The 144,179-nt window shown below is 41.6% G+C and overlaps 7 protein-coding genes across 12 annotated transcripts; 3 read left to right on the forward strand and 4 right to left on the reverse strand.

Moving 5' to 3' along the window:
- Positions 1-1,505: 1,505 nt before the first annotated feature.
- On the forward strand, positions 1,506-9,006 carry gmnc (geminin coiled-coil domain containing; the record flags this gene model as incomplete). The annotated part of the gene is made up of 6 exons (XM_083694656.1): positions 1,506-1,597; positions 5,893-5,968; positions 6,613-6,787; positions 7,231-7,316; positions 7,400-7,516; positions 7,706-9,006. 6 exons carry the CDS (start codon positions 1,506-1,508, stop codon positions 8,669-8,671), a joined length of 1,512 nt encoding a protein of 503 aa, XP_083550782.1. The 3' UTR covers positions 8,672-9,006.
- Positions 9,007-17,284: 8,278 nt separating this feature from the next.
- LOC310822529 (uncharacterized protein) lies at positions 17,285-18,512 on the reverse strand. The gene has a single exon (XM_083694897.1). The coding sequence runs from the start codon at positions 18,388-18,390 to the stop codon at positions 17,671-17,673; it is 720 nt and encodes a 239-aa protein (XP_083551023.1). The 5' UTR covers positions 18,391-18,512; the 3' UTR covers positions 17,285-17,670.
- Positions 18,513-18,658: 146 nt separating this feature from the next.
- On the reverse strand, positions 18,659-27,726 carry il1rap (interleukin 1 receptor accessory protein). Of its 4 annotated transcripts, none has more exons than XM_083694895.1 (12): positions 27,443-27,726; positions 27,140-27,241; positions 25,902-25,996; positions 22,105-22,393; positions 21,253-21,484; positions 20,969-21,137; positions 20,764-20,838; positions 20,489-20,615; positions 20,211-20,359; positions 19,815-19,934; positions 19,577-19,720; positions 18,659-19,380 (listed from the first exon to the last, which is right to left on the reverse strand). In XM_083694895.1, exons 2-12 carry the CDS (start codon positions 27,232-27,234, stop codon positions 18,947-18,949), a joined length of 1,929 nt encoding a protein of 642 aa, XP_083551021.1. In that variant the 5' UTR covers positions 27,235-27,241; positions 27,443-27,726; the 3' UTR covers positions 18,659-18,946. The 4 variants fall into 4 exon arrangements, with proteins under 4 accessions (XP_083551021.1, XP_083551022.1, XP_083551019.1 ...); XM_083694896.1 differs by having other exon boundaries at positions 18,660-19,380; positions 19,815-19,958; positions 27,443-27,549; XM_083694893.1 differs by having other exon boundaries at positions 18,661-19,380; positions 19,815-19,958; positions 27,140-27,238.
- Positions 27,727-60,083: 32,357 nt separating this feature from the next.
- Positions 60,084-105,932, reverse strand: fgf12b (fibroblast growth factor 12b; the record flags this gene model as incomplete). 3 transcript variants are annotated; one of them, XM_083694466.1, is made up of 5 exons in its annotated part: positions 60,084-63,136; positions 63,406-63,604; positions 77,732-77,835; positions 80,379-80,489; positions 105,614-105,932. In XM_083694466.1, the coding sequence occupies 5 exons, from the start codon at positions 105,717-105,719 to the stop codon at positions 63,006-63,008; spliced, it is 651 nt and encodes a 216-aa protein (XP_083550592.1). In that variant the 3' UTR covers positions 60,084-63,005. The 3 variants fall into 3 exon arrangements, with proteins under 3 accessions (XP_083550592.1, XP_083550591.1, XP_083550590.1); XM_083694465.1 differs by lacking the exon at positions 105,614-105,932 and adding an exon at positions 102,803-102,893; XM_083694464.1 differs by lacking the exon at positions 105,614-105,932 and adding an exon at positions 81,678-81,876.
- Positions 105,933-124,920: 18,988 nt separating this feature from the next.
- LOC310822542 (nucleotidyltransferase MB21D2) lies at positions 124,921-129,428 on the reverse strand (the record flags this gene model as incomplete). The annotated part of the gene is made up of 2 exons (XM_083694913.1): positions 124,921-127,900; positions 129,173-129,428. The coding sequence occupies 2 exons, from the start codon at positions 129,426-129,428 to the stop codon at positions 126,636-126,638; spliced, it is 1,521 nt and encodes a 506-aa protein (XP_083551039.1). The 3' UTR covers positions 124,921-126,635.
- An 887-nt stretch (positions 129,429-130,315) lies between these two features.
- Positions 130,316-136,546, forward strand: parlb (presenilin associated, rhomboid-like b). The gene is made up of 10 exons (XM_083694798.1): positions 130,316-130,435; positions 133,216-133,432; positions 133,606-133,746; positions 134,011-134,059; positions 134,253-134,348; positions 134,815-134,964; positions 135,101-135,171; positions 135,286-135,387; positions 135,619-135,716; positions 135,803-136,546. The coding sequence occupies exons 1-10, from the start codon at positions 130,365-130,367 to the stop codon at positions 135,921-135,923; spliced, it is 1,116 nt and encodes a 371-aa protein (XP_083550924.1). The 5' UTR covers positions 130,316-130,364; the 3' UTR covers positions 135,924-136,546.
- A 1,672-nt stretch (positions 136,547-138,218) lies between these two features.
- Positions 138,219-142,265, forward strand: cldn15lb (claudin 15-like b; the record flags this gene model as incomplete). Its single annotated transcript, XM_083694834.1, has 5 exons — positions 138,219-138,709; positions 141,388-141,552; positions 141,636-141,717; positions 141,828-141,941; positions 142,169-142,265. Exons 1-5 carry the CDS (start codon positions 138,493-138,495, stop codon positions 142,263-142,265), a joined length of 675 nt encoding a protein of 224 aa, XP_083550960.1. The 5' UTR covers positions 138,219-138,492.
- Between the last annotated feature and the right edge of the window lie 1,914 nt (positions 142,266-144,179).

A 144,179-nucleotide genomic window follows, 5' to 3' on the forward strand; every position in this document is an offset into this window, starting at 1 on the left:
TATCAAAACATGTGTTTGATACCATTCCTCATTCCATTTCTTGCATTACAATGATCCCATCCTCCGATTTCTGCCTCCACCAGGTTATAGCCAATAGGAGGACTGGAAGGGAGTTATGTAACCGTGGCAGTGAAGCACCCTAATGCTATGCCATTGTTATAAACAGAAGGGGGGCATTCTGGCACACGATACGTGACACTATTTTCTGTCCATGAAGTTTATGTAAAAGGTACCAAGTGAGGCAGGGCCCAGAATCCAACATGGCTTCCCTTTCTCTGAGGAAGTAATAGTTTTGTCACCATACAGATGGTAACATGACCCTATAATCAGCAGCACTGTTCTGACCAGCCGCATCACATTTCAATAACCTGAGTTCTCTGTAGTTCCACATTCCACAAACCATCCTCCATGTAAAGAGGAGGAAAAAAAACGTTTTTATAAACCTTACCTCACTTCCGAAGATTGAGTTGAGGGGGGTGCAATGGGACAGCACTTCCGTGTGTGTGCGTGTGTGGGTGCATGCGTGTGTATGTGCATGTTTAAAAAGTGAGGGTAATGTAGACGCTCATCTTGGAGTGATAAGTGCATACTGGATTGAATTTATGATGGATGTTGGGGTATATATGATCTACTTAATCAGGTTTCCAAATAAAATGAAAACAATTATCACAAAATTAGACTGTTTGCAAAGTGCGTCAAAAGTCTGTTCAAAGTGTCTCAAAAGTGTAATCACTAACAAATAATAATCTCAATAGCTATTGAAGCATCTCATCTGCTAACAGGTTTTCTTGCACCTGCCCTTCCCTCTCAATATTCTCCCATTCAATCAAAATCAAAATCACTAATCATCTAATCATCTAATCATATATATAGTATCATCAATAAAGGAAAATCTAGAGTTGAGTGACCAGATCATTTGTTATGGCCATTGTTTATCACACAAGGTAAAAGGCAAACATTGCAGCCCTGCGATTCAGATTATTAACTGAGTGACAAGTCTGTCCCCATATCAAAGCTGCACTACTGAAGCCTTCCTATTAGGAGTACATTCAAACCGAGCTGAACTCTCAGAATTCCTGCCTGCTGGGCTGGCTCTGCTTTGATGTTTGTGTGGCAGCAGGATCAAGCCACGAGAGAGCAAGGGGGCATGGGGGCGACACACGTTCTGCAGGAACCAGTTGGCTCTTCTCTTCCGTACAAAAGAAGCCGTTTAGGGAAGCCCCGTGTTTGCCTGTGGCATACCACGGCAGGAGAGGGGGGGTCTGGGGCATGCCTGGGGCAGCTGGGCTGGTCCGCCTGGGATGAGTGCTCAGGCTCTGGGCTGGGGCGGGCTCTCTCAGGCCCATGGCTTAATTGGCACAGAGCTCTCAGCAGGCAGCCATTGTTAAGGTAAAAGAAGCTTAGCAGCATGGGCAGCTAACCGACCTGGCCCCAGCCACAGCACTAGTAGGTAATAGCCAGATATGGTCACCAGGGATGAAGGTTAATAATCAGATATGGTCTGAATGGGAAAGTGGGCGGGTATAACACCAAATGGAGTTAAGGAGGAGCCAGGTGGGAGTAAAGAGGACCCCTGTGAAGAAGTCAAGCGTGCCAGGTTGTGACTTCAGTCAAACTCCACAGGTACTCTGGTGAGGCCGCAAGGAGAATTGTTGACTATTGTTGTGACAAGCCTTGTTTATATTGGCTAAATTAGCAGAGTGTGGCTCAACTACTGCAGTATGGAGTAAGTTGCTCATTTACATAATTGCAAGGGACACAGGGGAGGGAACAACAAAGAACTGTTTATTGTTCATTTTGAGGGTTCTGTCAGTCACTTGAGAAGCCATTTTAGAGCTAAGATGCTGAACATTAAAATTCTAAACCCATACATCTGGGAGATCACTGAATAAATCAGCTAAGATTATGCAGGTGATTATAGTAAAACATGTTGTTGTAAACATTTACGGAAGACTAACTTGAGAGCTCTGTGTTACTGAAAACATTTGGGATAAAACATTTAAAAAAAATCTGTAACACACGCATGATATACACAGAAGTAGGAGTTTTACATTAAATGTTCAGATTATAGGCCGAAATATATGTGTCTGAGGAAGACATGTTCATTGTTTACTCAATGGCCATTGTGGGAGATGGGCCCCATGCTGTCACCAAACAGGAAAAAAGACCTGTTTATATTTAACAACAGGTTGTAAGCACCCAGCATGGCATGGTTGTTGCCCAACAAATCCTGTGTGCAGCCCCCTGTCATTAGAGCTCTCTGCAGGGGTGATTGAAGCAGAGAAAGGGCCGGGTGAGCTGACATATGTGCCAGGGGCACAAGGTTAGACTCCCAGGTAGGCCTACTCCACCTGTACACTCTCATTACAGCCCCAGAGTGGGGGCAATTAACTGCCCAACTGGTTGATGGTAGTCGAAGGTGGTGATGATGGGGGGTGGGGGGGTGGGGGGGGGGGGGTTGGCAGAATTTAGCTGGAGCTGAGGGTTTGACTGATTACCAGACTGCTTCCTGCGAGCAGCATGCTTCCTGCTAACAATAGAGACAAATCAGAGTGTGGAGAGCAGCCCACTTCACTGTGGCCTTACAACACTCCCCTCCACTCCCACTGTCTGGACACACTGCCCGGGATCCCCTACATACACACACACACACACATACACACACACACACACACACACACACACACACACAGACACACACACACACACAGACGCATTGCACACAACACACAAGGAAACATCAAAAAACATGCTAAACCATCTATGCATCTATTCATATCAAACATGAACATTGTATATACTTTGCACATTCAACAGTGTACCAATCACACATATAGATAAATAATTCTATGGTGTTTTCCCTGCTATATCCTTAAGCACTATGCAGAGTATCCATTGAAAGGCTTGAGAGCAGGAGCATCCAAGTCCCCAAGAGTGCAGAAGGACACTGACCACAACAAATATTACAAGTAAAAAATAATGATCTAAAATGAGCCCAGCAAGAGGATATAGAAAGCTGTAAAGGCAAACCCCCCAAAAGACGGCAACAGGTGGCTGGAACAGAGGAGGAAAAGGGAAAACAAGTATTTTCTTAACTTACCAGAGGGGTGCAATGAAAAACAGTTAGGCCTTTTATTGCTTGACATGGGACTTATACACTCTTAGAAAACAGGGTTCCAAAAGGCTTCTTTGTATGGAAAAGGGTTCTACCTCGAACCCTTTTCACCCAAATAACCTTCTTGGTAAAGTGAAAGGGTTCTACCCTTTTTAGCTGAATAACCATTGTCTATTGTAAATTATTATCACATTGTAAAGATGTTCGTAATTTTACAGTAGAAATGTAGGTATTTTCATACAGAAAATGTTTATCAGCAGAGCTTTACTGTCACCCCAAAAAACACATGAACACGAGCACAGATGTGATACAATTAGAATCAAATAAGAAACAACATCACAGGTAAATTTGTTGTGAGATAATGCACCAAAAAGAACAGAAATTCACAATTACCCACAATTCCCTAGCAAATATACAAATATGCTCCCTTCTTTTGCTAGGGAATTGTGGGTAATTGTGAATTTCTGTTCTTTCTGTTGCATTATCTTACTAACTAAAGTACCTGTGATGTTGGTTCTTGTTTGATTCTAACTGTATTATGTCTGTCCTTATGTTCATACAAGTGTTTTGTTAGGGAGGTTGGACCAGCACCCATTGGCGTAAAGTTTGTGCAAGTCTATAGGTGCAGCCTTCCACCATTGTGACCATCAAATGAAAGTTCATCATCTCTGAGGGAATTCAAGTAAATATGAATTCCCTCATGAAAAAAATTGCAGAAAATACCAGTGTTCCATGTAGAATCCTTCACAGGGTGTTATATGAAGAACCCTCTACTAAGGGTTGTACCTAGTGTAACTGAGTTAGGATGGTAAAACTCACTCCTCAAGTTCAAATACCCCCACCCACACTTTTCGATAGTGTAGCTGGTTTACATCAGGTATTTGAGGAGACGGTCACGTGTGTGAGGTTGCAAGTTCAAGACTCGGTCGGAGCAATTTCAGTTGCGGGGCTACTGTTTGCAACAACTTCACGTCTGTTTCACTAGCACCAAAAAGGGTTCCTTTATGTGGACAAACCAAAGAATTCTATATGGTTCAATTTAGCACCTTTTTTTTAAGAGTGTAGTGGCCCTCCTTTTATCAAACAACCTGGTTATGTGCTGATAGGCATGCGGCAAAATTGCTGTATTACAGTGTCACTCAACATGGTAGGGTTAAGGGGTTAGGGTTGTCCAGGTGGCTCTGTTGGTTGGAGTGTGGTGCAGGCATTGTTCAGAATAAGTGTGTTCACTGTCACTACATATCAATGTGGATGCAGTATGTCTAATAGCATACACAGGTAAATTGGCACAGATATAAATCATTTAGCTCTGCATAGTTTTATGTCAATTGCATATGGGAGATGAGGATCACAAGTGGAGAGAGTGAGGAGAGCTGAAGGGTGAAAGGAGAGAAGGCCTCAGCACTTTAATAGTCAGTTAAAGAGTAAATGAGTAGACACTGACACCCATGCTTCCACCTCCTCACCACCCCTGGAACACTTCACAAAGTCACTCTAAAACCCTGCAATTAAGACAGAAAGGACCAGCAAATCCTCAGTGCCCACTTCTCCTGCCAAATAAAGGAGAAACAAGAACAGGTTTTCACTGTGTTCAGAATCCCTCCTCCTTCCTGCAACACTAAAAACAATAACAAACCACATAGAAAATCTAATTTAAGTACCAGTTGGAATAAAAGGTATTCTCAAATCTAAACCACACTATGTATGTGTGTGTGTGTGTGGGTGTGTGTGTGTGTGTGTGTGTGTGTGTGTGTGTGTGTGTGTGCGTGCGTGCGTGCGTGCGTGCGTGCGTGCGTGCGTGCGTGCGTGCGTGCGTGCGTGTGTGTGTGTAAGAGAGATTGTGAGACAACTCTTAATTGTCACATATGCTCTCATTACCTAAAGAACTGGTGTGACAATCTTGGTGATCCTCAGGTTATCTCTGCATTTCCTGTGGGCTTATGAACTCTACATACATACTGCCTCCTCCTGAAACAAGCCATAAAATGGTTTATAACTCTGTATATGTACAGCCCAGTTAAGTGTGGGATGTGGAAAAAAAATATGTTTAATTAGGATTAAAAAAAAAAATATTTTTAAAAGTTGATAAAGATCAATATTTATATCTAAACGCACATTGTGCAACTTGTCCTCAACTGAAATGCTCAGTTTGAGAAACTACAAACATAGCATAGCCTGGCAGTCTCTCCATCCCTTGCAGGCAGTTGTTACCAGCCTCTCACCCTCACACCAGCCTCAGCCTCAGTCCCCCACCCCCAACCTCTGCTTCCCCCCTCTCTCTCCTCCTGCCAGTCTCTTACAGGTTCATGTTAATATGTCACTCAATGGTATGTTCTTTTCACTTAACTGGCAGTTGAGGTGGGGGTATATGCATGTCTACCCATGACACACATTTGGTTATATTAATTCCTTATGTTTCTTAACTATGTGTTGTTAGATTACATATTAACTATGTGCTATCTATGGAGCCCTACAGAACTTCTGCACTTGCATGATTACAGGTGTTCTGCTTTCTCAGCAAATTTGATATTGTAGTTCGGTTTTATTTTATGTGAGTTGATTACTTTTTCTGATCTATTTGATTTGAAGGAACAAGGAGTGCAGTCACCCACTGTCGAGGAGATGTGGATCCTCAGGATTTCAACTGTCCAATCTAACACGTCATACGTTTGACAGCTTTAGGTCAAATCAGATTGCTTGAAAAGAGGACAGGGCTCAGTCGTCACTGTTGCTCCAGCAAAATTAAGAGTACAGCTCACCTCCCCCAATACACACAGCAGCTCACCTCAAAGATCCGGAGATTTGCCGGAGCACCAAACGCGCCAAACGCCGTGCGAACTTGCCAGCGCCATGGTGAGTGTTCCCATAACATAATCTTACAGATAGAAATGTCTCTTCCTTGTATCTTTTTTTTAATTATTTCTTTACAATATGCACCGACTTTTGCCCATTTCCATGGGACGTGGCTGTGGCGCGCGTTTTTACGCGCACATGTTCCTCGACCATTTAGTTGCACCCTTGCGTGTGTAGTGTTATGTCAGAAAACTTTGATTACGTTTCATTCCAAGTTTTGTTAAGCATAATGTACGCTATTTGACTGTTAATTTATGTGCTGTGAATTTGTGACGGCGGGGATCACGTGCACTGCGGGTAAAGGGGCGCAACAGGTGGAGTGATGCTGTGAGACACTGTTTCATATCTCACATCCCACATGTGGGACATTACAACTGTTCATATACTATCAATATTCATGTGTTCAAAACATTAGTAAGGTATCAAAGTTGAATATCAATACGTTTTGAATTATACCACAGTGATAATGCAATTATCTATGTTTATATTTCATAACAAATAATATTTCTGTGTTAAAAAATGTGAATGGTATTAATGTTTAGAATTGTACTACAGTGGAAATGCAATTATTTATTGATTTGTATTATTACAGATGCCTTGTATTGATACATGCTACATCCCTCTCATGCCTATTTGCTTTGCAGAGCACTGCTCTGACTTGCCAAGATCTGAGCTTTGTAGGGGGCCAACGCTTCGACTGCCCTTACCCCGCCCCAACGTCAGTAGACAGTGTTGATGTTTCCACGGAAACTCTGGCCTCCTTTTGGGCCGCAGGTCCCCTGGACGACACATCTTGCCAGCACGAGCCGCCACAGCAGGGTAAGTCTGTTGAGTTTTTTCTTTGCAGCAATTATGCAATTATGTAGGCTACCAATGTTCAGGACTGTATGGCTGGGCATTCATCAAATTGGAATTTTCCGTTTAGATTTTACAGAATGGGACATGGGTGGTATGCTCAAATTAGACTATATTACTGCATATTCCCCCATTAATGTTCCACTTATTATTTACCCAAGTTATCAGCCCTCTTTCCTCTTATAATTCAAATATGCTCTTTTTACATATTTGGTAATGATATTTCTGTTGGAATACTTTCAAAATGCATCCTTCCTTCCTCCCTTCCTTGAGGAAATCACTGATCTAACATGATTGTCTGGTCAAAGCAAACTTGCTTCAGAGTCATGTCAGATCAATGATTTCTTCAGAGGAAGGAAGAATGCATAAAGAGTATTCAAAGTCTTAGGCTGCCATCTCTCACACAGAAACACACTCTCATTTGGACTATGGGACCTCATCTGAACCCATTTGGAACGACCATCTGTCACCACATTTGCAGAGAAACAAACAGGTATTAATACATGAACAACATGAACAAATGAACTATGAAGTTTTAAGTATATGCCTTCTAATTACTTTTTACATTTTCTTAAGCTTCAAGACACATTGATACAGAGAGAGGAAGAACTTGCAAGATTGCATGAGGAAAACAACAAACTCAAAGAATTCTTGAACTCTTCATTGGTGAAAACCTTGGAGGAAAAAACAAAGGTAAACAAATTGATTGAATTGAAAAGACTGACTCATGAATTTATTGAATGATTTACACTAAATTCATTTTGATCTAAATTCATAATTATTGGACAGTGAGAGACGGCCCATGATTTTGTAGTGAAGGTAATTTGGAAGTCCTCTTGGCCTAATGGTAGAACCTTCTCATTCATACTTCCTTTCCTGTAGAGACTTCTCTCTGCTCAGAGTGGTGATGGGAGGAGAAACCGAAAACGGAATCTACAAAGTGATGGAGGATTCAGTAACCTCAGTGCCAGTCAACTGCTCCTTGGCACTCAAGTGAAACGGACCTGCAGAAACCTCTCCCTGGAGTTCTGTTCTGAGGAGGAACTAGCCACCACCCTGCCTGTGGACTGCTGGATCCTGCAGACACTGGGGCTTAAGGATGAGGACACCATCGACACCTCCACTGAATGCAGCCTTACCTCCTCCTTTTATTCAGTCACCAAGTGCAGCCCCAACACCAACTCCTCCGATGACTACTGTCAAACAACACGTCATGAAGCTTCCAATTATAGCTCCCCTGTTATTGCCACTGGCCATGGTGCTAGTATTGAACTATCCACTAATTACAGCCCCACATTCAACACCACCAATAACTACAATGTTTCTACAGACGCCTGCTCCAATTTCACTGCCGATGCACCCTCTGTCCAGTACAGCCCCAACATTGTGGCCACCCCCAATTACCAGGTCACACACTTTGAACTTCCATTGGATGAACTGGTTAATACTCTATCGTCACCTGACACAATACAACAATTCAACCACATTTCAGCTTCCTCATCAAACCTGTCTCATGATAGGGGTCCTGAGCTACACAACATTCACAGCCGACACTGCCGTAGCTCTACCTGTCCACCAGTGGACAACGTGTCTCAGTACACGACCCCATCTACCCCATGCAGCCGGACGGAGGTAGCCTTCAGCATGTCACTCAGCCCTTCCAGCACTGTCAGGACACACAGCTTTCCTCAGGGACAGGCATTTGTCTGCAAGGAGACCCAGGGAGGCTGGAACTTCACCTGGGTCCCCAAACAATGCCTGAAAACTGTGCCCTGTAGCTGCCAGAAGGCGATGGATAACTGCAATCGAGTGGATGACTGCTGCATTGCTGCTGAAAAACACTGTTAAATATCCTCCCCTGCCGACACAGAGGAACGGTCTACAAGCAGCAGTGCAGCTTGTCAAAGAATGGACTGGTGACCCGACAGTGTCCTGCTTCAAGCCCCTTGTTAGTCATACTGTCTACAGCACTGAAGACTTCTAGCCATTAGGACGATCAACACAAAGTGTAGAGAGATGAACATTTTGAAAAATGTAGGCTGTGGAAGTTGATTAACTCAGCTACAGTATAACAATTGTATTAATGATGCATCATTTGTAATAAAAAGTCAGTAAAGCTGTCAGAAAACTACTATACAGAGGTCCATTAATTTGGCTTCAATGTGTAAATAATTCTACTACATATTAACCCATCAGAACTCTATAGAGATACTGTATCTCTATGAAGAAATTCATGTGTCAAGTTTATTGAGTCTGATTGGCTGACAGGTTCTGGCTCTGGTGGGGAGGCTGTTTATTGAGTCCTGATAGGCTGACAGTCTCTGGCTCTGGTTGGGAGGCTGATTTCTGAATACAGAGCATTTTATACACTACTGTAACACCCTGTCCCATGATGTTAGTTGTAAAACTGTACACAATGTGATTTAATCTGTTTGTAACTCGCTCTAAATTTGTGGAAAAATAGAGAGACTTATTTGCAATTGTCTGGCCTCAGTTTATTTAATATTATGTCATAGTCAGTTTCATATACTGTAGGGAGTAAAAGCACATTTCACAAGCGTTGTTTTGTCTCCTCTTGTTCCTTGATGACAAACTATTTCACTATCACGGTAATCCATTACATAATCAAGCTACTGTATCAGACTAGCCTTCCTAGATGAGAGATCACTGTTGATATCTGCTTTCACTCATTTGCTAATGGCCATGCCTACAGGGTCACATCTATCTGAATAGTAACAAAGCTGATAAAATTGACACAAGCCTTACTCAAATTGTGTAATGTTGTCTTAAGACTAGTCAAGAGGCTATCTATACACACACAGGCTGTTCATCTAAATATTGGAAATTGCAAAAGATAAAGCACCAGGATGGATAATCGATAAGTCCCTGGACTTCAGATTGATAGATAGTTGATCCAGGCCAACATGAGCTCTATTATCTGGTTGACCTGCCATGCCAAACTCACTATGGCACCTGTCTCTCCTCAACACTTTCGAGGAGGTTTTTGTTCCATTTACTAGAAAACAAAAGAGGGCCGGCAGCTCCCCAGAGACATATCCACCCTGATCCGCCCACCTAGGTAACGATGGGCCTCATCCCTTAGGGGGCCAAACTCAGGATATGTGTCCTCCCTTGGGCTCCCGTGAGAGCTGAGCACGGCTGAGGGAAAGTTCAGTCCTGGAGTTAGCCATGGTGGTGCCTGAGCAAGTGGTCTATTCTTAATGACACGGTAAAGCCCCCTACAGATGTCCACCAGATTGGGTGAGTAGCATGAAAGGCACAAACCCTGAGACAGGAGGCTGGTAAACTCACAGGCCTCTGTTTCCTTGCTAAGTATCGGGCAGGCAAAGTGGTCATTAAGTAGGCCTACCTGCTGAAACTCAATATGGCCCACTTTATCTGAGGAGAGGGATTAAGTCATCCGTCTAACCCACCTGACAGCTTTGCTCTAATATCATCACTGGTGTACAGTGCATACGTATGTCTAGGATGAATAGGTGACATTAGTTGCACACAGTACACACTTAGATAGATAAATAAAGCACATGTTATTTTACACTATTACATAACAACCTTAGACAAGAAGGTAGCTCACTGATTTGTTGTTTAGATGTATTAATATGTAGTTTTGTTGTGCAGTCTGATTGCCTGTATTTGTTCTATGTCTGTAGTAAGGAGTGGGAGTGTAAAGGTTAATTGTGCACCAGTAGGAATGTTATGACTAGATACGTATGACCTTGAGTCTACAGCCTGTGACAGCCTGCAGGTTTCACAGGATGACAATGAACCTGAGGAGGGTAGAATAGAGGTGAATGAAGGGGGGTGGCTCAGGATTAGGGATGAGGGTAATATGCATGAGCGATAATGTAATTGATGCTTGTGGCTGGTATAGCAGAGGGAGGGGTGAATAGTTGTGAATAGAGTATCATCTGCTGAATAGTTGTGAATAGAGTCAATAAAGGGTAACAATAAATGTAAATCTTCCACAATCACCACAACACGCTCCCCTGTACACTCTTTGCCCGCCATCAGATCCTGAGAGGGCAGCACTGAGGTGAGCCCACAACTAAACCCACTTAGTCCAGCAGAAACTAGCTTTGTGCATGATCATGCTCGTTCTCCATTAATGCCCCTAATGGGCAGGAGTTTTGAGGGTTTCCTGGAGAATGCATCACTTTATTCTTCAAGTTTAGTATTACTGTTTCCTTACTGTTGTTGCATACTGTATGTTAAAGTGATCCTAGCTATCTTTGTGGTTTACTCAGTAGAGCAAAGCGAGTCTAACATTAACAATGGGCCCCACCAGTGGCTCCAACCACAAACACACTGCCCGGCTACTCATTAACCCTTAATGAGCTGTCAAAGAGGATCCATCGTCCCCCTAGCCACCATCCACCTCCTCACATCACCACCCCATCTGCACCACCACAATGGACAGGGCAGCAGCTAGGGTGAAGCAATGGTCAGGTGGTACTGTGGTGCATTATGGGTCAGTGGACAGAGTGGGCAGAAAGTGGTCAAACCTTGCCATAAAGACATCAAAGCCTACTGAACAGAACAGTATCTACGATTTTCATAATTTTCATCTCAATTCATTTGCCATGAATTCCAGCAGCAATGAGTGGCTGGAGTAGAAATTCCACTGTGTGCATCCCTCAGGTAAGTCAAACAGTATTGATTGGTTTCTTAATTAGCTGATTGATCATTGGATCAGCCCAGCAGACACACACACACACACACACACACACACACACACACACACACACCTGTAGGAAGTTCAGAGATTCATGAGTGAATCTCCAAATGGAGTTAAAGATTGACATGGTCGAGAGTCAGTCTCCAATTAGGGACAGCAAGTTGCCTGCAGGGACTAATTGGATTTAAGGTAATACATGATGTATAACCCCCTGGGCCCTGACCCTCTTTCTCTGGGGAATGGGGATGGATTGGCCATATCAGTGGGGCAGCAGAGGGGCACAGCCTCCTCCATCGTATGCCTGGATTCCTCACAGCTTAATGTTTAATGTGTTTTTATGGCATTCTTACTGTGTGATGAGTAACCACATACAAACCACTAATGTCTTCATAAACCCAATTAAACTAAGCACACACACATTCATACACATACATAAAGACACACAAGCTGATCTGCGCTGACTGGGTTGGTCACCAAGGAGACAAAAAGTGCTCTGTCTCTACCTATACATATGATTTCTATGATGTATATGACTTGTTTGCTTTTTCACCTTAATGGAACTGATTGTATTTGAGGAATGAGGGGAGGGATCCAAAATGAGATCAATAATGTGGACTGTGCACCTCAAATAAACTTGTAAAAAGGTGCGGTCCCCGCCCTCACTGTCTCCCTCGGATAACGATCCCATCCCACCTGGGCCCTCCAGACTTATGCAACCTCAGTGATACCTTCTCTGGCTGCTGTTGCTCTCTCACATCAAATGTTATGCCTATATCAATGGACCACCAAGCGTTGTCTTCTGCCCAAAGGGATAGTGAGTGACTTAGCCCTGATCAATCTCAGAGAGAGGCAGGGTTCAGTCCCCTCACTCATACAGCACATGCTGTACATGAGGATCGAAGGACAGAGAGTCACTGTTTATACGTACCCTTGATACAATAGTAATGAATGAATGAATGAATGGTAAAGCAGTTGGATTGAGCTGGCTAGGAGAAGATTGCCCATCACATACAACCCTCCTGTACATTCAGTGTTAGGAATACTGACCTGACTGTCATCAATTTGATGTTGTGAAAGCTTCTCAGGTTGGAGTTCAAGATGCAGAGAACTGAAATTACTTCAAAAGTAGATCAAATGTCATAAACAATGTCTTTTTTGTTTTAGTTTTTTCTTAAACAAATATTGCCAAGTATGTAAGCAGTCTGTACCAGCGAGGAATGGCTTTGATTAGATGACTGTAGGTGACTGTGCCCCCCCAACACCCCCACCCCCCACCCCTCTCCCACCCCCTGCTGCCATCTGCTGGTAATAAGACCACTTCACATGCCTGTTAGGAATTTCAGCATCCAACGCTTTTGGTTACATTTGCTATATAATATAATTCTTAGCACATAACTTTTACACAATTGCAAATGCTTTGAAAATAGGCTAGAGGAATACCATAAAACAAGGGAGACAGAAAAGAAAAAAAGTTATGAAATAATGAAAGAAATAAAGACAGAATTAAAACCTTACTCTAAGCATTGTTGCAAGAGAAGGATCAAATAACTGCGGTCTCGTGTTCTAAGTTTATGAGCAATGTGACATGACCACATACCCAACCTTTGTCATTGCAGTGGGCCTGGTGCCCCATCACAAACACTGTTTGACTGGCATGGCACCAAAAACACATGAGTCCACACTTTTGGCACAATATGCTCAAACAGACATGTTCCTAACGTAAAATGTAATTTCTTACATTACAGTTTGTCAGAGTAAAACAAAATGTACAAAATGTTGATGATCGATATTGTGTGACTTAATTTGTTACCACACTCTGAGGTATTGTAAGATTCATTTGATAATGCGTCATTAGACAAACCCGAGAACATAACCTGCATGGGGTGGATATTTCCTTCAGACAAAACCACACAATAAGAATACTTGTTCAGATTAGGCCATAGATTTAGTCCTATTTGGCAGGCGGCCCAAAAAGTGCTACGATAATGATGGTGTGTTTCACAGAGAAAGGAGTGCAAGACCATAATGTACTGGCTCCTGAGAGGGACGCAACACAATGTCACCAGTATAATTGTAGTTTGATTGGTCGGGTGGCCACATGAATCTAGGAGGCAGAGGTACAGTAGTACAGAAAGACCCTCAATAGTTTGGTTTAAACATTTGCTTCCTTTACTACAGCACCATTGAACATCAGTAGTGACTAGCCTGCCCGTATGTCTTTTGACTGGTGGCCCTCTTGTACAGCTGTAAAACCACGTGCAGATATAAGTTATTTTTATATATAAGTTATTTTGCCATAAGCAGCAGTGGTGAACACAAGTATGACACAAATATTCAGTTGCACTCACTGCTCCCTCTCACTCCTTATACAGTTAGAACTACAGTTAGAACTACAGTTAGAACTACAGTTAGAACTACAGTTAGAGCATCATTATCACAGTTGTTCTTCTCTCAGCAGCCTCCTCTGGTTCAACACACACACACACACACACACACTTAAACTTTGATAAACAGTATTATCATGCCATCAATTATTTCAGTCTTTTCCTTTTAGCAGTGAAAGGAAGTAAGTATAGCAGGAAATATGGATGTAAATGACTGCCCTGAGGCAAGTAAAGTTTTGAATAGAAAATATTTTTGAGTGATGATAAGACTAGCATGTATATCATGCATATGTGAGAGTGTCAGGAAGAGAGAGAGATAAAAGAAGAGAAGAGCACATTAATACAGTAAAATAGATATGTGTGAGATTTATAATGTTAGTGCAAACTATTTGGCAGAGTGTGTGTACAGGTATGTCTGAGGAGAGGTGTGGGGGGGGGCTGTTTGATCATATAGTTTGTTCTAAATATCCTGGCATGTGTCAGACCCAGGTGTTCGTCATATCCCTGGGTAAACATGCACTTTGGCACCCCTCACTCACACCTGTCTCTGGCAGATAGAGTAGGGAGTGTGCACCTGTACACCTGCCCAGGGGTGTGTGTGTGATGGCATCTGTGCTGCTTCCCCTTCAATCCCAACAACACACTTACATGCACACACACCTCCAATCACAGTTCTTATCAACCCGACCTTTCAGAGGCTATAAAGAAGGCAGGAGGATGTCAGCATTGGGTGGAGACACCCAGGGTGACATCGGGGCCTTCGTGTTACCCCCCTGCCCAAATACTGTTTTGTAACTGCTAGCCTTGACTTTTAACAGTGCTTGACCTTTTAACTATGAATGTTATAGTATGTTGAGCATCCAGTAAGAGCACATAGTACCTGTAACATGGCCGCAATCGTGTTATCCCAACTCTGTTGAGTTGTCTCATCACAACTCTCTCAAGTTGTCTCATCAAGTACAAAAAAACACCATACTTATATATACAGTGCCTATAGAAAGTCATCATACCTCTTTGAAATTGTTCCTATATTTGTCGTACAGCCTGAAATCAAAACCCATTAAAAAAAAACTTTTTCCAGCTTTCTGTACAAATTTAGCCATACAACATCAAACTAATGAAAAAAAAGGCGACAGTTCTGAAAATGTATAAAAAAATGAAAAACAAGAATAACACAGTTGGAAAAGTCATCAGTCCCCTGATTTAATACTTTGTAGAGCCACCGTTTGCTGCAATTACAGCCATCAATCTGTTTGGATATGTCTCTACTAGCTTTGCACACCTAGATTGGAGAATATTTGCCCATTCTTCCTTGCAGAATTGTTAGAGTTCAGTCAAATCCCGTGGTGAGTGGCAATGGACTGCTCTCTTCAAGTCCATCCACAGATTGTGATCGGATTTAAGTCAGGGCTCTGACTTGGCCACTCAAGGACATTCACCTTTCTATCCTTAAGCCACTGCATTGTTCTTTTGGCGGTATGTTTAGGATCGTTGTTGTGTTGGAAGGTGAAAGAACTGCCCATCTTCAGCTGTCTAGCAGAGGGACGCAGGTTGTCCTCAATTTGGGCGTACTTGGCAGCATCCATTTTCCCTTCAATCCTGACTAACTGCCCAATCCCCCTGAAGAGAAACATCCCCACAACATAATGCTGCCACCACCATGCTTCACAGTAGGTATGGTGTGTTTTGGGTGGTGTGCTGTGTTTGGTTTTCGCCAAACATAGCGCTTGGAGTTCAGTTCAAAAAGTCTTAGTCTCGTCTGACCATAAAACCTTTTTCCACATGGCAACAGAATCTTTCAGGTGTGTTTTGCATAGCACAAATGAGACTGACTGTGGCATTTTTTCAGAAAAGGCTTCTTTCTTGCTACCCTGCCATACAGGCCAGCTTTGTGTAAAGCTTGTGAGATTGTTGTCACATGCACAGACAGACCAGTCCCAGCCATAAAGACTTGTAAGTCCTTCAAAGTTGCCTTTGGCCTCTTGGTAGCTTCTCTGATCAATGTCCTCCTGGCTCAGTCATCCAGTTTGGACGGACGGCCTGATCTAGGCAAGGTGTTGGTGGTGCCATACGCCTTCCACTTCTTAATAATGCTCTGAACGGTACTCAGAGGGATAGTTAAAGCAGATAGTTGATCTGGAAGTTGATTGGTTGCAACTGAGCAAGTTTATAATGGTATACTCTAAGGGGCTGATCACTTAACCAAACCAGGTATTTCACTAATTAATATTTATATTAATATTTCATATTATATTATTTTCACTTTGATGATAAGGGTTATGATGTGTACATACAGCACAAAAAAGTTAGATTAGATTTATTTTAATTTCCAGGGTGTAATGTGACAAAAGGTAAAGATTTTATGATGACTTTCTATAGGCACTGTGTATATATATATATATATATATATATATATACACACACACACCTCAACAACCACTATGCATCATTGCCTATTTGTCTTCCAATGGCATTTTGGGCTTAGCCCAGGGATCCTGAGCCTTTGACGTGCTTATAGCTCTGTGTTGGTGTTATTGCACACTTCTAAACCAATTTACTTCCACTCCATCAGAGGATTAATCAGCTTCATTTCTGCATGCTCGTGCTCCAATTGTGTCCTGGGTCCTCAACAGGAAGGGTGAACAATGACGGGGCAAGTTTTAAGTCTATTGACTAAAAGGGGGCGTCACCTGCATTAAAGGTGAGGTATGAGCTTAAACAATTGCCCTCAAAGTGTGTGTAATTTTCTCAAAATGCTATACTACGTGATCCATAAGGCATCCTATCAACATTTTCTTAGCATAATGATTTGCGTGACTTGATGAAACAACCTGAAGACATTGATTGTGTCCTCATACATACTGATGAGTAAAGGTCCCACTTATGAGTCTTAGACCTACACAGATGTTTCACAAATCATTCACAAGCAAATGTCACGCTTTCAAAGTATCAGGTGTAAGAACCTGTTATAATACCCTCATTGTGATATGAATTTGATAACAAATCAGCTATGAAGCATCTACAGGATGTAACTTTTATAAAGTAGTTTGTTTTTTACTCTTTTTAAGACTTTAAGAATTACTTTTAAGATATTACAAATTGCTTGACACAAAAGATATTGTTGTATGGCACATTGGAACCCACAAATACTGTTCTGAAACACAGCACTAGCATTGGGGCTTTAAGACACAGTGGTGTCCTGATGATTTAGACTAATTTGGAAAAACTATGGATCAGATCATACACACATTTACAAAAACAGAAAGACAGAGCAGTTTTTTTTTTTTTATTATGTTACATGTTAGTACAGTACATGTCAGTCATTCAAGTGTTTTTAAGCTCATTGTTCCAGAATCCTGTCGGACTGGTTGCTTGCACAGACACACTTACACTTACTGTACACACATGCGCACGCGCACGCACACACACATACACACACAGGCCGAATCAAGACATGAACACAAGACATAATAAACCATTTTGAGTGGTGAAAGGGTGACATCTAGTGAATCTCCTGAATCTAATGAACCAAAACAGTTAACACAATGGCATGAAGAATCAACCAATTCAATATCCATTGGCCTTTTACATTTCACATTGAATAATACTAATTACTCTACATACCCATGGAATTTATGTATCACATCAAATATGATAATCTACATTTCATAACAAGTCATCTATCACCTCTGCTTTTTCAATGTGATCTCATCTGCTGTTCTCCAGCAGGTTAGGTATTGCAGTTGACCCTGTCAGCAGTGAATTTTCTACATTACACAGTCATGGCTGTTATTGTTGTCCAGGTCACAAGCACAGTTGTTAGGAGGCTGTGGTTGGTCAGGGGCAGGATCTAGGGGGTGTGTCTCTGTACTGTTAGCTTTGGGCTGATGAAGGTGTGTCTTCACTGTGGGCTGCATGGCCTTGCTCAAGACCCCATGTGTGTCCCTGACTGTCACACACACTCTGCAGCTCTTACTGTGCCCCTCTCTAAGCCTTGCCCTCTCACCTATTCTGCGCCCTTGCTTCCGCCACTGCCTCTCCCTGCCTCCAGCCACAAGCTTAATATCTCTCTGTGGCTGAGCGGTGGGCCGCAGGCGCTGCAGGGCTAGAGCGGCCAGGTCAGAGTGTGAGGAAGTGCTGTCGATGAGCCTCTTCCCCAGGGCCAGAGGACGGACAGGCAAGGCCAAACGCAGACGTTTCCAGAAGCGAGAGCTAAGCAGTTCAGACTGACTCCCCCTCCAGGTGATGGTGGTGGTACTGCGGCGCAGCTGTTGGGCCTCAGTGCAGGGGGTTGTGATGATCCGGTACAGGACAGTGATGATGTGGGCCTGGCTGGTGTGCTGCAGATACAGGCTCAGACGACACTCCAGCAGGCTGATGCTCTTCTCAGTCAGGTAGTCTGGACTTAGAACCACCAGTAGCCTGCGGCTCACCTGCATACACCTGAGAACAGTCTCCGACATGTCTATGGAAGAGAGACACACCATGGTGGTACTATGACACTATCTTTTACTGTAAAAACTAGGACAGAAATGCACACCTTAAACTAAGCTACCCCCTTTCTGTCCACAAAGAATGGCCACCTTGCACATAGAATGCACATAGAATGCCCACCTATATGGATACATTCCCACCAGCAATTCTTAACAAACAACCCATCATAATTATAAAAAATTCTGTAATATGTGCCATAAGCAGAATCTCAGAATGTCTTTGTGTGCAGTAAACTATGACATGGATGACAATGATGAAAGGATGGAAAACTTGCATTTATTCAGAAAACAAGACACATTCTGTGTTTCAATATTTATATAAAATAAATGATTTTACAAAACGCATTTTAGAAACATTCAACTTAATGGAAAACAAATGGATCTTCACAAAATGGGAACACAAGTAACATGAACACAGAGTTCCAGCCAGGTGTGCATACAGTACAGTAGCACAATATGGCTGTGTTGTGTATGAGGTGTTTTGAGTATGGCAATGAGTATGGCATGTGAGACTAGCTCTGTTTATTCTCTGTCTGTTTTGTTGCATGTGTTACATGTAAGTTGCGTCGTTGTGGGCTTTTTGTGTGATCTGTGTGTCTATGGTGTTGTGTGAGCTTTGGGAGTGTATGCTCTGCAGAGGGATGACACTGCTGTCTCCACTCTGTAGCGAGTCTATTCTCCTGACAGGAAGCTCCACTCTGAGTCTTTTCCAGAACCTGGATGACAGATCACTGGACTTGTCTCCCTGCCAACGGACCAGCACCAGTGCCACCCGCGCCCGCCTGAGCTCCCGCACCCAGCCGTCCCGGCTCAGGGGCTTATACTGGAGCAGGATGACCCGCAGGTGCCCTCCCCATGCCATGCTGTCCAGCCCAGCCTTGAGCTCCAGCAGGGCTTGGGTGCCCTGCAGCCCGTAGCCTGGGCTCAGAACCACCAGGAGGCGCCGACTGCGACCAACAAAACTTAGCGTCTCATCCGTGATAGCTGGGAGGGAGGGGATCACACCATCTCACTCAGTATCACATCATTGTTCATCTCTTTCACTATAAAGACAGATCTACCCACTCATCCACTCTTAAACTTTATTCTTAACCAACTGTTACACCCCTCCCCAAACGGTTGTACTGTTGCATACAGAGATCTCACTCCCTGTAGACAGACTATACCATCCCATACTTACTCCCTCCAGGTAGGCTATCCCTGTCAAATATGCAGACAGTATAGCCCAGCTCGTTCTCCAGAATTCTACGAAGCGTCAACAGGACAAACTGCTCCTCCTCGCTGTTCCTGGCGTACGAGATATAGATGTCGTATTCCTTATCATCTACAGCAAATGAGAGAGGAAGAGGTTTCTTAGAGAAAACAGTGTCCACAGCTGACATAACTGTTCATGTGAGGCCTAGGTGTGGATGTTTCACCTGTGGAGCGCTCGTCAGTGCCAAACCAGGAGCGGTAGAGGAGCAGCAGCTCCAGCCAGAAGACGTGATAGACCACAAATAGCACCAGCATGAGGAACAGAGTCACACCCAGACCACAGCCTAGTTGCAATGAAGGCAGATACTCTGGAAACAACACATACCAGGGGACACCATCACACTAACAGTCCATATGATCAACCACAGAGCATTAACTAATGCTGTGCCTCCAGTGGAGGCTTGTGGAGGTAGATACCATTCCTCATTCCATTCCATGCATTACAATAGGCCCGTCTTCCAATTTCTCCCTCCACAGCGCCTCACACACCACATAGTGACTCTTACAACACTGATCATTTCCACAGAAAGATGTAACAGCAGCTGCAACTCATTCCTCACCCTCCTCCAACAGCACTGCCCTGCGGGTGGCAAAGCCTCTGTTGTTACGAGCGGAGCAGTTGTACTCTCTGTGCAGGTCCTCAGAGCTGAAGTCCTGGATGTGGAGCACATTTCTAACAACTCTGTCCCCAGAATGATCAGAGTCCACCCTGCAGGATAGAGAGAGGTGAGGAGGATGGTAGAAAATGAGAAACTAGTAATGACAAGGGAAGGAGAAAGAGAAATTAAAGTAGAAGAGGGGAGAATAAATTAATAAAGGAGAAGAGGGGGGGACCTACCAACACGTAGAGTAGATGCGGGCACCAGCTTGTCGCTCCACAAATTTACCATCAATGCTCCACCACATATCCCTGGGTCCGTCCAGGTAGGGGAACATCACTCTGCAATGTAAAAGAACCTCCAATCCTGCAAGTCACCATGGCAATCAATGCAGCTGCATAACCAAGGGAACAAGATCTACTGCCCTTCGCATAACCATAACAATATCACCCACAACTGTGTCAAAACAGTGATCAGAGGGAATTTTGGACAGTAGTAGTGGTCCTCTACCTACCCTGTTTAACAGTGATGTTTTCCTCCTCTGCAGGGTTGAGTATACTGGGTTCTTTGGTTAAACTAGAGGAGGCTGCTGAGAGAAGAACAAATCAAGCAAGAAAGTGGCTTCAAGTTGATAGCTTGAAATGATTTGACTGTCGTTGAGATGAATATGCTGGATGAATTAGTCAGTGAAGTCAAGTTTTGAGTAATGGGCCTCTTACACACGGCTATCACATTGACAACTCTGGTGAAGTTCATGGCTCTTCCTTTGGTCTCATAGGTGACCACACAGTAGTACGGCCCCTGGTAGGACTCCAGCATGAAGTGTATGACCAACTTGTCTCCTTGGACCTCACGATCGGTTGGCCCAATGGAGTTGGATTTACACTTCTGTTTAAGGTAAAAGATACAGGCAGAGCATGAGGGGTTGGGGGGGACTAAGCAGAGGTAAAATAAGTAGTAGAGGATATGAACAGATGGATCTGAGCACACAGGCTTATCTCACATGGTACCAGATGACAGAGTGGCTGGTGTTGGGCAGCCTGGTGTTTTGCAGGTCAGGGCAGGTGAGGGTCTTCCCTTCCCGAACAGGGATGACAACCTGAAGGGGGGACTGCACAGGAGTCTTATCCTCACAGTTAGGGGGGGGCACAGTAGTCTTCACTTCACAGTTAGTGTCCTCGACTTGAGACACCACCTCAAGACGCACAGCAATCTTAGCACATGATGTCCTGTTTCTGAGAAAATTCACACATCCGGTTACTCAAGAGATACAGTACAGCAGACTGGTGGCATGGATATCCTGTCACAGATTAACACTTTCTACAGAGGAAAACATCTTTCATGTGGACATCACACTGAGAGAAGAACAATCGCACAGGACGTTCCAGTTCTGAGGATGACTCACTTTCTGGTATACTTTTTATCCTCTTATGTTTTGTTTTGTGTTTTTATGTTTTTAAAAAAATCTGTGAAGCACATTGTATTGCATCTCTGCATGAAATGTGCTATATAAAAAAAGTTCGGTTTGATTTGATTTGACTTTACTTTACAGTACAACTGAAAAATTATTGTTCAGCTTAGGTGTAAAAGTGTATTCTGATATCTAATAATATGTTGTACATCAGGATACATTTTTTGGCAAACGTCTGATAAGCAGTAGCGCCATGCAGTGCAATAACAATTCGAAGGGCATATCTAATTGAATTACAATATTAATTATTATAACAGTGCACTGTATATCAAATGGGAAACTTTTGAGAAGTACACCGTCTAATACTACTTTACATGCTAGAGCAGCATCACAAGAAGTGATAGCAATCTTTACACCCAGCAGCACAGTGTCTCTCTGTCATACCTCAACATGCAGATGTACTGCCCTGTGTCCTGGGCAGTAGCAGGCTGCAGCCACAGCCTCTCCCGCTCCTTGCTCAGCCTCTGCTCTGGGTGGTGGAAGTCAATAGGCTGCTCCAGGTCCTGGCCTGCTGCCACACGGTACCAAACAAGGTTGAGGCCGGCAGCCTGGGCAGAGCTGTAGTTGTAGACAGTTGGGTGGGAGAAGAGAGGGCAATGCAGCCAGCCTGCCTCACCTTCCAGCACACGCACAGCTCCCTCCCCTGACTCGCCCCAGTCATGGCACTGAGACACTGAGGGAGGTACAGGGACAGGGATATACAGTATAAAGGCACAGATGAACGCATTCTCTCTCTCTCTCTCTCTCTCTCTCTCTCTCTCTCTCTCTCTCTCTCTCTCTCTCTCTCTCTCTCTCTCTCTCTCTCTCTCTCTCTCTCTCTCTCTCTCTCTCTCTCTCTCTCTCTCTCTCTCTCTCTCTCTCTCTCTCTCTCTCTCTCTCTCTCTCTCTCTCTCTCTCTCTCTCTCTCTCTCACACACACACACACACACACACAGACACAGACACACACACACACACACACACACACACACACAGTTTAGAATCTCTGCCAGAGAATGCCCTGAGAGAGAAATTAGCTAGATAAGCTTTGCTAGAAGCATGGCTCAGTCGATAACTAATTTCAATCCATTTCTATTTCCTGTCTTTTTACATCGATTTAGTGCATTTAACTTTGAATCAAATGTTGCTTAGTGGATGCAGTCAGCTTAATTTCCTAATGAAAATCAATTAGATGTGATTGTGCAATCACATTCCTCACATAAATGTGCCAGAAAAAAGATAAAACATCAACGATTTAATTAATAAAAATTGTGAGAACGGCAACTACTGCTTCTTAAAAGCACAGTACAAGCAGCTTGTATGAATTATAACGTAGTTTATGTTTGTCCATTTAAGTAACAAAGGACACAAGGACACTGACTGCTGTACAGCTAATAGGTAAACATTCTTCACAAACTATATACAAATGTACATGACTATTTTTTTCACAAAAAAACAATAACAAAATCTGCATAATCAGAGTAAAAATAGACAGAAAAATTCTTACTCAGTCCGATACAAACACATCCATGGACACTCATCCAGGACTACAAAGGAGGCTATAATGGTGCATAGATGATAATGATGATTATGATGATGATGATGATGATTATGGCCATGTCTCAATTGTTGATGTAACACTATGTTGTACAATGTTGTACATTAAAGGCACTAGGTATATTGGGGTAGGAGAAGTGGGGGAGATCTGTGGTACTCTGTGGTGATATTAGTAGGGGGTCTGTAGTCCTCTTGTTTCTGTATGGGGGGGGGGGGGGGGGGGGGGGCGCTCTGCTAGGCTGGTTGGCAGTTTGCCGGTAATTGCCCTGTCAGATTCGCACAGAGAGGGTATTAGTCTTCCTATTAAAAGCCTCTACATACAAGCATCCCTACAGAACATTACAAATGAATCACTTCTGGAACAATTAATTTCCTCTCCAGCTGTGGGACTAGATTTTAATTAACTCCATTTTAAGAGGTTTGCAGAACACCCATGAGTTTCCATTTCCTGAGCTTTACCAAGAAACATGGTAAAATTGATCTTTAGACCACCTCCTACACAAAGCATGTGATGGGAGGGGTTGGGGCTTTTATTGACAGTGGTTGCACTGAGTATCAAATTGAATAAATGCATCAAATAGAAAACTGACTCACCTAATAACTAAATATTGAGTGTATAAAAAAAGGGAGAGACAACTAAAAATAATGTACGTGTGTGCTAGTAAACTGATCAGTTGGAGCTTATTTTGTGTTTTCAATATTAACCCTCAAGCCCCAATAGAATTCTAGAATGCTGTAGATTACTGAGAATTCCCAGTTAAATGCTCATTATATCACATATTCTAAACAAACGGGTATATATATATATATATATATATATATATATATATATATATATATATATATATATATATATATATATATGTGTGTGTGTACACTCACTGAACACTTTATTAGGAACACTATACTAATACTGGGTAGGGCCTCCCTTTGCTCTCAAAACAGCCTCAATTCTTCGTGGCATTGATTCCACAAGATGAATTTGAGATTCTGGTCTATGATGACATGATTGCATCACGCAATTCTTGCAGATTTTTCAGGTGCACTTTCAAGCTGTGAATCTCCCGTTCTATTACATCCCAAAGGTGACTGGGAAGGCCACTGAAGAACCCTGAACTCATGGTCATGTTCATGAAACCAGTTTGAGACGACGTTTGCTTTGTGACATGGTGCATTATCATGCTGGAAGTAGCCATTGGAAGATGGGTAAATTGTGGCCATGAAGGGATGCACATGGTCAGCAACAATACTCAAATAGGCTGTCGCATTCAAGCGATAATTGATTGGTATTAACGGGCCCAATGTGTGCCAAGAAAACATTCCCCACACCATTACACCACCTCCACCATGAGAAGGTGTACAGGTGTTCCTAATAAAGTGTTAAATGAGTGTATATATTAGATTTATATATTGTTGACTTACTCCGCTTTAATTCATTGACACTTTTTATTTCATACTCTCCATTCAAATTTGATAAATGTTTACAGATTGAAGGCATAAGACATACATAATGAGTAGAGCCACAGTTGTCTAGCTATCTACCTATCTTTTATCATCATAGTATGGTTATGGTAAGAGATACAGAAGGGAGGAGTCGTTGAGTGACGCCTGCACGACCTGGGCATGAAAGTTGAAAGCTCACTCTTTTAGCGAGGTAGTTTTTCCTGAAAAGTAATCGAAAGTGATCCTTCTATGCAAAATATATTTCAAATCCCACATATATAAATATAATTTGAGTGAACTTCTTAGTCAAACTATATTGAGAGAATCACTCCAACTCGAGATTATGGCTCTTTTATGAGACGAGACATGTCTTGCGAAGTTGAAAGTCGTCCGTCCCAAAACATTTGAAATCACAGTCACAAAGACAAGTTCAGGTAACTTACTTGTCAAAAATATATTGTGAGAAATTGCTGCAACTCGAGAGCTTATAGCTTTCATATGACCACTACGGTGCTCGGTGATCTCTGCCCTCCAAAACAGCGTTCCGTCTTCATGTATGATGAAGAGACAGGTCCAGCTAGATAGCAACCCTGAGGGGTCTTTCCCTGAGCGATCAAACGTATCACAACTGAGGCTTAGGCTATCTATCCACAAACTTTCATGCACAATGTCATCATCACTTTCTGGGGAATCAGTTTCACTCTTCGTAACACTGTCGGGCTGCCTCCTCCAAGCTGAACAGACGAGGACTCTTCGGCGCATACATTTTCGTGACTAGTGTTAAAACATTTTCCGGTTTCGATTTTACAGTGACAACCTTGCATGTAAATGTACTAAATGTTAGCTAGTTAATTTTCAGTTCTTGATACATTTAATAGGGTTAGAAAATCAAGGTTGGATATGATCATTTGTTATTAGATGGGTTTAACATTCAAGAATCGTTATGGTTGTTTTATATTAATTTAAGCACAAATAATGTTCCATATCCTACGTCCTGAGATGTCATACAGCCAGAAGAGTAAATGTCAGTCATGCTGATACTGTAGGTACAGTGACAGTGATTAGTGTGACACTGATGTTTGGTCACAGAGACATGAAAGCAATAGAGAGAAGGTGTGCTCGCTCAACCAGACAGAGAGAGCCCATCAACCTTTTCTGTAATATTGACAAATCAAAACCTAACTCTCCAAGCTGTCACTCACCTGAGTGAACACTGGACTCAGTGGCTGCTGGAGTAGCTCCACCCACAACCAACACATTAGCAGGGAGAGAGAGAAGAGCAGTGATGAAGAGAGCCCTGGGGAGATAGAGAGAAATCATTATCATACATCTGCCTCAATTCCTACAATAACTCAGCTATTAATTATATATACATTGATTTGGCACTGAGACAGATGTGTGACTGAGACAGATGTGACTGAGACAGATAAATAATAGAGGCTACTGTGGACAGGGGTCTATGGAGGGAGGAAGAGAGAAGAGAGAGAGAGAGAGAGAGAGAGAGAGAGAGAGAGAGAGAGAGAGAGAGAGAGAAAAAAAAAAGTAACTGAGGCGAAGGTAGCTGAGCCACACTATATCACTGAGGTGTTCATGGCAGTCCCTTGGTGTGCCCAAATACACTGCTAGAGCTGCTGAGATATACTGACACTAACATAGACCTATACTGAAACAGGAACACAGAATAAGCAGAGTACGCAAATGGGTACAAACACACAGCGTGCTGAATGGTTTTGTAACAGCATCTTATGACTATACCTAATTGTAACAAAATGTAACATTTTCTGACACCCCAGCATCTTAAAGTAAGGCTACTTAATTACAGTAAAACTCTGCTCATCTGAGCGTCACAAATAAGTGTTCTATTCCTTGCTGGACACATTACTGTACTGCTAAATAAGAATTTCTCATATTAATTACGGTAAACCACCATCGATGCCTGGGTCGATAGGGAGGTTTCTTTTAATGAGTCGAATAACTTAAAAGGGGAAGACTTGCATCTATTTCGTCCATTACTTCTGCTTCCACAAGAGCCCTCATTATTTGTTAAAGAATAATGAAATTATCCAACATGATCGATATTGCGGTCTTCTTGAGTGCTGTGCCAAAGAAAAGCAAATGCCAATTCAGTAGGTCAATCGCAAGATTCGATCATAATCGCCAGGGAAATGCCTGTCACAAAATACAGCTGTCACAAAACAAAATGTAGGCGATTGTACAAAATAGAATTATAATAGCATATCATAATATTGTGTTATTAGTCGGCCTATTGTTATTGTTGTTATTATACTACTACTACTACTACTACTACTACAACTAATAATAATAATAATAATAACAATATTCTAGAGCTAATTTGGGAGTAACTTTAATACAAGCTTTTAGACGTGGCATTCCTACAGCTACAACAACAATTCATAGATGAATGATGCTGGCTACTTACATCGCCACAGGTCGAGCTGGTCTCTCTTCATAGCCGAAGAACGCGACAGAAGTGACACACCGGGAAGGGCAGGGCACGGTGGCGCAGGGTGACATGCTGCTGCTGAGTCAGACAAACTTACGATCAGAGAGCGACGTGGGACACTGCTACTTTGCCAACACGAGGGATGATTTAGTGGTGCAAGTGACCGTAAATCGTACAGCAAACGGAAACCACACGGTGTGTAGCGTCTTGGGAACTCGTCCAATCAACGCGACACTGTCTGGCACCTTCGAGATGGGCTCGGGCTCTCATAAAACTTACCTGTCCGCTTGATGAATGACGGCCGACCGTCGTAAACTGCTTTGAGGCAACTTGATATGCAAATCACTTAACGGAGTGCCCCGAACGGTGTCCTCTCTCACTGGTAATTTGATTGTAGAGACGAAGATTTGAGTAGACTATAGGTAGCCAATACAAAATAATATTTTAGCAGTTACCCAAATATTACCCATTCTGCAGCGTACAGTATTGGTAAACTGTCAATTCCCACACCGTCATCTTGATTTTACATTAAAATCAGTTATTTTTAAAGTGCCAAGAGCTCTGCGTACAGACAAGGAAGTGAATGTACAAGTTCATCTTCAGGCCCCTCCTACGGAAAGTCCAAGTTGCAACATTAGTTCACGGTATTTCTCATCTTTGCTTATGCATAGGCTACTGTATACTGCATGTTTCAGAGACCATGGCTGGATTGCACCTACTGTATATGATTATAGTAGTTTAATTATTGACCTTTCTTAATCTGCAATTTCATATCTGTGTACATTATTAATAACTGCTCACTTGAAAAGATGCACTATAGTAGGCCTACATTAATCATTTATAATGAAAACTTAAGTCAAATCATTGTGTAAGCATTAATGAAAGTCAGACTATATGAGCTATGAGAGCATTTTCCAAGAATAGACAGTCATCGGCTATTATAATGGCTTAACCCTTTCCACACCATGCCCACTAGGGGGCATTTCTGCACGGTTTTGACCGTACTTGAATAAATGTGAATAATGTTGTTTGTATGTTTTAAAAAGTACACGTTACACGCATGCTTGATTTGAAGAGGACCCCTATACCTATCATACTAGTGAATAAAACAACTACCCATGACTGAGCAGTAATACAAATGTCTTATATTATCAATAACAACATTTTGACAGAAAAACCTTAAAATATGATGTATTTTATTTAATATATCATAGATATGTAGGAAGATGTATATATAACAATATTATTGGGGGGGAGGGGGTACCCAAACATGCCAACAAACATTGTCAACACATGCTATAAGTTTGAAGTAAATATCTTTAGGCATTCCAGTTTTCTGAGGATATTTCTCAACTCTGACCCAGGTATCTAGGTCACTAACCCAGTCCCTGAATGTTTGTCCTCTTGAAAGACTCTCATTTCATTGCAAACTCATGATGTTTATACCTAAAACCATTTAGTGTCATCTAGCGCCTTGTCTACATTTGACACAAAATCTGACAAAAATATTAAAATATAACACTTAACATCAACCTTACATCTGAAAGAAATGATTTAGAAATGCTTTGCAGTTTCCTGAAGTGAAGTGATCACCTAACACTTAATCAAAATAAAACATCTCTGATTTGTTCAAGTATCAGATATGATAATGAACAAGATACTGTTGAAAAAAGGAGGCCTGATTAATTACTCAGCTTCTTCAGCCCACACTCCAGCAGCATAAGAGGAAGCCATGGAAACAACAGAAACTGGCTTGAGCAGAGGCCTTTGTGGCCCTGCAGCATGCATGGCCCATGCAGAGAGACAGAAGAGGGCATACTTAGCCAACTAGGTTTGTGGACCATGCAATCAAACATATAGGGCCACCAGTAGAAAAGGGAAAACTGCCAAAGTGAAATGGATTAAAGCAAAAGCTACTCAGAGCCTTTCGGAGCTCATGACTCGTATGGAGCTCCAGAATTAACTGAGCACTGAAATTACTAACTTGTTGGGGGAAATGGGTACCACCAAGCTGATGAGGCCTGAGAGGTCAGAGAAAGAGCCTTCAGTAAGTATTCACCCTCCTTGACCTTTTTGACATTTTGTTGTCTTACAACCTGACTTTAAAATAGATTTAATTTAAAAAAAAATGTAAATCTGAAATGTGAGTCAATATCTTTCATTAAGTAATTCTCTTTGGCCATTCGGTTATATAGACAAATTTTCTAAAGTCTCCCCAGGCCTCGGTAGCATTCCTGAGCAGTTTTGTTCCTCTCCATTTGCTCAGTTTGTAATGACAACCTGATCCTCACAGTGTGTAATTGATTCCTATGCAAATCAGACACATTATAAAAACAAAGATATTTATTCCGAAATCACATTAACTATTACCCTTGCAGTCAGATGTACTTAATTCAACTTATTGAGTGACTTGTTGAAGACATTTTAGCATTTTATGCATTTTAAATTTAGGAATGTCATAACAAAGGGGATGAATCCTTATTGACTCAAAATATTTCAGCTTTTAATTTTTTATGAATTAGTCAACATTTCTAAAAGATTATTTTCACTTTGACATTATGGGGTATTTTGTGTAGATCAGTGACAAAAAACATAAATTAAATCTATTTAAGTTAATTCAGATTGTAACACAACAAAATGTGGAAAAACTCCAGGGGGGTGAATACTTACGGGAGGCACTGTATGCTCAAGCCTTGACTGGGAGTCTGCAGATCTGCTCCTCCAGCCAGTCCAGCACACACACCGCAAGGTTCTACAAGTTGTTTTGAGGAACTGGAAGTGAGCTTTCACTTTCATGTGGTGTACACACACACACACGCACACATAGCCAAGTAATGGTTTAACCTGATCAGTTGAATTGGAGACTTGAATTACATTTACTCTTAGAGTTGAAAATAGGTTTGGTTGCGCATATAATGAAGTACAATTATATAAGATAAGAAGTATAAGTAATGTGTAATATGTGATATAATATTAAATAAATCAGTATGATATAAATAGAAATAAATAAAGGAACAAGGAAACTAGAGTAAAAAATAACACTGTTATTTAACCTAAAGTAAAGGCCCCTATTGTTTAGCAGATACCTCATACCCCTAATTGGGATTGCTATATGATAGTGTTGAGCAGCCTTGTCCAGGCCAATAAGAGTAAGATCATACATAATAACTCTTAGGATACGCTTATAGCTTCGACAAGACACAGCCATTTCATCTCCCTTACACGGCTGCATCTGTCTGAAGTATGCCTTCATGTGTTATTTCTGGCTGCCAGCTATGTGGCGTTATCTGTGCCTAATCCTTCATTGTAATACGTAATATTCAACTACCAACTCATATGGAAATGTGATTGTTGGAAGAGTGACGCAAGTGTGGACGTGAGGGATTGCAAATGGAGCAGGAAGCACCGACTGCTAGGGGAGAGTCAGTGGACGATTGAAAATGGAAGCTTAGGTGGAAAACTGAAAGTGGAGGGAGGGATGGAGGTGGGATGGACTAATCTGTGCCTAATAAAACTGACCATCCTACTGCACAAGAAGTGGCAGAGTGACACAAGTGTGAAAATTGAGGAATTGTAAATAGAGCGAGAACTGGAAGCGCCGACTGCTAGAGGAGAGTCAGTGGAAGTTCAGGGGGAAAATGAAGTGGAAGTGAAGGAAGGGGGGGGATTTGTGATCGAGTGCTAGGGGATGGGCTTTGTTTTCACCCCACTGCTGCTAAAGCTTGCTACGTAGATTCATCACTAAATTGTTTAATTGGTTCGTTCATCAATGTCTATTCCTTGGTCGTGCTAGGTATTTTTTTTATTTATCCTTTATTTATTCAGGGAAGTCCTTTTGAGACCAAGGTCTCTTTTTCAAGGGGGGCCTGATTACAAAATGTATACACATCACTATTATTTACATCAAGGTTTTAAAAGGACACAATTTACACAATTTAGCACTTCTCCACTGAGGAATCCTTAATCAGGTTCCTAAAATGGCCCAATCATACTAAAGCAGCAAGTTTTATAGTATCTAATTTAGATACTATATTTAGTGTCTATTTAGCCTAATTTAACTCTCAACTTTTTTTCTTAATTAATCTATATGTGTTTTAAACGACAATTTATCATCAATCCAGATACCAAGATATTTGTATGAGGGGACTCTCTCAATTTGGGAACCATCTGAGGTGCAGATCTTTGAATCCATGGCCTCAGACTTGCGAGCACTAGAGAAAAGCATATATTTAGTTTTGCTGCATTAAGTACTAACTTGTACTAACAAGTGAGCATTGAATGGCGTCAAAAGCGGTCTGTAGGTTAGACAAAGCTCCATCCACAGAGGAGGCTGCAGAGTAAAGTGCAGTATCATCTGCTTAAAAGTGCAGTTTACAGTCCTTAACTAAGGAGCCAATATCGTTCATATACAGTGTAAACAGTAACAGACCTAAAAATTTAACCCTGAGGCACTCCCTTTGTGATCTCTAGAGATTGTGACTGAACATTGTCAGCAACTCTACACTGAGTTATATTCGTGAGGTAGTTAAGGAACCACTGATAAGCATTCTGATCAAAACCAATTGAGGACAGTCTACTAACTAATAGTGAATTATCCACTGTATCAAAAGCTTTTGATAGGTCAATAAACAGGGCAGCACAATGCTGCTATTTATCTAGGGCACAAACAATATCACAAGGGATGTAGCTGAAGTAGGACTGTGTCCTGGCCTAAAGCCCGATTGAAATGTGGTCAAGATACCATTCTGGGACAAGAATGAACAAAGCTGAGAGTTGACCATGGATTCTAACATTTTAGCTACACATGATAGCTTGGAAATTGGACGATAATTATTTAGGTAGCTTGCTAGCTAACTTAAGCTTAACGGTAACACAAAAACTAGCTAGCTAGATATTAAATTCAATTCTGCTCCATTGTGCCCTGTGGCTAGCTACCTTTCTAGATGCTGACTAGGGGCCAAGAAACCTTTCTAGCTAATCTAGCTATAGCAAACAAAACGGCTAATATAAACCCACTGAATGTTATCAGTTGTGTGTCCGCCTGTGTGTCCTATTTCTTCAACAGAGTTCAATATGAGGGCCATTTTCTACAGGATATACCCTGATGCACACATTTACAGTGCCCTGCATATGTAATGAGACAGTGGAGCATTTTTTCTTATTTTGGCTCTATACTCCGTAAGTAGATTCTCAGCTTTTTTTTTATAGTATTTGTGTACATATTGGTTTCACCATTTTGAAATGACATCAGTTTTTATACATAGTCCCCCTATTTCAGGGAACCTTAAGTAAGAACAGATTCATATAAGGTCCACTCATATTTAGTATTTGGTCGACAATCCTTTGCATGCAATAACTGCCTGAAGTCTGTGACCCATTGACCCGTCTCTGGTGATGCTCTGCCAGGCCTTTACTTATTTATCTTCAGTTGGTTAAGTGGTTGAGAGTGCTTCAGTCCTAGGAGGTGTAGGACCAGAGCCTAAGGGATTATGAAGGCCCCTCACCACCCGAAAAACGGACTGTTCCAGCCGCTGCGGTCAGGCAAACGCCTCTGCTGTCATGCAGCAAGAACAGAGAGGCTATGGCTGAGTTTCTTCCCCCACGGCATCAGAATCATCAACGATGACCCGACCAGTGCCCCCCTCAAGTCACTCACACACTCACTGACATCATAACACATATGCACACACATAATCATCCATCTTCTGTTTATATTTCTTACTGCTAGTGCTTATACTGTTCATATTGTTTATACTGTATATTTTTTAGTACTTCTATTTTATTCTATTTTAAAACTTATTGTATTGTTGCACTACTCTGTGGCACTGTCACTTTTGCATTTCAATGTATACTTGTATGCACGTGACAAATAAAGAATCTTGAATCTTGAATCTTGAATCTTGTTGTTGTTAGTGGGCTTGCAACTATTGTTCTTCAACATACTTATTATTATCATTATTATCACAAAAACTACTGTTAATCTGAAACCTCCAAATTATCAACCCTGATAAAAACTTTATGATACAAAACTTTTTAAACTATTACGCTTTTTGTAACCTCTCATCCGGTTAACATGGTAGAATGTTGATTTAGGCCAACATTCTGTGAGCTCCTTTGTTACTGGAACCTCTATGGAACATTCACAACACTTAAATAAAAACAGCATGAGACCTGGAGAACAGATTCTTAGAATGATTACACAGCAATGCACTCTCTTGACTACCAGTTCTAGCCCACTGAAACCACTCTCAACCACTTAACCAACCAATTCTACCACTCTCAACCACTCAACCACCATCCACTCCACTGAATTTCCCCAGGTTCATACTATCTTTCTATCGATCGATCTATCTATCTATCTATCTATCTATCTATCTATCTATCTATCTATCTATCTATCTATCTAACCTTCTATTCATAACTTTCTAACATTATCTTTCCAACCTTATATCTATCTATCCCCTCCTGAAGTCTACTACCATCTCTACAGTTTTTAGGGCGTTCAGCTCCAAGTAGTTCTGGCTGCACCAGGAAGCCAGGCTGTCAACTTCCTCTCTGTAGGCGGCCTCATCACCATTGGAGATTAATCCAATGAGGGTTGTGTCATCCGTGAACTTCAGGAGTTTGACAGAAGGGTGGCTAGAGGTGCAGCTGTTGGTGTAGAGGGAGAAGAGTAGAGGAGAGAGCACACAGCCTTGTGGGGCTCCGGTGCTGATGGTCCGGGGCTCCGAGACAAGCTTGCCCAGCCGTACCTGCTGCTTCCTGTTTGTCAGAAAGTCTGTGATCCACCTGCAGGAGGCCTCAGGCACGCTCAGCTGGGATAGCTTGTCCTGGAGGAGACAATAGATAAATGAGAGGTTAGATAGATCGATAGATAGATACTGTAGACAGATAAAGTTAGATAGATTAGGGAAAGATAGATAGATGAGAGAGAGATAGATAGATTTATTTACATTGTCCATTGTTTATGTTACAGTAAGGAAACTTAGATTTTAACATCACAGATTAACTTTCTTTTTCTTTCTTTTTTTTAACAAGGTGCAATGTGGGGCATGATAGACAAATTCGGACAATTGTCCCTCAGGCAATCCAGGATGTGCAAATTTGTAAGACTAACAGCAGCAGAGAAGCTGTGACAGAGAAATGCAGGTACAGTCTAATTCTAATTGTCAGACTTTGTCTATCAACTTAGTTTTCCAAGAAAGACTTCCCAATCATCATGATTGTTTTTTGCCTCCACGAAACACCACACTACCTGGATAATGGTGGTCACACTATCCCCTTCGTTCAGGAGAGTGTGTCCCAACACTTCACTATACCAAGTCCCTCAAGTGTACACTACTCTCTGTTGGCCTCACGGACACCATCCCACTTGGTGATACCAATGTAGCAAATGGGGTCTTGTGGGTCTCAAACCTGGTCACTCAGCCTCTATACAAACATCCTAAACACTGCTCCAATGGGAATTACCCACTTGGGAGAGGTCTAAAAGAGCTTGGATTATTCAATAACAATCCAAAACAAAAACAGTGGAAGGCAAAACATTATCAGTTGATGAAGGGGTCTGAAACTTTAGTCTGTAGGTGCTATAAAGCAAGTCTTGGTATAATTTGAAGCTTAACCATATGCTCTGAAATATGAGTAGTATGTAGATGTCGATGTCAATCATATTGAAAAATATAAACATGGATAATTCAATAACACTTTTTTATTTGGCAATGTAACAAAGCACAGCCCTCATCCTGTTGAACATTTGAAAGGACCTTTCAGCGCATCACGTGTGGGGTGTTCCCTTGCCAATTTTATCTTCCTGATATTTAAAAATGGCAGCGATCAACTAACACTAGCTGTATGGAAGGAAAAAAGGTAAGTGTGTAATTGTTTTAATTTTTTCAAGTTTGATATTCAGATTATTTCTAGTAAGTAAATATCTCAGGAATAGTTTGGTGAGGTTTCATTGAAGTGTAATAATGTTTTCTCATTAAATAAAAGATTGTTTATAACTGTCCTCTGTAGTGGACATCAGTATGTGCTAACTATGTTTTTCACCTGTTTTACACAATACTGCAGGAATTTTGAACAGAATCATTGAGGGAGACTCAGACACAGGGTTGGTGGCTGCTTTCTGGGGCAATTTCGGGTCCTTTCACCTGTTCTGTGGCAAAGGTGCTCTGGCGGTGCTGGGATCCTACTGTAGTTGGCTGGGGCTGCTAGGTATGGTTCCCCCTGGAACTATACCTCAGGTCTTTCCACCCCTTTTTGTTCTTGTTTAATTGTGTAGTAGGTACATAACATACTCAGAGGTCAGAAATGGCCAGCTTTGGTACTGCTGTAAAAGAATCTACCTTGCTCCCCAAAATGTGCACTCATTCACTCCACTTATGAATTTGGACTGGTGTAAGAAATATAATGTAAAATGCATGTAGTCCATGTTTCAATTTCACATAATATGTTGAGGTCTAGAATCCACACATTCCTTATTATTCTATAAGAAGAATCACACGATGTTGTGTTCTGGAGACCTGCTATGCAATTGATTAAATTGGGGCCGTAATGTGAAGATCTAGCTCCACCAGCTGGTAAAATTAGGTAAGTGCAGTTGAATTCTAAAGACAAGGCCAAAAACTTTCACACTGTGTTTTTCATTCCTTAGTTTACTAGTGGGTTCTATTGCATTTTGTAAACATTCTTATTGACTCCTCTATATGCACTAATGTCATAGAACTGGGTAGATGGATGCATACGCCTTTACATTGACTTTCACAATGGTGCATGGAATTGTACTGTACTTGTTGAATGGTTAGAACTTGATGTTTACATTGGTTCGAACACTGATGATTGGTGTAGCCCGTGTTATTACAATGGCTTAAATCTACAAGGACAGAGGCCTATTAAAATAACTTTAGACATTCATCCTGCAGCATTGCGGACATAAATACAACTAAGAATATACCTGCACTGTGACGTATTCTGTAACTATTTATTATTATTGTGACATAATTGAATCCTACAATATGTAAGGTACTGCTTAGATTGCACGTTACCAATGTTCAATTATCCCTATTGACATTGATTTAAGAGACGTCGTGAGCAGTGCGTCAGTCCAACTGAAGTTAGACGCTGACACGCACTGTATTTGGTAAGCACATTGATAGTTGTGTCTCCAACTCCTGTGCGCATTTGCTCCAGCCTTTGCACTAATATGTGATTGAAGTATCCTAATCGTGGTTTAGACTGAAGACGATTATGTTAGCTACACGGGTGAAAGAAAAAGAGATAGCAATTACTGGTCAATGCCCCCGGCAAAAACAGACTTATTTTCTATAGGGCAGGCCTCATTCACTGTATAGTCTATGTAACAGTCAAAATAAGGATTGGCTGTCTCATGTCTTATCTATTGATAAAAAAGTTACCGAATCATAGTGCCCTCCCCGATTTCATAGGTGGGGGACAATAATATATAGCATAATAATAATAGTGAAATAAAGAAATCATTGAATAGGCAAAAAAAAAACACTATCCTCGTGTTAGGCTTGTGTATGTGGCTCTAAAAATAAATGATGTGGTTCAAAGGACAAGCTCTTTTTAATGCACTTTACCTGATTTAGGTGCTCATTCTTGACACACTTGCGCACTGCCAATAAGCGCATGATGCCACGGTCTAAACGCATTTGAAAATGTTTAATTAATGAATTATCTACCCCTGTTGTTGTCTTATACTCAGGGTCCTCGTCATTGGATGGGCTAAATGATGTAAAGCTATTTTATACAATGTCTTTGTACACATAATTGGCCTACAAACTATAAATTACATTAAAACGAATGAAGATCTGAAATTTAACGTCCGTATTAAAGGACGGGATGCTAGCTAGTCTATCTTAATATTTGAGGTATAGCCCTCAGGAAGTGAGAGTACTTTGGCTTAGTTTGTGACCATTATGAGTCTCGCTAGATCATAGAAATACACTGGTAATGTGGAACTTCACTGGAGACACCCAAAAAAGCGCTTTAACACTGACATGATAATGCAGATATTTATGGGTGTCAAACTTGATCCCACCGTAATAACATTTACTTGCGTTCATTATTTTGCTTTCCCTATCATCGCAGAAATGGAAACCTTGTGGAAAAAGTCCGCAGGTTAGAAGATTTATCTATATCTCGTATCTATTCATCTATATTCGAAAAGGTCACGTTAGCCATTTTACTTGTACGAGTACACATGTCTCGAATATGAAATAAAAATATTATATCACTCTCCAAAAATAGCTAAAATAGTGTGATTATTTTGAAATACACTATGCCGACTGTGAGACTCATTGTGATTGGAATGTTTTCTATCGCTTTTCACTGGAGTGTCCTCGTCTATCTTTCTTCATATCGGCCTTACAATAGCTTTATTTACTAGTCTCCTACGGAGCTTCCAATAAAAAACTTGCTATGTTTGTCCCCAGACAGCTTCATTGTCATGGTATTCTTTAATTATGATGCATTCACTTTACCAGCGTAGTGGGCTAGGGTGTGATAATTATTCCATATAGAGTCATGATTATGACCCAAGAGTATGTCACAATGAGACACTATCATATTACACAGGTGCAGGAAAAAGTGTATATTCTTGGATACACAGGCCCAAGTGCAGCTGAATGGCGGCATCTAGAGCCAATACAGTATGGCAACACCTTTGATGTATAACTTATGTGAGTACACAAACATTTGACATCACCTTCTCAATGACACTGGTTTAGAGGAATACTGTACACTGTGCTTTCCCCCTTTATTGAAAACACCTAATTCCATTGTTGTTCATCTTACAACATAAGCATACACACTTTGCTTCTGAAAAGTGACCTTATCTCTTGATCATGTTGTTAAGGCTGGTGCAGCAGGATGGTACCAGTATGATGCTGATTAACTACGTTAATGCTCAGATGTTTGCATTCATAGCCTGCTCATTAATCAAAGTGAGGAAATCAAGATTCTGTTCTTACACTTTTCAAGCGGGTTACAACTGGGATCTCTGCAGCCACATCTACACATTTATCAACAACTGCCCAAGATGCCAAAGATGGGTTAATGGGGAGCAAGTTCACTCTGATCTTCCCCTCCATACTTCCTCCCATCTCACCCAGCCAAGGGCACAGAGGGTAGGGAGCCATTCCATAATTCATTGGGCCCCTTGCAAAGTAAGTAACAGCAATGACGTCTTTTGGGCTTCAGCTCAGTCAGCCCGAGGTTTTTAGTCATCGCAGTTTTACATTTGACATAATATAGAAATGCACCCAGTAGCTTTTAGATTGAGTTTAGGGTCAGAATCCTAAAGAACAATAAGAGGCCATGGTGTGTAGCCCCACACTCATCTAATACGACCTGACGTGTTTTCCTTTCCTGTAGCTGTGGAACCCTGGAGAAGGTGATGACATTTTCACAGCTGCGGTCTAAAGAGTGCCTATTGGAACACTTCTTGTCATATTTTCTGGCACTCCTGTGCATGCAGACGAGATCAGTAAGTTTGTACAGTAGGCCGACGTTTAGAGCCGAGCCACCGGTGTGACGATGTCGCGACGGCACTGGTGAGGCACATACCGAAGTTGGCTCACTGTTGTGAGCAATCACCCCAACATCACCGTTGCTGATTTTTCACCAGAGACTGACAATCTCATATACAGGCTGTGCGCCGGCTGTCCAGACCGTTATGGCTACCTGCTGTTCCAAAAGTCCATAACCGAAGAGAGGTATAGAGAGAGGGTGACCAACACCAACTGGGATGGTTCACGGGGCAAGTGGGGCTTGCCTGTCAATCTCAGGGACTTTGTCATGGACACCACAGCACACAAGTTTCCAGCCATGATCGATGGAGATTGCAGAAGGGTCAAGGACAGGATCAACGAGTCATTACGCTCACCGAGGGCCCAACCTCCCAGACTGTCCTTGTAGTGGACATGTACGCTACAAATGACACATTGCACTGTATGCTTTATGTACAACCTTCAATTAACACTTTTCAGCATTTTCATTTCTGCATCAGTTTCATTCTTTATCAACATGTCATACACAATGTACAATAAACTCACAAATAATAATAATACCTTACAAAATCGGCTATATTAGCAACTTCTCACAGTTAGCCTTGTTACTTGTAGGCCTACTAGCACACGTCTCGAATATCAAATACAAATATTTTATAATGTTTAACAATTTACATTGTTGTATGTATGATGCGGATACGTTTGGATACGGGCAGTAAAACAGTGAAAATATAATTAATTTTATTCTCGTCATTGCACATGGCATATAAACATTTTTTGACTCTCATATCAATCATGTGAAATAGGTTCAAAGTGAACTCGCTGCCAGAGCAGAAAGTTATTGACACAACTCTGCTTTGTGAGCGTGCTGTGTTCATATAGCCTACTGCTGAAATGCGCAGAATCAACTGAAAAACATTATACGGCTATGAGTTAATAATATGCAATTTCGCGTACACACATATTCCATGTCTGACATAATTTTATGAAGTGTTCATGAAGACATGATTTGTTCTAAATTAAGGTTTATCCAAGGACATAATTTCGAATTTCTCCGACCAGACAATAATTTGTCCTTTTCCAAATTGAAACAATAACTCATACGCTACTCTTCACGTAATTCATCAGGTGGCAATGTTTGTAAACACACAACAACACACTTTAAGCATATCCATCATGCTCAAAGATGCCTCCTGGTGGTTGTGTTGCTGAGGTGAACGACCTGAAATAAAACTCACTGGTGCCGTCGCAGTACTCCTGCAACATTGTCCCACCACCAGTTCTAAACTTCGGCCTACTGTAGGTTTTCAATAGGAAAGGCTAGTCACATTAGTTTGTGAATATAATGTAGTGTAAAACTCAAAATAAGTATAGTCACGTAATATAATTATGCATCAAGTATTGGTGAAACCATGGTGAAACAAAAATGTACAAAAATACGCTTGCTGACAATATATACTTTAACCTCATAGAGCCAAAAGAAGAAAAAATGCTTGCATACATCTAGACATACAGGAGTGAAGGCCCAGGACACAGACTTCTCTCTTCCTCCAATTTATTCTGGATAGACTGATAACAGTGGATATGTTGAACAACAGGTGTAAAACACAGAATTAATTTGTAATATTTCAAATAATAACATTGTATTGTTATTTTAGACCTGAATCATATTATGTCACGTTATAAAAAGTATCACATCAGTTTCAGTGATGATTCCTCCTGTGTGCTAGTGTTTGGTCTTGGAATATATGGAATATTACAAAGCCTCTCCTGTATTAATTCGTACTTCTGGTAACAGTGAGTCATACCTATGCTTTGGCTCTCTATTGTGACCAACTCTTGTTGTGAAACAATGCGTACAAATCAAACTATTATATTCTCATTTGCAAGAGGAGGTGTTCCCTACCATGATTGATTCTCTTGGAATAGCTGGTGGCAGCTTGTGTATTGATAGTATTGATGCTCTGGAGGTTTGCATGGAGTGTAATTGTGTTTTCTTTTACCGTGCGATATAAGGAAATGTCAGTATCTCCAATTCTGCGGCTGAACAAAGACATATTGGTCAAATTAAATGAGGTGTGCGACACAATTGTTCCTGAAAGATTTTGTTTACATCTTGATTTTAGAATCATATCAAAGAGAGTAAGTAGGAAAGAGAGGCCTCTGTTACCATTTTCTGTTGCGTAACGCCAACCACTAGCGGAAGTTGCTATTGCCTAGCAACCCTATAGTTACATTCCTTGACTTGAACTATTAAGTTATTTAGATATCAGGCGGGGTTGGCTACAATGTCACATAGGAGTGAAATATGTCCGCTGAAGGATCCATTACTGGTTTCCTTGACCGAAGTCCACTTCAGCAGGTATCTGAAGTGGGCTTCACCTGAAGTGGGCTTCACCTGTCTACTACCCTATTGGGATACCTATCAAAACTCATAAGCTACTCTACTCGGCCAACGAGTGCAAGCGCAGTTTGGCAATGAAGACATTTCCCCGTTAACGGTCCATTAGAGGTGAGCAAACCTATGTAATGCGTTGCTATAGCGTTGTTATGGTTGGAAACCATCAAAAAGTGGGGACGGCAAGTCTCCACCCCCCTCAAGTTTTTATTTTCGCTCTGCTCGACCTTCTCAACTCCTCTCTGTTCGTCGATGCATCCGCCTCCCAGCACCACTTCATAAGGGTGCACCTTCAGACTCTCATTTAAATGAGAATAATGATATATTGGCCTACTTGGACCACTTCTTGCAGCTTCCCAAATGCACCAGTCGCCTATGACCAGCAGGTGGCAAGCTGTGCATATGTAACAGCATAGGGCCTCTCCAGCATTCAAATGGATTAATTGTGAGGATGAAAATACCACCCACATCTTCAGTGCTTTATAAGAATATGGTTTATTCATGAAACACACGTTTTGGCATGAAGTCTACCTGAAATTCCCCACAGGGGAGGGTCTCCACAGGGTTTGAAACGAGATGGGAGGCCTTGAGAATCCCACTTCATCAGATTTGTGTTATGCTGGTTTAGACAGTGGCTTTAGGCTTAAAAAAAATACATTTTTATCTCAATACTGACTTTGCTGCTGTACAGCATACAGTATGCTGCTCACTCTTACTTTGGTCAAGAGCAGGGAATGTCATTGGGAATCAGTGGAAGGGCTACATCAGTTTAAGTGTCAATCATCAGAGTAAAATTCTCTCTCTTCTCTGAGTCAGTATAAAATGATGCTCTTGGTCGGCTCTAGTTTAGCAAGTAGGCCACGTCGCACAGTGTGTCTGTCTACAAGCAGTTTCCTATGACTATTTTAATCCATGTCCATTGCTAGACTCTCATATCCAGTGGCAGAGGACAGGGGCTATGCTGAGTATGCATCACTGGTCCATTATGATCGCATGGCATAGGGCTCTGTGAGAAAACAAATAGAAAGGCAGCTTACCTTGTCTCAATCATCATTAAACCATAAAACTATACAATATACCATATTTGTGCAAGACTAGTAAAAGGATTTGTTAGTTCAAAGAGGAATGTATGGGCATTGTTGCTAATTTGTGGGTGGACAGGAGGTTTATTGTGAGATTATGGAATTGATTTTGTAGCAAAATGGAAGTATTGTAGCTGTAACTGAATACAAGTTTCATATTACTTAACAATGCAGTTTGTTGGGTTAGTTTGTTTCTAAGGGATGAGTTGTACTGTATATTTTAGAGCCTCTTCAGGATATAATCACATAATGCAAACTGGCAAATCACCCCTCCCTCCAGATCTCTACTTTTGGCACATTTCTTGACTTATTGTTTATTTGATGTATTCTCCTCTGGAAAAATTAAATGCTAATTTTAAACCTTCCTCTTCCTCTCAGTTGCTGAAGGTTTTTCTCCCTCCATTAGAAGTTTGTGATATTGGACATAACAACCATAGAAATAGAATGAGTAGAACCAGAGCCCTGTGTAATGGGACAGGGTTTTTTTTTTTTTTTTTTTTTTTTTAGGGTTAGGGGTTAAGTCCAAAAGTTTGGATTTCAAATCAAACAATTACTGTGAGGTTAAAGTTGACATTCTCAGATGGTATTTGTGTACATATTGGTTTCACCATTTAGAAATGGCAACACTTTTTATACATATCCCCCTATTCCAGGGCAATTGGGACAATTGGCTTGACAGGGGCTTCTGGTTAATCTTGTGTGTTTTGTCACACCATTTGGGCAGGCATACGAGAGCTGTCAATGTCTAGTGTTGATTCTAGGCTTTGCGTTTGCCTTTGGAGTCTGCTATTGATGTCTGTCAATATGACCAAAGTGGCGTCAATGAAAGTCAAGGAAGACATAATTAGGCTGAAAAATCTGAAAATCAGAAACATAGCCAAAACCGTAGGCTTGCTAAAATAAACAGTTTGGAACATCATTAAAAAGACAAAAAAACTCAGCAATCACAAACAGACTGGTAGGCCAATGAAGACTTCTATAGTGGATGACCGAAGAATGCTCAGCATAATTAAGAAAAACCCAAAAACAACTGTCCAACAGATAAGTAACACTCTCCAGGAGGTAGAAAAGTATGATAGTCACAGAGGGTTGTTTTAAGCTATTCACAACATTTTAACTGTTAAATGTGCCGAAAATTCCAAATGATCAACTCCGATAAAAAATGTTTTTGATACCTATGAAACTTTTTAAACTATTAAGCTTTTTGTAACTCCAAAATCTCTCATACAGTTAACTTACTGGAATGTTGATTTAGGCCAACATTCTGAGAGCCAGCATTGTTACTGCAACTGCCATGGACCTTTCAATACTCTTAAATAAAAACAACAGGAGACCTGCAGAACACATTCTTAGAATGAATACACAACAACACACTCTCTTTGCTAACAGTTCTACCCCACTGAAACCACTCTCAACCAACTCTACCACTCTCAACCACTCAACCAACCAACCCTTTACCCACCACTGACCTTCCTAACCGTACAACATTCTATCCAACTAATCCTTTCTTCCTTTCACCAGTCCCTAAGGCTTCACTCAGTATAACCAATACTGATTAACCTCTTAATTGTATTTATCTATCTATACCTCCCTTCTCTCATCTATCCATCCTCTCTTTCATCTAGCCATTCATCCATTCATCAATCCATCCATCCAACCAACCACACCATCTTTAACTTTGTCCGCTACCATGATAAGACTATCTCACTTTCTTTTAACTACCCATTAAATCCTATCAACCCTGATAAAAGATTTCTGATACTTGTTAAACTATTACGCTTTTTCTAACTCCAAAACCTCTCATCTGGTTAATCAACCAACTCTACCATTCTCAACCACTTAACCAACCAACTTTCTACCCACTCCACTGAACTTCCCAACCTTACAACATTCTATCCAACTAATGTTCTTACTCATACTAATTAACCTCCAAATGTTTCTATCAACATTTTGCACTATCTACCTATACTTATCCTCTCTTATCTCTTCATCCTCTCTATCTATCTATCTATCTATCTATCTATCTATCTATCTATCAATCTATCTATCTAACCTTCTGTCATCTATCTATCCATCTTTCCATCTATCTAACTATCTATCTATCTATCTATCTATCTATCGATCTATCTAACTATCGATCATCTATCAATTCATCCACACAACTAACCAACAAACCAACCAACCAATCATACATCCAACACATGTTTTGGGTTTTTTCTTAATTATGGTGAGCATTCTTCAGTCATGCACTGTAGAAGTCTTCTTTGGCCTACTAGCCCGTTTGTGACTGCTGAGCTCACCAGTGCTTTTCTACTTTGAATGATGTTCCAAACTGTTGATTTTAGCAAGCCTAAGGTTATGGCTATGTTTCAGTTAGTTTCTTTCAGATTTTTCAAATCCAGTATAAAATGCTTCATTGTCCCATTACTTACTCAGGGCACTGTATAGTATATATGTGTATTGCATGTACAGAAGTGAGTCCATTGGGGTACTATGGTCGATGGTCATCAATTCTACAACATAAAAGAAAGGGTGGGATAGGGAGGTTGGCCATTGTCTAAATCCCAACATTTTGACTCGGTGTGGCCACTTCTTTTGCAATAGTCACAGAGGGTTGTTCTACGTTGAGAATATACACTCTACCTGAAGTATACAGGAGGACTGCCTCTGCCCAGGTCCCAACATCTTGTCACAGTGTGACCATGTCTGTTACAGTAGTTACAGTGTCTAACATGATGTTGGGGGTTGGCTTGAATTGCAGCCACGGAGACCTCCTGGTGAGAAAGTTACTCGCAACTGCATGTCGATGGCCTATAGAAACATCCGCTTCTACATTGCTTGTCATTGTCTTAATGACAGACATGCGCAGTAGTACTTGGGGTTTCAGGTTTACAAATGTGCCTCCGGAGTGCAGCTTGGAGCGCATTCAGAGAGGCAGCTGGGAGTGTGCCTATGTTTATCAAAGTCATTTGGTGCTGACAACTGTATGCTAATACCATTATCAGTGTCAGAAACATCATGGTCTAATGACTCGCTGTACTCCAATTAAACGCTTAATCTTACTGTCTAACGAATGATTTAAGCATCTTTCTCTTGCTGTTTTGCCAACTAAGCTTTTCATAACCAAAGTTATCTAGTGGTAGTTCTAATCTCTGAATGTTCTCCGTAGAGGCTCTCTCACTTATTAGTAGGCCTAATGCATAAAGTTCCTCCCACGCCTGGGTGAGATTCTTATGTGATTCTTATGTGTGTTGACATGATTCTGTCTGCTAAGCAGAAGCACAATGTGGTTCATGTTTGGACAACATTGTTCTTCTGTTGTGAAGCCTTCTCCAAAATGTTATTTTAGGTGTTTCATCTCTGCTATACAACCACCAGGGGGCATCGTTGAGCAAATCTAAAGGATGGGTTTGTTGTGAACAGTAGTTTATACACTCACCAAACATTTTATTAGGAACACCTGTACACCTTCTCATGGTGGAGGTGGTGTAATGGTGTGGGGAATGTTTTCTTGGCATACATTGAATACCACTCAATACCAATATTATGATACATACCGTACATACATACCAATCAATCATCGCTTGAATGCCACAGCCTATTTGAGTATTTTTGCTGACCATGTGCATCCCTTCATGGCCACAATTTATCCGTCTTCTGGCAACTTCCAGCATGATAATGCACCATGTCACAAAGCAAAAGTCGTCTCAAACTGGTTTCATGAACATGACAATGAGTTCAGTGTTCTTCAGTGGCCTTCCCAGTCACCTTTGGGATGTAGTAGAATGGGAGATTCACAGCTTGAAAGTGCACCTAAAAAATCTGCAGGAATTGTGTGATGCAATCATGTCATCATGGACCAGAATCTCAAATGAATGTTTCCAACATCTTGTGGAATCAATGACACGAAGAACTGAGGCTGTTTTGAGAGCAAAGGGAGGCCCTACCCAGTATTAGTATAGTGTTCGTAATAACGTGCTCGGTGAGTGTATATGCGTCTTCACTTGTCCAATTTGTGAGTTGGTATTAATTGTGTATTTTCATTGAATTTGTTTTTTTATTGTAATTCCTTTTTTTCTTTCTCAATCAACAATAATGGCAGCCTGGATGAATTACATGAAGATTAGGTTATGAGTTGTTGGAAAAGGACAAATTATTGTCTGGTTGGAGAAATTCAAAATTGCATCCTTGGATAAACCTTAACTTAGAACAAATCATGTCTTCATGGACACTTCATACAGACATGGAATATATGTGGCAGTATGTTAGTGAAATTGCAAATAATTAACTCATAGCGACATTATGTTCCTCTTTTCAGCAGTAGGCTATATGGACACAGTGCGCTCACAATGCAAAGAGCACAGAAGAGAATAAATCTGACAAGAGCATCAACGGATAATGGGAGCAGGCAGATGGGGCTAAAATGAGGTATAGCAAGGGAGAGTATAGCAGATCAGCCCTTCTCATATACTGTGATCAGTGAAAGTAAGCTGTCATGTTGACATGGTTTTATTTATATTATTCTGTAGGCTATAGCCTAATATATAAAACTCGCAACTGTTAATCTGTGAACAAATGATATTTTCACTGAACGAGTCACTTGTAGTTGCCTGACTATCGGTATTTTACTGTTCTTTTTCGCCCCAGTCTGTCATATCATGTATCATAGTTGGCTATAAATGGATAACTTTCATATAGGTGTCATATTATTGCTGTCAGGCATGAATTGCATTCATGTGCCTATAGACGATGTATGGTGAAGACCAAAATGCTAACTGTTTTGACGAATGCTAGTCTAACGTGAACGTTTTAACTAATCTGTTGAAAAATACAGCAGAAAGAACTACAAACAACACTGCTGCTGGTTGCAACAGCTTTTGAGTGTGCTGCCTTGCCACGTAGTTTCAAAACGTGGATAGATGGATCAGAGCTTGGTTACAATATTCACTGAGATCAAATCAATAAATGAAAAGGTTTAGTAAACACTATGTGGTTTGGGTGTGATTACAACTATTTTTGTTGAATAGCTAACAACGTTATCATGACAGCTAATCTATAGCTGTAGCCTAGACTAGAGGACTAAACGGTATGTATGTGAAAGCTAGGCAGATCATCAAAATTACGTTGCTGAAAGGGAAGCCTTTGCTGGGATATCATTTGCCGTATCGGCCAGGTTCCTGGAGGAAAGCCCCTCCCCGTAGCATTCAAAACAGGACAGGAGATGTGGTTTTAATGGTGTGGGCTCACAACATCTGTGTTCTCTGAGCTCCAATACGCTTCATCTAGCAGCTCCATTAAGACTTCCAGTTTTGCTCTTCTCCGTTTTTGAGGCTTCAAAATAAAAGCGCAAGTTAAAACATGAATGGAAAGTGATGGGATAACAAGGTTTTCTCTTATTTTTTCTGATATAAGGACAAATTACCCAACATAAAGTATATACAATTTTGAAAAAGTAATTTTGAAAAAATAGTTTTGTCCAATATATGTGTCCTACGCAGTCCAGATAGGGCACTTTGAGGTGTATGGCTGGAATAAAGAGCCATTTTCTAAGACATCACTTTAGACTCAAACTCACCTGATCTGCATTCTAGAAGTGTTGTAGAGTAGAGTGGTACCAGAAAAATGGTTTTGTATAGTCCATTATTCTGGGGCAATATTATTTTATCAGGGTAATTAGGATATAAGAAAAATTACAAACCCTTCTGGGGCAATACTATACCAAATATTACATGGCGATTATTGATATATATTTGTTAAGATGATTAGCATATGGTTTGTGGTTCCTTGATCCCTATTTACTGTACCATATTCAAATGCTAAATAAAGTTTTACATGGGCGCTCTTATTTTGAAGAAATCCTAATTTTCCCTACATTTACATTGACCGGAGGTAGGCTCCACTATTGGAGCTCAGAGAACACTCATGCTCACCACTGTAATATGTCACGACAACAGTGTAAATAATCCATAAAATGACAATGGCATAATGCTCCACCAATACATGTTACTTGCCTGCAAACGTTTGCACTGTTAATCTTATCGGGAAGATTATTTTCTGGTCATCATTACTGTACAAACTCAGCATAGCAACCTTGGGCAATCCGCAGATAATTTGCGACATTTATTCACTACGTTTTCAGACTAGACTGCTAGCTGGCGAACTCCATGCATAAAATAAAACACAATGTAAAACGTTTCTCGATTTAATCTGTTGAATAAAGCACAAATAGGTTGTGGTCGTAACCCTCACCAAATAAACACACTATTTCAAACAAGAAAACAGCATTCAAAGACGACAACAGCAGCTAGGGTCAGCGTTATTCCGACCGTAGTTTTACTGTTTCTGTTTACACGGAGATAGGTAGGTGACATGTCAGAGGGTCACTACGTTATTTATACTGTCCAAACTTCGAGCCTGACAGCCTGAGTTTATCGCTAATGCCACATTCATGCAATTTGTGTTGGTAAAAAAAGAATATCAATTATATTGATATATGTAAATCCATAATATTATGTCGCTATCTCACTGGCCTATTGTTGCATGTTGCTCACCTATTGTGGCTTAAGTTATGGTTTGCTACTGTCGTATTTATGAATAAGCCAAGTTCTTAAATGTGTTTGCTTTTTCGCTTTATCAGGATAGTGATGGGATCACATTTACAGAAGATCAACTTCCGGTGTAAAAAAACATGCACATTAATGACCAAAAACTATGTTTTAAGTGACAAGTTATGGCTTGCCAAAAGCCGCAAAAAACAGGAAATTCTAAATGAGCACCACCACCCATAACTTCACCTATGCACTAATACGGTTTCCCAGCACACAGCTTTGATACCTGCTATATAATGTTGTATAGTGCTGTATGTTTGTCTACTCTAGTTCAAACAATTATTAACAATAGTCATTAATAGCTCTAATGAATATCTGATATCTGCCCATATTTCCTGTAATGATCTGATGTCTAATATCCATGTAAATAGGAAGTCAAGTCCTGAGGGAAAGCTAACGTTAGTTGGATAACCGTTGCTATACCACACCATTGACTGTCACTTGTTTTATGCTTTTTTATAACCCAGATATGGAGATGTGTCACTCTGATAAATGTATTCCCAATCATAATTTGTTGGCTATGGTGTATGATCTGCAGGAGCGCAGCCATTTTAACGCCGTTTGATGTGTGAGCTCAGTCTAGCTCGCGCATCCATTCTAGCTTTGTAAATATGCACTTTTATATACTGTAGCCTACAATTATGACAAGAATATTAATCCATGTAATACAATCTTTTGATGAACTAATTATTTATTGTTGTCTTATTGTATTATGTATTGAATTTACGGTCTCTTTGATTCATAGGGTCATATTGAATCATTCTATTCTTGTACATTTTTCTGAAACATTATATTGATTATTCTGTATATTGTTAATCTATTTGAAATGTCTGTTATTATTATTATTATTCTGTATACCATATGTATATAGAGAGTCTAGTAACATCTGACCGGGAGGGGAGCCAGCTATGTACTATTGCTCCACCACACCATTGTCATCTGTTTTATGCTTTTTTATAACCCAGTAAAGACCCTAATTGAGCAGTGTTTTACATTGGGTGGATGAGAGAAGAATTCAGACATTCACACCTTATTATGACATTTATTATGATAACAACTGTAGGCTACTTTTCTATCCTGTCTCAATCCCACTGAAATCCAAAATCCTTATACCTGAAATATCAAACAAGATGGCGCCTCCTACGGCTGCCACGGTGAGTTGGTGCGCACTTCTTTGTTTTTAGTCTTTAATTCCGTTAATTGTGATCCCACTAAGTTTATTTTCACGAGGGACGAGATACTTAGCATCAAGGACTCAACACCATCTGATTTATGTCCCAACTTTCTCGCCTCATCAGTGGATTTACTGGACATTCTGGTCAAAGGTGCTCTGGCCCTTGGCCAAGCAGTGAGACGTAGAAGGAGGCGCAGAGGCAAGCGCGCCGGGGCTCTGGTGCGCGCCGGGGCTCTGGTGCGCTTCAGGGAGAGAGGATTACGCTCGCCTCTACCGGGAATACTCCTCTCAGATGTCCGCGCACTATGCAACAAAATGGACGAATTGCGTCTTCTTATCAGGACAAATAGAGATTTTTCTCTCTCTTCTGTTTTGGGTTTCACGGAATTGTGGCTGATTGAATCTACACCGGACTCCGCTGTCCAGATGCCCGGCTTTCAGCTGTTACGGGCGGATCACGACCCGATTTCTATACGCAAAACGAAAGGTGGAGGGATCTGTTTCAATATAAATAGTGCAACGACGTGAAAGTGATTTTGAAAACTTTTTTCATCACCTGCAGACCGTTTTACTCTCCACGTGAATTCACTTCTTTTATATTGGCTGGAGTTTACATCCCCCAGCAAGCTGATGTGAAAGTGTCTCAACGTCAACTCGCCGACCAAATATTAGGAGCGGAGAGTAAGAGAGTGAACACGTATTCCCCAGTTATTGTCCTTGGGGACTTTAACAGGAGCAACTTAAACTAAATATAAACAGTTAATCAAATGCCCGACCAGGGAGGAGAAGATTTTGGATCACTGTTACAGCACCATCAGCAGAGCTTATCACGCCTTTCCCCGCGCGGCTCTGAGACTATCTGACCACGCTCTTATTCATCTGATCCCGGCATACAGGCAGAAACTAAAACTTTCTAAACGTGCTGTGCGGACATCTAAGAATTGGAGCAGCAGAGAAGCAGTGGAGGAGCTGCGTGACTGCCTAGACACCACAGACTGGGACATTTTTACATTTTTTTGCTTCCAATAGTCTGGACGAATACACAGAGTCTGTGACGTCATACATCTGCTTCTGTGAGGACAGATGTATTCCACGCACCAGGGTGAGTTACAACAATGACAAGCCCTGGTTCACAGCAAGACTCAAACAGCTTCATTTGGAGAAGGAGAGGGCCTTCAGGAGTGGAGACAAGGAAAGGTTTAGACTGGCTAAGTATACGTTTGGCAAGGAGATTAAGGAGGCCAGACGACAGTATTCAAAGAAGCTAGAACAGTTTGCAGCCAACGACTCCTCATCAGTCTGGAAAGGCCTTTGAGTGATCACAGACAAAACCAAATCCCCCCACTCTATGGATGACCTCAGACTTGCAAACGACCTGAATGACTTCTACTGTAGATTCGACAGACAATGGAGCAGTCCTGACTCTGACCCACACAATCAACCCCCCTCCACAGCTATCACACCTCTTCTTCCCAGCCTGGACAGAGTCACTACCCCCCCCCCCCCCCCCCCCCTACACAATGGACCCAGACAGCCCCCTCCCCCCCATCGCACCTCTCTCCATCCAGGAGAGAGACGTCAACAAACTGTTAAAGAAACAGAACCCCCGCAGGGCAGCTGGACCAGACGCTGTCTCCCCCTCCACACTGAAGCACTGTGCAGACCAGCTGTCTCCAGTGTTTACAGACATCTTTAACACTTCACTGGTTGAATGCATGGTACCTGCCTGCTTCAAAACATCCACCATCCTTCCTATCTCTAAGATAGGTAGAATTAATATACTGAAAATGAATACTCTACCAAAGTTATTATATCTCTTTCAGAATATCCCCATGCCGCCTCCTCCAGACCTATTTTCTAGACTAAAGAAATTGTTCACAAATTTTATATGGAAAAATAGACGCCCCAGACTTCGTTTGTCCCTTCTGTATCTACCTTATGACAGGGGAGGGCTACAGTTCCCAAACTTGTTGTGGTATTATTGGGCAACTCAAGTTCGAACTATAAGCTTTTACTACTCTACAAATAATTCACCAGCATGGAAAGACATTGCATCTAGCTCTGTAGGGCTTCAGCTGCCGGCATACATATACTCTGATAGTCCTAAAAATCTCAAAAAGAGAACATCGAACCCTATAGTGAGAAACATTGATTGCTGTTTGATATGAGGTACAGTAATACTTGCGGGAAGCACCTGTTCTCTCTCGATATAGTCCAATCTGGGGTAATAATTATTTTGTGCCAGGTAGGGCAGACGGGGGTTTCAAACTATGGGCTGACAAGGGAATAAGTCAAATGAATGACATCTTTGATACTGAGGCTGGTCATATTAAAACATTTGAGGCACTTGTAGACAAGCACAAGTCTTAATTAAAAATCCTTTCAGGAAAGGAATTATTTTGGAAGTATATAACTTGCTGATTTCTAGATCAGTAGAATCCTCAGAACCTAAATTGAAAGTGTGGAGAGCTGACCTACAAGAGGACATTCCAATCGAAAAATGGAATAAAGCAAAAGAGCTCAAACTCAAACCGCCAACACACGCCTAAAACTTCTACAGTACAATTGGATAATGAGAGTATACATCACACCAGAAAAACTCAATAAATTTAACCCCAACATTCCAGACTTATGTAACAGGTGTAGAGAGGACAAAGGAAAAATTTTCCATTGTATATGGACATGCCCAAGAGTTAAGGAATTCTTGGAAGAACTTGGACTAGTAGTGCTGGAGATTTTATCAATTCAAATTACTGTGGAGCCTAAGCTTTGTGTTCTTGGCATCTACCCAGAAGGACACAATATAAAACATAAAGAACAGATCTTTGTAGACATGTGCCTTTTACAAGCCAAAAAAGCTATAGCAATAACATGGAAAGGTATCGGTAGACCAAGCATTGCACAATGGTTTAAGGAAATGTCTCTGTGTCTACCCTTGGAAAAAATGTCATACACACTCAAAGACAAACAGGAAAGATTTCAAGGTATTTTGGGTCCATTCATAAATTATCTGAGGGACAAGGATATATCTCATTTGTTTGACGAATCTGGGGAAGATTAATCATAGCCTCTGTGGTGGGTCATTGAGGCTACTGCTGTAGATTAATCAAGTTGAATATTTAAATATTGTAAATGTGTCTGTTATAATGTACCCTCTATGGTGTTTTTCTTAATTTATTTTATTATTATTATTATTTCATTTTTAAAAATGTATTACTTCACCATTGCAGTATTGGGAGGTAATTAAATGTACTTATTGTGAAACATTTCAATATTGTTTACTCATTGATAGTATCCATGCATATATCATATATACATTCATATTATTATAATACTGGTGATTTGTAAATCTGCATACATGTTTGTATTTTTTGGATTTTAGGTGTGATTGTAATTTTTATATAGTTTTTTCATAAAATGTAAAAACTCAATAAACATATTGTTGAAAAAGAAGAAAAAAAGAAAAAACATCCACCATCATCCCAGTTCCCAAAAAGCAGAGGATCACAGGCCTTGAAGCCTACAGACCAGTCGCCCTGACCTCTGTGGTAATGAAGACCTTTGTGCGCCTCGTGCTCACCCACCTCAAGGCCATCACCAACCCCCTCCTTGACCCACTGCAGTTTGCCTATAGAGCCAACAGGTCTGTAGACAACGCATTCAACATGGGACTTCACTTCATCCTCCAGCACCTACACTCCCCCGGCACCTATGCTAGTATCCTGTTTGTGGACTTCAGCTCTGCATTTAACACTATCGCGCCAGCTCTCCTCCAGGACAAGCTATCCCAGCTGAGCGTGCCTGAGCCCACCTGCAGGTGGATCACTGACTTCCTGACAGACAGGAAGCAGCAGGTACGGCCGGGCAAGCTTGTCTCGGAGCCCCGGACCATCAGCACCGGAGCCCCACAAGACTGTGTGCTCTCTCCTCTACTCTTCTCCCTCTACACCAACAGCTGCACCTCTAGTCACCCGACACAACCCTCATTGGATTAATCTCCAATGGTGATGAGGCCGCCTACAGAGAGGAAGTTGACAGCCTGGCTTCCTGGTGCAGCCAGAACTACTTGGAGCTGAACGTCCTAAAAACTGTAGAGATGGTAGTAGACTTCAGGAGAAGCCCAACCCCAACCGCCCCCCCCCCCCCCCCCCCCCCCCATCATGTGTGACTCCCCAGTTAACACTGTGGAGTCATTCAGATTCCTGGGGACAATAATTTCAAAGGACCTCAGGTGGCCGGGGAACATCACCTCCACCATCAAGAAGGCCCAGCAGAGGATTTTCTTTCTGCGGCAGCTGAAGAAATTCAACATGCCGCAGAAAGTGATGGTCGAGTTCTACACGGCCATCATTGAGTCCATCCTCAGCTCATCAATCACCGTCTGGTTTGCTGCCTCCACTGCCAAGGATGGACTGAAAAAAGCCATTACAGCGGCCAAGAGGCAGTACAGAGAGAAGCTGGACGGCTTCTACTCCACTGCTGACTCTGGGCGGATGTGGCAAGGCCTGCAGCACATCACAGACTACAGGACCACCACCAACACCATCAGCTCCACAGACAGCCTGCCGGACGACCTAAATACCTTCTACACCCGCTTTGAGACCTCCAACCACAGCACAGAGAGGAGGCACACACACACCGGGACCACCCGACCCCCCTCCCCTCCACTAACCATCTCATCAGGCCAGGTAAACAAAGCCCTGAGGAAGATCAACCCCCGCAAGGCAGCAGGACCAGACAACATCCCTGGGCGGGCTCTCAAGAGCATGTGCCAACGAGCTGGCTGATGTTCTCACCTCCATCTTCAACCTTTCCCTCAGTCACAGCACTGTTCCCTCCTGCTTCAAGACCACAACCATCGTCCCCCTTCCCAAGAAGAGCCAACCTGCCTGCCTGAATGATTACAGGCCAGTAGCACTCACTCCAATCATTATGAAGTGTTTTGAGAGAGTGGTACTGGCACACATTAAGAGCAGCATGCCGGACACCCTAGACCCCCTGCAGTATGCCTACCGGCCCAACAGGTCCACCTCAGACGCTATCGCTGCTGTCCTCCACTATTCCCTCTCCCACCTGGAAAACAAAGACTCCTACATCAGGACGCTCTTTGTAGACTACAGCTCCGCTTTTAATACAGTCATCCCCCACAGACTCATCCACAAAATGTCCACACTTGGCCTGCACCCCACCCTCTGTGACTGGCTCCTAGACTTTTTGACTGGCAGGCCCCAGTCTGTCAGGATTGGTAATAGGACTTCAGCCAGCATTATTACAAATGTTGGCACTCCACAGGGATGCGTCCTCAGCCCCATCCTCTACACCCTGTTCACCCACGACTGTGTCGCCTCCCACAAGGACAACAGCATCCTAAAGTTTGCAGACGACACCGCAGTGATAGGATGCATCACTGGCGGGGATGAAGCGGCTTACAGGAGGGAGGTGGCCAGTCTGGTAACATGGTGCGAGGACAACAACCTCACCCTCAATACGGACAAGACGAAGGAGATGATAGTGGACATGAGGAAGAAGAGGGGACCTCATCGGCCACTGTACATCCAGGAACTTGAAGTAGAGAGGGTGAGCAGTTTCAAATACCTGGGCGTCCACATCATCGAGGACCTCACCTGGACACTTAACACCACTCAGCTGGTTAAGAAGGCCCAACAGCGGCTGTACTTTCTGAGGAGGCTGAGGAAGTTTGGCATGTCGCCCAAGATCCTCAGCAACTTCTACAGCTGCATTGTTGAGAGCATCCTAACTAGCTGTATCACTGTGTGGTACGGCAGCACTACTGCTATGGACCGCAGACGCCTGCAGAGAGTGGTGAAGACTGCTGAGAAAATCACCAGGACTCCACTGCCCTCTCTGCAGAGCATCTACCACCGCAGAGTCCACAGGAGAGCCGCCTCCATCCTCAAGGACCCCACCCACCCCCAGCACGGACTGTTCACACTCAGGCCGGAGGTACAGAAGTGTTAAATGCAGGACCACCAGACTGAAGAACTCCTTCTTTCCCACTGCCATCAGGCTCCTAAACAACCCATAGGAGATTAATATAACCTTACTACCTCAAATAACTGAATTTTCCAGTTTGCATAATTGCACTGCTACATTTGCACTGTTTTATTATTATTATTGCTGCTATTTTATTTTATGCCTTAAATTTTGCTGTCTTGTACATTTGTTTAGTATATATTGTATATTCTTTAGTATTGTATATTTTACATTGGTTGGCATTCTGCGGACAGCAAAGCAAGAATTTCGTTGTACAGGGAAACATGTTTTCTACTGTGCCAATGATAATAAAAACACTTTGAATCAAAGGCAGACTGCAGCGAATCATTCGGTCAGCCGAGAAGGTCATCGGCTGCAACCTGCCATCTCTCCTGGACCTGTTCCACTCCAGGACCAGTAAGAGAGCAGGAAAGATCATCGCTGATCCTCCCCATCCTGGTCACAACCTCTTCCAGAGACTTCCATCCGGCAAAAGGTTCCGGTCAATCAAGACTAAAACCTTGTGCCACCTGAACAGTTTCTTCCCCGTGGCAGTGGGGCTCACAAACAAGCCCCCTGATTGATTGTAATTGAATGTATTCTGAAGTATACAGAAACATCTAGTCTGCTCGAGTGCAAGCAAATGCCTCCAAATTCATTGGATGGTGCTTCATCATACTGTAAGCAAATGACCTAAAACATACTGCCATAGCAACTCAGGAGTTTTTCAGAGACAAAAAGTGGAAAGACTGGCCAAGTCAATCTTCAGATTTAAATCCAATTGAACATACATTTCATTTCCTGATGATAACATTTTAGGCATAAATACCTCAAAATAAACAACAACTTGGCTGCAACTTGTTCATTGGCTACCTACTGCCTGAGCTGCAACCAAACATTGGTCAGTGCTGAAAGCCCACCTAAGCAACTGAAGCTTTACGTGCAAAAACGTTTCTAACTTTCTAATGTATTCTGATGACTTTTCCTAGTAAATGTCCTGTTTGACATTACAGCCTTGTCTGAGTTTTGTTTGGGGAATGACGGGATTTGTTTGTAATTTTGGCGTCAGTGGGAGAAGTTTGTACTGTGTGTATTGTGTTCTCCCTCGTCCTCTGTGACAGACATGGCTTTTTAAAAAATGTTTACATTCATGGCATTTAGCAGACGCCTTTATCCAAAGCGACTTACAACAATCCATTTGTTTAAGTAAATGAATCATCTATCCAACAGTCATCATAAGACAAAGATAATCAATGCTCACACCAGGGGCCATTGGCAGTCATAATGCCAGTAGCCTTTTTATTTTTTTCCCACAACGAGCTTCACAACGAGTTGGCCAGTAGTTTAGGGAGATAATGGTGCTTGGGAATGGTGTAGGGTAGGGTATCCATGACAGGGTTTTCTTTCACAGTATGAATGCACAGTTGCTGGTAACTAACTTGTTTCATGTGAAATGTGAGTGTCCCCACTGGCTGGTTCATTTCTGTGTTCATGTTTCCACAAACATTTCCAAACTAAATAATGACTGCATTTCAACCACACCTTTGCTTTGAGCAAGGGGAGGGAGAGAGAAGGAGACACTATTCAGAATTGTCATTGCAATTCCCATTGTAGTGAAAAGAGGGTGCAATCCTGCATTTACTCTTGCGTACCGTTAGCCGCTAATGTAATTGAGCTATCCCACTGACACTTAGTTTGCATGTGCTGCTATGGTAACACAGTACCACAAGCTGTCAGTAGCTGTCAGCTCTCGAAAATAGACCAAAAAGTACATTTCCTAGATCAATAATTTCTATATTTAATTATTAAATGTCTTCCCACATCCCTAGATGTGGAGTTGGCTGCATCCATATTGTGCACATCGTGGCATTGCTGAGGGTGGAATTAATTTAAAGGGACACTGCACAGACTTTTTTATCTCAAATTTTTTGTCCAGATGACCTTAGAAACGTATGGGCATGTGAAAACAGCTTTCAAATGCGTCCAGAAGATCAAAAGTTAGGTATAGCTAGTTTAAGGATTTTACCTTGAGTGATTTAGTTGGGGGTAATCACATGGTTTTTGAAAACTACAAGGAGCTTTAGGGATGAGTGAGGATATTGTTTCCGCATTAGCTACTACCGTGTTTGTTTACATCCATAAGCACCACATAACATGGATTGACATGGTTGAAGCACGCTACTATTTCTGGTAATTGAACTTTCTGGTTGTTATTAGGAGAGTACGCCGAAACCTTAAAAGTCTGTTTTGAGCAACATTATATGGCTGCAGGAACCCAAGTCAATTTGCGCCGAATTTGCGCTGTCACTCACTGATTAACTCAGCCAGAAACAAACATATGGAGAGGAATTACAGAGATTTATTATCAATTTTTGTCTGATCAGATTTATCTGTAAAAGCTACGTTTGATGATGCTCTGACTGACATTTCCCTGCCACAAGTTTTGTTTACCACTATTTGAAGTTGTAGCTAATGGCCTGTTCGGATGGCCTCTCGGGAACTCGTAGCTCCCAGTTGATTTAGTCATAATTAGGACACGAATACATCGGAGTGCTTTTAAAGTCGGGACAACTCTTCAACCAATGAGATTTTGTTTGCAATATATAATGAATGTTAACGAACTACAATCATAACTTATACATACACGTGCGATTGATAACAATTAATTAAAAACCATTTACTGTCGAAATAATCTGTTTTCTGACGAATAGGTGAATTTACAGTGGATATATCACAACTTGTAACGCAGCCACAACGCACCATAAAATGAAGCCAAGCGAACTGAACGCTGTCTGAATACAGCCTTAGAAAAAAGGGTGCCGGGGGCACTTAGTGGCGTAGCACACTAATGCGCTTACCACGTAATCGCAAGGTTCCTGGTTCGATTCCGACCCTCGACCCATCTTGCATGTCATCCCTCCTCTCTCTCCCATCCTTCCTGTCAATCTCTACTGTCTCTATCCCAATAAAGCAGAAATGCCCTAAAAACATATTTTAAAAAGGGTGCCAAAAGGGTTCTTCGGCGGTCCCTGTGTCCCTTTTGGGTTCCATTTAGAACCTTCTGTGGAAAGAGTTCTACATCGACCCAAGAGGGATCTCCAAAAGGTTCCTTCCCAGGAACAGCTGAAGAAACTTCTTTTTTTTTTTGGTTCTTTAAGAATGTACTCTCAATGTCACACAAACATAGTCTGACATTGAATGGTCAGTCTTACTAGAGTAAGTTCTTTTAAGCTATCCTAGAGCAGAGTATTTCAATTTACCTGAGTATAAACAGGATCAGGGTATTGACAAAAATATAAATAAGGGGAGATGAGAGAGTGAACAATAGAAGGGGAACATTACAGAGACTATAGAAAGATATGAAGAGTGTGAACAACTTCATATCACTTTACACAGCTTTATGTGCCTACCATTATTTAGGGTCTATTTAAAGGATGTTATAAAGAATTGTCCTTTTCCTGAAAAACCTTTTGTGAAGAGGGCTTGTTAACCTTGTGAGACTAGTTTTGCAGTTGAATCTTGTTTTATCTGTCACACAGCAAGGAAAGAACTGTATTTGTATTGGCCTTCATAAATCTTTAATTAACTTCTCCTGCTCTTAAGACAGAAAGACACATGGCCCTAAAGTGGATACTTGAAGATTTATTTATACACATCCAGTCTGTACTTGGACACCAGAGTAGTGTGCTTTTAGGGGCTCTGTCAGAATGTGAAACTTTGTGTGTGCTTATTGACACGGGGAAAACGGGATATGTGTGTCATTTGTGCGTGCATGTGTGGGGGGGTGATGTATCGACCTCTGGCCATGTGGATGTGATAGTGCTTGGGTATCTACAGTATGTTCTGAAGAGTTGTAGTGTAGACTTAAGAGAGAACATAAAAAATGGGTTATTGTACTGAGATTTGACGTTCTCCTTGGTCATCATTCATTCATCATAGTTTATTTACTAATTCAGGATAATATACAAGCTATTAATGTACAATCTTCCATTAAAGCAAAATAATTCAGGGAATGTTGAATGATGGGAAGCAAGACACTCCTGTTTATTTTTACAGGAGCAATAAAATGCTATAGAGACATAGAGCGTTTTGGTATCATTCTTTTTATTATTTCAATGATCTTTTTCATCCTGCTGCTTATTTGCAATGTTTTCCTATTATATGACGCAAATGAAGGTGTTTCAATAAAAGTGCAAACATTAGCGAACACAAATAAAGAGTCCAGGTATGCCAAAGACCATTTGAATATGGCAATAATCACACCCTTCACTTTACCCTCCATTGCCAGGGTGACATTCAAGAGAGGGTCTCTCTCCTCCATGAGACATCCAAACACACTTGTACATACAGGCATTTCTGCTTTTACCTTGACACTACTTTTATATGAACCTGACCTCATATCAATGACCTCAATCTTGACCCTCGTCTAGTGCCTGGTGTCATTTTCCAAATGGAAGACTTCTCAGAGGCAGTATGGTGTCTTGTGATTTGATCATTTTTGTCCGTAGTGGAGTTTACCAATGAAATGCAAAATCACCCATAACAGAAGGGGGAAAACAAATCTGAGGGATTTAGAGGGACAACCTCTATGACCTCTTGACTCTTTATTCTAATTCAAACCCCTCTGAAAATATCCTCCAATGTGTTGTGAAGAGTGATTGTTCATGACATGAACTGTGATAAGTAAAAGTTAATAAGACAATAGGATATAGGGCAGTGCATATTCCCAGCAGTGGATCCAAAGTCTACATGAATCAGGGCAGTGTATACATATTCCCAGCAGTGCATCTTATCACACAGGAATTAATTCTCATACAATGAAATGGTGGTTGAGAATAAAGAGCACTCTACATAGTTAAGGTTCCAAAAACACATGAATGGGTTCCTGCCTAATGTCTAAAGGTACCTCGCATGGGACTCGCGTTTCAATGGCAGCATTTCAGTTACTGACTTCAGTACTGAATTTAGATTTGACCTCTCCTTCGCCCTACATCATCAGCAGAGGCCAATCTTCTACATTCAAATCATTTCTGGGCTTTGTTTAAACACTTGTTGGTGCAGCAACCTATTAAAAGCATCCCAAAAAAACAGAAAAGCAGCCTCTCTTTCAGATCCTCATACATGTCTTCAAGCATGAGTTAAAAAAAACGGTGAACGCTTTACTATCTACGCTGTGTCTTGACTATGACATTTGTCTGTCTCACAGAAACTACTGCGCTATTGCTACCTTATTGCAACCCAGATCCCATGACCATGTGACCAGAGTGCTGGACAGCGTGACTGCACTACAGTTCAAGTGACTATAATAACACTGAACCATGTGACTAGAGATCAGAGGGGTATACTACGAAGTGAGATAAGGGACTAACTTTGACCAAATCTAGCTCCAACTCGGGATAACCCATGTCACGATAGTGGCTCGGCCTTTAGCCAGGTAAATTACTAGAGCAACAAATCCTGAAGTTCTAATCTGCTCCAGGGCAGGCTAACTGGACATTATTCTGAATGTATGCCCTATGCCGTGTGCCCAAAATCACACCCCTCTTGCAAATATGAAATATTCAAATATTATCATGTGCTAAAACATGGTAAAAATGATCGCTGATACATACAGGCTGAGTAAAATAACATTAGAAAGCATTTGATACTTATCGCATGAAAAGTTTATTCAATAAAATGTTTCTTATGGTATGAAGGAAAGGTCTTGGTTATTCAAGCACGGATTCAAGCAAAGTTAGTTAACTGACCTTGACTGATTTTGGCAACAATGAAAATGTGGCATGGACCCACTTGTTGCTGCATTGAAATCAGTGTTAGATTTACTAGCCTATCAACTGAGGGGCAGCAGTTACTTTTAGTTCTTAATTACTCAAGTCTGGCTTGAATTAGTGGCAGGTGTTAAATCAGGATCCGCGTTTGTGATATCGAGGAAGCCTGCACCTGATCTTGACGATAACTCAAGCCTTCTAACTTTGGATAATCCTGAATATCTATAGCTTGCTTCGTAAGTATACCCCTCTGGTGATTGCATTACCACTGGATGGGTATTTACATCCCCCTTCCTCAGTTGGCTAGGACTGTGAACTACAGTGACTCCACCACCCTAGTCTCGCGTAGCCATTCCTCCAAATCACGTTATTCTCACACCTCCTTTGGAGGTTTGGAGAATTTTAGAGTAGCCGGTCTGGCTTGGATTGAACTGGACAGAGCGATGGGAGAATGTGCTCACAATTTCATTGGATGTTACATTGTAAGAACCGTCCCCCCACATACCCGTAGAATGGTTCCTTTATGAATGATTCCTGTTATCTGTGTCATCTTTTCTGACCAGGTAGGACTATTTTGCAGAGAGTTTTTGCCAATGCTAGCTTGCAACATTGACGAAAATGGAAGAAAACCTGATGAAAGAAAACCTGATGGAAGAAAACCTGATGGAAAAACTGAACTGTGTTTTTTTAGAGCTCCACCAAAGCAAGGTATTTCATTGGTTTGACCCTTTTGTAACTACTTTCTGCAAAGAATGACCTCTACCCCCACCCCTCCCCAGAAGAGCTTCATAACAGATCAGAGAGCAGGATTTGATACATATCCTCCTCTGACGGCAGTGTCTGCAGAGACCCTTGAACCTCCACAACCCCTGCCTTAGCTCCCCAAAAGAAAACTATGGTAGGAGTCTTCATCAATGACAATAATATTTGTAATGATTATATCAACACAAAGAAGCAAGTGAAAGTGCTGTTGCATTCATAAATCAAGATGTGAAATTATAATATGGCTTAAAGCTTATTTCAGGGCTTGACTTTGAAACATTTACATTGTCATGAGGAGGATGAACGTCCTGGTGCCACTCAGCAGGCTTTTGCATAAAATGTAAATTCATGTCCTGATTTAAAATATGTTCCCATTTTTTTCTAAAATATTTCACAGGCAAGAATTCTCTTTTCTTCTTTTTTCTCTTTTGTTTTGTTTTGTTTTGTTTCATTTTTGTTGTTGTTGTTATCGTTGTCATTGAAGAAGATGTAAGAAATGGAGTTCGACTCCAGGGAGTGCCCTACAGGCTATGAGCCATCCTGCTCTGTGGAGTCCTGACCCACCACTTTGCCTCCGTTCATAGTAGGAGTCCCTGAGTCTTTCCGTGAGCGCTGCTTCTCCTCAATTTCATGCAGCGATGGCTCTTTGTACATGCAAACTGCAGGAAGGGGAGTGTAGAGAGAGGGGGGGGGTGAGAGAGAAAGAGACAAGGGATATTAATACATGTATTGAGATATAGGGGAGAGAGGAAGAGAGAGGGGGGAAACAGAGGAGATTAAAAGAGAGATTTAGCATTAGCTTAGTGTTTCAAACTAAATACAACACCCCCCCCCACTCAAGTACTGAAGTTCATCAGCATCTCAAATGTTAAAGACCATGAATAGAGTAGCTCAGTATCTTTGTCTGAGTGTAGCAGTATGGCCTCACCTTCGATGGGTCTGGGCACAAAGTGTGAGCAGGGCTTGGTTTTCTTCACACGGTTTCCCTTCATCACAACACCGTCTTTGTTGAGGCCCATGTACCAGGCCCGGCCAGACTCATGCTGCCGGTACAGGGTTGATGAGTAGATGACATAGTAGTTCTCAAACACAGACTCCTTGAATTTACACTCTGCTGTAAACACTTCCTGAGGAACAGAGAGGGAGACAGACTTAAGACACTGCTCAAAGAGGTTATTACAGTGAATTCAGGAAGTATTCAGACCCCTTCACTTTTTCCACATTTTGTTATGTTACAACCTTATAATAAAATTTATTAATATTTTATTTTTTCCCTCATCAATCTACACGCAATACCCATAATGACAAAGCCAAAACAGGTTTTTAGAAATAGGGTATTGTGTATAGATTGATGAGGAAAAGAAAATCCATTGCAACCTAGCCTAAGACTGTGAAGACTGTAACATAACAAAATGTGGAAAAAGTGAAGGGGTCTGAATACTTTCCAAATGCACTATAATTACTGCAGGTTTGTACTGTAGTTTTCTCCTATTTTCCAGGCTTTCATGCACAGGTGGGAAGGGGGGAGAATGTGATCAATCAGATACACCTCAAGTACAACATACACACCAACACACAAACTCAATCCACACAAACATACGATATGTATACACATACTCACAAACACAGATACACACTTGACACATGCAATACGCAGACCTAAAGATAAAACAGCCCTCACCCTTTTTTTTAATTGCCAGAAATATTTCAAAATATTATCTCAAGCATCACCTCTCCATTATTTCAGCAGATGTTAATCTTTGCTTGAGCTTGAGTGGATGTGTTTATGAAAGGAGGACAGAGTGGAGGATATAGTGGGAGATGGGAGTGAAGGAGAAGAGGGAAAAGGGAGAGAGGAATGAGAGGAGAATGATAGAGAGCGATGTAAGATGAATAATAGTTTTTATGTTACCTACTCACCTCGCAACCCAATTCACTCTATTCAGAAAATAAATTATAGTAACTGAATACAATTCAGAACATGTTTTAATCCCATCTATAAGGCCTTTACCTAATTCGAAAATGTCATTTCTGTTTAATTTATAACATAAAACAGAGGTTGGTTATGAACCTGAGACTTCCTTAAATGAGCAGTTTACAGAAAATACAGAAATTCCCACGTGATGCCATACATTGAAACTCGGTAAGTGGAGTTTGTTTATACAGCTCTCACTGTAGCGCAGAACAGAAATCAGCATAAAAAAGTCTGCTGTCTCGTGGATCACTATTAAAACAGTTCTAAATTAGGTAATTTTGTTCAATTCACTTGAAACTCGTCATTGAAATTGTCCTGACCTTTGATTACCAGTGTCAGTTAACTCCTTCCTTACCCATTACCAAACTAACTATCTCTACGTTTCCTACCTTATTGCTCTTGCACCTTTTGACCTTGATGCAGTTATATAACATTGATGATGATGCTTACATGGCTTGAACCCGTTTCATTACTTGCTTATCATTCTTATTCTTTTGCCTTTATTTTTTTTATCTGAAGAACCGACTGATAAATATTTTTATTTTTCAGCCCCTGGCACCCACTGGCCTATAGGTTGCACTATAATAAGCACCTAAAGTCTAAGGCTTAGCCCTGCCACCCTGTTCAACTTAGGAGTTCTAAAATTCAGTATACAGTACCTCTCCTCACAAAGAAAAAATGTGCCTCAAGGACCAATAACTTCTGCCATGATGGATTGGACTAGCCATGAGCATGCTCATTGACAATAGCTTGTTGACAATAGCGATCCATAAAAAAATTTACCAAATGGCAGGCGACTTAATCATCCAATTTCATATAGTCCTATTAAAACAGTTCTAAATACAGGTCACTTTATACAATTCACAATTCACAACTTGAAATTGCCCCAACCTTTGATGACCAGTGTCAGTTAACCCCTTCCTTATCCATTACCCTTACCAACCCTGCTGAAAAATCCAGTTTAGACCAGCTTGAATTATATGCTGGTCAAAGATGGTCTAAGGTGGTCAGTGTTGGTCATGTTGCTGGTCAAGCTGGTCATAAGATGATTAACCCTCTGAACCACAAGCAGTTTCGGGGCGTTTTTTTGCTCCTGTTACATTTTTACTCACTGTGGGCTCATTTTTCACAGCACCTGCAAGTCCTGCACCTCTATGGAAACATCACAATCACGGCTAGAAGTAGGGAAAACTCAAAAATGTCTTTTGTGCAGTATAACACAGTTATAATGTCATAAATCAGAAACATAAATTGAATTTCTTTGCTAATGTATTTTTCAAAAATTGAAAAAAGATGGAATCTATATACATAACATTTTTCCAAGTGTCCACAAGTGTAACCAATAATGGTAAAAAAAAGGGGGGGCTCCACATGCTATACATATTGAACTATTTACAGGTTTCTCTACACACTACTGTGCACATCAACTCTAGAAAGCCATTTCACCAGGCAGAGACACCAGAGTCATGCCAGTCACCAAAGCAGTTCCTGTCTTAAAATCAGGCACAGTGCCACACCACACTTTCTGCACTTCCATGCAGTCTTTTTTTGCATAGCACACAGGAAAGCCTTCCTTCTGTGGCCATTTTTTGACCTTCCCACATCTGGGTTTATAGCCACAGGGATGCAGGTCTGTGGGGCAGGTGTGGATGGTGTGGCTGGTGGAGCAGGTGTGGATGGTCTGGATGGTGGGGCAGGTATGGATGGTCTGGATGGTGGGGCAGGTGTGGATGGTCTGGATGGTGGGGTAAGTGTGGATTTATTTTATTGCTGAAGTATATCTTCTTTTTCTGTTCTAGTATCTCTCTCTACGATATCTCTGTCCTCTCTGTCATCTCCTCTCTGCTCTAGCCTGCAGTTTAGTTGAATATTTGCTGAATTTTTATGACTGTTACTGTCATTAAAGGCTTCCCAGTTGCGCTGAGGAGCGTAGAATTTTTTTTATTTTTTTTTACAGAATCTGGATTGTGCAAACGGTTTATTTTTGGCAAAATTTTAAGTGATTTTGTTGAAATATCACTATTTTAAGCTTAGATTCGGTTATTTTTCCTGACAGAACTGTTTGGCGCACATGATTAGTTCAAGGACCGTCGGAAATGTGAAAATCCAACGATAATTTATATTTTTACAGTTTCTAGCTATGATAAGTGTTGTAATTTTGTTGATTTTTTAAAGACAACATGCCTTTCAAACCCGCTGGCGGGTTGTGGGGTTCTGAGAGTTAAGCTGGTCGACCAGACGAATGTGGGCTGGACAAGCTGGTAGACCATCTGAATATTAGCTGGTCAAAGCTGGTTAGTGCCATTCAAGCTGCTGGTCAAGCTGGTCTACCAACAACATTTTGGCTGGTCAAACTGGTAATGAGATGGTCCAGCTGGTCAACCAGCTTAATGTTGGCTGGTCGTGCTGGTAATGGTTGATGATAGTGATGATGGATTTTATTCTAAATTAATGCTAACAAGTGGAGAGTGTTGGCATAACATAATATTATTCAATATAATTGATTGTGCTCAAGGAACTAATGACAGTCCATGAGACAGCAGGCAATGATGATATGATAAATGTCTGTTAGAAATAAAAAAAAAAAAACATTATTTTTGGGACCGTTAAAAGCAAGTGCGAGTGAGACCGTAACTGATATTTATTTTCTTACCTAATCAAAAAGGAACAGAGATAAAGTGGCATTTTACCCAGTATGGCCTTATAAATCAGAGTATACCAATGTTTGAGCCTATGAGTCAATGACGACCAGCCAACAGCACTGTAAAGATCACAATGATGTGTCTGACGTTTGTGGTTGGTAATGGTAATGGTTGGTATTTGCCTTGTAATATTTGTATACATTTACAGTGTTATTATAGCCTCATTTGATTTATTCTTCACATTCTTGCTCCATTCAACCCAAACTCAACAACTCTTTATACATATTGTTCATTAAATTACTTGGATTATATTATTAATATTAAGATATGCTTTGTTATTAACAATACATAGCCAAATTTCCTTGCCAACCCTTCATATTGTAACTGCCAAGTTATAAGGCCCTACGCTGTCATTGAAATGGCCTTAACCTTTGATGACCAGTGTCAGTTAACCCCTTCCTTACCCATTACCCTTACCAAAACCAACTATTTCTACATATACTTACTTATTGCTCCCTTCCCTCCCATTAGCCGTACCGTATTGCTTTTGCGCCTTTTGGCCTTGATGCAATTGGATAACCTTGATGATGATCCTTACATGGCTTGAACCCTGTTACATTGCTGCTGCACCTACAGTGCTCTTCATAAGTATTGGAAAGAGGAAGCATTTTGTCTTCATTTAGCTCTATACTCCAATAGTTTGGATTTGAAATCAAACAATTACTATGGGGTCAAAGTAGAGATTCTCAGCTTTAATTCAATCTTTTCAATTGGTTTCACCATTTAGGAAGTACAATATTTAAACATACTCCCCTATTTCAGGGCTCCAGAAGTATTGGAAAAATCATATAATGTCCAAATAAAGCATAGACTTTTTGTCCAATAAGATTGGAAGCATTCACTCGTACTTCAGCAGATGTTTCTGTACACTTCAGAATTCATTCTGCTGCTGCCATCTCTCTTTGGTCTTCATGTTGACAGACACCAGTAGCAGACTCCAAAGGCTTATAATATATATAAAATATAAAGGCTAGAATCAATAGGAGACACATTGACAGCTCTTATGCTTTCACAAATGATGTGACGGAACACACCTGACTAACCAGAAACACCTGTCAAGCTAATTTTCCAATACTACTGGTTATTACTATGGTATACTATGGTTATTATTATTTTGTTGTTTATTAAATATCTCAAGAACCGACTGATGAAAAATTTTACATTTTGCTCATATGTAAGTGTCTACTCCGTGTCTACTCTGAACAATTAAATGGCACCCATTGGCCTATAGGTGGCATTGTAATAAGCACCTAAAGTCAAAGGATCAGCCCCACTGCCCTGTTTGAGTTAGAGTTATGAAATTTGGTATACTGGTCCCTCTCCTCACAAGAAACATATTTGCCTCAAGGACCTATCATTTCCGCCATTAAGGATTTTCAATTCACAGGCCAGTTGACATGGACATCACTCTGAAGACCTGTCCCGGGATTGGTAGTGATCTGTCAAAAAAAATTTCTTCAATGGGACTGGATTTTGTCCAATCAGTGGCAAGAAGAGGGAGGCTAATACCATGAGTTGTCTGTTAGTCCGGTGCCTTAGCGAAAAAAATCTGTACGGTTACTCCTTTGGTGATATAAAGATGAAAGATAAAGATCAGGCTAAGCACTGCCTTCGATAAATCAGAAAATAAAAATGCAGTGTCATTTATGGAGACAACTCTCCACATATCTTTCCTATTTTACTTGAAATTAATTTCAAGTGTATATTAAAAATGTGTATGTCTCAATTGAAAGCCTTTAAAGAGGCTGTTGTTTTAAATGCTATCTAGCGTAACGTTGATATTCAAGCTAAATCAACTTAGTTACTGTATATGTTAGAGTGAGCACTGCCTTGAATACACATCTATGAGGACTGACCAATTTGTCAAACAACTCTCCAAATATTGTTACAATTTTACATGAAATAGATTTTGACACTATATTGTAAAATTGCCTCAATGTTTACACCTTCCAATACATTTGTGAAAGCCTATCTAGCTATCTAGCACAATGTTGATATTCCATGTGTGTTGTGGTCTTTAAATCAGAATAAACTAAAGTCTTTTTGTCCCTTGGAGTTTGTTCCCAGAGCAGGAGCCCGAGGTGGAGGTGTTCCCAGAGCAGGAGCCCGAGGTGGAGGTGTCAGCTGCGCAGAGGTTTGTTGTTCGTTGCTGCAGGACCTGGAGGAGAGCTTGGTCGGCCCTGCTGAAGGCCTCCCGGCGTCAGCAGATCCAGGCCAACAGGTTGCACCGGCCTGCACCATCATTCCGTCCGGGGAAGAGGGTCTGGCTGTCCACCCAAGATCTTCCCCTGCAGGTGGAATCCCGCAAGCTCCCCCCGCCGCTTCATCAGTCCCTTCAAGGTCCTCAGGAATTAACTTCCCCGGAATTAACCTTCCCCGGAATTAACCCCACTTTCCATGGGGATTAACCCCACCATTCATGTCTCCCGGCATCGGACAGTGGCCACCAGTCCCCTGGTTCCAGCGACGAGACTGCCACCGCCCCCTGTGCATCATCGAGGGTGAACTCTTTTAGTTAATTGGCACCACCTGTGCCTTGTTATTCGACCAGCATATAAGCCTGGCCCTTTTGTTACTCTGTCTTCAGTCGTTGAATGTACCTGCTCTAGCTATGTTTTCTAGTAAAGTACCTACATTTTGGATTATTGCAAACCTTAAGTCCTGCGTTCTTCCTGTACTTGGGTCTACACCACTCATTACAATAATGAATGTTAACAAACTACAAACCTACATGTGTGATTGTTAACAATTAAAGAGAGGCAAGATGCAGGCCAGAACATGGTGGGATGAGAGATATTGTACAGTACAGGCTACAGAATCACAGAATTTAGCTCGAGTCACTGGGTTCTCCAATAAGCAGTGCATAATAATATAATATATGCCATTTAGCTGACGCTTTTATCCAAAGCGACTTACATTGCAGTGAGTGCATACATTTCAGTATATATGGTCCCATCGGGAATCAAACCCACAACCTAAGTGTTGTTAGCGCCATGCTCTACCGACTGAGCCACAGAGGACCACAGGTAAATGTACACTGCTTATGTGCCTTCCATGAGTATTGGGAAGAGGAAGCATTTTGTCTTTTAGCTCTATACTCCAACAGTTTGGATTTGAAATCAAACCATTACTATGAGGTCAAAGGAAAGATTTTCAGCTTTAATTCAATGGGTTTTCTTTTCAGATATGGCTTACTTCTATAGCAACTAGGGAGTTTTTCAGGGCCAATGGGTCGCAGACTTCAGGCAGTTATTGCATGCATAGGATTGTCAACCAAATACTAAACATGAGTGCTTTATTTGGACATATGTTTTTTTCCAATACCTTTGGAGCCCTGAAATAGGGGGGGTATAAAATGTTGTACTTTCTAAATGGTGAACCCAATCTGAAAAGGAAACAAAGGAGTCATTGTCTTAATGTATGATGAAGTGCCATCCAATTAATTTGGAGGCATTTGCTTGTACTCGAGCAGACAAGATGTTTCTACACTTTCTGCTGTCAGCAGTAACAGCATCAATTAAGATAAGTTACCCAATTATTGTGGCAGCTATACATGCGCAAACCATAGCTCTCCCTCCACCATGTTTCACAGATGAGGTGGTATGCTTTAAATCTTGGACAGATCCTTTTTTCTCCAAACTTTCCTCTTGCAATCACTTTGGTACATGACAATATTCATCTTATATGTCCACAAGACTGTTTTCCAGACATCTGCAGGCTATTTAGGTACTTTTTAGCAAACTGTATCCTGACCATCCTTTTTGAGAATAACTAGTGGTTTTCACCTTGTAGTGAAGCCTCTGTAATTCAGCTGGTGACGTATTCTGCGGATGGTAGTCTCTGACACCTTCACACCCACCTCCTGGAGAGTGTTCCTGATATGTGGAACAGTTGTTCACAGATCAGGAACACTCTCCATGGATGCAAAGAATTGTCGACCAAATACTAAACATGAGCTCTTGATTTGGACATTATATGAATCTGTCCCCTTTCTTTTGGTGCCCTTTCTCGTCGATAAAAGGCTCAAATAGTGTGTCCCATGGTGCCCCTGATGCTAGCTCCTCACCTCCCTCACTCACCAGCCTGCTGAATACTCTCAGTCCTGCTAGCTCAATGAAACCCACCATGGCAGCTAAAGATGACGGTAATCAGGGAATCTTGGTTGCAATCGCAAGTTACCTCGAAACTTGAAGGGGTTCTAATGGCAATTCAAGAAGTTAAGAATGAAGTGAAGGACTTTTCTGAGAATGGTCAATTTGCTCAAGGGGGTAGAGGACAGTGATGCAGTCGCCTTCTTGCAGAAGTGGCTCCTGCAGGTACTGGGAGCTGACACTTTCTTGGCACCCCCAATTATTGAACGTGCACATAGGTTGCAAACTTCGGTACCAGCAAGAGGAGAACATCGCCCTCGGGTTCTCATTATGAAGTTTCTCATCTTTCAAGACAAGGTCCGAGTCATGTGTGCTCCTAGAGCCAAGGGGAGGTTGAGGTACCAAGACCAGGAAAAATGTTTTTCCCCGATATTTCAGCGCACCTACACCACTAGAGGAAATGCTTTGATGGGGTCAAGCACCTACTCAGATCCCTGGATATCCAGTACGAATTATTCCACCCAGCCAAACTACGATTCACCTACAAGAGACGGCCACAGGAGTTTAATACATCATCTGAGGCAGAGGCTTTCATTCGAGAAATGCTACGTGAAGCTAATGTTAGTCTGCACCAAACCCTCTTTTGTCCAAGTCGTATCGTCACGATGGGGACTGCACATGAACCTGCAAGTTATGGACATTAAGTTACTTGTTTGTTTTGCCACACGTCATCCACCTGGTAAGGTTTACATTTAACTTTCTTTATATGTCTCTTTTTGTTTTGCAATGTGTGCCATTCTAAGATGGATAACATTTGTGATGGTTGATAACATTTACGATGAGTTCAATCAGTGATGACTTGATGTGTATGCAACCCTCACTTATTTCCCATCACTCTCATCTTTTCACAATTTACTTTATTATCTGTGACTATGGTATGTGGTTGGAATATTTTACGCAATCTTATCGTCACGCTGGGGACTGCAAATGACCCTGTGGGTTATGGACATTGGTTGTTTGTATGTTTTGCCACGCAACCCAACTGAGTGACCTTTTCAATTGACTATCTCTCTTTTTATTTTCTATTTTTATCTCCTAACCTCCGGATCCCCGCCAGGTCAACCCAGCTGGCTATGTTTGTGCGGTTTATGTTCAACTGACTGCTATGTGGATTGGTGTTTAACTATTCACTGAGATATTGTAGATATTGTTTCTTTCCTTTTGATATTTTATTGGTATTATTGTATGTGTGTACATTAATATATGTATGTATATGTATGTGTGTGTGTGTGTGTGTGTGTGTGTGTGTGTGTGTGTGTGTGTGTGTGTGTGTGTGTGTGTGTGTGTGTGTGTGTTTGTGTGTATATATATTATTTATTTTTTTCCCTTTCTCTCTGACTAATTTTTCAGTGGGTAAACGCAAATAGCCTAATTTGATGTCAATATGTGTTTTGGGTAATTCTATTTTAGCACTCTATTTTGTTTTGATCCACTTACGTTCGACTGCTCCCTTGTGTTTTGGATCAGTCATGCACCATGATGCACCCTTCGATTAGGGGGAGGGGGAGTTGTTGACGTTCTGTTTCGGGAACTCTCTGTTGAGAAAGGGTTTTTCATACTTCTTTTGGTGGGTTTGTTTGTTTGATTGTTTGTTTTGATGTTTCCTCACATTGCTTTCTCTCAAAGACCAATGTCTGTATTGTTTGCGGTTACTTAAATGACTCACATTTCTGTTTACATCTATAGTTAAATGACACAAACATTAGATTTACCTCCTGGAATTGCAGAGGCTTATGTAAATTACCTAAGCTAAAACAAGTTATTACTAGGCTCAAACAACTCCAATCTTCTATAGTATGTTTACAAGAAACTCATTTACTGTCAGATGAATTACTCAAGGTACGTAGGAAATGGCCAGGGCAAATGTTTTCATCCTGCTCCTCCTCTTATTTTCGAGGGGTGATGGTTCTTATTCATAAATCAGTTCCATTTCAAGTGGAGAATATTGTACCTGATAAGGCAGATATATAAGGTTGATATCAACTTGGTGAATGTTTATGGGCCTAATGATGATAACACCAAATTCTTTGAGAATCTCTTCTTTCTGATTGCATCCCTCCCTGGTAAAGTATTGATGGCAGGTGATTTCAATTGCACTCTTAATCCTCTATTAGATCGCTCCTAAGGCTTAGACACTTCTCACACAAAGTAGAAAGAAAATACAGCAGTTTATACAGGACTTGAACCTTTGCAATCCATGGGGAAATCAGAACCCAAGTAAAAGGGAACACTCCTGCTATTCATCATCATTTAAAACTTACTCTAGAATAATTATTTTTGAATCTTATCTTCACTACTTACAAATGTAGCAGGGAGTGATTTTGATAGCATTGTGCTGTCCGACCACTGTCCAGTGTCACTGCTTTACAGGGCCTTGCAATTAGTCAAAGGATTCACTCCATGGTGCCTTCATCCTAAATGGATATATACTGACCCTTCTGCAGAGGTGGCCACCAACAATTTGATCTCACAATCTTTCGAGCTGTTTCCGGGGACACGCCAGGGGTGCCCAGCCTCTCTGTTGCTCTTTCTGCTAGCTATGGAGCCCTTTGCGATAGCTATGAGAACATATCCCTTAATTAGAGGTATCAGGACATCAAATATTGAGCATCGAATTGCCTTATATGCAGATGATGCAATTTTATTCCTTACAGATTTGAGCAATTCTCTTTCTTCCCTCTCCAATTTGATTAATAATTTTGGTCAGTTCTCTAGGTGTAAGGTCAACAAAACTAAGTTCTATTTTATTCCTCAATAAGCAAGAAAGACTGAATCCAAGTGTACAGCATCCTTTTCTAAATGCTAAACAAGGTTTCACATATCTTGGTATAAAAATTATGCCAGAAATTTTAGTTTGAGTGCAGTTAATTATGAAACTATAATTGTCGGTGTAACAGAATCTGTGAACAGGTGGACAACAATGCCTATCTCTATTATGGATAGAATTCATATAGTTAAGATGTCTATTTTGCCTAAATTTCTCTATTTATTCCAGTCATTCCCCCTGGCTCCGCCACCTTCCTTTTTTTCCAGGTGTCAGAAGGCTACTCTCCAATTGTATATGGAACAACAGAAAGCCAAGACTGTCTCTTCTCTATTTGCCATACGACAGGGGGGGCTACAAATGCCCAATTTACCGGTGGTGATTATGGGGGATTCTTAATAGCTAATTATTGAACTTTAATGGCTTCTACATATTAGTACATTAAACACAAAGCATGAACAAGTCTTGAAAATAAAAATGAAAATCACACCTCTCAACAACACTTCAATAATGAGCAAGAAATCAATTATCGCAAACACACCCAGATGTAAGTTCATCAACACATTCAATCCTCATTAACACTATCACACCTCAGTTGAACACAGTCTGCACATGACCTACACTGTGCTCTGTATTGCGTAGACAGTCACTATGGGTGAAGGCCAATAACAAGCAAGGCTAGCCTGCTGAAGCTGGAATGGTGCTAAGAAGTAACTGAGCAAAAAACATCTGTTCCATCATATTTACTGAGGAGACATTATTTTTCCCTAGCTTGTTAAAACTTACTGTAAAAACAGCACACTAATGTAATCTGTGGTCATTCAGGTGTTTCGAGTTAAGCAATAGAAACATTTACATCGCTTGCTAAATATTCAATTTCCTCAATGCGCTACGTTCCACTTCACTGGCTTCACTCCCATGATGAATGCCTTCCTACAATGAGCTTCTCCATCTGTTCAAGGGGAACTCTTTATCCATTTAATTATAATGGTCTTTGGGCAATTAAAAAGCCATGTTTCTGACAGATTGTTCCTCTCCTGAGCTATGGAGGAGAAATATGGAGACGGTGCGACTGAAACAGACAGTGTTGACATATGAAGTATGTCTTTAATTTAGCACAAGAAAGAGAAACAAAGACTGAAGTGATGAAACATTACGCAATGGTTTGTTATAATTACAGGTACTTCAACATCAAAAGTATGAATATACACAAGGGACGTTTCAGGACGTATTTAAGGTGGTACTGTAAGACACGTGTGACAGAGAGGGTGGACTGGATGGAAAAGGGATTCACTTAACTTAAATCAAGTTTTACTTCTCTAATATTGTTATTATGACCACCACATACATGTTGTTTATAAGTGAGTAGTGGGTTGTTATTGAAAGACTCCCTCTCTTTTCTCTGCATATAGAAACCAAGAATTGCATTTAAAACATTTATAGATGGAGCCATCAATTATAAATATGGACAGACAGCATACAGTAGCAGCATACAAAGCCATTGACCCCACTCTCCCTCTCTGAGAGCCACAGAGAGGGCCGCGAAGGGGCCTGTTGAGACACTGGGCTTCATATGGGATGTCAAATAGACTAATGTGTGTGAACCTCTGCAATTCTACTCTTATGGGACTTATTGTCCCTTTGAAATCTGCTGTTGATTTTGCCAGAAGAATAGCCAAGAAATTTCTACTCTCTCCACACAGTCCCAAGATATAGCGCACCAAAATAAGGGGTATTTGGAAATCTCTAAGTACAGTAAGATGTACACTGTAAGTGTATTATGGTCAGAGGCCATAGATATGGTTTATTTATTATTATTGTTTATTATTATGATAGATGTTTATTATTTGGTGACCAAACAACAGAGGGTGAACAAACAACAAGTCTGCAGATTGTACACCAGATTAAAACAAGTGTACAGTAAACATGTTGTCTCCCACAAATGATGTAGCGCCTCTCTATAAAAGGACAGTGATGGGAAACCTGTGAATGAAACGTTTATTCATAAACATTTCAATATGACACTCTGGTTGTCTGTGTTTTACAGTGCTGTGTCCCCGATGTGCACAGAGAGAATTTCTCTTGGTGCGATCGCCTTCTGTGATCAAATAGAAAAATAATTTGGGCACCATTTTATTGATATAAGACGCCTTTACTTCAAACACAAATGTCACCAATAGGCAAAGACAAAATATTGCACAGCCAATATTTCCATCAATCTTGCTTCTTATAGCTTTGCGTTGATTTCTCTAAATATTATTCACAAATTCGTTAGCTAAAACAAAACATTTGCACAGGCAAATGATGTTGTTACAAATGCGACTGGCTATAAACCAAGGTTACACAACTCTGGTTTCCGTATTGATATAGGCCAAGTTTTGGTATTAAATTTCGCTGCGTAACAGATCACTCGCAAAATATTACTCCCATATTCGTTAGGCTATATGCCTACAGCTGCATTCGTAGCCAGACTTAAAAGTTATCGGAACCTGTAGTGCTTCTTTGATTCATTATCAGTTTTGCTTCTTATAGCTTTGCATTCCCAAATTTGTTAGGCTATATGACTACTGCATTCAAGGGGCCGCGTCCACAGCGGCTGCCACTTTTTCAGAGCTGAGCAAAGTTGAAAAAGTTTTACTTTTGATAAAATGTTGTGTCGATCAATGTCACTTTTACACCAGCTGACCAATCAGATTAAAGGAGGGGCAGAACAAACACACATTTCACAACATGGCGGGTACTTCAGTTGAAAATGAAAATGTCTTCCACTACAGTTTCTGAAATAAATATACACTATTTTTGTATGAAACGAGCTGCTCTGTTACTAGCCTGGAAATGCTTAAAAAGTTCATGTTAGCATAATCTCTAATCGTTGATAGCTACCTTGCACTGTATCACATAGCCAAGCAACAACAAAAGCCCAGTGCTGCTTTAACAAAAAAAAGCTTGTTGTGGACACGGCCCCTTGCTGCCCCCTTTGCACCCTATTATGACCTGTTTAATAACGTCACCTCAAAACTCATAAACAATCTCTATGGCAAGATGCATCTTTCACCGTAGTTTCGTCAGAATTGGGCCAATAAATTATATTTTTTAAAGCTGATCTATAAAAAATAAAAAATAAAATAATGGGGCCAATCAGTGTAATTTCGTACATTTCCCATCTGTATGGCAAGATCCATCATTCAATGTCATCAAAATTGTCCCAGTGATGTCAGAGAAAAAGCTTGTGACATAGAATGGACAGAGACCATTTCATAGTCCCCATTCCGATTTCATCAGTGGGGGACGATGAGGTTATGAAGTCAGACTGACCGGTCAATATGGTAACATAGGGAGAGAGGGAGGGAAGAGAAGGAGATGAGGTAGAAAAAGAATGGAGGAATCAAATGGAAAAGAGAAGTATAGGGATGGAAGGAGGAGGGAGCTAATTTCAGAGGTTGAGGCTTTTAGCTAAACACACTTTAACCCACGTTAACCCTATAGGATTCAACTACAGCACTGTAGTGACACCACAGTAGTTACTAATCGAATAATCGAATGTAGAACAACACCTATTATTACACAGACCCCCCCCCCCCCCCCACACACACACACACACACACACACACACACACACATACATACATACAAACAAAGTATAGGGCACATGCTGGTCTTACTGAGGTGTAGAGGAAACCCTCTCCATTCATGGCAGCGTAGAGGCCAGCCTTCACTCCCTGGATGGCCACCACCCTCAGACCCACTGGGATAAGGTTAAACAGGGCTGAGGAGAGAGAGATGAGGGAGGACAGTGTTACTTACTTGAGTCGAATACACACAGGTAATAGATCATACCTATCTGTACGCGTAGCATAGTACAGGGAACACCTCATATAACATCCATAGTGTGGTGAGTGTTCTCCAGAGGTCATTAAAGTGAAAAGCTAGATTCAGTGGAAGGAAAGTGATCTATGGTTGAGCGCCGGGTGAACACAGTGAAGGAAAAGGTGATAACGTGATCTAATCAGATAAGCACTTTGGGTAAAGGAAGGTGCCAACATTCCCCAGTCTTATCGACAGGCTCTTTGTTGACTCACAAATTGCAGGCAGAAAAAGAGTACTGTATACCAGGGGCCAGGACAGAGAGAAAGAGAGAGAGTGTGTGTGTGTGTGTGTGTGTGTGTGTGTGTGTGTGTGTGTGTGTGTGTGTGTGTGTGTGTGTGTGTGTGTGTGTGTGTGTGTGTGTGTGTGTGTGTGTGTGTGTGTGTGTGTGTGTGTGTGTGTGTGTGTGTGTGTGTGTGTATGGGGGGTGGTTCAAAAGAAAGGGGAGAGTAGGATAAAGAAACTGAAATCTGTGGACTTCAACATGGAGGGGAGCATACCACACCAGCTGGGCTTCATACAGTATGCAGCTGTGTTATTGTAAGACAGTGTGACTGGGTTTGTTATCCTGTTGAGACATCAGGCTTACAATCGTACCCTTTACACCTCTGTATTTACTGCTTAACCCTCAGAAACTAGCTACCTCATCCTCCTAATCAACTCATGACATCACATCCTCCTTCCAACCGGAGTGAGAACTGGCAAAGTTTCTTAACACTGTTGACTAGATTCTTGCTAAAGCCTAAAACAATGTGCTATAATACCATCCTCATAAAGCTCCTGTTAATGCCAACCTTATACAGCTCTGCAATGCCAATCTCACAAAGCACAGCAATCATCCCTTCTGGATCATAAAATGCTAAGCCTTTTGGATGCGCTGATGTGGGCTCTGCTGATAAAAGTAAAAACTGAGAGGGATAGGTGATATAATCCATGAGGACACAAATCCACAAATAAGATGCAAGCAAAAATACTCCAGCATGAGTGGGTGCAACTGAGCTCCTGTAAGAAGGAGCCTCCGGCTACAGCTCGCCAGGCATTAATCCTCTCTACACGAAAGCACATACCATCCACTCTAAAAGAGCACAACTGGGCGGTGCCTGTCGATTTGGATAGGAACACAGAGGATTGGTCCAACTCCAAGCTCTCCTATCCTCAGCTCATGGAGTTTACACAGAGACCCTTCTCAAGCTGTTCTACTCCATTTTTGCAGTAGGAGATCTGACACCAAGCCCAACATCTTGCCAGTTGTTTATTCTTCTTCTCTGAAACCTTGGCAACTCATATATTCTGTACTCCCTTCTCTCAGATATCAGGAGTGGCTTTCTCTTCCCCTAGTACAGGGAGGAGGAGTTTTGACTTTCATTTGCTATGAATTTTGTTCTGCAGAGTTCTAGAGTTTCTGCTAGAGCCCTGCCACCCCCTCTTCAACTTCAGGACTGGCATCACAGGTAATCGCCCCTGCAAGGTGCTGCAGAGCTGTAACACACACACACACTGACATAGACCTATGGAATTACTGTGTGAGTCAACCGTATATGCAGGTGACATGTGTTTAATCACCCCTTATGCAGCAGGGATCTCAAAGAGCAGAAGACGAGATATGCAACCTGATATACAAATATTAGACTACAAAATACACTGAATTGGGAATATGAGGGGGGACATCTAAATCTTTAAAAACTCTGTGTCTCCTCTACCTATCTGTGTGAACTCTGACTGCTGTATCTCAGACTGTTACTGCTGTAACTTTGGGACAGCACTGGTCACTTCCCAGCCTGCAGGACAGACAGCTCTTGACAGTGAATAGATTGTGGGGGTGAATGGACTCACCCAGCTAAGAAAATGTGTGCCATCCATCACTCCATTCTGTGTGTCTGCCCATTTCCTGCTTGTGTCCTAATCAACTCCTAGTCCTAATCCTAATAAACAAGTTTAGTCCAATTAGACAAATGTGTGCAGAACAGTCTGGTATGCGCAGGTAAGTATGTTGAGTGCAGGTGGATGGTGTTGAGTGATGAGCCATGATATGCAGGTGATCATAGAGCAAGTATGTTAATCATGATAAAATGACATTCATTGTCATGCATCAAAAGTTGGCAGAGTTGTTATGTATTATCGTATTATCATCTAAATCAGTGGTCACCAACCTTTTCCAGCATAAGATCACCTTCTAACTAAAGACACAAACCAAGATCGACCCCCCCCCTAATGGTTACACACTGCATGAAGCATGCCTTGGCGTGAGAGTGCTGTGCTTCAGTGCGCTCCACACACTCCGCATTAGTGATTTTGAATCGGCTCTTTTTGGTGAACATTGGGAACCGAGTCACAAATCTGAAGAGCCGTTGATCTAAATTAATCCTCTGTGGTACTAGCTCTGTGGGCTTGAGAATGTCTGGCAGAATGGAGTTGTCTAGCAGAATGGAGTTGGCATAAACTCACTGTAGTCGCTGTTCTCGTCCTTGGTCCCATTGATGGTGCCGTCCGGCTGCATCTGCAGGTGGAACCCCTGCTCACTGAACAGTCGTGTCACAATGCCCTTCAGCTGCGGCTCTGCAACACAACAGAGAGCACGGCCAGGGATAAGGGTTAGGTGGTCTGGTCACTACGCATTCACATGATATCGACACACACACACACACACACACACACACACACACACACACACACACACACACACACACACACACACACACACACACACACACACACACACACACACACACACACACACACACACACACACACACACACCTACCAAGGCATCATTATAGTGTCATGTGATGCACATGTAAACAATCAGCTTGGGCCATTGTCTTGGACCATCACTCAATGTGAGAAGTTCAAGAGCCATTATCAATGGGGATGTGTTTTTCTGACCAGGAAGAAAAGGCCCAAGTCATGGCCAAAGATAGCTATCCAAAGTTGGATAGAACTATAGTTGGATAGATTATAGAGGTCATTCTTTACAGAGTCTTATGATAATACAGATGCCAACTAACAGTCTACCGCTTCTCCTGATCACGCACAGTGCACAATGTGGGACAGATAAACTCGGCACTACAGCCTGACACCCAAGTCATGCTGGAAGAGATGGAAAAAGACAAAAATACAGTACTATTTAGAGCAGGTCGGTGTGCCAGTTAAAAGCTGAGACAGACCCAGTGGCTGATAGAATCCCTGAAAGGTGGATCCATTACAGCCTATGCAGGAGTGCAGTCTGACTATCCTCTCACCAAGAAATTGGCCACATAAACACTCACACCTTTTACTGGCTGCCTGCCTGCCTGTTAGTACTGGCTTGTGGATGATCAATAAATTCTGCTCCATCAATGGTGCTTCAGCTCAATGTGGGAAACCACTGCAACAACCCTCCAGGTAAACAATTAGGCCTACTGTACCTCACCTGTAAAACCAAGCTAAATAGCCCTTGGTGCATTGCAGGGGTAACCAATTTGACCACTAGCCTACATTGTTAAAAACTCTGAAGGCCTAGATGTGAAGAGGAGGTGGATGGCAGCATAGTTACAGATTCCAGTACATCAGTATGAAAAATAAAACAATCAGCAAAGTTATGGATTAAAGCATTAATAACACTGAGGCCGCACACAGTCTGACACCGATGTCGACACGCTCTACTCGACAGAACAGATGGGTGCCCATAGACATACATATTGCCCACGGCCCGCCCCTGACACTGACACTGAGTTCACTTGGCACACCTGCGCGAAGGTCACTGACCTGGTTTCCGGCGGACAGGTCTTTTCTTGCCGCTGCAGAAACGAACTTTGCTGAAAACAGTAAATATATGTCTCTCACACAAAGAACGAGGGTCTTTGGTGGGGCTTGTGCGGCGTTTAGAGGTGGCAACCTTTTCGCTGTTTGACTCTCTTGCTTGACGTTTCTGTCGTATCAAGGAGCTGGCGATCGCCGCCGCCATCTCCCCAGTAGGCTAATCCTGTTGACCACTTGAATGGTCTTTAAATCTAATAAATATGAGATATTGTGAAGATTAAATAGAGGATATTGATTATGACCGTTCCAATGTATGTACGTGGCTGCGCACGTGAGCCATCTCGACAAACATATAGGTAGTATGTCTGAAGTTTACAATTATGAAACATATTTGCGATTCGGATTAGATTAACAGGCATAATGGTGACATGGTCATAAATATCGAATAGAGCAAGGATTGTCTTTAAAAATATCGCTGCATATTTGCAGACAAGATTATGTTCACCACATGGGCGAAAGTGTCACAGGCTATAGCTCCTGCTGAAGTAGCCTAGAGTTTATTCCAAAAATATTCCCATGAGTTGTCCCGTAAATAGTATCACTATTCATCATTTTCATTCTTCATCACATTCCTCAACTTTCGTAGTTCTCTGGCAGGAATGCAACATCTGGATGCGTAAACACACAGCCAACGGTCAATCGTCTTGTGCAGCATGACGGGCTCGACACGCGAGCCCCAGGTAGAGAGCCCAAATTCGAAACTCTAATGTTTTCTGGAGGATGTAGAGTGCCAGCAAATTGAAAAACAGTTGAGGGATCTAAGCCGCCAACAGACCCACAGGTAATAAAAGTCCTAAAGCGGACATCATTCGGAATCAGTGAGCGTTCATCTCACATTTAGTAGTCTGCGTAATTAAAGAGAAATAAAAGAGAAATTATAAAAGCAACCGGCGAATTCTGCTCTAAAATGCTTAACTTGCGAGTGGTTTTCAGGCATGCTCTTCTCTCTACGTGATTGTGGTTCGGATGAGGAGGTCTCGGAAGCTGAGAGCGAGAGGGAGAAGAAACCAGAGGGAGGGGGATTCGGTGAGTTAGCGGAGGAGTGTAGTCAGAGAGATAGAGAGATGTAGCCTACTGTGAACGAGAGAGAAAAAGGCACAGTTTAGGAGGCGCAGGCAGCTTGGTGACATCTTTTTTTTCTCTTTTTTTTTTAAATAGCCATGTATGAATCTCCCTGTAGCCCAGATTCAGCAGGAGGATAAAGTAATTCGATACACTTTGATGTATGGCCATTTAAGGGGCAAACTGCAATTCAAACAACAAAGCGGTCACTACGCCACTTTTTTGTAAACAGCTAAGGGATATGGGGCTGGAGAAATGTAATCACTCTCAAATTCATAGATGGACCTATGGATGCAAGGACTGACCATCCATAAAATCAGAATTATAGTTTTAACCATGTTTTTTAAGACAGTGTTTGTTTTCATTTACATTATTATTGAGATTATTTGGGGTTCTTTTGGGCAATCTAGGATTGGCATTTCCAAGGGTCGATTGTGGCACGTGCAGTTTTGGCTTTTATATAGGCAGATAGATGAGAGGATAGATAGATAGATCAAAGAGGGGAGGGGTAGATCAATAACATTTATAGAGTTTCATAAGTATGAGTTATACTGAGAAAAGCGGTAGTGACTGGCAATAGGAAGAAAGGATGAAGTGATAGTATGGTGGACAGATGGATAAACATGAAAGGTTGTCAGAAGGTAGGATAGCCAGATAGATGAGAGCAGGTTATACAGTAGGATGGATGAATAGATGGGGGGAAGTAGTTCAATCAATACAGTTAAGAGGTTAATCTGTATGGGTTTTACTGAATAAAGCAGTAGTGACTGGTGAAATGAAGAAAGGATGATGGCTAGGTAGTTGTAAGAAAGTGAGATAGTAGGATGGACAGTTTGATTAAAGATGGTTAGAGGGTAAGATAGCCAGATAGATGAGAAGGTTAGATATAGAGATAGATATATAGTTGGATAGATAGATGCAAGCAAGCTTAAGCAAGCCCACAAATTCTTATAAGTATGAGAAAGAACTTCCTTGGACTTCCTGAAGCAAGCCCACTAACTAATAGTTGGATTTGCAAGCCCACTAATAAGTATGACAGATAGCTATAGTTGGCTTTCTAGTTACTTAGCAAGATATATTTCTAGATTAGATTGAAGGGTGGCATCCTATCTAGTTAGTCTATTTGTAAAAGACAGAGCTAGCTAGCTAGAGACATAAGGAACTTGCTATCCAGTAAGATGGCTAGCTAGCAAATGTAGCACTAGCAATGTTACCTATCTTCCAAGTGGCAGTTTTTATCAGTTAAAAAGTGTTGTCGGCAACATGAGGTTTGGAATTTACAAGTGTGTTATTTTGACAATATTGCATAATAAAAGGTTTATAAAACAAATTACTTGTAATGGCCACCATTAACTTCCTGTAAGTTGCTAAGTTCCAGTTTTCCAAGTTTTGTTTTTAACACCACCTAATGAGAGTTTTTGAAGTTACAAAAAATTTAATAGGTATCAAAACCAAAAGTCATAGCAACACAAGTTGGACCTCTCAGCACATAAAGTTGGATTGGTGTGAATATCCTAAAAGTTGTAGGAGGAATAGCACTGGGGAGAATTGCAATAATAATAATAAGTATGACAAAGAGTTGGACTTGCCCATGAAGCAAACCCACCTAATAAGTATGGGCAAGAACAATAGTTGGACTTGGTGAAGCAAGCCTACTAATAATAATAAGGCATGGGGCTTGACTGGATTATGACACGACACCACTGTATTACCTACTGAACACCTTTTTTTAAAAATGTGTTCAACCAGAGGCCAACCAGACTCTTGTAACAACTTTTAGATGACACAGTTAAACAGTAAAACACAACGTTTTAAATCAGTAGTGTGTCGATGGAATTCCATACCATGTCCTCCAAAACCAATTGACCAAGCAACTCATCCAATCTATAATGTCACATGTATGACCTCCCCTCTCTCATGTCAGCTGTTACTGGCATCACCACCCAATCTTATTAGTGTGTTGCGAAGTACGCTACTGTTATTTGCCATACTTAATTAGTGGGCTTGCTTTAAACTTTTTTTTTCAAACTAATTGATAATTGATTTAGGCCAACATTCTGACAGCCAAACTATACCAACTGTCATAGCTGGCATGGCGCTGTAACGTCTCTGTACCATGAGCCACAGTCTAACAACTCACAGTGATCTATGAGACATGCTAGACAGCATGCAAAAGCAGCATGCAAAAGCAGCATGCCTGCGAAGCAAGGCGCGCTTGAAGCAGGGTAGTTTTACACTTCAAGTCTATTTTCCTCGGCAGCAAGAGCTTTGCGGTGGCGTAGATGCAGAAAAATAAGCACATAATATCAAATATAAATTCACAAAAATCACGCTGCACACATTTAAAGGTTTGGTAGATTAGTTTGCAGATTAGTAGTCTAGGTTTGAAGAACATAGCCTCCCGTTATGTAGTGTAGCCGAAATTATTTTCATAAAGCTTCCGTTTATGAAATATAGCCTATTTTGTCATCAAATTAACATTTATGGGAGCGCATCTCGTCTCGCTCTTGTTGCAGCACCCTGAAAACTGTGTTAACAAAACTAAGACAATATGCTCTAGTTTCGGTGTTGGTGTAGTTTAGGCGTGAGAGCCCCATTGTTACTGCAACTTCTATGGAACTTTCATAACTCTCGAATTAAAACAAAAGGAGACTTGCAGAACACATTCTTAGAATGATTACACAACAATGCACTCTCTTGCCTACCAGTTCTAACCCATTGAAACCACTCTCAACCACTAAACCAACCAACTCTACCACTCTCAATCACTAACCAACCAACTCTCTACCCACTCCACTGAACTACCCCAGGCTCATCTATCTATCTATCTATCTATCTATCTATCTATCTATCTAATCTCTCAAATCTTACCAGCCACTTTGGAAGGTAGCCAACAAAGGTTTGCGAATGCTGCTTAAATTTCAGTTTGTGACAACGCTCCTGCTGCTCCTGCCTCCTGCCTCCTCCATCTGACTGTAACTGCTGCGCATCTCACAGGGGAAAATATTTAGCGGTATTTTGTCATGTGAATGTGTTTATTTGTTATCTTTGCCTCAATGTTGGTTTTAAAAAATTAAATGTGGCTGGTAAAAAACTCAGAGTAGCTGGTGAATTTTCTCATCCACCAGACACCTTGGCTGGTAGACCAAAAAGTTAATTTTATGCCCTGCTTTCATCTATCCATCCATCCAATCAACCAACCAAACCATAAGTTGACGAACTTGACCACTTAACTTCAACTGCTAACCATAATACCTCTCATCTATCTATCTATCTATCTATCTATCTATCTATCCTTTTCTTATCTATCTTTCCCTCATCTATCTAACTGTATCTGTCTATCTATCTATAGCATCTATCAATCTCACTTTCTATCAATACATCCATCCAAACAACCAACCAACCATTCATCCATCCATCCAACCAACCAACCAATCAAACTATCTTTAACTTAACAAGCAAATCAATGTACCTATTGTCCAAACCATCTTTAAACTTTTACTATTACCAAAATGACTTTGCAAGCCCACAAAGTTTCTTGTTTTTCTAGTTATTATTATTCCAATTCTTCCACATGCTACTCTTCCTGCAACTTGTAAGTGATTTACATCAGTCCAACTTTAAAACGTGCAGAGAAATCTAACTTGAGTTTGAGTTGCTTGTATTCAACTTATTCTACTTTTTAAACGTGAGCTCCTTTGTTACTGCAACTGCCATGGAACTTTCAGGGCTCCTAAATAAAAAGCATTCTTAGAATGATTATACAACAATGCACTCTCTCTGCAACCAGTTATATCCCAATAAAACCACCCTACTCTCTCTCTAACCTACTTTAACAATCCTCTAACCTAATCTCTCTGGATATCCTTCCATCTAATCTCCCTACTCTCACTTTCTTTCAGCTACCCAGCCTTCATCCTTTCTTCTATATTCCAACCTTCTCTCATCTGCCTACATGCTACACTCTGACCATCTTTTATCCATTCTACTATCCTACTATCTCACTTTCTTTCAACAACTAACTAATCTATCGTCCACATTTAACTATATTTAAACTTTTCCCACTACCATAATAAGACTGCAAGTCCACAAAGTTTGGAACTTATTTTTCTAGTTTTCTTATGATTATATATTTTTTCTCACTGCTACTCCTCGTACAGCTTTTATGCAAAACATACTGCAATGACTGGAGTACTCAGGCAAAGGATTCAAACAAACGCACGACTCACAAAAACTTAAATCCAATAGAAAAGTCTTTACTTTCAGAAAGGTTCGGTACACAGGTAGGCAGTCAATGGTTAGGCAGAATAATCCAGGAAGGGGGTAGGCAAAGCAGGGTTTGGTACACGGGCAGGCAGTTTAAAAAGGCAGGCAGATAATCCGAAAAGGGGTAGGCAAAAGGGCAAAGTCAAAAACACACTCGGGGGTAAAAAAAAACAGGAATACTTATCACTAGGAAAAATCGCTGGAACGCTTGACACAAGGAACAAAGACGAACTGGCACAGAGACAGGGGAACACACAGACTAAATACACAGGGAAGGATGACGATGAACAAGTGAAGCTAATCGGGGCGGGGTTGACAATCACACAGGCAGGAAACATACAAGGGCAGGTTTTTAAGATTTTAAGATTAGATTCAACTTTATTGTCATTGTGCAGAGTACAAGTACAGAGACAACGAAATGCAGTTAGCGTCTAACCAGAAGTGCAAAATAGCAGAAAGTGCAATGAACAGTATTTACAGGTAGTGCAATATATGATCAGTAGTAGTGCAGTATAATATAGTATAATATAAGCAGTATAATATAGCAGTGCAGTATGTGAGTAGCAGTAGCATTATAGCAGAATAAATAGTTACAGTATGAGCAGTGTAGCAGCATATGAGCTGTATGGGTAATGCAGGTGGTGAAGTGTCTGAATATTAAAGAAAAGGGCCCATCTGGCTTGCCTGGCATTGAGCCGTTTGGCGGTCTGGATGTATTCCAAGTTTTCATGGTCAGCCTGGGGAGACCACTGAAACTTGACATTAGAGGAGGTGAGGGCATGCAGCAGGATGGCAATAGTACTAAAGTTTCTGATAAAACGTCTGTAGTTTGCAAACCCCAGAAAACACTGAACTAGTTTACAACTAGAACCCCAGGAATGCAACGGTGGAGGCATGGAACTCGCATTTCTCTGCTTTAATGAAGAGCTGGTTATCGAGGAGGCACTGAAGAACTTGGTGGACGTGCTGGACGTGAGACTTCTCGTCAGGGGAGAAGATGAGGATATCGTCCAGGTAGACGAAGACGAACCGATTCAGCATGTCTCAGAGAACATCATTCACCAGAGCCTGGAACACAGCTGGGGCATTGGTAAGACCAAAAGGCATTACGAGATACTCGTAGTGACCACTAGGAGTGTTGAAGGCCATTTTCCACTCGTCCCCCTCCCTTATCCTTACCAAATGATAAGCATTTCTAACATCTAGTTTGGTAAAGATCTTAGCCCCGTGCAACATTTCAAATGCTGATGAGATAAGAGGGAGGGGGTATCTGTTCTTGATGGTGATGTCATTCAAGCCTCGGTAGTCGATTAAGTGTCTTGTTGATGAAAAAGAAACCAGCCCCAGCAGGAGAAGAGGATGGGCAAATGATACCGACAGCGAGGGAAGAGTCAATGTACCTTTTCATAGCATGCCTCTCAGGGGCTGACAAGGAATAGAGGTGCCCTCTGGTAGGTGAAGTTCCTGGGAGCAAGTCTATAGAGCAGTCATAGGGCCGATGAGGAGGCAGAGAGGTAGCTCAGGCTTTATTGAAAACTTCCTTGAGGTCAAAGTAACAGGAGGGAACACTGGAGAGATCCGGGAAGTCGGAGTCCGATGAAGCCAGAAGATGTGAGGAGACAGGAGACTTAGGAGGCGCTGGAAACTCATGAGACACAGGAGATGCAGAGTCCAGAGGTTGAGGAGACACCGGACCAGGAACTGACGGAAGGCAGGAGTTTCAGCATCCCTCGCCCCAACCCGTAACCTCCCCAGTGGACCAGTTTATGTGGGGGTTATGCTTAGAGAGCCAAGGATAACCCTGGATGAGAGGATGTAAAGGGTTGAAAAGATAGTAGCTCAGGAATTCAGTGTGGTTGTTGCCAATGATTAATTGAATGGGTTGAGTACGGTGAGTGACTCTGCACAACAGGTGACCATCTAAAGCGTTCTTCTAATGGTTTGGGCAAAGACGAACTGGCACAGAGACAGGGGAACACAGACTAAATACACAGGGATGGATGATGAGGAACAGGTGAAGCTAATCAGGGCGGGGTCGACAATCACACAGGCAGGAAACACACAAGGGCAGCTGGTGAAGTGTCTGAGATGAGAGACAAGGTGAGGAACACAAAACAAACAGGAAACAAAAAATGAATCACATGAAACAAAGACAAACATAAATTAAGAAACCGGACGAGACGTTACACATACCATTTAAACTTTATAACATGCAGAGAGGTCTAACTTGTTGCTTGTATTCAACTTTTTAATACTCATTATACTTTTAAAAATATTACCACATTTTTTTGGACATTTTTGGAACGCTGCTGTCCTCACACCTTGTAAGTGACACACTCCAAATACCTATTATACTTTTAAACTATTAAACTTTTTGTAACTCGAAAAAGTCTCATTTATTTTACCGTTAAAAATTAAAACTTAACTGAGATTGGAATATTGCAATTTACAGGGAGTTCAAGGCGGCCGTTAAGTCGCTTAGCAACCAGTTGTAGATTAACAGTATTAAGTAATTCAGATTTATAAAATGAATACCTCATGTTGCATATAATCCAACAAATGCCCTTTCACTCATTAAAACAGCCATATAGAAGATAGCTAATATCACTATTGTTCGCGAAATATTAGCTTGCTGGCTATCAAATTTCCTATCTCTAGCTATCTAGCACTATCTTTTACAGAAAGACTTTGACTAATTAGATAGCATGCCACCCTTCAATCTAATCTAGAAATATAGCTAGCTATGTAACTAGCAAGACAGGAATACCAGCTACATTTTTGCTCTGACACTAAAAACATCCTAGAGCCTACTTTGTGAGATTCATGCACCCCCCCATTGCTTTCTATGGGACTGCTACTTATGTTACAAAACCATGCAAACTCTATATAAATCATTAGTTACTGTTGTTTGAAGTCACTTTTAGAATCATTCATATGCACTGTTTTTACAGCTGCGGGTAAATTTGCACAGCTGCGGGTAAAGCACCCATTTCATTTCATGTAAAATGTGAGTTGCTCAGCTAGCTGGCTCACTGAACAATCTATGCTAATTTTCATGTACATTTCCAAACTAAATGGCTGCACGTTCAACAACCAAAGTCCTTTGCTAATTTCAAGGTCATGTCACTAAGACAAAATCATCAAATAATTGACAGATTTATTGATTCAGTTAGAAGTAGTCTACACATTGTAAGCAAGGTAACAATATAACAGCACATATTAGCCAGCCTACTTTTGATCTATCCTATGTCCGTTTGCAAGACAGATCAGTGCAAACGGAGTCACACTATCTGCTCTGAGACAATGGCTCCATGGTAGATAAGGTGATGAACCTGTCTCTTTTTCACTCTGCTTGCACATATTAGCCAGTACATAAGCAATTGCTAAATATTTCCCTTGTTTGAGGGAGTTGTACATGTTCTTTAATTCCCGCTTAAATGTTGTAGTGTACTAAAATCAAAACTTTACCTCCATTGCTTAATCTAACAGTGCACGGTGATGTGTGTCACATGGCATGCTTCCCCACGCTGTCATTTTCATGACCTCTGATGGTGCACTTTCCCTATTGATTGGGAAAACACAACACCATCGCTCCTGCTGGGTGTCAATGGGCAAGAGGATCGATCCACTCATTGCCATGGGGATGGCGTGTTTCCTGCCCTCTAGTAGAAATGGAATTAGGAACCTTTCCAACTGTTCCAATCATTCTAGCATGTGTGGTCCAGGGATGTGTGCCAAACAGGACTTGAAGGTGTTACACTACAATGACTTGGATTTATACAGTGTCAATATGTGAACACAGCACCTATAATACTTAAAGTTCCTTATTGTCCAACTCTTCAATTCTTTTTGAGAATAAGATTTATTTATTGAAACACATGAGGAGATAGGAAATCGTACATGTAACCACTGTATTGTTTAGTAACCTTAGTGTGTTAGTATGTGTTCGTAAGTTTAGTATGTTGTATGCAACCCATGCAGCAACCTCATCTCTGTGCACCAGGCAGAGTCAACCTAGGTTGGAGAAGATTAATATACTGCCTAAGCTGCCATGTGATTGGGAGGAAATGAGAACTGTGTGTTTAAAAGTGTTACTAGGTACAAGAAAAACCTATTGCCTCCCTGCAAGCTATCCACATTAAACATTTAAGTAGATCTGAATGTCAGCAGTGTCATGTTCCTCCTGTTTTCATACAAGGTTAAGAACGTTCTGGCCCCAAGTCAACACTCAGTCCCATAAAAAGAATCAACCCATTGCAGTGTAGTTTTCTCAGCTCAAAGAGCACCTGCACAAGTGATCATAGAAAGAAAAATGGCGAACATAGCAAAAATAGCAAACATAGCAAACAGGCAATAGTGAGCAGTGCAGACCCACAAAGACGTATACCAAAATACCAAAATACCAGGTAGGCATGGAAAACAAATATGGATGTGTAATAAATGAGACACATTGCCATCTAGTGTATGTTCATAGGAACTGTACTCTCCAAAATTAGCATCATAAAATGATCATTTTTTATCATAAAATGAATGAGATTCTTTCAACCCAAATCCTTTAATCATAATTATATTTTATCATGTAATTTATGGAGAGACATTAACTAGATTAAACAATGTGTATAGACAGAGTACACTGAGAGAGAACTTTGTTATTTCACCTTTCACACTCGCACAGATACAGTCTCTCTCACTTCATACACACTCTCTCCCACACACATTTGCAGCGAAAGCAAGAGTCTGTTAAATGTTTGATGTGTCTACATGTCTCTAAGCTCTATTCCACAGCTAATCACTAATTTAGAGATTTTGCTCCTGTAAAATTAATGAATCTGAAACTACTGTCTTTTAAACAGAATCTAAAAACATCTTCTCTGCCTGATCACGCACAGCACCCAAGGGGGGTTGGTTACATCAACCATGTTAACTGGTAAAATGATGTTCAACACTCATGGTAATTATGTCGCTTATAGAGTTAACTTTTCATCTTTTTTGTGCTACAATAAATTAGAAAATTACTAGATTGTAAACTAGTAATGATACAACATGTTATGGTACAGGATTTCTTCATGGTTAAATAATGAAATTATGATGATTATGCAATTCTATATAAAGTTGAATGCATCTCCCTTACCATCTCAAGACTGATCATGTCATGTGCTTCATATTGGAAGATCTGGCCACTAGGGGGTGCTCAAGTATGGAGATAGATTACTGCCAAAAATAATGTAAATAAATAGAGTACATCTCACAAATGTGTACCATGATCCGTAAACAAAAAACACATAGCATAAATATAATTTACTATCCACACACAAACACCTATTGATGTGTATATGTAAACTATTATTTTAATACATGCAACATGTAAATATGGCTAAAGATCTGTGAATAGGTGCTCTTATATTTGCAAACAATGGGTGAAACGCAAGCGGTGACAAACATCTTTCCAAAGATGTAGATAAAAGCATTGCTCTGTGTAGGTATCCAATATAAAACACTTTAGCATTTGGTGAAATTACGTCTTTGGATTTGTTTTCAATTGTTTACAGAATTTTGGCACTAACATTCCATGAGTTTATAGAGAAATAATCCACAAAGCTTAAAAAAAAAATATATATTGCAGAAAGTAGCTGGAGGGGTGGAAACCCATTTGAAATAAGTGACGCCTCACAACATGTTAAACCAATCAAATAAGTTGCTTGGGCAGAGCTCCAAAAAATCTGAATTCAGTTTTTCCTTCATGTTATCTTCAATTTTCTTAAATGTTGCAAACTAGCACAGGCAACAACTCTCTGCAAAATAGTCCTACCCGGTCGGAAAACACGACACATATAACAACAAACAACCATTCTACAGGCATGTGCGGAGAGGGTTGTTGGAATGTAACATCCGATGAAATTGCAAACACATTCTCCCATCGCTCCATCCAGTTCAATCCAAGCCATATCTGCTAATAGAAAATTCCCCAGACCTCCAAAAGAGGCGCGATAACAACGCGATTTGGAGGTATTTCTTTGTTTGTAAATGTAAACCATTTATTCACAAATATTTAGCCATATTTACAAATCATTTTTGCATGTATTAAAATAATGGTTTACAAATACATATCAAGAGGTGTTTGCATGTAGATAGTAAATTATATTTGTGCTTAGTGTTTTTGTGTATGGATCATGCTGCTAGCTGCTAGCAAACAGTGACTAGTTATTACAATATACAAGGTAAAACTCAAATATCCAATACATTTCATGTCTCCTTGTCCCTCATTTTGTCCAATATATCTTTAATGTTTAATATCTATAATTGGTTGTTTTCCATCTCGACTGCACACTGCCTGCTAGATAGCTACGCAATTTGCATGGCTAGAATGGTTGCATGTTGCTATGGTCATTCCAGTTGCACAACAGAAATGCACAAGTGTAAATCGTTAGCCTAGGGTTAAGGCTTAGCCCGGGTTAACAAATGTGTGTGTGAATCGAGTGTAAGCTAGCTCTGGGCCAGTCATGGATAGCCCTAGGCTAAAGAAGTGCAGTGTGAAAAGCCATATCATGTTCTTATGACAGAGGAGATTCAAACTCTTTGATGACAGTAGTAGGTACTGTATCCTCAAGACTAAAGGCATAAGGAACTGATGGATAGTAATAGTGATAAAAGAAGTCAGACAATGGCATTAAAAGCACCATATTATTAAAGTCAGACTGACCCATAAAATGCACTAATGACACTTTTGAAGTCAACATAAACACTTTATTATTCCAACAAAAGGCAAGAGTATAAATAATTGCACCATGCTGCAGCTGTTGAACTACCTGCAATATTTGTCTTCACCACCAGATGTCAGCCCAAGAGCAAAACATCAATGGCTGTCCACTTTTCACCTGAGATCCAGTGAATGTGTCAATGGACAGCTATGGACAGCTGCATCCAATGCTGAAAAAGACTCACTCTCTCTGGGGTGTGATAATCAACCTCTAAATTACTGTCGCCTCCAACAAACTCACACTTAACTCTAACATAAGCTTGATCTCAAATCACTATGTCTATCTATCACAAACACTTATTAACTACCACACACATACTGACATTCCTTAATTCCTCAAACATTATGATCTTCAGGTGTTCTCTTGTGTGTGTGTTCATGAATCATGAACACACACACATAAACACTGTCTAACCTGCACACACGCAGCCTATACAGAACACATCCACATACAGACACACCCATCTACTATACTAAAACACATTCCCACAGTCCTATTACACAGGACTAAGACTTACAAATGTCTACTGTAAGTCATACACACCACGAGCAGAGACACACATATAAACACACTTGGAGTGATGGACAGAGTTGCAGGGCAGAGATGTGTCCTCTATTATTGATGATAGTCCACTAAGACGCATAGTGGGTGGAGGAACGTAGCTGTTGAAGTAGTAAACAGATCCTAAGAGCAAGCCTAAATAAGGTGTGCACACACACAAGCACAGACACAATTTTGTAAATATACAAATCTGCCTCATTCATTTTTATATACACACAAACACACATATTCTTATCATATATTGAATGTTATGGTACATCGTGACATTTTATGACCCTAACCCTAACTGTACATAGCCTACTGTAAAAAAATAAAACAATCTGCGGTCAAATGTGAAGTGTCAGTGCCAATGCTTGATAACAAGTAAAACAGAACACAAATCTAAAGCAATAATTACATGTAATGAAATATAATTATACATATTTTCAAGAAGGTCTATATACCAGCCATTTGCTAAAGTTAAAAAAGTGGACACAAAATCGCTTCTTCATTCAGTGGCTATGCACTTTACATTGATAGATTGTATAGAAACTGTGTGTGATCTGTGCAACATGTATTGAAAGGCCATAAGCCTAGTTTCAAGTATGATGTGCTATTACAGCTCAAGTTTTCTCAAGGCTCTGTAGAACACTCTCCCACAAGATAACATTGGGTACAGCTTCACTGGTGGACACTGGCATTTAATTTTGCACTCGTAGACAAAGATTGGCTCCCTAGTACTGCTATGGCAGTATGTTTGGGGTCATTGTCTTACTGTATGATGAAGCGCCATCCAATGAATTTGGAGACATTTGCTTGTACTTGAGCAGACAAGATGTTTCTGTGCACTTCAGAATACCTTCTGCTGCTGCTGTGAGCAGTTACATCATCAATTAAGACAATTTAGCCAGCCCAAACTATAGCAACCCCTCCACCATGTTTTACAGGTGAGGTGGTATTCTGTAAATCTTGGGCAGATAACTAGATATACATATAACTCCTTGGGAGGATAACTAGTGGTTTGCGCCTCTGTAGTTCGACTGGTGACATATTCTACAGATGGTAGTCTCTGACACATTTACGTCTACCTCCGAAAGAGTGTTCCTGATCTGTGGGACAGTTGATTTTTGCATTTTTTTTTTTATTATAGTGAGCATTCTTCGGTCATCCACTGCAGAAGTCTTCCTTGGCCTACCAGCCTGTTTGTGATTGCTGATCTCACCAGCGCTTTCTTTCTTTTTTAAATGATGTTACAAACTGTTGATTTTGGTAAGTCGAAGGTTTTGGCTATGTTTCTGATTGATTTATCTGATATTTCAGCCTCATAATGGCTTCATTGACAGGACACAGAGATTAAGAGATTGCTGTGTAAACCAGATCCCAACCAAGTAATTCTGTGTGCAAAAAAGAAGAGGAAGCTGTGAGAGAATATGTGGAGAGCCTTACAGATGCACTGAACACTTATTTCAGCATCAGAATTGTTAAGAGAGGGTTCTTAGGCGGGAGATGTTCTTCAGGTGAAACAATTATGAAGAAAAAAGAAAAAAGCCTGATACACCCTCAAAATCTATGGTTGATGTGTGATGTGTGTGGGGAAAACTACCACAATAGCAAGTACAAACATCCAGTTGTGTCCCCTAACCCAGACTCCAGTGTGTCCAACCAGTGGGCTTAGTCATGTAGAAACAGACTACCAATACCATGGCCAGATAATCCTGTTTCGTTTGTTTTAGCTATGTCCTTTGCTGTCAAGAATGATCAAGCCAAGATAAATGACAAATACATTAAGTTAGCCTACTTGCTGCAATAGCTGGTAGAGAAGAAGACTAGTTAACAGTATAATTGCAAACAGACATATAGATAACAATACCATACTCATTATACTTTACAATACTGTACTAACCATTAGACCACAGTGTGTACTTCAACCAGCATGATTCCAAATAGACGTTTGCAAAACACAGGTCTCTGCAATTGGCTTCTCCATTGATCATTGCCAACAAACCTTGGGCAAACTAAACACTATCTTGAAGTCTCCGTTTGCAATCTTACTATCCTGGTGTTTGTCTCTGCCAGTGGCGGCAGCAAGTGTCCCTTCTTCTTGCAATCTTGGCTTGATTCTCCATGATCAACAGCAAAGGATCGACAGTAAAATCGTATTGTCTGGCCACTGATGGTGGTGGTCTTCAGCTAACATGGAGCACACTGTTGGCCATGCCTGGTAGATTAAGCTTTTGCCATAACCTGATGGCAAGCAAGCAAAAATGTCTCTTTTGGAGACTAGTTTTCTCAAATATCCTCTACACAGTCATGACAGAACTACGTCAAACACTTTTTCTGAAATGTCCATGTTGCAGAGTAGGTGAGCGCATACTTGGGGAACATAAAACAAGGGAGAAGGTTAGGGGGAAGGTGTTGTTGCTTATGATTGGTTGATAGATTAAGTTGATTAAGCCAATGGCCATGTACCATCTGTTTTCGACTGTCTTTTTATTGGCTTAATGAAGGTTTAACGCGTTGGTCCGTTAGACCATTCGGCATTCCCAAGCTACTGTGGGAGAGCAGGTGTTAATCGTGCCTTAGGACTTGACACTATAATAATCAAATATAATGAACGCTATAATGATAAAAACAGACATTTAGGAAAAGTCAGGGAAGGTGGAGGGCATGGGTTTCACAATGGCAGAGTGTGTGTCACATCACGCCCTAACCCTAACACTAACCTGTTTGCGGCGACTAGTGTTAAGAACAAGCCCTTTGTGAAATCTTGGTGGCACTATGCTCACAAGTTGATATCTTGAGTAAATTCACCATTTCATCAATAGGAATTTCACAACAAATTGATTTTCACAAATCAAGGTTGAGATACTAAAAATACACACTCAGCGTACAGATTTATGAATTATTTCTGCAGGCCAGAACATCAGGGACAAGCTAAGCATGTCTTTAGTCTTTCTCTGTCTCCCTCTCTCTCTCTCTTTCTCTCCTCCCACTCCTCTTTATTCACTGTTGTCTTTCCTCCTCCTCCCACACCTCTTACCCTCCTTTCTGTCCTCCTAGAACTACAGTGCCCTCCTTAAGTATTGTAAATAGGAAGCATTTTGTCTACTTTAGCTTTAGTTAGTTTGGATTTCAAATCAAACAATTACTACTATGAGGTTAAAGTAGGAATTCCCAGCTTTCTTTTTTCATATTGGTTTCACCATTTAGAAATTACAACCTTTTTTAATACATTTTATACATATTACCCCTATTTCATGACACCAAAAGTATTGGAAAATTGGCTTGACAGGTGTTTCTGGTTAGTCAGGCATGTTCCGTCACATCATTTGTGCAGGCATAAGAGAGCTGTCAATGTCTAGTATTGATTTTAGGCTTTGCATTTGCCTTTGGAGTCTGCTATTGGTGTCTGTCAACATGAGGACCAAAGACACGTCAATGAAAGTCAAGGAAGCCATTATGAGGCTGAAATATCAGAAAAATCAATCATAAACATAGACAAAACTTAAACGTAAACTTACCAAAATCAACAGTTTGGAACATCATTAAAAAAAATAAAAAAATAAATAAAGCACTGGTGAGCTCAGCAAATGCAAACAGGCTGTAGGCCAAGGAAGACCTACAGTGGATAACCGAAGAATGTTCACCATAATTAGGAAAAAACCCAAAACAACTGTCCCACAGATCAGGAACACTCTCCTGGAGGTAGACGTGAATGTGCCAGAGACTACCGTCCGCAGAATACGTCACCAGTTGAACTACAGAGGTTTCACTTCAAGGTGCAAACCACTAGTTATCCTCAAAAAGGATGGTCAGGTTACAGTTTGCTAAAAAGTACCTAAGGCAGTTATTGCATGCAAAGGATTGTCGATCAAATACTAAACATGAGTAATTTATTTGGACATTATATGATTTTTTCCAATACTTTTGGAGTCCTGAAATAGGGGGGGTATGTTTAAAAAATGGTGTACTTTCTAAATGGTGAACCCAATCAGAAAAAAAACATTGAATTAAAGCTGAGAATATCTACTTTGACCCCATCGTAATTGTTTGATTTCAAATCCCCCAAAAAACAGGAGCAAATGTGGGTAGAATTACCTCAGTCCTATCAGTCCACATCAGTCCTATTCTTTAAAACAGTAAAAATTAACCCTGCTCTAGAGCAAACATTGAGCAGTGAGGCATAAAAGCAATGGATGAGTCAGAAGCACACAGTAGCCAATGTGTAATTTTCGTGATGATGACTGACAACTGCTATCTCAGGTCTGTTGTGGCAGGCAGTTGACATGGTACCAAAGAACATCTCATGGCTGATGGCTGATGATAAGACATACAGTATATCATCAAGAAATGCAAATGGGTTCCTGGTGGTGATAAAAGGTGGTTGTATTGAATTTGTGATGGTTTGTGATCATGATGATGTAGTCATAAAGGTGGTTGGTAGTGACTGAATAACAAAGTGCATCTTATTCTTTGTATTTCGATCCAGAAAGCTGGGTGTGTCAACACTAAGTGTCCTAGTAATTAAACCTCATTAAGTGGGCAGACTCACATTGACATGAGACGTAATAAGACATAATTTAATTAGTAATTACGTGAGTAGTAATTTCCAGATACAACTTGACTGTATTCTCCTTTATCTCTGAAGTAAGACCTCTCAATAGATTGGATGGGATACTGGAAGAATCATGAGTAGTGTGGCCTTATTATGTGTCCACTAATGTGACCTTAATGTTAGAGTGAAACATCAAATTGACTTTTGGGTTTCATACAATCCTAAAACATTAACAGGCACATTCATTGGCATGTGTCACATTTGTGACATTATTACTCTTATGAACTACTCTTGGGATATTCCTCTTTTTCAAAAGAATAATAGCTAAGTAGGCAGATGGAAATCAACCATAAATCATTCTTTCTGAGGGACACATTTATTTAGCTGTTCACACAATTTTTGGTAAAACATTTTAACCATTAACCTTTACAAATTATTAATTTCAAAGCTGTAAAGTTTGAAGGCGGAGAGGAGGTTTAGAACATTTGAATGTACTGTTGTATTTTGTATTGATGTATCTAGCTGCAATTCAGTTACTTCTCCAAATGGATGCTAAGTGCAAGCAAAATATTTTCATCAGGAAATGAAATGCATGTTAAATTGGATTTAAATCTGAAGATTGACTTGGCCAGTCAAGAACACTTTTTGACCTTGAAAAAACTCCCTAGTTGCCATGGCAGTATGTTTTGGGTCATTGTCTTACTGTATGATGAAGCACAATCCAAAGAATTTGGAGGCATTTGCTTGTACTTGAGCAGACAAGATGTTTCTGTACACTTCAGAAAACATTCTGCAGTTATATCATCAATTAAGACAAGTTAGCCAGTTCTAGTGGCAGCTATATACTCACCGGCCACTTTATTAGGTACACCTGTTCAACTGCTCGTTAACGCAAATATCTAATCAGCCAATCACATGGCAGCAACTCAATGCATTTAGGCATGTAGACATGGTCAAGACAACCTGCTGAAGTTCAAACCGAGCATCAGAATGGGGAAGAAAGGTGATTTAAGTGACTTTGAACATTTTTTAGGTACTTTTTAGCAAACTGTAAGTGACCATCCTTTTTGAGGATAACTAGTGGACTACCAGCCTGTTTGCAATTGCAAAGGTCACCAGTGCTTTTTTTCTTTTTAATGATGTTGCAAACTGTTCATTTTGGCAAGCCTAAGGTTTTGGCTATTTCTGAATAATTTATCTGGCTATTTATCTGCAGCTTAATAAAGGCTTCCTTGACTGTAATTGACACCGATTTGATCTTTATATTGACAGACACCAATAGCAGACACCAAAGGCAGACCCAAAGGCAGACCCAAAGGCAGACCCAAAGGCAGACCCAAAGGCAGACCCAAAGCCTAGAATCAATGCTAGACATTGACAGCTCTCTTATGCCTGCACTAATTATGTGATGGAACACACCTGACTAACCAGAAACACCTGTCAAGCCAATTTTCCCATTACTTTTGGGTACCCTAGAATAGGGGTAATATACATAAAAGTGTTGTAATTTCTGAATGGTGAAACCAATATGTATGCAAATATCATCAAATAAAAGCTGAGAATCTACTTTAATCTCACATTAATTTTCTGATTTCAAATCCAAACTTTTGGAGTGTAGAGAGAAAAGAAGAAATTAATTGTTTCGGATAGTATTGCTACTATTACTGCGATGCATTGGGAATACGGTTGTAGCAGGAATTGATGGGAGACGATATGTCAGTAAAACATATGTGATACAGGAAATGTACAACGCATACTTTCCTCCATGTGTCAGTGAAAGTTATTGAAAATCCTGCTGCTGATCCAAGGTCCCTCCGAACTTTCAAAAGCTCTTTCTAATGTCCCGTCTCTGACTTAATGTTCAAACAGTCTTTTTAAGTGAGTGTGTGACTCAGTAATGATGGTATCCTGGCTATCTGAGTATCTGTGGTTCCTCACTAAATATGTCTTTAGTCGATTTGGACAACATTTTACTCATTACCTCTCCGAATAAATGTAACGATCATTAAAGTTAAATCTAAGTTAAACTAGGCTATCATTTCATGGATGGCTCTATGTATGAATTTGAGAGTGCTTACATTTCTCTAACCCCATCCCTCAGCTGTTTACCAAAAACACTGACGGGGTGACCGCTTCATTGTTGTTTGAATACCAAATTTCAACTTTAACAAATACTTGCACTAATCTACTTGAGCACACTTTATATGGCCGGTGTCTCACGACTAAAAGTCATTGTTTGGGGCTGGCGCTGTCCAAGGTGCTGACCAAGTTATCACAAAACTCATGCCGGTGGCAGCAGTTTAGGCTTTGTTTGGATATTACTGTAATGTGTAAAATAGTGTCGCAGATCAGCTTACAATTACTACACACACTTATTCCACTGTTTACATCATGTATGAGTTTATTTAAATATTCACTTGACATACTAACGCATAGCCTAGCCTACACACACACACACAATATGGGCCCAGATAGGCTACTGAAACTTACTGTAACATTAACATTATATTTAGGCCCACATTTAGGCATCAAATGGAAATAAAAACATATTAGGTTGATATGCTAATGACGACTTGCACACATCAAACCATATAATTAGAACACAGCAGGTGTCATGGCGGTCTATATACAATTGTTGCTAGGGGAGACCAGGGATTATTGTAACGGGATAGTTGTAACACTCTCAATATCTCCAATCAGGAACAAGTTGGAATCATGTGACTCACTGTGCATACTTGGGCCTAAATGTCCTGAACTCACATGCAAGCAGGGAGGTGTCTGTGAAAAACTATACATTTTATTGGCAAAAATCATTTTTTGAGGTGGGAAAGCAATTTTTTGAAGGGAATTAATTTTTTTGATGGCACTAGCATTACACTTAGCATTACCAAACTTCAGGTAATATCAGGTGTATCACCAGTTTTGAGAGAAATCTTTAATGCTAGTTGTCCATGCTAAAGTTGGAGCATTATGTTACAACGCGCTGCAATGTAATGGCTGTTAAGATTGTGGTGAGTTTTAACAAAATGTTACACACGCAAACACACACACATACACACACACACACACACACACACACACAACAATGATTGTTTTAGTTGTTGAGTAACTTACAAAGTCAAGTGTGAGAACACAAAAACAGTATGACAATGATTGGTTTAGTTCAATAGTTTGAGTAACAAGAAGAAACATTTTGTTTCATTAGACTTCAACTGAAAAATATTTTCATAAGGTTTGTGAGTTAAGTAGGTTCTGGGTTAAGAATAGTGCCACATAATGTGTTAAAATTGCAATGGTCTTCTGATACTTGTGCAAATGTTCAATGAAGACATGTTTTGCTAAGTTGCAGGTTATGATTTATGAATTTTCAGAATGTTACATTTCACCACGAGCAGTATTACAACTAACCTGGTAGGTGGGGTAAATTGTAAGAGTTGACTCCTTGTATTTGATACATCACACCTTGTCTGTTTGCTTAGATCACATCTATACCAATTCATAGCAGACAGATGTAAGTTGTTTGTATCATTTAAAAAAAAAAGAATTATATAGCAGTTCAAACAATCTCTGTGAAAAGTGTTATACCATCCCCGGTATCCCCTACTCTGGCCCATTTAAGAGACATCTCTGGTTTGAATGTAGGGACATACTGTATAGGCTGAATGTGGAATTGGTCGCACTAATTGGATAAAAACACAATGGGCATTGTGCGTCAATTAATGTAATTAAGACGTTGTTTTTTTAAACGTGTTTGCGTTCTGCCCTCTATTTGCCTATTCACGGAGAAAGGGACTGGTTGAAAGTACCCTACACCGCTGCAGAGATGATGAATCCACCCAGCCAACACGAGAACGGATCCGCGATGAAAGAAAGCATGCAAGATGTCTCACCGCTCGTGGTTGTACTCGGCTTCGATCGCTTTCCACAGAGACACTGCAGCATACGCGCACCTTTCTTCAGGAAAAGGCTCAGAATCTTCATTGATTTGGGTTATTGTTTTCCTACGTCAATTCACGCAATTTGACACTGTAGGTTATTGAAGCATAGATTTTATCCACCTCTGCTTGACCATCGTACTTCACAGATCCCTGGGTTCGGCAACATCAAGACACCACAAAAGCGTTGAGAAAGGGATTCAACTACATCGCGACATCCTGAAACATTTTTCATTTACGAGAATTCCATCAAAACACCTGAATCGCGAGCTGGACTAGGACGTCAGATTAATTACCCACAGCCCATGCTTCCGATTTACTCGCAGACGTAAAACGAGGGCTCCGGTGCGAGCGCGAACGCCAAAGTTAAACCGCAGGGCATACTAGGATCGCCACAGATGAGGTAATGCATCCTTGGCGGTACAGTATAGCGCGAAAAGCGTTGGGCGCGAAGGAAACCAGGCCACGTCGGATTCAAAACATATTGGTATATGGCCATGGGGAGGGGGTAGGAGCGTAGGTACCCTGGCCTACTGTATTGCCGACGTCAGATAGTGGGTTTGATGATTTTAAAGGCAAAGCAGCTTTTTTGTAAGTTGTGAGGTCAAGGGGTTTGTGGGTTTCCCGGTGTGAATTTGACATATAAACCTAGACAAAAAAACATAGGCTATAGTAGGCTATTATGTAGGCTTGCCTAAACTATCACAGGCCAAGGAATGAACTTCTATAGGCCTATACAATCAGATTATGTGTCAACAACAACATGCAGTGGCACAAAATGTCCCAACATATTTGGTTAGTAGGCCTAGTCCTAGTCGTTTTTATTTAACTCTTTAACATGCCTAGCATAAAGTAGGCCATATAGGCATTATAGCGTATTGCCTACAATTAGACATAAACAAGTGTTTGAAATGGCACAGTGGTGGTCATTTGGAAAGTCTAGGGTACATTTTCACACACTATAGGCTATAAATAAGATCATGATATCAGTCACACAGTCACTGTTGTTCAGTGAACCAACAGCATTTGCATTGCCTACTGTAAGCTATGTGTCTTATTCTTCCACACAGGCTACAATCAGATATTTAATCAGCACTCTGTGGCCTACTGGAATATTTTAGCTTTAATAAAGATAAATAATTGGCCAATAACACACATCGTGTGAGCAAGTTGCTTCTGATCTTTTATTGGCGTTGTGTTTCATTTGTTTATTTGCTCATAGGCCTTAAGGTAAACACTTTGACAGGTGAATTTGCACACAACTCCAGGGTAATTATTTAGCCACAAGGGGGCGGCAGATGGCAGCATGCAAGAGAGAGTCGAATGCAGCTGTCATGAAAACATTCCTGGATCCCCCATCGCATTCGTCATTGACCTGGACGCCCGGCTACACACATTAGTTGCACACAATCCACGCATCCAGTACAATTGCTGAATTTGAAATCCCCGTATTGCCCCTAGTCCTTAGGCATTCCTGGATATGACAGGGTAAGATAAACATTTAAACAATACGGCAATAGCTCCATCCGCCCTCTGATTGGTTGGGTGGACATGACCTATTGATTAGTCTACACTCCAGGCTATTCCTATTCAGATCCACAGAAGTGCCTATAGTGGTAGAGATGTGGGGTACATTTATAATTCACTCAAGAGGACTCACTATTTCTACAGTATGTCTGAGCGATTTTCTTTCTCTCTCTCTCTGCCCATGAATCATTTCATGCCTAAACTCAGCATACACAAACATACAGAAGATATGCAGGGTGATAAAATCTCTGACTTGAGTGTTGAAATTTGTTATAAAAAGGACCAACACAGCTGCTGTTGCTGCCAGCTATAAATACATCACAGTCCTTAATGTCAAGGTCCCTTGATATACACACATGGAGCATAGGCAGATGCAGAACAAACAGCTCACACAAAGAGCAGTCATCACCATCTCACACATATAAGGCAGACAGAAGAGAGACATTGCTAACAAACTGGTAATCTGACTTGCTCCAGAACTTGGAGCTTGGCGTGACTGTGCTGTAGCTTCACCCTGACTTAGAGTTTTACACATATACCTTAAAGCAATAAGACATGAAGAAAATTTGAGGAAAAGCGGTGCTGTGTTGTGTGTGTGTTTGGGTATGTGACTGCGTGCTTGCTTGTGGGTGTGTGTGTTAATCCACTTGGCGTAAACAGAGATATTTCTGAGGTGAGACATTGTGGACTGGAGAGGTGTGAGTCACATGAGAGGTGATCTGAGATATTAATTCATGTATTTTTACACAGTGCTGAGTCTTTTCTATTGCCGGCATTAAGAGAAGGGGAGGGAGTGGTGTGGTTTTCAGGCAGCAGGTTTGGACTAGTTTGAACAGTCACAGACAGTTTGGAGATTATTATCATTCCTCTCCTACTCCTCTATATATCCACCACCCCATCATCATCATCATTATCATCATCATCAATTCCATCATCATCTTTAACAATCACAAAACAACCTAGACGTACAGTAGCTTACTGACTTTATGGGACAAAAGTCTGCAGCTCCCCCTTACACAGACCAGAATTTTAAGACTGCTTCTCCCATAGCAACTTAGATTTACACAGGTGAGTGATAGGTCCTCTCCATGGCAGAATTCAACAGCTTCTTGGAGGTCATGATTCAGCTCTTCCCATATGTGCAACAGCTTGCTCTCACATGACAGCCTATTACACAATCTATCACAACTTTAATCCGTATTCACCCAACAGAGGTGTTGAGTAAAGGGGAGAACTCACCCTGCTCATTGTTGTCCGGTTTGGCAGTGCCTTCCTCCTCATTTGCCTCCTCACCCTTACTGTCGTGGGAGAGCAGGCGGCGGAACAGGCTACAGTAGCGAGTCATGTCTGGGTCTCAACTCAAACCGCCGTCTAAAGCTCAGACTGTAAAACACAGCACCCTCTGTCCTTGCACGCCTTTACAACCTGTATCTGACCTTAAACCACCGCCCAGTTCATCCTCTGGACAACATCTGTTGTTGTCCACTGTTTGTTTGTGCTTGTTTAGCCCTGTCTGTCCTGCTCCTGTAGCCACTAACGTAGCCCCCACAGTCTCTCCAGGCTCCTGTCGCTGTGTGGACTGCTCTCGTCTGTACACCATACAAGCTATTCAAACAGGTAACCTAACACTGCAATGAGACACAAGTGTCAACCTTTTCACCTTTGTCAACCAGGCAGCTGCACTGCAACCAGTCAAACACAATTACGAGTTATTTGAATGGATCAGTGATGTGGATATGTGATCCCTTGGCCCCGCTGTGCAATAGAAACGGATAGGGTCTATTCTGAGAGTGTAAAGGGGCGTCACTGGTGCATGAATACTATTTATATCCGTGTTTACGTGGAGAAAGTGCTGGGAAAGGAAATTCTCACTCAGCAATGAGAGATGAGACACAGGAGACATAGAGAAAGAATGTCTGAGTAAATGAATGAGTGGGGGGGTCAGTATGCAAATCAGTGAATGCTTGATCAATGTTTCTATGTGTGGTTTTAGAGTATGTGAATGTGGGGTAAGCATGACAATTTATTAACAATAGAGTGAGTTTCAGAAAATGTGACATTACGTAATACTATGTATTATACTATAGTATGTATGTAGTGTTTGAATAGTATTTGTGATAATGAGTTTAGATAGATATGTCTATCTAACCCTATGCCTAGATATGTCGATCAAATTGACCACTGTAGGAATTAGGTTTTGCTGACATTGTCATATGGTCTCTCTCTGGTCTCTCTCTTTGATGACTGTTTAACTAAAGCTACTTCGGAAACAAATGTTGCAATCTTTGCAATCTTTCGCAAGACAGGCACGCTCCTTTTCAAATGGGAATACTAAATCTTGGAACGTGCGGAGCCAGAAGTGAATGAGAGTGAGTGAAATTAAAAGGCACGGAGTGCAAAGAAATCAGAATATACCCCTTTAGTGAGCATGTCTGTAATTGGGTCCTTGTACGGCCTACATATTGTGCTGCAGGTTCCCTTATGGCCAGCAGAGAGCAATATATAGCAATTGATAAACAACAAGCAGCTGATGACGTTTTCTAACTATTGGCTTTATAGTTAGGGTTTAAGATACGGTTAGGGTTAAGGGTTACATTTTGTATTTTGCTCCTTAGGAATATCAGTCTAGATGTTGCACATACAGTGCCCTGCGTATGTAATGGGACAGTGAAGCATTTTTTCTTGTTTTGGCTCTATACTCCAAATGTTTTGATTTGAAATCAAACAATTACTATGGGATTAAAGAATAGATTGTCAGCTTTTATTTAATATTTTTCTACATGTTGGTTTCACCATTCAGAAATTATAACACTTTTTATAAAATGTTTATACAGTCCCCCTATTTCACGGCACCAAATGTAAGGGGACAGATTCATATAATGTCCAAAATAAGCCCTCATGTTTAGTATTTGGTCGACAATCCTTTGCATGCAATAACTGCCTGAAGTCTGCAACCCATTGACACCACCAGATGCTGGGTATCTTCTCTGGTGATGCTCTGCCAGGCCTGTACTGCAGCCATCTTTAGTTGTTGTTTTGCTTTAAATCTCAAGATTGAAGTGGCCAGTCAAGAGCTTCCCACTTTGTAGCCCTGTTTAGCCACGTTTTAGCCTAATTGATGTAACACTATATTTTGGGTCAGTGTCTTACTGTATTATGAAGCACCATCCAATGAATTTGGAGGCATTTGCTTGTACTCGAGCAGACATGTTTCTTTACACTTCAGAATACATTCTGCTGCTGCCATCAGTAGTTACATCATCAATTAAGTTAGCCAGTTCTAGTTGGCAGCTATACATGCTCAACTTACATACTTACGCATGGCATGGCACTGTATAACCGATAGTGTTATTTTCTTTTATAGGAATTCTGACTGGGGTTTTTGGGAGCACTGAGATTTAGGAACTAAACAGTTCAACATTTGTGGCCAAATCACCTCAAAGTAACTTCTAACATAGTCAGAGAGTTCATTTGAGGTGAGTTGGCCACAACTGTTCCCCAATCACTCCCATTGTTTTTTTGTTAGCGTCAGTGTTAGAAATCCAACTAGCTGGCCTACTGCTATCTCTACTTTCATCTAATCGACGGGTGCTAGGCTGCCTCGTAGGTCTGTAACTGGTCTGGATGTGTGCATTAGCCTGAGAAGTATGCAGCTCGTGTTGGATGTGAATGTTTCTGGGGAGACAGTGGGGTTGCTTAATAGGTTCAAGGTCCAGTCGGCCAGCTCAAGCGGATCGTTGATGTTCAGATGATGACAAATAATACATAATAACACGAAAAGAAACTCCAAATGATATGACCAACTTATGATTCAAAACAAAATCTGGATGGATGGATTACAGTTTTTTATTTTCTCTCATCAAATAACCTGTGTACATGGTTTGATAACTCACAGAATAATTAAATCTACAATCCTTAATTTGTTTTCAGACAAACCAGAAAGGTTTCTTTGGCCAAACTGCAGCCCTGCATACTTTTTATAATGCTGTAGGATGGTGCTAGAGAAATGTAACCACTCTCAAATTCAAAGATGCTATGGATGGGCTTGTTGTGACACAGTATCTGTGTCTTCACATGCCCAATTTGTGAGTTGATATCAATTGTATATTTTAATTTAATTTATATTATTGTATTTATATTATTGTAATACATATAATGTACAATGATGTCAGACATGGAATATATGTGGCAGTGTTTCCCCAACCATTGATTCGGTGGGACAGGCAGAAAATCGGAATTTAAGTGTGAAAATGTAAATGAAATATAGGCCTACTGTAGGGTGTATCTTTGGTGGTAATGTATTGTAACTTTGGCTCCCTTCAAGGCTCTTGATTGCAAGACATGACTGTGAACCCCCCTCAAAGAACTTTATATGGTTAGAAGGTTCCCTGATATAATTCCCTGATATAGGCTAACAATAATGAAATGTAGCCTATTTGGGAGGAGCTCACCGGCACACAAGAAAATGCACCTCCGGTTTGGACACCCGCTCTTTTGTATCTCTCTTTCCTCCTCTTGTTCTCTCACACTCATTGTAATTAAAAAGATTACCCTCCCCTATCAACATACATCAGCCATAACTTTGACTAAAGTCTGTGAATAGAGATGCACCAAAACTGAGCTAGAGATGCGCCTAAAAACAATTCTAAGGGAAACACTGATATGTGCAGGACCTTTTCAGAGGCATAGAAGTGCATGAACAAGAAATGCGGTTACAGTAGACCACATTTTACTGCAGGACTCCCAGACCCTCCGTCCAAATGAGTCAAGGCAATTATGCCTGGTGGATCAAAAAGAAAGTTGCAGGTATAAGCTCATGTTTGTAGACCAGGCCTACATTGTGGCCGAGTGCTTCTTTCGTGTGGATTCATGAATTTACTTTGCTTTATTTGATAGCAACTTAAAAGAAGCCCACAGAATTGGGTTTGTTGGGAGCCGGTTTGGAGTCATGACAAACTGGCGAATGAGATGCCTGTTCGTATTCCACCTAGCTCAGTGTCACAGGGAAAATGTGCCTCCAGAAAAGTTTTGTTTCCAAAAACAGCTGTGGTGGAAGTCTAGGATTTACCACTCTGTACTTCAGCTCTTCGGTGGTAAGAATCAAGAAACAAGTCCTGAGTAGCCACAATATCTGAGTCCGGTATTTATTGCTTTCAAACAAGAGACAAGAGCGTAACAGCAGCCCAGCGTAGATCCGGGGGTCTGTTCAGCACAAGTCTGAAGAGGCGATTATCAGGGTTGTCTTTTATACAGTTTAAACATAATGGTAGGCGCCACCAAGGCTATTGGCTGACCACCAGGACCTCCAGCAGGACCTCCAAACCTGCCGACACCGACGGAGGTGGACCCTGGTGGAAGGGACCGCCACCTCTTCCTCCTGGCTGGGGAACATAGGGGGTTGGTATCCCAGAGAGCACTCGAATGGGGACATGCCTGTGGCGTTGTTGGTCATGGAGTTGTGGGCGTACTCAATCCAAGGAAGGTGTCGGGACCAGGAGGAGGGATGACGGGAGGAGACACAGCGGAGGGCAGCCTCTAAGCACTGGTTGGCCTGTTCCGCCTGGCCGTTGGATTGGGGGTGGTACCCTGATGTGAGGCTGACCGTGGCCCCAATCCCCTTACAGAAGGCCTGCCACACCCGGGAAGTAAACTGGGGACCACGGTCAGACACGATGTCCAGGGGGATCCCATGGAGTTGCACCATATGTACCACCAGGAGGTCGGCGGTCTCGGCAGAGGAGGGGAGTTTGAGAAGGGCGATGAAGTGGACGGACTTCGAAAACCGGTCCACAATGGTAAGGACCACGGTGTTACCCTGGGAGATGGGGAGACCGGTAACGAAGTCCAGGGCAATGTGGGACCAAGGGCGGCTGGGGATAGGAAGGGGTTGTAGTAGCCTGGCTGGGGGTTGATGAGAGGCCTTGCTCCGTGCGCAGATGGTACACGCGGCGACATACTCCCGGGTATCCGACTCCATGGCGGGCCACCAGAACCGTCGGCGGACGAAAGACAATGTCCGGCCCACCCCCGGGTGACAGGCGAATTTACTAGCGTGCCCCCACTCTAGGACTCGGGATCAGGCTGCCGGGGGAACGAAGACGCGTCCGGGGGGGCCGCCTCCTGGGCTGGGGTAGGTGCGTTGGGCATTCCTGACCACGGAGACGATGGCCCAGGTGACGACGCCAACCACTCGAGATGGGGGAAGGATGGTGTCGGGGTTGGTGGCGCCACCTCCTCCGGGGCCAGACGGGAGAGTGCGTCGGCCTTGGTGTTGTTGGAGCCTGGCTTGTACGTGATCATAAACTCGAACCGGGTGAAGAAGAGGGCCCAACGCGCCTGGCGGGAGTTGAGCTTCTTGGCCGACCCGATGTATGTCAAATTCTTGTGGTCGGACCAAACCACAAACGGTTGCTGGGCCCCCTCCAGCCAGTGTCTCCATTCCACCAAGGCCACGTACACTGCCAGCAGCTCCCGGTTGCCCACGTCATAATTCCTCTCGGCCGGTGTCAGGCATTGTGAGAAGAATGCACAGGGTTGGACCCTCTGGTCCTCTGCGGACACCTGGGAGAGGACGGCCCCGAGGCCGTCCACCTCCATGAGGATCTGACAGGATGGGTCGGGGTGGATGAGCACCGGAGCTGTCGTGAACAGACTCTTCAGGGTCGAGAAGGCGGCCTCCGCCTCCGGGGTCCAGGAGTACGGGCGGAGCGTGGAGGTGAGGGCGGTTAGGGGGGCGGCCACCTGGCTGAACCCCCGGATGAACCGCCGGTAGAACTCTGCGAAGCCCAGGAAACGTCTCAGCTGCTGGCGGTTCAGGGGTTGGGGCCACTCCACCACCGCCTGGATCTTCCTCCCGTCCGCCCATAGGTGACCCCTCTCCACAATTTTGCGTACTCCACGGAGGCGGTGTGGAATTGGCACTTCTCTGCCTTCACAAAGAGTCTGTTCTCCAGGAGTCGCTGCGTGACTGAGAGGCTCGAAGGTAGAGCTGATGAGGGGTAACGGGTACTTATTCTTGATGGTGATGTTGTTCAGACTTCGAAAATCAATACACGGCCGGAGGTCTCCTCCCTTCTTCTTCACAAGTCTGGGGACGGGGCGACCGGTCTGGGGGGACCAGGTGGAGAGGAGGCGGAGCGGAGGCAGTTGGCATGACACCCCACGCTCCATCCCAGGATCCTCCCAGTGGTCCAGCATATATTATCCAGGGTGGTGTCAATGAGGCTGTCGTCGGCCCCGGAATCCAGGAGGGCGCCCAGGCTGTAAGACTCCTGGTTCCAGGTGAGGGTGGTAGGAATGAGCTGAGTTTGAGAGGTGCCAGAGAGGGTGAAGGTGGTATGGCTTACCAGGACCCCTCTCTCTGGTAAGCCATGTCTTTTGCCACAGGAGGTCGAGGGCGGGTTGGACAGGCCCGGAGGTAGTGACCGGTCTGCCCGCAGTAGAGACAACGCTGGTCCCGGAACCGCTGCTCGCGTTCTGCTGTGGACAGACGGGACCTGCCCACCTGCATAGGCTCCTCTTCTGCTCCGGGGACGGCTGCTCTGGGGGCGGAGGTGGTCAGGGTGGGCGTTGTGGAGATTGGGGCTTGGGGGGGACCGGGAAGGGAACTGGGGAGAGAATGCCCGAGGGAGGTTGTCAACCCTGGAGATGAAGTCCTCTCCTGTCCGCGTTCAAAACGCCTCTCCCGCAGGCAGTCGTCCATCTCCAGGGCGAGGATAACCAGCTCCTGATAGGATGAGGTGCGGTTCTTCAGGAGCCAGTCGTTGATGTTATCGGCGAGGCCCCGCTTGTATGCGCTGAGGAGTGCTTTCTCCCCCCAGCCGCTCTCTGCAGCGAGGGTGCGGAACTCCACCGTGTAGTCTGCCACCGATCGATTCCCTTGGCGGATGACGTGGAGGCGCGCAGCTGCGTCGGCGCCCTCCTGGGGGTGATCAAATATAAATCGAAACTCCGCCTTGAAACCCTCATAATCGGACGACAAGGCGGAATCGCTACCCAGAGCAGCGACGGCCCACTTCAGCGCCCGTCCGGTCAGAAGAGCGATGATGAAAGCCACCTTGTCCCCTCCGGATCGAAACCTGCTGGGCTGGTACAGGAAAGCGAGCTCACATTGGCCCAAGAAACCGCGGCAGAGATCGAACTCACCTCTAAAGGGACAAGGCGGCGCAAGGTGAGGCTCTCTGAAACCGGGGGGAATCTGGGTACTGGGTCCGGGTCTAAACTCAGATCGGGAGATGACGGTGTCGGTGTTGTGGTCTGGGGTTGATGGGAGGGGTTGAGCTCGAACCTACGGAGCCGTTTGTCCATTTGCCGAAAAGCGGTGTCCAATTGGTCCGTAACCTGGTTAAGGAGGGTGCCGTGGTGGTAAACGATGGCGAGCAAGGGATGGTCGATGGCAGCGGCCCCTGCCTCCTCCATACCCGGGTTCTTTGAGCCGTCTGGTTCCGACATTTTGGTGGCCAGAACGTTCTGTTACACAGAAGGTCTGAGGAAACGACAGCACACAGAGAGGGTAGATGAAGCCCGAAGGCGTATTTAATAATGCAAATAATCCAAAGAGAGTAGTCGAAGTTCGGTCCAGGGGTCGGCAGGAGAGCGGGCAGTCAAACAGGCAGAAGTTCGGGCAGGTAGACGGGTAGTGGGACAGGCAGGCGGTCGGGCAGGCAGACGGGTAGTCGGACAGGCAGATGGTCGGGCAGGCAGACGGGTAGTCGGACAGGCAGATGGTCGGGAGGCAGGGAGGTCCAGTAGTTGGTAAGGGGGGCTAGGTCTGTGGAAGGGTCGACGAGGGGAAAACCAGGGAGGACGAGGTATCTGGATGGGCACAAGGAAACGCGGTGAAACACAAACAAACACAAGGAACACGGGAGGATATCAAAGACTCGAAGCGTAATGCGGGTTACTGGGAAGGTTACCATGGACACAGTACGTTCTGGCACTGGAGTGGAGTTCAGGCAGGGTTCTTATAGGGCGGTGATTGCAGATGGTTTGCAGGTGTGCTGAGGGGAGACAGGGAACAAGTGCGCTGTTGACTGGGAGCTGGACGCTCCAGTGATGATCGCCGGGGCCTCAAGGTGGCGCCAGAGGGATGGATAGGAGGGGGAACCGTAACAGGGCGGGAGAGAATCAACAATGGGGAGACTTTCTTCCTGATCAATCGGCGCTTTGTTACTGATCAATCAGCGTTCAACATTTCACACCTATCGGCAAGATATGTCTGTTCCCCCATTACTGCGCTCCCTCACCACTCCCTCCGAAACCACCGCTGTTCATATGGTAAATTATACAGTGCTTCTCAGAACAATGGCTATAGATGTGTGGCAAGAGAAAATGTAATAACAGTATTTACACAAGTTGTATCAGTCATATGAAAGTGTATAACCTGAAAACAGTTCTATCCATGTATTTTCCATAACAGCTCTATCAGGCATTTTCCCATCCAGTCCCGTCTCTCACTATCTAGGGGTTGTTGCCTCTTGAGGGCCATGTTGTGGTCTTTATTTTATTCATTAGGAGCCCAGGGACAGTATTTTTGACAAGAATTATTCAATCTTTTGCCTAACACTTCATTTAATTATGACAAAACAGAATGTTTTATATAGATAATTATGGGTAATGTGCCCTCTTTTACCAACCACCGAAAATAAACAAAACTGATTCTTTTGAGCCTATGACCAAGACCCAAAGGTGCTGTCTCAAAAGGGCTGTACTCTCCCCTTGTTTACAGCATTATATATGGAAATGTGTAAATATTTTAACAGCAATCTTATTGTTATCCAACCTTTGGTGAGCCACTCTGCACCACTTTGTAACATCATTGCATGTAAATTATAGTCTAATACTTCATTGACAATTTAGTTTTGAAACTCTGAGGCACGTTGATGTTTTCCCTGGACTGTGGAGAACCCTAAAGGTGACACAGTCCAGGAGAGACTGACGAGTGAGGTTGCTGGTTGAATTTTACGCACAGGGACAGGGTGGCCTCCGAGAGTTTCAAAGGACATATTATACTACAGGTCTTGTCACCACCTTGTGGTAGCTTTCGGCAGTACCTTACACCTTGTGTCTTCCACGACAGCGGCATTGCGGTAGACCACCGCTGCAATGTCGGCCTAAACCTGTTAACCACTGGCCCACTGTACCTGATACAGTATTTAAACAAATAACCTTATTTAAATCAAATAACCTTTGTCCATGGTTTGATAATTCACAGAGTCATTTAATCTACAATCATTAATTTGTTTTTAGCCACACCAGAAATATTTATTTGGCCAAACTGCAGCCCTGCATACAGTACTTGAGTTTATAAAGCTGTAAGATGGGGCTAACCACTCTCAAATTCAAAGATGCTATGGATGCAAGGACAGTAACATGAGATCAACATGATAGTTCTAAACATACACAAAGACATTGTTCAGAAACAATGGTATAAAATAACTTGTGTTTGGTTTTTATGGGGTAAGACAGGTGTACAAAGCTTATGGGGCATGTATAGGTTAATATCTTCAAGAATCAATGAGTACAGTATCATCAATTGATATGACCATTGAACAGCAGTACATAACTACTGCAGGTCAGATGTCTGTAGTACCCTTTAAAAAACAGTCTAGTCCCCTTTTTAGATGTTTTATTAGAGAGAGAGCAGTTGTTTTGCATAGTGTTTGTATTATGAACGCTTGTTTAGTATGTCTGGTGTCTACAGTACATGTATGAGATGATATGGTGTATGATACAATTCTTGTTGGTAAGATACCAAAAACAAAACATGGACAGTATATACCCAGAAACATAGGTTTGGATAGTGCAGAACATCCAGTACACAACAGTCTGACCACACTGGCTTTAACAAAGTCAAAACGAATGATATTTGGTGGTGTATTAGTGCATAGTGTGGGTGTTGTATACGTAAGCAAAATTAATCATAGTTTGAGTCAAAATATTTTTTGTGTGGCTTGTATTATCCAATATGAGATTAAGAGAGTAGCCAACATGTTTATTGTATGTAGTAATGGCTGTATGTGATTGTGTGCATGAGAACATGGACTAAGACAAAGGACAAAATTGAGAAAGAAGATGAACCTGCATACAGTGCCCTGTGTAAGTGATGAGACAGTGACGCATTTAAAAAGACTAAGACTAAGAAATACCTGAAATAGCTTTATAGTATTTTTTACCTTAACATTACCAAAACATAAAAACATGAATACATTGTTGTCTGTACATACTGACTAGCCAGTGAGTAAACAAGCAACTTGATGTCTTCAAATGATGTTCAAAATGTTGTATTTTTCTCTGATGAATTCCATTCCTTTACTACAATAGATATATCAAATACATTACAAGCTTTTTGCACATGAAAGTTTCATAGAATGCATTTATTGGAGGATTTGGACATTCATTAAAGGCAGCCTTATCATAACTCAGAATATAAGGTAACTTAATTGTTTGTAAACAATGTATAGCTTTGAAATGTTTAAACCTATAATTTTAATATCATTAACTGTTAGTCCTTGCATCCAGAGATCTGTCTATTCATTTGAGAGTGGTCACATTTCCCCAACCCCACCTCTCAATTTAATTTATCCCAAAACATGTGGCAGACCAGCCATTTAGCTGAATTGTTTTGTTTTTTTATCAGAGATTGCATCTTTAAACACCAAAAAGACAGAAAGCGTTAAGAGTAGCATTCATCAACCCAGTTTCAACAGAAAGAGGGGGTATTTGAAGCAGAGTGCAGCCTGCACTCCCCCTGTGAGTGACTCCATTTGCAGAACGGTGTAAATAATTAAGAAGTCTGCTGAGCACACATCCTCACACTCAGAGCTCCGCACAGAGAACACGTCTATGCAGAACTGTTTGGCCGCACATAAACAAGTCTTACAGTGAAAGTGTCGGACTGGATGGAACACTCATTGGAGCTTAGCTCATATGCATCATATGATAAATAGTACTGTGCATCACACCAGACAGAACACATGCAAGACATGCAAAACAAACCTGCATCTGATATCACACGGTATAAATTAGGCCTATGCATGACTACTTGGAATTTAGGCTTATGTCCGCACATCACTACAAGTAAACTACAGGAAGCCTGTATGTGTGCATGAGATTTAAAACCATCAGGTTCTTTACTGCTTCTTCTCAGCATTAATACATCAGGATCTCAATAGCTGCAGCATTTCCCATCCACTGCTGCAGAGCTATCAAACACTATATCACCCAGAGAGAAGGAAAGACTGTAGGGACAGAAGATGGAGGTGGTGAGGGGGGTGGGGCTTATAAAAGGGAAAGTGAGGTGAAAAAGGTGGCTGTCATTGCCATGGGTTGTGGTAAGGGCCATGAAATAGGGCTGTGACAAGTGGAGACAGCAAGTGAAATTGAAATAGGGAGCGGTCAGGCTGTTCTGTGGCCTGGGCACTCCTAAAATAGGAAGGGGATGGATAAACAGAAAAGATGCTGAGCACAGCACAAAGGCGCCAGCACTAATGAAGAGAAAGCACGCAGACAGAACATGTGCTGAGATTGACCTCATAGCCCTTAATGTCTGACAGAGGTGGGAAAGATGGGGAGAGAGAGAAAGGAGGGGGAAATTGTTTGTGTACTCATGTTTGTGTACACAAACAAAATTCTATAGGAAAATTCATCATCTGTTCTCCATCACAGGAGAAATAGCAGACTCCTCACAGAAGCAAACGCAAGAGGCCTCATGATCAACTGAAATCCTTCCCAGAGCAGCCACACTCTCCTTTAGGGACTGTCCCCATTGGCAGCCAAGGCTATTTGGGTTAGTTCTCCTATCTGGGCAGCCTAACAGACTCACATTGTTTGTGTAACCCAGCACCTTGTATGTGTCTCCTGGCCTCCATTGGCCAGCAGAGGAAAACCCATTGGCCCATCAACAGCTGAAGTTACACTCACAGCAGCCGAGATTCCCTCTCACAGACACGGCCAACCGCCAACTAAATACTGCGGGTGGGGAAAGAGGTACAAATGCTACCTCAATGAAAACCATCAGAGCCAACACACTTTGTTCTGTGCTAGGCTTAAACCCCAGACTTACAGTGCCTTCAGTAAGTATTCATCCCCCTGGATTGTTTCCACATTTTGTTGTGTTTCAACCTGAAATAGATTTAATTGATCTACACAAAATACCCATAATGTTAAAGGGATTAAAAAAATAATAATGTTTACAACTTAATTAAAAATGAAAATCTTAAATGTCTTGAGTCAATAAGTATTCACCCCCTTTGCCATGACACTCCTAAAATTAGCAAAAATGGTGACAAGAGGCCGGCCAGCAATCGGGTGGTTGCTGGTTCGATCCCCACCCTAGGAGGGAGCCGGATGCGAGCTGGTAACTGGAAGCTTACTGGCATCATATCTAAGGCTCCTACCACTGCCGTTGTGCCCTTGAGCAAGGCACTTAACCCCTAACTGTTCCAGCGGCGCGAATATGGCTGCCCTGTGCCCAGAGCCCAGAGCTCTGTTCTCCCTTGGGGGTGTGGTGTGTGCAGTGGGTGTGTTGTCTCAGGAGGGGTGTGCACGTGTCAAATTCCTACAATTGATGAGAATTGATTGCATGGCCAAATAAAGAGTCTTCTTCTTCTTCTTCTAAAAAGAATTGGGTCCATCTGAGTGCAAGGATAATAGTTTATGTGATTTCGGAATGAATATCTTTATTTTTATAGTCTCTCTGATTTGAATAGGAATCAACTACACACTGTGTGGATCAGGTTGTCATTACAAACTGAGCAAATGGAGAGGAACAAAACTGCCCAGGAATGTTACCCTGAGGCCTGGGGAGACATAACAAAATCTACAAAGTTGAATGGCTGATATATACAGCAAAGAAAGTGGCTGGACGTGTGTTTATTTGGTTTTACTTTAAAGCATTGCATTACATTTAGTGCAAATCCAGCACATGCAATGCAGTTTCCGAAACTATCCCTTGTGTGAAGAACAGTGGTATCATGTTATGGATGTGCTTGTCACCTGCAGAGACTGGGGAGTTTGTCAGGATCAGGAGTTGGGTTCTGGAGACCCTATAAAAACAAATATATTCATTCTGACTCAAGACATTTCAGCTTTTAATTTTAAATTATTTTGTAAACCATTAAAAAAAAAAAGAAACACTTTTACATTACAAGGTATTTTGTGGAGATCAGTGACAACATTTTTTAATCTATTTCAGGTTGTAACACAACAAAATGTGCAAAAAGTACAGTAGGGTGAATACTTACTGAAGGCACTGTATACCCAGAAACAGATTTGGAATAATGCAGATACAGATACTGTATTCATAGACATACTCTAAAGACTGACGTGGACATACAGTGCCCTGCGGAAGCATTGGTACAGTGAAGAATTTGTACTTCTTTTGGCTCTATACTCCAAAACTTTGGATTTTAAATCAAACAATTACTATGAGGTTAATGTAGAGATTCTCAGCTTTTATTTGTGTACATCACACTTTTAGGGCACCAAAAGTAATGGGACAATTGGCTTGACAGGTGTTTCTTGTAAGTCAGGTGTATTCCGTCGCATTATTTCTACAAGCATAAGAGAGCTGTCAATGTCTAGCGTTGATTCTAGGCTTTGCATTTGTCTGTCAGTCTGCTATTGGTGTCTGTCAACATGAGGACCAAGGAGGTGTCAATGAAAGTCAAGTTATTAGGCTGAAAAACCAGAAAAATAGAAATCAGAAACATAGCCAAAACCTTAGGCTTGCCAAAATCAACAGTTTGGAACATCATTAAAAAGAAAATAAGCAATCGCAAATGGGCTGGTAGGCCAAGGAAGACTTCTACAGTGGATGAATGAAGAATACTCATCAACTGTCCCACAGATCAGGAACACAGGCGTGAATGTGTCACAAACTACCATCTGCAGAATACATCACTAGCCAAACTACAGAGGCTTCACTGCAAGGTGCAAACCACTAGTTATGCTATAAAAAGGATGGTCAGGTTACACTTTACAAAAAAAAGTACCTAAAAAGCCTGCATAGGTCTGGAAAAAGGTCTTGTGGATAGATAAGACTAATATTCTAATGTACCAGTGATTGCAAGTGGACAGTTTTGCAAGATTTACAGCATACCACATCATCTGTGAAACATGGTGGAGGGGGTGTTATGGTTTGGGCATGTACTGTATAGCTGCCACTAGAACTAGCTACCTTGTCTTAATTGATGATGTAACTGCTGACAGTAGCAGCAGAATGTATTCTGAAGTGTACAGAAACATTTTGTCTGCTCGAGTACAATGGCGCTTCATCATACAGTAAGACAATGAACCATAACATACTGCCATAGCAACTATGGAGTTTTTCAGGGCCAAAAAGTGGAAAGGTCTTGACTGGCCAAGTCAATCTTCAGATTTCAATTCAATTGACATGCATTTCATTTCCTGATGATAAGGCAAAAATACTTCAAAACAAACAACAACTGAAGATAGCTGCAGTACAGGCCTGGCAGAGCATCACCAGAGAAGATACCCAGCGTCTGGTGGGGTCAATGGGTCATAGACTATGTATAAAACAGATACAGACAAAAGCAAGTGACAAGGACAGTCATATCGCTCACTTTTCTGATACCTGAGTGCTGACACGCCCTGTGTTGTACCTGACCTGGAGAGGGCCACTACAATAACAGTCAGACCAAAGTCATCACCTTTAGCGTTCATGACTGTGAATCAAGTATTAGCCTTCATTCAGACTGTGAGAACAATTAGACCTTAATTTTTGGCCACTGTACTAGCGCCCCCCTTGCTCTTTATTCTATAGTGGTATATGATAACTTGATTTTGTAAAAATTTAGAGCTGATAATACTTTATTTTTTGTGAACAGTTAACCTTTCAGAAAAGTATGTACATTAGACTGAGAAACATCAACATGGTAAGGTGGTGGATATAAATCACAGTCGATGCAACAGAGACAGAGCAGTGAAACACACACACTAGAGTTCTACTTTCAGTTACTGTGTCAGTCAGACATTTCTATCAGTTAGCAATTTGATTGATGATCTGTACATCACGCTAGATTGTTGTCCTTGGGAACCACTCCCACACCCACGTACCAGACTTTACTCTTGTACTGTCTATATTCAAAACATTTTTTTTATATAGCTGTTTATGGAAGCATGTTATAAGGTCAGTTTGTCAGTAGTGCACATAGTTATGCTGCAGCGGAACTGGACATATAATTAAATCAAGTACTGATATAGTTTTCCAATTTAATAAGTATATCAGATGCATTTAGAAAAAGCAAATGGTGCAATGGATGTGTTGCTCATCTGAAACAAGACAGCATGAGAGAGAGAGACCTTTATGTACTGAGTGTATGTTAAAATTCAAAGCAAGGTCAAATTGCATCATCATTTAAAAGGTGGCAGGTTGCTTCAGAAATGCCTATGATACCAACCTGCACTGTTCTTTCTAGAGTTATTCAACAGATTCTGTTGTTTTCACTCTTCTGCTGTGGAGGTGGACCTAAATGAAAATTTGTATAACCTTTTCTCTTTCTCTCTTTCTCTCTCTCTCTTCCAGTGTTACTGCATATAGAGCTAGAAATCCACAGAGATGTAATGCATAGATTCTCCTATATCATATGAATTTACCAGTACTGTATCTCAATCTCAACTTCTACCACTGAGTTACATTCATAAAATACACAAAATACCTAGCATTACAGACACACACACACACACTTACACACACACACACACACACACACACAAAAGAAAAATACAGCAAATGATCTAAATCCCACACATGTACCACACAGTCAGATGCACTCCCCCACCTTCATGAGAGAACCCTTGACAAAATAGAGAGATAGAGAGGAAGTTGGACCCACGCGAAATAGACAAGAGATCTGCAACTAGAGATCTACTTTTGAGTCACCTAAGTCACAATTCAAGGCTTTCTAGTCAGGAAGAGCCAGAGCCAGGTGCTCCAGAGCTGTTTATACTACTGGGCACCATGGCCTCTGTCAGCAGTAGTAACCTGGGTCCCGAAGGAGTCCCAGCTGGACCTACTGAACTGAGGGTGATAAGTTGGAATGTAGCACAGCATTAAAGAATCACAGCACAATGAGCATTACTCATATTCATTGTTCCGTTTAACAAGTACATGCACACACATACACACAAACACACACGCACGCATACACATACACAAACACACTCTCACACACACACACACACACACACACACACACACACACACACACACACACACACACACACACACACACACACACACACACACACTTGTGTCTTGTTCTACCTTTTCATCACAAGATGAGATAACACAGAAACAATATTTTATCTGTATCTGTCTGTAGGCCTAAAATATTTTGCATGGGGCATCAGCCGGCCCCATCACACTGGGTAGCCATTAACCTCAAACCACAGGCAAATAAACACACACACACACACACACACACACACACACACACACACACACACACACACACATATATATATATACAAGGCACTAAACAGCACATACGGCCAGAACAAAAGGACAAAATCGCCTGTCATGGATGTCAAGCTCACAAATGAAATAGATGCCAGGTACATTCTAGATTAATGTAATAGCCTACTCAAAACAGCAAGTACTGTCAGGCTATAACAAGGACTATGGGCCCTTATATCCGGTGACAAAGTAGTAGAGCATATGACACGTGTAATAATAGAGTGCGTATGAACGTTGTCTAGAGCAGTGAACCACCCTTCCCCTCCCGAAACCCTGGAAATTTGCTGCATCAGGATTCTGTCAGCCATTCGTTGAAAACAAAGTAGCGACCAACGAGAGCGATCAGTATGGATGCTCTACGCCCGCAGTAGCAGGAGACATACAGATGTTTCTACCGGTAAAAACCACACCTAATAACTCCACCGCTACAACATGCATGTAAGCGGCAAGGCGCCCGTCCTGTGTACGAGCTCCAAGTACCGCAGTCTACTCACACAGAGGCGCGCCATGCACTGCTACCAAGACCCACTTCCATATGCTTCGATCACACCCATAGTCTGTAAATGTAAAGTTCCTTACCGAGAGTTTTATCTTTATTCTCCATCTCCCGTTGTGTTGAGGTCGGTCAGGGAGGGAAGTTTAAGACGCTGCGTTGCTGTGAGATGCGCCTGGTCTGGTCGGGATGTGGCTCTTTCAGTTGCCTGCCTGCCTGCCTGTAATCAACAAGCGTGACCCGTGAAACAGCTGTTAGTCAATTCCGTTATCAAAGTGATTTTCAGGTTTGGGTTCGAAGGCTGATGACTGACAGAGACAATCAGAGATTTTTGAATGTTTCCGATTTAAGTAGTCTAATTGTCAGTATTTTCTGTCCACGCTCGTGCATTACCTGTGCTGCTATCGGGAGCTGTCCTCTCGCCTTGGTGCTGCAGCTCGTACTCCGATCAAAGCAAGTGACGTCACGACGACTCCCTGCTCGACTTTTAAGGTGGCATGTAAAAAAGTCGGGGTCCATACTTCGAGAATTTAATCTGAGCACCCGACAACACCACTCTGCTGTCAATGTTATTTTCTCTGAGATAAATAAACATAACGTTTTGCCCTCTATCTGCTATGAAGGTTAGCGAACCCGCGAGACAGGACTGACTGGATGCATCAGATTACGCCCAATTAAACCTCATATATTCTTCTGCGATTTTCACATTAGTATGCAGTTCACTCAGCCTATAGTCTTACATTCAAACTTAGCAATATGGTCTTCAGAAATCATTTTGATAATTATCAATCAATATATGACTGTGGAGAATGGATGGAAATCCAATATTGGTAATGGTTGGCGATTTCTGAATAGGCCTATAGAGAACAATACAATAAACTCTAGAAAAGTCCTGTTCCAGATATAGGCTCAAGTGATGACTCAAATGTGCAGGTGTAGGCTGAAGGAATTTGAAAATGTTTGCAACAATTTTCATACATAGTGTCAGTCTGTGAGTTAGGCTGGCAATCGCATGTAGCCTACCTATACAGGTAAGCAGAGACCCCATTCTAAAGGGCATGTGCCCCTTCAGATTGTTCCTGTTTTAACATTTTTTGAATTATTGAACTTAATTTTTAAGCTCACGTTTTATCATAATTATTTATAATAATAATAAAAAAAGATCCGTCAGCAGTATGTTGTGGAGGGGGCACACTTTGACTGGACCAGACTGTTAATTTACAGTATATTTTTAAGAAATACATTTTTTAGAATATTGATTCCTTCTTGATGATGAAAAAATAAAACAAACATTTTCGTTTTTTCTCTGTAATACTAGCCACCTAGCAATTTTAAAAAGCTAGCTATTTTGACATAGAATTAGACATAATGATTATGACTCTAGATTTCAGGAAAAAGCTGTCTCAGGTGGTCGAAAAAGGCAATATCTTTTTAAATGTACACCCCCCTCCGGACGTCCCCCCATCCTTCCGCATGTACTTTGTGCCCCCTCAGAAAAACATTGAGTGCATGTACGGTACGGTCAGAGTGGGTGTGGCTGCGTTTAATACTTTTGGGATTATCGCAGGTGAGCACCTTCACTGTAAGTGAAGGTGGTTGTTGTGGGCCTACATGTAGGGCTAATTTATCCAAATAATTGAAATACAGCATAATGTGGTTCTCAATACTTGCACTATACTGTAGGGAATGGTACAGCCAAGTTTTCCCTCTTTGCTGAAAGGCTTTTTCATTCCATGAGTCTAAAATACTTTGTTATGTGTTAGTACTGTAGTTTCAAGACAATACTACAATATAGTGTGTATTAAATATATTATAATATATTTAATATACAATATATTATATATTAAATATATATTGTATATATATATTATAATTAAATATTGTATATTTAATATATATATATATATATATATATATATATATATATATATATATAATATATTAAAGCCTTTCCTTACAGGATTGTATATACAGGATGTATATACATATTGAACTCCTGTGAACACAGACGCCTCCTCTCCAAAGAGAGCACACACAGAGTGGGTGGGGCTGGGAGGAGGGGCGCGGTTGGAGTCTGGGTCGCAGGTGTACTGACAGGTGCTGAGACAACAGGATGCAAAAATAATCTGGCAAAAAAGAGGGGAATAGTGAGGCGGTGGGGGTGCCTACAGCAGAAACAGATTATTTGAGTCTTTGAGACAGAATTTGAGAATGAAGTCTGAGACAGATACACACTGTGTGCTATGTTATTATGTTATTATATCACATTTGTTGTCTCTGTTACTTCTTCTCTTACTTACCAGCATCAGCCCCAAGAGCAGCCTGAATATAGAGGGTGGCATCCTTAGGCCAAGGCAGATACTGCAGATACTGAAGACACTAGCAACCACCACAGCATGCAGGTTTCTATATCAAGAGCACATTAATACTTATGATATCTTATCAGACTCATCATCAGAATATATTTAAAATAAATGAACTGGCAATAGTGTAGGATCCTGTACATTTTATTCATCATTCATCACACAGATCGATACTGTATGCAATATGTCATCGATGTGTATCTGACAGGAGATTTTTTGTTTGTTTGTTATTGTATATAATGCCTTCTGCCTTTTTTCAATTAGTTTTCCATCAGGGTTGTTAGATATATGTAATACATTTCAGCTTGTTTGAAACATAAGCATTTACGCAGAACTCAGAATTCGATGAGGTCATTGTCTCTCCACCTTATCAAATTATATAATGCCTCATTAGTGATTAGTGGATCACTGTGAGTGACTCATACAGTATGTTGACTGTCAGAGGACTGAACTCTTGATCCACGTTCAGCAGACCACAAGGTGTGGAAAATATATTATGTAGAACAGACATGCCTCTCTGCAATGTATAGTAAGGAATCATGTCATGTCTATTCATTACATTTCTATTTAAAACACTCAGTGGCCTGTCACAATGGAACAACAGAGGTGAGGCATACAACACATTCTTTAGGCCACTGGAGTGATTGGTCCGAATTGATGGTAAGGCAGTGTGTTTGATCCCTGCCGATGGTGATGTTGTAAGTTTGGTCCATTCTGATTGGTCCATGACAGAGTTGACTCAACAATGTTGTGTCTATACGTTGGTGCTGACAGAACGCAGCCAGATTACTCCATAAAAATTATCATACAGGATCCTCTGCTTTTTCCAGTACTATGTAAACAGTAGCTACGCATATGTCCAATTCATAATCCTGCAATCATTAACTTAATCCCTATAACTAATCAATCATAAAACATCTTCCTAAAGTAGAGCAGCAAAGTGGAAAATAAGACTCACAGTCAAATGTTTAAGTGTTCCATAACAAAGACAAACAAAAGGACAAGGACCATACAGGAGTTCTGGAATGTCACAACTATATATTAATTACACCATTCCAATGGTTGCGTGTGCGTGCGTGCATAAGAGTAGGAGTGTGTATGAATGTAACGCTCGTGTTGTGTGATCGCTATGAAAGACTGTGTGTGTGTGTGTGTGTGTGTGTGTGTGTGTGTGTGTGTGTGTGTGTGTGTGTGTGTGTGTGTGTGTGTGTGTGTGTGTGTGTGCGTGCGTGCGTGTGTGCTTGTGCGTAAGAGTATGAGTGTTTTCACTAATTGCACTTGAGGATGAAGTATGGGTATCACATTTCCGGTCAGATTTCTGCAGGTTTTTGGCATAATCTGGATACTTATGTAACTGTTCACTATACACATAGGACATGGTGATGACTGTACAGAAAAAGTCAAGTTACAAAGAGCTTGTTATTAAGATACAGGTAATTGTAATAACAGCTCGAAACGTACTCTAAACAAGGAATTATAAATTCTGAGCTTTTAGGTCAGTGGAGAAAAGAAGACCAATGGAATTTGGTCTTTCTAAAGGAGTTTTTCATAGCACAATTTCCTCAATGATTAAGAGAACTTATGCTGTGTGTCTCTACATTCTGTGCAAAATAAGACGTAAGTCCACACACCCCTCAGGTCTTCTCTATTTACAGTTAGTTATATGGCATTAGTACCATCATTTCCCTTATAGGGACTAGTAAGACATTCCGTAACCCTCAGAGTCAGAGCCTCTCATTCACCTGTTTCCTTTAAAGGCCTCCTCAAGGTGACACAGGGCACTGTGGGATTGGGGGTGTTCTAGGGACGGGAACAAAATTAACAGACACTATTAGACAAAGAACTTCACAACACTCTGTGGTTACAAGAGCAACAAGTCAAAAGGGACTAGGGTGCCATGGGGAGGAGAATAGTTTCTCATGAGTCTCAGAAGAATTTGTCATCAATGCGAAAGTGCGGTCGTGTGACATCATCAGGGTTGATGAACACAGAGATGGATTTCCCTGGATTTTCCGTCACCAGTTGCTGCAGCTTCTTGGCCAGCCGATCATCTGGCTGGTGCTCTCCACCTGCATCTGACTGAGGAGAGGGGAGGTTGGAGGCACTACCACGCCACTGCAGGTCCAGGGTCAGCCGGTTGGCAGCCTTGGCATGCTCGATGGTGGTGCGCAGGTGTTCAGCTGGGTCCGAGCGCACCGAGGAGAGCTTCCGTGCGTGCAACATGGCAGACTCATCAGACAGGTGCTCCAGCATGTTGCATTGCGGGATGAAATAGTTGGGGCACATCTTGTTGACCAAGCAGTGCTGTAGGTCGTCAATGAGGCCCAGCAGGAAGTGGGCAGAGAAATCATCCTGGGACAGGTAGGTGGCAGGGAGACGGTCGCAGGCCCACAGCATCATGCTGCGCAGATGGTAGGGGCTGATAGCCTTGGGCCGAGATAGGAGCTTTATGATGATGGCCTTGCAGGCCTGGTAGGCTTGCATCAGGCTGGATGAGATGCACTTCTTCAGCTGCACCTCACTGCGAGCAAATGAAAGACGCCACTCATTCTCTTTGCGGCCCTTGAAGGAGCAGGCTGGCACCAGGTAGAAGCCACTGATTACCTCCTCCTCTGTGATCTTCCCGTCCCAGAAGTGGTTCTCCATCAGCCAGCTCTGGGCCACTGCCGGCCAGCCTTTGAAAGACACCACGGGCACAATGTCATAGAGCATGCGGCTGCTGCCCACACCCAGGATGACGGAGATGATGGTGCCGTTTCTCTCCACCTTCTCTACCCGGGGCATGCCGCGCTGAGGCTTCTTCTGGATCTCCACCAGCACCACACTAATGGACTCATAGAACCAGTCCGCCACCAGCGTTGGTGAGAAGAAGTAGTTGGTGGCGCCGTTGATGTGGTCCACTATGGTGCAGCAGTCCTTCCACTTGTTGATGGTGCCCTCGTCAAAGAGCCTCAGGCTGAGCCAGGAGTGGCAGAGGGCAGAGTGGCGCATATCTAGAGTGACGGGCTGATTGCGGTCATGGAGCTTGAGCGTGGGCACCAGCAGGGTAAAGTCCATGTCGTAGTCTGTACCACGGGCATAGACACTCAGCTCATCCAGGTCCATGTCCACCACACCCTCCCGTACTCCACCTGACAAAAGCAGGTACTCGTTGGCAACTGGGAGCTTCTGGTCCAGTTTCTGCACCATACCTGAGGGAGAGGTAAAGGGGAGATTAATTGAGACTAAAGATAGATAGACTGATACACTTCAGCAGTACAATTCACTTCCTCTGCAATAAGGTATGTTACTATTACCACAGCAACTCAGGCCTATGCCTCATCATGAAAATCCAAGTTAGAGCAGGGTACAGTGGACCAGTCAGGCTGTGGCATCTAAGAGGCACTGCAAGCTCACACACAAACTTCACTTCTGACTCAGGCAGCACTTTCCACTAAACCTTCAAGCAGCACTGGGCATCATTTAGGCCTATTATACACTCACATTAGGTCCAACAACCCTACTCACTATGGGAATATACAAAGACCAGAGAGAGAGATCTCTTTTAGTAAAACACAATGATGAAACAACATCTAAATGTTGTTAGACATTCCTTACAAAACATTTGGCCTTTTGCTCTATCACACTACATTTATTACCATACATACATTTTTACATATTATGGTGACAGAGTTAATCTGGGTGCACTGCTGTAGTGTGCTCAGTTTGCATCAGCTGAGTTTATTGGTGTGGACTGCAGTACTCTGCCTCGTTTGTTTTTCCTGTTCACTGAATTCAGGATGTCTCTGTTCCCTCTCAACAGCATTTCCCTAACAATAGAGATGGTTTGGCTGGTGCTGCACTCCTCTCAGTGTGAGTTTGGAACACTGAGCGAAAATGTAAGTGTGAAGCTGTGTGTGTGTGTGTGTGTGTGTGTGTGTGTGTGTGTGTGTGTGTGTGTGACATGCAATGAGTAATGGAAGGGCAGGTCTTTTTTCTATAAAAAAAAAAGAAAAAAGAAGATGCTAACAGGGATGACAATGACTTTGTGAGTAGCAGGGCAAATGGGCAGGTTTTTTGCTCCCTTTCGCCCCTATGTCCCTGTGCACGTCCCTGTGTGTGTGTCTTTTTCACATCTGAGTGAGATTCCATGAAAGTCTAGTTGTCTTCAAGAAACAATTTGCCTGCAGTCCACAATCCACTAGGTTATCAAGTCATATAGACCGACTCATATTATTCAGCAATTGACCGATCAAGGCAAAGTGTTGAAAAACGTAAAATTAAATAGATAAAGGGTTGAGCCTTGCCTTACATCGAGTATATCCTATCATTGATTAGGAACAACTGCTGATATCACATTCACTGTTGAAATAAAGATGGTCGGCTATTGAAAATGTGTACATAATTATCATTTGTGATAATAAAAGCAGTCTCGCCCATTCTTCATTCATATGTAAGGTATATGCAGGCATGATTTCCCTTACCGAGCATCGAGAAAATGAAATCCTTAGCCGTGTGGATCTCCAGCGCTCGCTGGTCGTCATATTCTCGCTGGTCGTGTTTACTGAATTCCTGAATCAATCGGTTCAAATCCTCGATCCTAGCCCCGGACCTGAAATCGAGCTCAGGGTAGCTTTGGATGGTTTTGTTGTTGTTGTTTGTGGAGCTGGGAGTCGCAGTGGGGCTGTTTCCCAAGCTATTTACGGACCCAGCCCGGCTGGTTAGAGCAGGGGCCGCCATGTTCGCAAGAAAAAAACAGCGCTGTGAACGCAGACAGGCGTCCCAAGTGCCCACTACCTCAGGTTAATTCAGAACATCGAGCGGAAGCGTCTCGCCTTGCTTGCATTTTTTTTAAATATATATATATATACACATAACAACATATATATATTATAATAATAATAATAATAATAATAATAATAATAAATAAAAGTAAAAAATAAATTATATATACATATATATTTTATATATTGTATTTTTTTTTTTTAAATTATTATTATTTATTTATTATTATTTTATTTATATATATATATATTCACAGGTCCTTTGTTTTCGTGGTGGTGCACTGCTTTCCCTTTCGCTACCTTGGCTTTCATCAGGCTGAGCGGCCTTCAGTGGCTGTTGGGGATGGTCTGTCCAAACGTTGGCCAAGTCATAGTGAGAGTGATGAAATCAGAAGTTAACGCGATGATGGTGCTGATGCTGTTGATGTTGGCGGAAAAGCTCGTGAACGTTGAATGAATTGCGCGGAGCCGCGCTTGCAGCAGATAGAACGCTATCTGGACCAATCTAATCTGTAGAGCACATCAACAGTTGGATTAATTTAAACTGTTGGCGACGCTATCAAAATACACTAAACCATAGCAGTTACCCCGCAATTCCAAATGTAATGTTTAAAGTGTGTATTATTAAAGTATTAATGTGTATTATTGTTTATAATTTGTGTATAATGTTTATGTTAAATTTAATTGATATGTGATAGAACAGATAGTTGATGTGGTTCATCACAGAGAATGGAAAACATATATCTTGGTTATAACCCTACTCTTCCACTAGTTGTCCCAAGTCCTTTTGGCTCCTGTTACGAGACGGTCTTGTTGAACCGGTAGAGAATAGTACAGGACAGGGTCGTTGGGGTTATTTGTCCTGGCCATTCTCTCTTTGCGTGTCCATAACATGGCGTGGAGGGGATGTATTCTAAGATTTGCTAGGGATGACATAATAAGCTCAGCAACCAGGGGAAACAGGTATTGTGTTTTTTTTTTCATAGCTAAGATGTTCACCGAGCGCAGTAGTACTAGACAAGTCTTTATTGTAAAGCTAGGAACGACGAATTTAATGTAACGACGTTTGTATATTCAGCTAGCTAACTTGTTTGAAGAAGTGATCACAGATATTTTGAGCCACTGCCACAGTCAGACTCAATTAGACCTTATAACATTTATTTACAATCACGATATCCAACTCCATGGCACTTGCCACGGAGTTGGACGGGTTTACCAACTCACCCATCACAGTTGAGTTGTACTTGCATCAGGTTTTACTCCAGATATGTAAATCACAGTATTTACGATTCCACTGTGGAATCTAAGCATTAAGTGACCTTACAGCCTGCTCACCCTGTTGTGGAAGGCCAAACATTAATTCTAGCTATACACAAAAATGAAAGGAGACAATTGAACGTATACAGCCTAGAGCAGTTTGCGCATAGGTGAACTGGGCCATGTGGGCAGATCCTGACGTTTGACATTGTTCAGAGGCTAGAGCCTATGCGATGAAGAAAAATGTCCAATAGCGCACGGGCTTATTTCAAAGATTGGACATTTGTTTAGGCCTACCTAATGGCCAAGTGCACAGCACTTTCCCGTTGCTCCTACTTTTGTCATGTTTCATGACAATGACAGATGCTACTATATACTAGGCCTAACGATTATATGATGATTTCGAAAGAGAGAGGATAATATAAGTGTATTAAGCAGACATGACTAGGTGTAGGCCTACCTATGCTATTGTTATTTTTTACAGTTTAATATGTGTGCCTGGAACTTCCGGGGCGACTTTTCATCACAGTCCGTCACAGGACATGCATGGTTAACCTCAACCAGGAGACGGCGCACATTGGCCTGCTGGCCTATAGATCAGACACTGTTGAAATCATTGTCACTTGGATTATACAACACCCGGGTACGCGTTGTGCAACTTCATATATATAAAGAGAGAGTATATTTCTCAATGTCTGTATGTTGTATTGGGTTGTGTGATTGTTTAAGAGACTGATTTTATCATGGCCTGGTTAGCTCTTATAGGCTGGCAGGCACTAATGAACATATTGTAGTTACTGCAGCAAGGCCTACGATTGTACAGTTTCTTCGACTTTTTCATTGATCTCCGATGTCACTACTTTATTTGACACTACCAGAAAATAATTAGTCCTACAGCATATTTCAGATAACAGAGTTAGCTGTACTAAATGTTAAGCCTGATACATAGTAAGTTAGCTAGCTAGTTAACTAGCCATGTTGTGTCGCTGTCCCTGCAGTGGTTCTGAAAACTTCATCTCAAAACAAATCTTCATAATTGTAAAGCACTCAACATAAACCCTTCTTCAATTCTCTGCAACTTTTGTTGCTTTCTGAGACCTATTCAACCTTTTAAACTATTAAGGTTTTTGAAACTCCAAAACCACTCATCCAGAGGTGGAATTAACATGGTGGAATGTTGATTTAGCCCAACATTCTGAGAGCCACCATTGTTACTGCAACTGCGATGGAACATTCAGAACTCTTGAATAAAAACAACAGGAGACCTGCAGAACACATTCTTATAATGATTACACAACAATGCACTCTCTTGGCCACCAGTTCTAGGGTTCCCACTGAAATCACTCTCAACCACTTAACCAACTCTACCCACTCCACTGAACTACCCCCCAGGCTCATCCTATCTCTCTAACTATCTATCTTTCTATCTGTCTATGACCTTCTATCATACTTTCTATCTAACCTTCTATCCTTTCAACCTTATGTCTATCTGTTTCAACGACAGGTACCTAGCCATCATCCTTTCTTCCTTTCACTAGTCATTGTTTTGATCTTTCTAGACCTCCCCTCTTTCATCTATCCATTCTTCCATCCAATCAACCAACCTAACCAACCATCCACCCATCCAACCAAACCATCTTTAACTATATCCGCTACCATAATAAGACTCTTGCTTTCTTTCAACTACCCAGAAAATCGTATCAACCCAGATAAAAGCTTTCTGATACCTACTCAACTTTTTAAACTATTAACTGTTTTTTTCCACTCAACCAACCAACTCTCCTCACTCCACTGAACTACCCAACCTTTCAACATTCTATCTAACTAACCTTCTAACCCTACTGATTAACTTCCAAATGTTTATTTATCTATACTTACCCTCTCATCTATCCATTCTCTTCCAATCTATCCTATAACCGTCTCTTTTTCATGCCATTTACACTTTTTGAGCAAAAAACCCCACATCTAAACTGTTTGACTTAAAGAACTGCACCTTTTTGAAAGAAAATATTGTCTTGCTAGCCTAATATCCTCAGGCAGGTCGTTCCAGAGTCTAGGGGCCTTAAAGGCAAAGGCACGGTTGCCTTTTGTCTTCAGTCTAGACTCCGGAACGGCCAGAAGGGCCCTGCCTGAGGATCTTAGGCTGTGCTGTGGCTCATAGGGGATTAAAAGGTCAGAAATATAGTCCGATCCCAGCCGAGCCTTAAAAGTTATCAGTAATATCTTAAAATTATGCACATCAGATTATCACATTATCTTGACAACAGTGGTCGTTTTGAGAAATATATTTCGCAGGGAAGAAACCACCACAATCTACCACGTAATGTTTTCTTGAGAGTTAACTCCCTTGGCGGAGCTGCTAACGGGCCATACACAGGGTCGTTACAGTATATTTATGTATCATGTTTCCTTGACAACGTTTGTCGTTTTGGGAATTATATTTAATTATAGATTTAGGACACAAACTCTATGCATGCTGTCTACAGGTTCTCCCTCAACACTCAACAGAGATGTGGCTTCAGGAAAGTAGCAAAGAAGACAGAGACCAAGAAGGGGAATGTGGAGGAGATGACAGAGACAGAGCCCAGTGAAGGGACCATTCACAGCAGGAGAGGTGCATCCCCGCAGGTTGAGCCTCCAGCACCCTTCACGCCTCCCAGGGATTTTGGCAGACTAGTCAAGCCACTGGTGTTCACAATAGGGGTAGGTTTTCATTATCTCCCTGTGTCTTTTGTCTTCCATAAGTTTTGCCAGATCTTCTCTGCTATGACTGATGAATAAATGACTTTCTATTACACTTTCATTCATAGTGGCTTCTATAAGTTAATTCATTGTCTGCCGAGCATGAGAGGCAAGGGGGACTAATGCCATGTTAGTTTACAGGCTGCTCCTTTGGCACAGCAGCCATCTGGCAGTATGAGTCTTTGAAGTCCCGGGTGCAGGGTTACTTTGATGAAGTCCGGGCAGACTGGCTTGAGAAACTACGACCACAGAAACAAGGGGATTTTCGCAAACAGGTTAAAGGAATTATATTCTATTTCTAATCTAATTTAATATTATTCATATTAATTATGTTAGTTTTTTAGGTTTACCCTGCCCTTGTATGCATTATATCTAATTATTTTATATATTGAGTGGTCAGGTAACCAAATAAAGTGATTGATGAGGCCAATTGCTTCAATTGCGCTCTCTGGTATTTGATGGAATGAAATACCTCGTGTTGTCAGGCTATGCTGATTTCACTGCTCACTGGGGCCTGACTGGCTCTGTGTTTGTTTCAGATCAATCAGTGGTGGAACAGTTTAAGCGAGGGCCAGCAGACTGTTACAGGTTGGTCCTCACTGAACCTCATAGATATTGTGTTAGTGGGTCCTCTTAATATGATCAGTTATTGTTAAGAATAACTATTTGATGCAATTATTGTCTAATGAGTCTAACCTTTATAACATCTCCCACCCTCCTTATTATCTTCTCTTTGTCAACTTTCATTCAATCTCTTTATATTCCTCTCCCTTTTTCTCAGGGATCATAGCGGCTAATGCCATTGTCTTCTGCTGTTGGAGAGTACCATCACTTCAGCGCTCTATGATCAAATACTTCACATCCAACCCTGCATCCAGTGAGTAGAGGACACTGTTGTCTCACTAAATCAGACTATCAATTTAAATGGAAAGTCTGACAGCGAACCGTAATGCAAGTGGGGGCTGGGAGGTGCATGCATCCGGCAAATTTTACCAGAACCACATATTCTATCGATGAATAGAGAGGAGTTGAGTAGCTTCAACTGGAGGTAGGGATTTCAACTAGATTATTTATTTTTTTAACTGCTCACCTGCAAAATAATGGCATTGAAAACATTCAGTTAACTCTACGTATCGTGACAACTTCCCATCTCCAGTGTTTACTTCCTACACCCACAGAATCTCAATCGAGAGATGTGATTCTGGGTTTCGAAATTAGGTACACGGTGTTCAACAATGGCCCTTGATTAGTCAATAGCCTTCATAGTGTGTGTATATTATCTGAATAAAGCATTAGTGTTGGGTGGGAAAGCTCATCTTCTCCTTCTCTGTTGTTACCCACAGAGGCCCTTTGCTTTCCCATGCTCCTGTCCACATTCAGCCACTATTCTCTCTTCCACATGGCGGCCAACATGTACGTCCTCTGGAGCTTTTCCTCCAGCATCGTGTCTATGTTTGGGAGGGAGCAGTTCATGGCCGTCTACCTGTCTGCAGGTAGTGTGTGTGTGTGTGTGTGTGTGTGTGTGTGTGCCTACGCACGCGGGTGTGTGCGACTTCATGATGTTGTAGACAAATAAGGAGTTGCTATTTGCAATAGTTTTGTTCTGATACCTTATTTCTTTGTTGTCAGGTGTTATCTCCACATTCTTCAGCTATGTGTGCAAGACAGCCACTGGTCGTTTAGGTCCTTCTCTTGGAGCGGTAAGCACATAACTCTTCGTAGTAACTTAGCAATCTTGTAGTGAAGAACAACATACTTGATTGTAGATTTTTAAATCCTGTCTCTGATATCACTTTACTTCCTGTCATCACCAGTCAGGAGCCATCATGACTGTCTTGGCTGCAGTCTGTACGAAAATGCCAGAGGCCAAGCTGGCCATCATCTTCCTCCCAATGTACACTTTCACGGCAGGAAATGTGAGTGAATATCTCAATCCCTCATACAACCACACAAAAACTCGCCTATCCCCTGGCATTGATATCAACATGTTATGAATACCTGTCTGGTGTCTCAGCTTTTATGCAGGAATTACACTTTGGATGGGATATTGGGAAATGGGGGTTGCTGTGTACACAGAGTCGTATGTGAATGGAAGTGAATTACAGTCCGATTCACACCATCCTTTTTTTTTCATCCCCTGCTGTTAGGCATTGAAAGCCATTATTGCCATGGACACAGCTGGCCTAGTTTTTGTATGGAAGTTCTTTGACCATGCAGCCCATCTGGGCGGAGCTCTTTTTGGCATGTAAGTGGCACCCTGTCCATATGTCTGCCTTCTCTGCATATCTATCAGTTTGTGTTTCTTACCCCTGTCCTCTTTCCCTCTTGCAGCTGGTACATTATGTATGGACATGAGCTGATATGGAAGAACCGGGAGCCTCTGGTTAAGATTTGGCATGACCTGCGGACGAAGGGTCCGGGTGGAGGTGCAAATGGTGGCGGCTCACTATAGAACTGAGTGAATGCGTATGGACTGGCATGGGCAAGTTTGTATAGATGTACAAATGAGGGAAGGGCATGAACAGCAAAAACCCCTCACCATTAACAAAAGCCTCACACACCATTTCCATGCACACATAATCTCCCACCCTCAAACATGTACAGTACAGCTCTTTCTCTCTCACACACACACTGCTCAAAACTGTTTCCAGAACCTGCAGTCATGAGATACAAGGCTTTTGTGTTTGAGAGCGGAGAGGGCTTGAGGATGCACAATTGAGTGACACCAGGAGGCTGCTGGTCATCATCACTGTATCATTCCCATCAATACTTGGGAGGAGGCCTAAACTAAAATATGAAAATGTCATGGTCTTACTGTCAGTGCAGAGGGGTCAGGGGGTGTAGGGGGTCCCTGGGATGCTGCAGAATCAAAATCACACTATTTTCTGGACCCCCCCAAATGTATTTCTCTCTGTGAAATGATAGTCCTTATTTCACATGACTTGTTTATTGAACACACCATTTCATCCAACTGATGGATGATAATGGACTTAAGATACAGTATGTACAGGTGTATTTGTTGTTGATGAAAGAATCCCTTGTTTGTTATTTGAACCAAATAAATGGTTGATTTAATTGTGACTCTTGTCTGTGCGCTCCAGGCTTTGGTACCTACTCTGTTATGATGGAAGGAGTGGGCTATACCCCATCAACCAACAAAGTTGTGCTGCACACTATACTCCGTTCACATTGCAGAATTGATGTATATCCGTTGGGTTATCCAACGATTGTGACTTGTCTGTTCACATTCATTATCTTTATGCGTTGCTATTCTTTCTATTGGTTCCAAATTATTTGTATTCATCGTATTGACAAACCAAAGTTATTTTTATTTTTTCAAATGATGTTTTATCCCTGATGAAGTGGCATGTTTCACTTGTTTCCCTTATGCAAACTGATGGAACAATAGACAGGAGAGAGCAAGTCGAGCACTTCTATTAACTATAACAGCTCCCCATGTCTAGCAAACTCAGAGAGATGATGGACTTTGATCCCTCTGTCCTCCACCAGTAAATAATTAACAAAACCATAAAACCATAAAGCTTTTAAGTAGCATGAATGACATATATACCCCTGAATCATTAGCAGCATAACCTCTATAATGGAAGTGACTTATGCCTTTGTCAGAATTCATGTGCCTTTTTTCAGGTGGGGTAGATTGGAAAATGTCGCATTCAGTGACATTTACACGCGTATACTGTACACATACAATTATTAATGACCCACACATTATCATTTGAGCTCCTTTGTAGTTTTGGAACAGTTGAGTTTCAGTGTGTATACACAAAATTATGTGCTTGCTTGACACCCAAGAGGTATATCACAAAGCTGGTTCAAGCCTGCAAACTTTCCAAAACATCCTGAAATAACTTGATATGTTTTTGTTCATAAACCTGAAATTGGCATGGAAGAAGTGAGTCAATACTCCCACCAACAACCCGTATTCAAGATTAGCTTACTTGATGAACCAACAAATAAAGAGCTGTATCTCAATGTTTATCAATGTGAGCTGGCTCATTTGGAGATCATGCCTCTGTATTTATCAAAAGTTTATTGTGTATGTATCATTGTAATGTTGTGTTGGTTTGTGTGTCATGGGATTGAGTGTGTTGGTGAGTATAATTGCCCTATCTATGTCTCATATTTGTTTAATGCTAGTCTGTTTTTGTTGATGGGGGTCTGTTGTTGGCCAGTTCTTTGAGCCAACTGAGCAGATTTGGGGAGAGCAGGCCACGTGCCGCATTCTAAGGTTAGCATGTGTGCTTATGGGGGAGGTAATTTCAAGGGTTCATTGACCCTATACCCAATATTACTTCAGTGGGAATACAGCCTCTGTTGCAGAAAATACCCTTAACGTTTGCATCTCCACTCCTATTGCCCACCAGGAAAACATTCTGTAACTCTGGACAAATTATAACAACAGAGAATACCACTTAAGAACACAGTGGACTCAGTAGCAAAGACCAAACTCGGCACAGATACCGTAGGTAACAAATGTCTGTCAGAAATATTGGTTAAATTAGATGCTTCAGGAGTTTTTTTTTGCCTAAGTGTTGACTCTATGGTTCATTATATTATGTTAATCAATATTGTATCTCATTAGACCACAAAGTCTTCAGTTTAAGGCCAACAAACCTTTTCAAAATAAGCTAATTGCTCATGGCGGTGTGCCTCTCTTTCCAATCAGGTAATTTCTTGACAAATTTATTTTCAACGACCCATCTTTGGCTTGTGAACGCTCATTTTAGTACTTTAGTATTTTAGTGGCTGAACATATACAAAATCATGTAGCATCTCTTCAAAGCTCAGTAGAATGATGCAAATAGCTAAATGTTTTTTCAAGATCAGGTCTCACATGACTGAGTTGAATGTTTTTTTGTTGAACTGCTCAATGTTATATTTACATATATATACATTTTCCACTGAACTGTTGTTTTGCTATGTGTGGTTAACCATTATGGGAATAGATACAGTATGAAAATTCTCTGTATTATCTTTCACATTATCCAACAGGCAGGACCATGTCTTTAGCCTTCCAGGTTGTGGGTCTGTCACTCGGAGTTATGGCCTGGTGTCTTGAGTCCAGCTGCACAAGCTCCCATGCCTGGAAAGTCCGCAGTCACTCAGAGGCTGTCACCACCAGCAACTGGCAGTTTGAGGGTCTTTGGATGACCTGTGCAGCCACATCATTAGGTGCTGTACAGTGCCAGAAGTACAAGACTGTACTGGGATTAGCAGGTGAGAGACAGTGTGGTCCAGCAGTTAGGGTGATGGGCCTGTGACAAAGGGTCTGGCAAGTCAATTGCCTGATTGCCTTGTAATTATGTTATTTGGAGACTTTTATGCATATAATAAGCACCAAAAAGGTATGGTAAATGTATTACATTGCAATTTCGAGATATATCAATCTAAACATTTCCCCATTTTCTATCACATGTTATCACTGGATCTAAATTGGGCGGTATCAACGCAGGGAGAAACCTTTCATCATCTTTCTCCGCTCATCGCATGCATCAATCAGAAAGTCTATCCACGATATTTTCCGCCCTCAGCAGTAGTCAAATAAAATGTCTTTATCTGTCTCTTAACGTCTGAGACCCAAACTCTTTTCGACCCATTTATCTAATGTAACCTATAACTATCCATTTATCTAATCTCTCTCTCCATCTATGTATGTATCAGTATCCATCTCTATCCTTCTCTCCTCTCGCCTCATTTCACCTCCCTCCCTTCAACTAGCTAGTTAGCATGCCATCACCCCGTGTTTGTGTCGTCCCTGGACGCATATCCAACGCATTACACATTTCAACAGTAGCTAAATAGTTGGTAATTAAAGGACAGAACTATAAGCACATCTAATAGATGAATGTCATGTATGATAACGCTGCTAGCTACCTACATTCTAAACATTTTGGAATCAAACATCATACTACTGCACTAGCTAACATTATTTTGCTAATCATAATATTGCAAACCCCTCTGCTAGGCTATGGTGGATCTGGTAAACAGGCTAAACTCACCATTCTGTAACAATTTGCGCAGAACACAAGATTCGTTGTGGTGGGATCTCTGCCTCTTCTTCGAAATCAGAGTCAGAAGGTTCATGCATATATGGCTGAATGAGACTGATTCTCCCTGCTAGCGCCATCTGTAGCTAGCCATGTGAGTTTGTCTGTTTGTGCGACATAGCTTTGAAAGGGAGCTGTCAATCAAGCATGTAAAGTCCACACCCAAACAGCCCTCAGAACTATGACCAGAAAGTTGAGCCTCACAAGAAGCTGTATTTTATCATACTTATTGACGTTTTGGGTTAAAATTTTGGTGGATGTTTAAAATGATACTCAACTTTGACACGAAACACAATTTGAACCATTTAACATCGACTTTCCAGACCCTTTAAAAGTTTCTAAAGTAGTTTTACCTCTGTGTAAAATTATTGGACAGCATAGATCTCTTAAGATGTCATTGTATCACACTTAGACAATATGTGGAGATGGATGAGACTATGACTTGCAGTTATCTGAGAAAGGAGTTGTACAGATCATTGTTCCTTTTCTAAATAACTGAACTGACAGTTACAAATGCAGGCCAGTGGTCACAGTTTCGGATCATGAAGGTAATGAGGGTTGTAAATGTCATGAGTATCACTTCTGGGTTAATCATTGACAGTCACAGTTTGTTCTCCTTTCATCATACATTCACATGTGTAACTACCGGTATACTATATTACCTTTCAGTTTATCATCAATGGGATAATATATTACCTTTCAGTTTATCATCAATGGGATATTATATTACATTTTTGCACATGGAGCACCAAGTGTGTTGTCTAAATTTTAATAGATTATTTGGAGATGACATTGTTGTCAGAACAAATGCCTAGTATCTGAAATAAATCCATCTATCATATCTCTCCACCCCCGGCCTCATAATCCTATCACCTCAGAGTTAGAGCGGCACTGTTCTTTACATCTTTACAGCCCATGAGCAAAGACTAAAGTTTCCTCCCTCACCTGGAACTAGACAATATAACATTATAGACAGAGCAACACCAATCCTTTGGCAACTTGAAGCCATTATCAATTGTCCTGCGTGTGATCTGCGTGTTTGAAGAACCTTTCTCACTCTGTGTGTGGGTGATAATGTCAACGGCGATAGAGTTGACAGGGTTTTTGTTGTGTGTGGCGAGCTGGCTGATCACAGGCTCTTCACTTGCTAATGACTACTGGAAGATGTCAACTGTCTCTGGCAGTGTCATCATATCCACACGTCAATATCAAAATCTATGGCACTCATGTGCTGAGGACAGCACTGGCGTTAGAAACTGCAAGGATTTTGAGTCTTTGCTCGCTTTGCCAGGTAAGTTCTGAACCAATAGAGCCCATCCAAAGACCCAAAACAAGGGCTCTGTGGGCATTTTCTCTTTTTTTTTTTAAACAGACGGTTGATGTGATGTAAAGTGTCTTATTTGAGAAATGCCTTGTCACAGTATTGAGATTACATTATCTTCTCATGGTCAAATAATTTCCTCAAAGAAAATCTCTACTTGATCTCATTCTATTAGCTAACCAGTGGTTGGAGGTGATTGTGCTGTTTAATAGTCAGATATTCAAACTTTCATACATACTGTTCAAGTAGAAGTACTGGTACTTCCGTGAAATTTTACTCAAGTAAAAGTAATTTGCCTTCATTATTGCATTTCATCATCATCAAATTTAAATTTTGTGACCAACCATCATTCAGATTTTGTGCATGGTTTGATTTAAGTGTCTCATGTACATCTGTTTGAATGTGATATGATACACAGTAGCCTACTGAACATTCAGAGACTGGAAGCCTTACATGTTGTCTTCATTGAAGCTGTCTGTCAATCCATGTATGTAGAGGCCTGTAACTCAATGTCCGCATGTGGTCAGGTCACATACAAGCATGTCGAGCTCTGATGATCATCGCTCTACTTCTGGGTTTGGTGTCCATCATCGTGTCGGTGTTGGGGCTGAAATGCACTAAGATTGGCAGCACCTCTGATCAGGCCAAGGGTAAAATCGCTCTGACAGGTGGGAGCTTGTTCATCTTATCAGGTATGTCCCAACCGCCAAGATCAGCTCAGTTTCCTTATTTCCTAATACCTATCTCTACTGACTCACCTAACTCTCCCCTGCAGGGCTCTCAACCATGACTGCGGTGTCATGGTATGCTGCACGAGTAGTTCAAGAGTTCTATGATCCATACTTTGGAGGAGTAAAGTGAGTCCACAGCTTGGACGGAACGCACATACTATGTACATTTACATCAAAACCACTTACAGACAATCCAGACAAATTGTAAGTAGGTCTACATCTTTGTCTCCCCATAGGTTTGAGCTTGGCCATGGCCTATACATGGGCTGGGGAGCTTCCTTTCTTGCTATTCTGGGTGGAACCATGCTCTGCTGTTCCTGTAAGAGGGGCACAACAGGAGTGCCTACAGGGTAACATATTATCCATGTTCACAGTTGATATGTTTATATAGGCAGCAAGAAGCTATCGCTACAAGGTTTATGGACTGACTAAATAGTTTCTGCTGAATGTCCTCTTTCAGAACACCTTGTTGTATGAATATAGGGTAAGAACATAGGTGCTAATATAACAGTCTTTGCAAAGCAAATAAATCATGGATGTCTAATCCAATGTGCTCTTGTACCTTCCTGTCTTACAGGGGTTATTCATACAACTACTCCACAACAGGCCAAGGACAGAAGATCTACAGGGCAGCACCAGTATCAGAGTCAGGGAGTTCAAAAGCATATGTTTGAAATAATGTTATTATTATAATGGTCTATGCAATTGTTTGAATTTCCCACTTGTTACTGCATCATCGTTTTACATCTTTGCTGTGTATTTTAGATTTTCATGACTATCCTTGAGAGAGAGCCCCTTTTAAGTGATGATTGTAGAATGTGTAATGTTTATTACTTTATGTTCTATTGACATTTTATAGACACATTATTTGGAATCTACTAGTAGTCTAGTGTGTTTTATTAAAATGATGATGGACATTAAAAATGCCTGATGCAGTAATTAGAGGATAATTAAAAGAAAGGAAAGTGGAAGGACCATGAAATGGAGGGTTGTACCAACACAAACTAACTGTGAGAGGATGGGTAATCAGGCAAGTGAGAACAGGTGTGGCAGGAGAAGTGGCCAAAGTTAATATGCTATCAAAGTCCATGGGTCCTTTCCATTCCAAATTGCTACACCCCCTTCCCTTACTCCCTCCTATCAAGGGAGCCCTTCAGTGACATTCAGGGATGTTTTTTGTTGACTTGGTGAAGGGGATATTTGGAGGGGATAGAATTCCCCCTTCCAATGGACTGGAATTTCCCTGCTGTTTGCTGCCATCTTACATCCGGGAAAAACTTGAGTTTATGGAAGGGAACACACTGAAGCAAACTTTTATTACGGAATGGTAAGGGTTAGGGATGAATGTAAATATAACTGGAGACACCTAGGACTTTTTGTGCTGTAAAGGTTTTATAGGGCCTATCAAGTTCCATAATGAATTAGCTAATACTAATAGTAAAGTTGGGGAAAAGGTGTATAACAAGTTTGAGAAGGTGGCACCCACACACACTATGGAAGCATATACCTACCATAGTGAACTTAAATTCAAAGTGGCAATTGATAAATCAATATTGTGTTTACAATTCCTTTTCCCAAATGTGTATGCATTGTTTGTGACACAATGAACATTTCAAAAGTCTGTATTGCGTTATCAATTTCTTGATTGTATACATAATGCCTGCCAAATTGAAAAAGAAAAAGAAAAGTCTATTTGACTTCATTTGCATAGTACCATCTGGTGCAATACTGCCACATTGAAAAAATGTACTACTATTGGGTCAAAGTAGAGATTCTCAGCTTTAATTCAATTGGGGTTTTTTCTGATTGGGTTCACCATCTAGAAAGTGCAAAATTTTTAAACATATCCCTATTTCAGGGCTCCAAAAGTATTTTTAAAAAATCATATAACGTCCAAATAAAGTACTGATATTTTGTATTTGGTCGACAATCCTTTGCATGCAATAACTGCCTGAAGTCTGCGACCCACTAACCCCACTAGAAACTGGGTATATTCTCTGATGATGCTCTACCAGGCCTATACTGCAGCCATCTTCAGTTGTTGTTTGTTTTGAGGTATTTTTGCCTAAAATCTTATCAACAGGAAATTAAATGCATGTTCAATTGGATTTAAGTCTGAACAAAGTTCTTGAAGTCAAGAACCTTCCGCCTTTTGATCCTAAAAAAATCAGTAGTTGCTATGGCAGTATGTTTGGGGTCATTATCTTACTGTATGATGAAGCACCATCGAATGAATTTGGAGGCATTTGCTTGTACAAGCAGACAAGGTGTTTCTGTACCCGTCAGAATACATTCTGTTGATTCTGTCAGCAGTAACATAATTAATTAAGACAAGTTAGCCAGTTCTTGTTATCTCCAAACTTTCCTCTTGCAGTCACTCTGGTACATGATCACATTCGTCTTATCTGCCCACAAGACCATTTGACCTCTGCAGACTTTTTGGGTACTTTTTAGCAATCTGTAACCTGGCCATCCTTTTTGAGGATAACTAGTGGTTTGCACCTTGCAGTGAAGCCCCTGTAGTTTGGCTGGTGACGTATCCTGCGGATGGTAGTCTCTGACACATTGACACCTACCTCCTGGAGAGT

Source organism: Argentina silus (assembly GCF_951799395.1).
Source record: "Argentina silus genome assembly, chromosome: X".
NCBI lineage: Eukaryota > Metazoa > Chordata > Actinopteri > Argentiniformes > Argentinidae > Argentina > Argentina silus.

Bases quoted from the DNA above. Each gene is read 5' to 3' on its own strand.
- parlb (XM_083694798.1), top strand. From the start codon at position 130,365: ATGGCGTGGAGGGGATGTATTCTAAGATTTGCTAGGGATGACATAATA. The intron at 130,436-133,215 runs GTATTGTGTTTT...TGCTGTCTACAG, and splicing joins TCAGCAACCAGGGGAAACAG to GTTCTCCCTCAACACTCAAC. The intron at 135,717-135,802 runs GTAAGTGGCACC...TCCCTCTTGCAG, and splicing joins GGCGGAGCTCTTTTTGGCAT to CTGGTACATTATGTATGGAC.
- il1rap (XM_083694896.1), bottom strand. From the start codon at position 27,234: ATGTCACCCTGCGCCACCGTGCCCTGCCCTTCCCGGTGTGTCACTTCT. The intron at 21,138-21,252 runs GTGAGATAAGCC...TACCTTAAACAG, and splicing joins ACTCTGTCATCTGGTACCAT to AAGTGTAAATCCAACTCCAT. The intron at 20,616-20,763 runs GTAGGTAGAGGA...GGTGACTTGCAG, and splicing joins AAACATCACTGTTAAACAGG to GATTGGAGGTTCTTTTACAT.
- LOC310822529 (XM_083694897.1), bottom strand. From the start codon at position 18,390: ATGGTGTGTCTCTCTTCCATAGACATGTCGGAGACTGTTCTCAGGTGT.